At 43.9% G+C, this 135,115-nt stretch overlaps 1 protein-coding gene across 1 annotated transcript; it reads left to right on the top strand.

Moving 5' to 3' along the window:
- The first annotated feature begins 21,826 nt into the window (after positions 1-21,826).
- On the top strand, positions 21,827-103,446 carry SNX1 (sorting nexin 1). The gene is made up of 15 exons (XM_069765744.1): positions 21,827-22,008; positions 38,888-38,990; positions 44,893-45,014; positions 45,500-45,566; positions 46,134-46,177; positions 46,711-46,852; positions 47,273-47,351; positions 53,489-53,564; positions 56,877-56,990; positions 78,218-78,311; positions 84,136-84,341; positions 89,646-89,789; positions 98,908-98,988; positions 99,522-99,593; positions 102,752-103,446. The coding sequence occupies exons 1-15, from the start codon at positions 21,898-21,900 to the stop codon at positions 102,800-102,802; spliced, it is 1,506 nt and encodes a 501-aa protein (XP_069621845.1). The 5' UTR covers positions 21,827-21,897; the 3' UTR covers positions 102,803-103,446.
- The last annotated feature ends 31,669 nt before the right edge of the window (positions 103,447-135,115 follow it).

The following is a 135,115-nucleotide window of genomic DNA, read 5'->3' as shown; positions in this document are numbered from 1 at the left end:
TAGCAGGAAGTTAAAGTCTAAAAAATCCCAGTGGCCAGTGTTGACATTGCAAGATTTCTATTTGTTATTTTTAATAAAGATAGTGATGTGAAAAAAAAACCCATTGGCAAGTAAATACAATAATTATTGGGAATCTGTCGGCATGTTTGTGCCATCGAATTGTTAGCACTACAGCCTTGCAGCGCTGGGGTCCTGGGTTCTAATCCCACCCAGGACAACATCTGCAAAGAGTTTGTATGTTCTCTCCGTGTTTGCGTGGGTTTCCTCCGGGTACTCCGGTTTCCTCCCACATTCCCTAAGTCTCCCTAAGCTAGAAGATCGTTGGATACAGCCGGGACCAGCTGCTTCGAAAGCATCACCAAACCAGGGATTCAAGCTTCAGGAGGCTAATTTGCATATTCCAGGTGCCTTCTGGGAGAAGCGAAGTCTCCCTAAGCTAGAAGATCGTTGGGTACAGCCGGGACCAGCTGCTTCGAAAGCATCACCAAACCAGGGATTCAAGCTTCAGGAGGCTAATTTGCATATTCCAGGTGCCTTCTGGGAGAAGCGAAGTCTCCCTAAGCTAGAAGATCGTTGGGTACAGCCGGGACCAGCTGCTTCGAAAGCATCACCAAACCAGGGATTCAAGCTTCAGGAGGCTAATTTGCATATTCCAGGTGCCTTCTGGGAGAAGCGAAGTCTCCCTAAGCTAGAAGATCGTTGGGTACAGCCGGGACCAGCTGCTTCGAAAGCATCACCAAACTGAATTTTTGCCTGTAGGACATTATTGCAAGAGAGCTTGGCTGAGTAGATTACACAAGAAGGAAAACACACAGCAAGTCAGCAGGATCTAGGAGCAACATGGCAGATGTGACAACCTACATGGTGAGCTGCAGCATGTGCTACATGTTCACAGATCGACCAGAAGAAGAATCCAATTTCACCTGTCAGAAGTGTAGACTAGTGGCCCTTTTAGAAGAAAAGGTGCGGGGTCTGGAAGAAAGAATAGCAACTTTGAAACTCATCAAAGAGAATGAAGACTTTCTAGACAGAACAGAAGCATCTCTACTGGTCACAGAAGGTGCAAAAAGTGTCAGAGAACCTCCAAAAGCAGATGAGTGGAAGCATGTGACCAAAAGAAGCAAGAAGACCATGGAGAAATCACCAACCACACAACTGAAGAACCGATATCAAATCTTTGTAGAGGATGAAGATGGCACACCTAAGAATGAAGCAATACCAGCAAGCAAAAAAGAAAAGGGCACACAGCAACAAGTGACAGCAAAAAGTACAGCCAAGAAGCAACGAAGAGTGGTGGTGGTGGGAGACTCACTACTGAGAGGCACCGAAGCAGCCATCTGCAGACCGGACATAACTGCAAGAGAAGTATGCTGCCTTCCAGGTGCGATGATCAAGGATGTGACCGATAGGATACCAAAGCTCTTCAGCTCCAAGGACGTCCACCCATTTCTTCTGATACATGTTGGCACCAATGACACGGCAAGGAAGGACCTACCGACAATCTGCAAGGACTTTGAAGAGTTGGGGAAGAAAGTAAAGGAACTGGATGCACAGGTAGTTTTTTCTTCTATCCTTCCAGTAGACGGGCATGGCACCAGGAGATGGAACAGGATCCTTGATGCAAACAACTGGCTAAGACGATGGTGCAGACAACAAGGATTTGGATTCCTGGACCACGGTGTGAATTACTGGTATGATGGACTCCTCGCCAGAGACGGACTACACCTCAACAAACCTGGGAAACACACATTCGCCAGAAGACTCGCTACACTCATCAGGAGGGCGTTAAACTAGAAGAAGAGGGGACGGGAAGAAAAACATTAGACTCGAACAAAGACGACCCAGGAAAACATACTCAGAAGGGAGGTAAGAACATTTCTAAAACAATCCACAGTGAGGAGATTGGAACAAAACAAAATCCTCTAAACTGCATGCTCGCAAACGCCAGAAGCCTGACAAACAAGATGGAAGAACTAGAAGCAGAAATATCTACAGGTAACTTTGACATAGTGGGAATAACCGAGACATGGTTAGATGAAAGCTATGACTGGGCAGTTAACTTACAGGGTTACAGTCTGTTTAGAAAGGATCGTAAAAATCGGAGAGGAGGAGGGGTTTGTCTCTATGTAAAGTCTTGTCTAAAGTCCACTTTAAGGGAGGATATTAGCGAAGGGAATGAGGATGTCGAGTCCATATGGGTTGAAATTCATGGAGGGAAAAATGGTAACAAAATTCTCATTGGGGTCTGTTACAAACCCCCAAATATAACAGAAAGCATGGAAAGTCTACTTCTAAAGCAGATAGATGAAGCTGCAACCCATAATGAGGTCCTGGTTATGGGGGACTTTAACTACCCGGATATTAACTGGGAAACAGAAACCTGTGAAACCCATAAAGGCAACAGGTTTCTGCTAATAACCAAGAAAAATTATCTTTCACAATTGGTGCAGAATCCAACCAGAGGAGCAGCACTTTTAGACCTAATACTATCTAATAGACCTGACAGAATAACAAATCTGCAGGTGGTTGGGCATTTAGGAAATAGCGACCACAATATTGTGCAGTTTCACCTGTCTTTCACTAGGGGGACTTGTCAGGGAGTCACAAAAACATTGAACTTTAGGAAGGCAAAGTTTGAACAGCTTAGAGATGCCCTTAATCTGGTAGACTGGGACAATATCCTCAGAAATGAGAATACAGATAATAAATGGGAAATGTTTAAGAACATCCTAAATAGGCAGTGTAAGCGGTTTATACCTTGTGGGAATAAAAGGACTAGAAATAGGAAAAACCCAATGTGGCTAAACAAAGAAGTAAGACAGGCAATTAACAGTAAAAAGAAAGCATTTGCACTACTAAAGCAGGATGGCACCATTGAAGCTCTAAAAAACTATAGGGAGAAAAATACTTTATCTAAAAAACTAATTAAAGCTGCCAAAAAGGAAACAGAGAAGCACATTGCTAAGGAGAGTAAAACTAATCCCAAACTGTTCTTCAACTATATCAATAGTAAAAGAATAAAAACTGAAAATGTAGGCCCCTTAAAAAATAGTGAGGAAAGAATGGTTGTAGATGACGAGGAAAAAGCTAACATATTAAACACTTTCTTCTCCACGGTATTCACGGTGGAAAATGAAATGCTAGGTGAAATCCCAAGAAACAATGAAAACCCTATATTAAGGGTCACCAATCTAACCCAAGAAGAGGTGCGAAACCGGCTAAATAAGATTAAAATAGATAAATCTCCGGGTCCGGATGGCATACACCCACGAGTACTAAGAGAACTAAGTAATGTAATAGATAAACCATTATTTCTTATTTTTAGAGACTCTATAGCGACAGGGTCTGTTCCGCAGGACTGGCGCATAGCAAATGTGGTGCCAATATTCAAAAAGGGCTCTAAAAGTGAACCTGGAAATTATAGGCCAGTAAGTCTAACCTCTATTGTTGGTAAAATATTTGAAGGGTTTCTGAGGGATGTTATTCTGGATTATCTCAATGAGAATAACTGTTTAACTCCATATCAGCATGGGTTTATGAGAAATCGCTCCTGTCAAACCAATCTAATCAGTTTTTATGAAGAGGTAAGCTATAGACTGGACCACGGTGAGTCATTGGACGTGGTATATCTCGATTTTTCCAAAGCGTTTGATACCGTGCCGCACAAGAGGTTGGTACACAAAATGAGAATGCTTGGTCTGGGGGAAAATGTGTGTAAATGGGTTAGTAACTGGCTTAGTGATAGAAAGCAGAGGGTGGTTATAAATGGTATAGTCTCTAACTGGGTCGCTGTGACCAGTGGGGTACCGCAGGGGTCAGTATTGGGACCTGTTCTCTTCAACATATTCATTAATGATCTGGTAGACGGTTTACACAGTAAAATATCGATATTTGCAGATGATACAAAACTATGTAAAGCAGTTAATACTAGAGAAGATAGTATTCTGCTACAGATGGATCTGGATAAGTTGGAAACTTGGGCTGAAAGGTGGCAGATGAGGTTTAACAATGATAAATGTAAGGTTATACACATGGGAAGAGGGAATCAATATCACCATTACACACTGAACGGGAAACCACTGGGTAAATCTGACAGGGAGAAGGACTTGGGGATCCTAGTTAATGATAAACTTACCTGGAGCAGCCAGTGCCAGGCAGCAGCTGCCAAGGCAAACAGGATCATGGGGTGCATTAAAAGAGGTCTGGATACACATGATGAGAGCATTATACTGCCTCTGTACAAATCCCTAGTTAGACCGCACATGGAGTACTGTGTCCAGTTTTGGGCACCGGTGCTCAGGAAGGATATAATGGAACTAGAGAGAGTACAAAGGAGGGCAACAAAATTAATAAAGGGGATGGGAGAACTACAATACCCAGATAGATTAGCGAAATTAGGATTATTTAGTCTAGAAAAAAGACGACTGAGGGGCGATCTAATAACCATGTATAAGTATATACGGGGACAATACAAATATCTCGCTGAGGATCTGTTTATACCAAGGAAGGTGACGGGCACAAGGGGGCATTCTTTGCGTCTGGAGGAGAGAAGGTTTTTCCACCAGCATAGAAGAGGATTCTTTACTGTTAGGGCAGTGAGAATCTGGAATTGCTTGCCTGAGGAGGTGGTGATGGCGAACTCAGTCGAGGGGTTCAAGAGAGGCCTGGATGTCTTCCTGGAGCAGAACAATATTGTATCATACAATTATTAGGTTCTGTAGAAGGACGTAGATCTGGGTATTTATTATGATGGAATATAGGCTGAACTGGATGGACAAATGTCTTTTTTCGGCCTTACTAACTATGTTACTATGTTACTATGTTATTCCAAAGACATACTGATAGGAATTCTAGATTGTGAGCCCAATCGGGGACAGTGATGATAATGTGTGCAAACTGTAAAGCGCTGCGGAATATGTTAGCGCTATATAAAAATAAAAATAAAGATTATCGAATTGTGGCACCCCAGGGTCCTGGTCGTCACAGTAATGTCGCTTTCCCTATGGGGAGAATAGTATTACGTTTGGAGGCAAGAAAGGATAACTGTCGCCAGGAGGTAACCACATGCATGCAACATGTTCACACTCCAGGCCACAAGGGGGAGCTTTTGATCCTATTTACCAGGTGACTTCCTCATATATATATATTTATCTACTATATAATTGTCTAAGGGTCACTTCCGTCTTTCTGTCTGTCCTTCTGTCGGTCCTTCTTTCTGTCATGGATAGTCATTGGTCGTGGCCTCTGTCTGTCATGGGATCCAAGTCGCTGATTGGTCTTGCCAGCTGCCTGTCATTGCTGCCGCGACCAATCAGTGACGGCCACAGTCCGATTAGTCCCTCCCTACTCCCCTGGAGTCAGTGCCCGGCGCCCGCTCCATACTCCCCGCAGTCACCGCTCACACAGGGTTAATGCCAGCGGTAACGGACCGCATTATGCCGCGGGTAACTCACTTCATTACCGCCGCTATTAACCCTGTGTGACCAAGTTTTTACTATTGATGCTGCCTATGCAGCGTCAATAGTAAAAGGACCTAATGTTAAAAATAATAAAAAAAATAAAAAATCATTATATACTCACCTTCCGCCGCCTTTCCCGCTCCTCGCGATGCTCCGGTAACCGCTCCATGCAAGCTGCAGGTTCCGGTTGCCAGGATGGTATGCGGCAAGGACCTGCCATGACATCATGGTCATGTGACCGCGACCTCATCACAGGTCCTGCATGCCTGCGCGAGAAGGACCTGCCATGACGTCACGGTCGTGTGACCGCGACGTCATCACGGGTCCTGCGCTACCAACCCTGGGACCGGAAGCTGCCGAGTGCACCGCACACAGGAGACATGACAACAAGGGCTCCCTCGGAAGGTGAGTATATGTTTATTTTTTATTTTTTAACCTGTGACATACGTGGCTGGGCAATATACTACGTAGCTGGGCAATATACTACATGACTGGCCAATATACTACGTGGCTGGGCAATATACTACATGGCTCTGTGCTGTATACTACGTCGCTGAGCAATATACTACGTGGCTCTGTGCTGTATACTACGTCACTGGGCAATATACTACGTGGCTGGGCAATATACTACGTGGCTGTGCAATATACTACATGGCTCTGTGCTGTATACTACGTCACTGGGCAATATACTACGTGGTTGGGCAATATACTACGTGACTGGGCAATATACTATGTGTCTCTGTGCTGTATACTATGTCGCTGTGCAATATACTACGTGGCTCTGTGCTGTATACTACGTCACTAGGCAATATACTACGTAACTGGGCATTATACTATGTGACTGGGCAATATACTACGTGGCTGGGCAATATACTACGTGGCTGGGCAATATACTACGTCACTGGGCAATATACTACGTCACTGGGCAATATACTATGTCACTGGGCAATATACTACGTGGCTGGGCAATATACTACGTGGCTGGGCAATATACTAATGTGACTGAGCAATATATTACGTGGCTGGGCAATATACTACGTGTCTAGGCAATATACTACGTAACTGGGCAATATACTACGTGGCTGGGCAATATACTACGTGGCTGAGCAATATACTATGTGGCTGGGCAATATACTACGTCACTGGGCAATATACTACGTAGCTGGGCAATATAGTACGTGGCTGGGCAATATACTACGTGGCTGGGCAATAAACTAAGTGGCTGGGCAATAAACTACGTGGCTGGGCAATATACTACGTGGGCTGTGCAATATACTACGTGGACATGCATATTCTAGAATACCCAATGCGTTAGAATCGGGCCACCATCTAGTATATATATACAGTTAGGTCCATATATATTTGGACAGAGACAACATTTTTTTTAATTTAGGTTATAGACATTACCCCAATGAATTTTAAACAAAACAATTCAGATTCAATTGAAGTTCAGACTTTCAGCTTTCATTTGAGGGTATCCACATTAAAATTCGATGAAGGGTTTAGGAGTTTAAGCTCCTTAACATGTGCAACCCTGTTTTTAAAGGGACCAAAAGTAATTGGACAATTGACTCCAAGGCTATTTCATGGACAGGTGTGGGCAATCCCTTCATTATATGCTACCTACTGCAACCTCCTACTCTCTGGACTCCCCTCTAGCACTCTGGCACCACTCCAATCCATCCTACACTCTGCTGCCCGACTAATCCACCTGTCCCCCCGCTATTCCCCAGCCTCTCCCCTGTGTCAAGCCCTTCACTGGCTTCCTATCGCCCAGAGACTCCAGTTCAAAACCCTCACACTGACATACAAAGCCATCCACAACCTGTCTCCTCCATACATCTGTGACATGGTCTCCCGGTACCTACCTACACGCGACCTCCGATCCTCCCAAGACCTCCTTCTCTACTCCCCTCTCATCTCTTCTTCCCATAACCGCATCCAAGACTTCTCCCGTGCTTCCCCCATACTCTGGAACTCTCTACCCCAACACATCAGACTTGCGCCTACCATAGAAACCTTCAAAAAGAACCTGAAGACTCATCTCTTCCGACAAGCCTACAGCCTGCAGTGATCCTCAACCTACTGAACAGCCGTACAGCCAGCTCTTCCCTCTCCTAGTGTATCCTCACCCACCCCCTGCAGACTGTGAGCCCTCGCGGGCAGGGTCCTCCCTCCTTATGTACTCGTGTGCCTTGTTATCTGCTCATGTTTAATGTATTTGTCTATATTTGCCCCGTATTCACATGTAAAGCGCCATGGAATAAATGGCGCTATAAAAATGTATAATAATAATAATAATAATATATCATTCTCAATTAAGCAGATAAAAGGCCTAGAGTTGATTTGAGGTGTGGTGCTTGCATTTGGAAGGTTTTGCTGTGAAGTAAACATGCGGCCAAAGGAGCTCTCCATGCAGGTGAAACAAGCCATCCTTAAGCTGCGAAAACAGAAAATACCCATCCAAGAAATTGCTACAATAATAGGAGTGGCAACATCTACAGTTTGGTACATCCTGAGATAGAAAGAAAGCACTGGTGAATTCATCAATGCAAAAAGACCTGAGCGCCCAGGGAAGACAACAGTGGTGGACGATTGCAGAATAATCTCCATGGTGAAGAGAAACCCCTTCACAACAGCCAACCAAGTGAACAACACTCTCCAGGAGGTCGGCGTGTCAATATCCAAATCTACCATAAAGAGAAGACTGCATGAAAGTAAATACAGAGGGTTCACTGCACGGTGCAAGCCACTCATAAGCATCAAGAATAAAAAGGCTAGACTGGACTTTGCTAAAAAACATCTAAAAAAGCCAGCACAGTTCTGGAAGAACATTCTTTGGACAGATGAAACTAAGATCAACCTCTACCAGAATGATGGAAAGAGAAAAGTATGGCGAAGGCGTGGTACAGCTCATGATCCAAAGCATACCACCATCTGTAAAACACGGCGGAGGCAGTGTGATGGCTTGGGCATGCATGGCTGCCAGTGGCACTGGGTCACTAGTGTTTATTGATGATGTGGCACAGGACAGAAGCAGCCGAATGAATTCTGAGGTATTCAGAGACATACTGTGTGCTCAGATCCAGCCAAGTGCAGCAAAACTGATTGGTCGTCGCTTCATACTACAGACGGACAATGACCCAAAACATAAAGCCAAAGCAACCCAGGAGTTTATTAAAGCAAAGAAGTGGAATATTCTTCATTGGCCAAGTCAGTCACCTGATCTCAACCCAATTGAGCATGCATTTTACATATTAAAGACTAAACTTCAGACAGAAAGGCCCACGAACAAACAGCAACTGAAAACCACCGCAGTGAAGGCCTGGCAGAGCATCAAAAAGGAGGAAACACAGCGTCTGGTGGTGATCATGAGTTCAAGACTTCAGGCAGTCATTGCCAACAAAGGGTTTTCAACCAAGTACTAAAAATGAACATTTTATTTAAAATTATTGAATCTGTCCAATTACTTTTGATCCCTTTTGAAAACAGGGTGGCACATGTTAAGGAGCTGAAACTCCTAAACCCTTCATCCAATTTTAATGTGGATACCCTCAAATGGAAGCTGAAAGTCTGAACTTCAACTGCATCTGAATTGTTTTGTTTAACCCCTTAGCGACCGCCGATACGCCTTTTAACGGCGGCCGCTAAGGGTACTTAAACCACAGCGCCGTTAATTAACGGCGCTGTGGAAAAAGTCCATAGCGCCCCCCAGAGGCCGATTTTCTCCGGGGTCTCGGCTGCTGAGGGTAGCCGAGACCCCAGAGAACATGATTCGGGGGTTTTTTAACCCTCCCCGCATTTGCGATCGCCGGTAATTAACCGTTTACCGGCGATCGCAAAAAAAAAAAAAAAGCGATCTCTTTTTAATTTCTCTGTCCTTCGATGTGATAGCACATCGGAGGACAGAGAAAAGGGGTCCCAGGTGGCCCCCCAATACTCACCTAGCTCCCCCGATGCTCCTCGTGTCTCCCGGTGGGCGCCGCCATCTTCAAAATGGCGGGCGCATGCGCAGTGCGCCCGCCGGCCGGCACCGGGAGAATCTTTGGGATCTCGGCTGCCGGGGGTAGCCGAGACCCCAAAGAGCATGATCGGGGTCGGTATTACCGACCCCTGTTTTGCGATCGCCGGTAATTAACTGTTTACCGGCGACTGCAAAAAAAAAAAAAAAAAAAAGTAAAGTGTAATTCTCTGTCCTCTGATGTGATCGCACATCAGAGGACAGAGAAATAGGGGGATTCGGGGACCCTAGCATACTCACCTAGGTCCCTGGATCCTCTTGCTGCTCCTCCTGGCCGCCGGCAGAAGAACATGGCGGACGCATGCCCAGTGCGCCCGCCATCTGTCTCCATCTGCCGGCCGGCAGGAGAAGAGCAGTTGGGGCTAAAATTAGGGGTAGGGTTAGGGGTAGGGTTAGGGGTAGGGTTAGGGGTAGGGTTAGGGGTAGGGCTAGGGTTAGGGCTAGGGGTAGGGTTAGGGCTAGGGTTAGGGCTAGGGTTAGGGCTAGGGTTAGGGTTAGGGGTAGGGTTAGGGCTAGGGTTAGGGCTAGGGTTAGGGCTAGGGTTGGGGCTAAATTTAGGGTTAGGGTTGGGGCTAAATTTAGGGTTAGGGTTGGGGCTAAATTTAGGGTTAGGCTTCTTTCACACTTACGTCGGTACGGGGCCGTCGCAATGCGTCGGCCCGACATACCGACGCACGTTGTGAAAATTGTGCACAACGTGGGCAGCAGCTGTAGTTTTTCAACGTATCCGCTGCCCAATCTATGTCCTGGGGAGGAGGGGGCGGAGTTACGGCCACGCATGCGCGGTCAGAAATGGCGGATGCGACGTACAAAAAAAGTTTCATTGAACGTTTTTTTGTGCCGACGCTCCGCCAAAACACAACTGATCCAGTGCACGACGGACGCGACGTGTGGCCATCCGTCACGATCCGTCGGCAATACAAGTCTATGGGCAAAAAACGCATCCTGCGGGCACATTTGCAGGATCCGTTTCTTGTCCAAAACGACGGATTGCGACGGAATGCCAAACGACGCAAGTGTGAAAGTAGCCTTAGGGCTAAGGTTAGGGCTAAAGTTAGGGCTAGGGTTGGGGCTAAAGTTAGGGTTAGAGCTGGGATTAGGGTTAGGGTTTGGATTAGGGTTGGTATTAGGGTTAGGGTTGGCATTAGGGTTACGCTTGGGATTAGGGTTAGGTTTGGGATTAGGGTTAGGGTTGTGATTGGGGGTGTATTGGGATTAGGGTTAGGTTTGAGGTTAGGGTTGAGATTAGGATTAGGGGTGTGTTGGATTTAGGGTTTTGATTAGGGTTATGGTTAGGGTTGACATTAGGGTTGTTTTGGGGTAAGGGTTGTGATTATGGTTAGGGTTAGTGATTAGGATTATGGATCAGGTTGGGATTAGGGTTAGGGGTGTGTTGGGGTTAGGGTTGGAGCTAGAATTGGGGGGTTTCCACTGTTTAGGTACATCAGGGGGTCTCCAAACACGACAGCCAATTTTGCGCTCAAAAAGTCAAATGGTGCTCCCTCCCTTCTGAGCTCTGCCGTGCGCCCAAACAGTGGGTTACCCCCACATATGGGGCATCAGCGTACTCGGGATAAATTGGACAACAACTTCTGGGGTCCAATTTCTCCTGTTACCCTTGTGAAAATAAAAACTTGGAGGCTACAAAATCTTTTTTGTGAAAAAAAAAATATTTTTTATTTTCACGACTCTGCATTCTAAACTTCTGTGAAGCAATTGGGCATTCAAAGTTCTCAACACACATCTAGATAAGTTCCTTGGGGGGTCTAGTTTCCAAAATGGGGTCACTTGTGGGGGGTTACTACAGTTTAGGTACATCAGGGGCTCTGCAATCGCAACATAATGCCCGCAGACCATTCTATCAAAGTCTGCATTCCAAAACGGCGCTCCTTCCTTCCGAGCTCTGCCATGCGCCCAAACAGTGGTTTACCCCCACATATGGGGTACCAGCATACTCAGGACAAATTGGACAACAACTTTTGGGGTCCAATTTCTCTTGTTACCCTAGTGAAAATAAAAACTTGGGGGCTAAAAAATCTTTTTTTTGGAAAAAAAAAATATTTTTTATTTTCACGGCTCTGCATTATAAACTTCTGTGAAGCACTTGGGCATTCAAGGTTCTCACCACACATCTAGATAAGTTCCATGGGGGGTCTAGTTTCCAAAATGGGGTCACTTGTGGGGGATTTCTACTGTTTAGGCACATCAGGGGCTCTACAAACGCGACATGGCGTCCGATCTCAATTCCAGCCAATTCTACATTGAAAAAGTAAAACGGCACTCTTTCTCTTCTAAGCTCTGCGGTGCGCCCTAACAGTTGTTTACCCCCACATAATGGGTATCAGCGTACTCAGGAGAAATTGCACAACAACTTTTATGGTCTAATTTCTCCTGTTACCCTTGTGAAAATAAAAATTTGTGGGCAAAAAGATCATTTTTGTAGAAAAAATGCGATTTTTTTTTTCACGGCTCTACGTTATAAACTTCTGTGAAGCATATGGGGGTTCAAAGTGCTCGCCACACATCTAGATAAGTTCCTTAAGGGGTCTAGTTTCCAAAATGGTGTCACTTGTGGGGGGTTTCCACTGTTTAGGCACATCAGGGGCTCTCCAAACGCGACATGGCGTCCAATCTCAATTCCAGCCAATTCAACATTGAAAAAGTAAAACGGCGCTCCTTCACTTCCAAGCTCTGCGGTGCGCCCAAACAGTGGTTTACCCTCACATATGGGGTATCGACGTATTCAGGAGAAATCGCACAACAACTTTTGTGGTCTAATTTCTCCTGTTACCCTTGTGAAAATAAGAATTTGTGGGCGAAAAGATCATTTTTGTGTAAACAAAAGCGATTTTTTATTTTCACGGCTCTACGTTATAAACTTCTGTGAAGCACTTGGGGGTTCAAACTGCTCACCACACATCTAGATAAGTTCCTTAAGGGGTCTAGTTTCCAAAATGGTGTCACTTGTGGGGAGTTTCCACTGTTTAGGCACATCAGGGGCTCTGCAAACGCGACATGGCGTCCGATCTCAATTCCAGCCAATTCTGCATTGAAAAAGTCAAACGGCGCTCCTTCACTTCTAAGTTCTGCGGTGCGCCCAAAAAGTGGTTTACCCCCACATATGGGGTATTGGCGTATTCAGGAGAAATTGCATAACAAAATTTATGGTTACGTTTCTGTTTTTACACTTGTGAAAATAAAAAAAATGGTTCTGAATTAAGATGTTTGCAAAAAAAAGTTATATGTTCATTTTTTCCTTCCACATTGTTTCAGTTCCTGTGAAGCACGTAAAGGGTTAATAAACTTCTTGAATGTGGTTTTGAGAACCTTGAGGGGTGTAGTTTTTAGAATGGTGTCACACTTCATTATTTTCTATCATATAGACCCCTCAAAATGACTCCAAATGTGATGTGGTCCCTAAAAAAAATGGTGTTGTAAAAATGAGAAATTGCTGGTCAACTTTTAACCCTTATAATTCCCTAACAAAAAAAAAATATTTTGTTTCCAAAATTGTGCTGATGTAAAGTAGACATGTGGGAAATGTTATTTATTAACTATTTTTCGTGACATATCTCTCTGATTTAAGGGCATAAAAATACAAAGTTTGAAAATTGCAAAATTTTAAACATTTTCGCCATATTTCCGTTTTTTTCATAAATAATCGCAAGTAATATCGAAGAAATGTTACCACTAACATGAAGTACAATATGTCACGAAAAAACAATCTCAGAATCAGCGGGATCCGTTGAAGCGTTCCAGAGTTATAACCTCATAAAGTGACAGTGGTCAGAATTGTAAAAATTGGCCTGGTCATTAAGTACCAAATTGGCTCTGTCACTAAGGGGTTAAAATTCATTGTGGTAATGTCTATAACCAAAATTAGAAAAATGTTGTCTCTGTCCAAATATATATGGACCTAACTGTATATACATATATATATTGTGGTTTTTGGAGGGAAAGTCAGTCAGCCCCTCAGAGCCCTTAATTAACGGCGCTGTGGAAAAAGTAAATAGCGCCCCCCAGAGTCGGATTTTCTCCGGGGTCTCGGCTGCCGGGGGTAGCCGAGACCCCAGAGAACATGATTCGGGTTTTTTTTTACCCACCCCGCTTTTGCGATCGCCGGTAATTAACCGTTTACCGGCGATCGCAAAAAAAACAAAAAAAAACGCGATTTCTTTTTAATTTCTCTGTCCTCCGATGTGATCGCACATCAGAGGACAGAGAAAAGGGGAGAAAAGGGGTCCCAGATAGCCCCCCCGATACTCACCTATCTCCCCCGATGCTCCTCGTGGCTCCCGGTGGGCGCCGCCATCTTCAAAATGGCGGGCGCATGCGCAGTGCGCCGGCCGGCCGGCCCCGTTAGAATCTTTGGGGTCTCGACTACCGGGGGTAGCCGAGACCCCAAAGAGCATGATCGGGGTCGGTTTTACCGACCCCTGTTTTGCGATCGCCGATAATTAACTGTTTACCGGCGATCGCAAAAAAAAAAAAAAAAAGCAAAGTGTAATTCTCTGTCCTCTGATGTGATCGCACATCAGAGGACAGAGAAATAGGGGGATTCGGGGACCCTATCATACTTACCGGTGTCCCTGGGTCCTCCTGCTGCTCCTCCTGGCCGCCGGCGTCTTCTGGGGAAAATAAAATGGTGGGCGCATGCGCAGTGCGCCCGCCATCTGTCTCCATCTGCCGGCCGGCAGGAGAAGAGCAGTTGGGGCTAAAATTAGGGTTAGGGCTAGGTTTAGGGCTAGGGTTAGGGGTAGGGTTAGGGGTAGGGTTACGGGTAGGGCTAGGGTTAGGGCTAGGGTTAGGGCTAGGGTTAGGGCTAGGATTAGGGTTAGGGTTAGGGCTAAATTTAGGGTTAGGGTTGGGGCTAAATTTAGGGTTAGGGTTGGGGCTAAATTTAGGGTTAGGGTTGGGGCTAAATTTAGAGTTAGGGTTGGCGCTAAATTTATGGTTAGGCTTCTTTCACACTTACGTCGGTACGGGGCCGTCTCAATGCATCGGCCCGACATACCGACGCACGTTGTGAAAATTGTGCACAACGTGGGCAGCGGATGTAGTTTTTCAACGCATCCGCTGCCCAATCTATGTCCTGGGGAGGAGGGGGCGGAGTTACGGCCATGCATGCGCGGTCAGAAATGGCGGATGCGACGTACAAAAAAACGTTACATTGAACGTTTTTTTGTGCTGACGGTCCGCCAAAACACTGATCCAGTGCACGACGGACGCGACGTGTGGCCATCCGTCACGATCCATCAGCAATACAAGTCTATGGGCAAAAAACGCATCCTGCGGGCACATTTGCAGGATCCATTTCTTGTCCAAAACGACGGATTGCGACGGATGCCAAACGACGCAAGTGTGAAAGTAGCCTTAGGGCTAGGGTTGGGGCTAAAGTTAGGGTTAGAGTTGGGATTAGGTTTAGGGTTTGGATTAGGGTTGGTATTAGGGTTAGGGTTGGCATTAAGGTTACGCTTGGGATTAGGTTTAGGTTTGGGATTAGGGTTAAGGTTAGGGTTGTGATTAGGGGTGTATTGGGATTAGGGTTAGGTTTGAGGTTAGGGTTGAGATTAGGATTAGGGGTGTGTTGGATTTAGGGTTTTGATTAGGGTTATGGTTAGGGTTGACATTAGGGTTGTGATTATGGTTAGGGTTAATGATTAGGATTATGGATCAGGTTGGGATTAGGGTTAGGGGTGTGTTGGGGTTAGGGTTGGAGCTAGAATTGGGGGGTTTCCACTGTTTAGGTACATCAGGAGGTCTCCAAACACGACCGCCAATTTTGCGCTCAAAAAGTCAAATGGTGCTCCCTCCCTTCTGAGCTCTGCCGTACGCCCAAACAGTGGGTTACCCCCACATACGGGGCATCAGCGTACTCGGGATAAATTGGACAACAACTTCTGGGGTCCAATTTCTCCTGTTACCCTTGTGAAAATAAAAACTTGGGGGCTACAAAATCTTTTTTTGTGGAAAAAAAAATATTTTGTATTTTTATGACTCTGCATTATAAACTTCTGTGAAGCACTTGGGCATTCAAAGTTCTCACCACACATCTAGATAAGTTCCTTGGGGGGTCTAGTTTCCAAAACGGGGTCACTTGTGGGGGGTTACTACTGTTTAGGTACATCAGGGGCTCTGCAATCGCAACATAACGCCCACAGACCATTCTATCAAAGTCTGCATTCCAAAACGGCGCTCCTTCCCTTCCGAGCTCTGCCGTGCGCCCAAACAGTGGTTTACCCCCATATATGGCACATCAGCGTACTCGGGATAAATTATACAACAACTATTGCAGTCCAATTTCTCCTATTACCCTTGTGAAAATAAAAACTTGGGGGCTACAATATCTTTTTTGTGGAAAAAAAAATATTTTTTATTTTCACGACTCTGCATTCTAAACTTCTGTGAAGCACTTGGGCATTCAAAGTTCTCACCACACATCTAGATAAGTTCCTTGGGGGTCTAGTTTCCAAAATGGGGTCACTTGTAGAGGGTTTCTACTGGTTAGGTACATCAGGGGCTCTGCAAACGCAACATAACGCCCGCAGACCATTCTATCAAAGTCTGCATTCCAAAACGGCGCTCCTTCCTTCCGAGCTCTGCCGTGCGCCCAAACAGTGGTTTAACCCCACATATGGGGTACCAGCATACTCAGGACAAATTGGACAATAACTTTTGGGGTCCAATTTCTCTTGTTACCCTTGTGAAAATAAAAACTTGGGGGCTAAAAAATCTTTTTTGTTGAAAAAAAAATATTTTTTATTTTCATGACTCTGCATTCTAAACTTCTGTGAAGCACTTGGGCATTCAAAGTTCTCACCACACATCTAGATAAGTTCCATGGGGGGTCTAGTTTCCAAAATGGGGTCACTTGTGGGGGATTTCTACTGTTTAGGCACATCAGGGGCTCTACAAACGCGACATGGCGTCCGATCTCAATTCCAGACAATTCTACATTGAAAAAGTAAAATGGCACTCCTTCTCTTCCAAGCTCTGCGGTGCGCCCAAACAGTGGTTTACCCCCACATATTGGGTATTGACGTACTCCGGAGAAATCGCACAACAACTTTTGTGGTCTAATTTCTCCTGTTACCCTTGTGAAAATAAAAATTTGGGGGCAAAAAGATTATTTTTGTAGAAAAAATACGATTTTTCATTTTCACGGCTCTACGTTATAAACTTCTGTGAAGCACATGGGGGTTCAAAGTGCTCACCACACATCTAGATAAGTTACTTAAGGGGTCTAGTTTCCAAAATGGTGTCACTTGTGGGGGGTTTCCACTGTTTAGGCACACCAGGGGCTCTGCAAACACAACATGGCGTCCGATCTCAATTCCAGACAATTCTACATTGAAAAAGTAAAACGGCACTCCTTCCCTTCCAAGCTCTGTGGTGCGCCCAAACAGTGGTTTACCCTCACATATGGGGTATCGACGTATTCAGGAGAAATCGCACAACAACTTTTGTTGTCTAATTTCTCCTGTTACCCTTGTGAAAATAAGAATTTATGGGCGAAAAGATGATTTTTGTGTAAACAAAAGCGATTTTTTATTTTCACGGCTCTACGTTATAAACTTCCGTGAAGCACTTGGGGGTTCAAAGTGCTCACCACACATCTAGATAAGTTCCTTAAGGGGTCTAGTTTCCAAAATGGTGTCACTTGTGGGGAGTTTCCACTGTTTAGGTACATCAGGGGCTCTCTAAACGTGACATGGCGTCCGATCTCAATTCCAGCCAATTCTGTATTGAAAAAGTCAAACGGCGCTCCTTCACATCCAAGTTCTGTGGTGCACCCAAAAAGTGGTTTACCGCCACATATGGGGTATTGGCGTATTCAAGAGAAATTGCATAACAAAATTTATGGTTACATTTCTGTTTTTACACATGTGAAAATAAAAAAAAATGGTTCTGAATTAAGATGTTTGAAAAAAAAAGTTAAATGTTCATTTTTTCCTTCCACATTGTTTCAGTTCCTGTGAAGCACGTAAAGGGTTAATAAACTTCTTGAATGTGGTTTTGAGAACCTTGAGGGGTGCAGTTTTTAGATTGGTGTCACGCTTCATTATTTTCTATCATATAGACCCCTCAAAATGACTTCAAATGTGATGTGGTCCCTAAAAAAAAAAATGGTGTTGTAAAAATGAGAAATTGCTGGTCAACTTTTAACCCTTATAACTCCCTAACAAAAAAAAATTTTGTTTCCAAAATTGTGCTGATGTAAAGTAGACATGTGGGAAATGTTATTTATTAACTATTTTTCGTGACATATTTCTCTGATTTAAGGGCATAGAAATACAAAATTTGAAAATGGCAAAATTTTAAAAATTTTCGCCATATTTCCGTTTTTTTCATAAATAATCACAAGTAATATCGAAGAGATGTTACCACTAACATGAAGTACAATATGTCACGAAAAAACAGTCTCAGAATCAGCGGGATCCGTTGAAGCGTTCCAGAGTTATAACCTCATAAAGGGACAGTGGTCAGAATTGTAAAAATTGGCTCGGTCATTAAGTACCAAATTGGCTCTGTCACTAAGGGGTTAATATAGGGTTTTCATTGTTTCTTGGGATTTCACCTAGCATTTCATTTTCCACCGTGAATACCGTGGAGAAGAAAGTGTTTAATATGTTAGCTTTTTCCTCGTCATCTACAACCATTCTTTCCTCACTATTTTTTAAGGGGCCTACATTTTCAGTTTTTATTCTTTTACTGTGGGAAGTTATACAATCTAGCTGCCATAACATCACCCCAGCGGACCCCTTAAAGCAGCGTCGGTCCCCACTGACCGAATACCACAGGTGTCGTCACAACAAACTCAAACCATTTTAACCCCTTTAACGTTGATGTCCCAGGGCTATGGACCAGGTCGCCACCGGGACATCCCCCTTTGAGCCGACCGGACCCGGTACCGAGTACCCCATTGCCCTGTGGGCGTGTCAGAATCTGAGAATACCATGATTTAGGGGCAGAGGGCCCGATTTCAGCAATGTGTCATTTGTTCAAAAGTACAACTTGTCCCGCAAAAAAAACAAGCAATCACATGGCCATATTAACAGAAAAATAACAAAGTTATGGCTCTGACAAGAAAGAAGGCACAAATGGAAACAGAATAACCCTGGTCTTTAAGGGGTTAATGGAACTGACATCTGGGGAGTTTCCTCACCATGGACCCAAAATTTCACTGTTTTCTTCTTGAGACATGGAGCGCCATCATGCTGGAAAAAAGCTTTGTTCATCATCAAATTGCTCCTGGAAATTTGGGAGAAGTTGCTCTTGGAGGATGGTTAGATCTCATTCTTTATTCAAGGCAATGTCTCTAGGCAAAATTGTGAGTGAGCCCACTCCATGGATGAAAAGCACCCCACACGTGAATGGTTTCAGGTTGCTTTACTTTTGACAGGACACAGGACTCATGGTAGTGCTCATCTTTTTGCCCCTGGGATATCATTCTTCCAGATACCCTAGTGAATATAATGGAGATTTATCAAAGAAAATAATTATACCCCAGACCTTTGCAGTTCTATTCCTATACTTCCTGTAGAATGTGAGTCTGTCCTTGATGTTGTTCTTGGATAGACGTGGCTCCTTCGCTGCCATTATTGACATCATGTCAGTCTCTAAAAGCCTGTGCCTCACTGTGTGCAGATGCACTGTTGCCTGCCTGCTGCCGCTCCTGAGCAAGCTCTGCACTGGTGCTAAACCAATCCCATACTCACTCCTCTTTCGTACACACTGCTGAACTTTCTTGGGCGGCCTGAAGCCTTTATCACAGCAATCGAACCCCTCTCTTTAAAGTTCTTGGTCATCTGATAAATGGTTGATTTACATTTTCAATTAATCTGATGATTCTTCATAATCTAGAGTTAATACAACTATAAAAACTGAAGCAGTATATTTTCTAAAAAATAATTTTTGTCAGTCTTAAAAGTTTGGACCACAACTGCATCCCTGCATACAGATTAGAGACACCAGATATATTATATATTCCCGGTGCTCTGTGAGGACAGTGAAACTACTGAAAGTAGAAGAACCAGCCAAGACAAACGAAAACCATGAATAGTCAAGGGTAACCAAACAGAGAATACTTAATAATATGCCTTTATTAAGAAGAAGGTGGCAAAATATATAAAACAGTTTAAAAACAATGTGCACGTATTAGGACGAAGATTACCAGTAAGATATATATATCAATGAAAACTAGCAGACCCAGTTATATCTCATATTCCTGATGCGCATTTTGGAAAGACTTCCTTCGCCAGGAATCCCTGATGAAGGAAGTCTTTCCTAAACGCGCGTCGGGGTGCGCGGAGACCCTTAAAGGTATTTTACCCTCATATTTTATTCCTCGCATCTTTCTTGCATTTTTCTCTTACTGCACTTAGCACTTTGTTTGGGGCATTGCAATCTTCTTTATTTTGGCATCTTCGTTAATTTTTTGATACATCTTGTGATTGAGCACATTATATAATTTAGCACAGGCACCTTATTGTGATCATTATATGTGGCACATTTGATTTGAAATAATTGGCTTTTTTTGTACATTATTGCACAAATGATTTTTTTTTTCTTCTTTTACACTTGAGGAATATGAGATATAACTGGGTCTGCTTGTTTTGATTGATACATATATCTTACTGGCAATCTTCGTCCTAATACGCGCACACATTGTTTTATATATTTTACCACCTTCTACTTAATAAAGGCATATTATTACGGTAACTATTCTCTGTTTGGTTACCCTTGGCTATTCATGGTTTTCGGTTGTCTTGGCTGGTTCATCCGTGCATACAGGACAACACAACTACACACACGTATACAGGACAACACAACTACACACACACACAATGTATACAGGACAACACGACTACACATGTGTATACAGGATAACACGACTACACATGTGTATACAGGATAACACTATACACATGTACGCAGGAAAACACTACACACATGTACGCAGATAACATGACTACACACGTGTACACAGGATAACACTACACACGTGTACACAGGATAACCCTACACACGTGTACACAGGATAACATTACAGACGTGTACACAGGATAACACTACACACGTATACACAGGATAACACTACACACGTGTACACAGGATAACACTACACACGTGTACACAGGATAACACGACTACACATGTGTATACAGGATAACACTACACACGTGTACGCAGGAAAACAATATACACGTGTACGCAGGAAAACACTACACACGTACGCAGATAACATGACTACACACGTGTACACAGGATAACACTACACACGTGTACACAGGATAACCCTACACACGTGTACACAGGATAACATTACACACGTGTACACAGGATAACACTACACACGTATACACAGGATAACACTACACACGTGTACACAGGATAACACGACTACACGTGTATACAGGATAACACTACACACGTGTACGCAGGAAAACAATATACACGTGTACGCAGGAAAACACTACACACATGTACGCAGATAACATGACTACACACGTGTACACAGGATAACACTACACACGTGTACACAGGATAACACTACACACGTGTACACAGGATAACACTACACACGTGTACACAGGATAACACTACACACGTACATAGGATAACACTACACACGTGTACACAGGATAACACTACACACGTACATAGGATAACACTACACACGTGTACACAGGATAACACTACACACGTGTACACAGGATAACACTACACACGTGTACACAGGATAACACTACACACGTGTACACAGGATAACACTACACACGTGTACACAGGATAACACTACACACGTGTACACAGGATAACACTACACACGTGTACACAGGATAACACTACACACGTGTACACAGGATAACACTACACACGTACATAGGATAACACTACACACGTGTACACAGGATAACACTACACACGTGTACACAGGATAACACTACACACGTACATAGGATAACACTACACACGTGTACACAGGATAACACTACACACGTGTACACAGGATAACATTACACACGTGTACACAGGATAACACTACACACGTGTACACAGGATAACACTACACACGTGTACACAGGATAACACTACACACGTATTTACATTTACTGGATATACTGGATCCACTATGTATTTCCATTAAGCAGAGGGCTTTTCGGTCTCTTTCGTCCCGCTACATTTAGCCCAACTTGGGTCTCTCCCTAAGGTGGCTAGCATGTATGTAGCATTTACTGGATAGTAAGCTGCACATTTCGTTCCCTCACAGTCAGTACCCGGTTTCCGCCACACGAGGGCGCCGCTTCGCTTGTGTTGTGTTTTCGGCTGGTCCTGACGTCAGCTCGCCATCGCCCTCAGTCCGCCGCTGGCCGGAGTTCCTGTGTGATCCCCCCGCTTCCGGCAGTTCCAGTGATGGCGGATGAAAGCGGAGTTTTACAGCACGGCCCCCCGGAACTGGATGAAGATGAGGAGACACCGGGCGCGGACAGTGACACAGAGGGAGAGGACATCTTCACCGGGGCGGTGAGTAACACTAAGAAGTAACAGTTGCAGTAAGTAGCGGCGGCGGGTAGCGGTGTCATGTCCTCTGGTCTCACCCCAGTCTCTAGTGTGGGCTGTGCTGCCATGCTCTGCGCTCATGTTTCCGTACATTAGTCTGTAGCCTAAACCCACAATATCAGCAGACTGTATATAATGGCAGGGCGCCGCCATATGTGTACATGCAGAGGGCCTGTGTGAGGAGGGGGCATCACTGCCGTAGCCCCCCGTGTGTGAGGAGGGGGCATCACTGCCATAGCCCCCCGTGTGTGAGCAGGGGGCCTCACTGCCGTAGCCCCCCGTGTGTGAGGAGGGGGCCTCACTGCCGTAGCCCCCCGTGTGTGAGGAGGGGGCCTCACTGCCGTAGCCCCCCGTGTGTGAGGAGGGGGCCTCACTGCCGTAGCCCCCCGTGTGTGAGGAGGGGGCCTCACTGCCGTAGCCCCCCGTGTGTGAGGAGGGGGCCTCACTGCCGTAGCCCCCCGTGTGTGAGGAGGGGGCATCACTGCCGTAGCCCCCCGTGTGTGAGGAGGGGGCATCACTGCCGTAGCCCCCCGTGTGTGAGGAGGGGGCATCACTGCCGTAGCCCCCCGTGTGTGAGGAGGGGGCATCACTGCCGTAGCCCCCCGTGTGTGAGGAGGGGGCATCACTGCCGTAGCCCCCCGTGTGTGAGGTGGGGGCACCGCTGCCGAAACCCCCCGTGTGTGAGGAGGGGACATCACTGCCGTAGCCCCCCGTGTGTGAGGAGGGGGCATCACTGCCGTAGCCCCCCGTGTGTGAGGAGGGGGCATCACTGCCGTAGCCCCCCGTGTGTGAGGAGGGGGCATCACTGCCGTAGCCCCCCGTGTGTGAGGAGGGGGCATCACTGCCGTAGCCCCCCGTGTGTGAGGAGGGGGCATCGCTGCCGTAGCCCCCCGTGTGTGAGGTGGGGGCACCGCTGCCGAAACCCCGGGTGTGTGAGGAGGGGGCACCGCTGCCGTAGCCCCCCGTGTGTGAGGAGGGGGCATCACTGCCGTAGCCCCCCGTGTGTGAGGAGGGGGCATCGCTGCCGTAGCCCCCCGTGTGTGAGGAGGGGGCATCGCTGCCGTAGCCCCCCGTGTGTGAGGAGGGGGCATCCCTGCCGTAGCCCCCCGTGTGTGAGGAGGGGGCATCGCTGCCGTAGCCCCCGTGTGTGAGGTGGGGGCACCGCTGCCGAAACCCCGGGTGTGTGAGGAGGGGGCACCGCTGCCGTAGCCCCCATGTGTGAGGAGGGGGCATCACTACCAGAGCCCCAGTGTAGTGCCTGCCTATCTGTAGCCTGAGGACCCCACTACTCGGTGACTATGGAGCTTTGCCATCTGGAAATAACGTTTCTGATGCCAGGCAGGTTTGCACTATTTATGTTTTCCTTCCTGTGATATCTTATATGCCGTGCAGGTCTTTACCCTGATAACTGCCCCCTTGCTCGCCGCCAAGTTCAGTGGTCACACAGGTCTGCATTGTGACGGCCCCTCAGCTCTGCACAGGGGCCACACAGCTTTACATCTGGGAAGAAATCTCTGCCCCCTCCCTGCAGGGCTCAGCACATTCCTTCCATGTAGAGCCAATATGTGGCTGCAGATTGTTGTCAGCAGGTTTCTGGTTATTTCTAGGTCTCCCACTTTTTCGGGTGTGTACATACACGAGCAGGAAGCAGCGGTTTCATTTCCAGCACTCGGCAGATGTGATCTCCTCGCTGTCTGACTTCGATGCAAGATATGTTTGCCACATGTGGATTGCTGGTGGATATGAGCCGTGTGTTTATGAGAAGTTAGATGATATTGTCACAAGGCCTTGTGTGTAATTAACTTACAGACTTGTTGATAAGATTCCTTAAAGGGGTTGTCCATTACTTTAAAAGCTAGCATTAATCAATCTATACTAAGCAATGTAAAAAAAAACAAACCTATACACATCTGCAATTTTTATTTTTTTTTAAAGCTATACTTGCTGGGCTGCTGCCACATCTCCACACTTGGTACCCCGTTGTGCCCCGCCGGCCCAGAGAGGGAACTTTTTCTAGCAAGGCACAGCACGGGTCTGTGTGTGTGTCTGTGCCTCTGCTTCTCCAGCTGCCCACCTCCATAGACTTCAATAGGCAGCTGTAAACTGATCACTCAGCGTGCTGGTGGTTTTTTTTCTTCGATTTGAGCTGCATTTTAGACTGAGTAATGAGCTTATGGGGGGATGAAGTAGGTTTCTCTGATGTTTTATGAAGTTTTTACGCTTGTGCTATTGATTTATGCCAGAGACCATTTATTTGTACAGCACTGTAGTAAATATTGGTGCCAAATAAATGTTGCTATTTCAATATTATACTGTTTGCCATAAAACATTATGTTGCTTAAAGATATTCCTAGGATTTAAAACGTGTTTACTTTTGGTCCTAAAGCAGCGCTAGTCTTTTCTGTAGGCGGTGTATAATGTAGCCCAGCTCAGTATATGCATGTGTTCAGAATAGTTTCGCCTTCATCAGATCATTACAGGGGAAGGGGGTCTAACAACTACATCTTTCATTTGCTAGAATAAATCAGCCCACAGTAGCCCTCCGAGTGATAGTCCTATTTTGCTTTTGGCTTGAAATGTATGATCTCTAATTTTTTAAGTGTGCCCAGGTTAAAAATGTGCCCTCCAGGTTGATCACTTCATGTTCAAGGGTCCTGGCTTCTGCCCCCAGCCCCTCCAGAAAACAGCTGAATTTGTCACAGAAAGCTACTGTCAGCGGGGCATGTGAATATTGCGTGTGGAAAACTTTTCCATCAGTTCTGGAAATGTCACATAATTCTTACATCCTGTAACTTATAGGGGTTGTCCAGGCTTGAGACTCGAGGTAGCAGTCACTTTGTGTGACCGTAGACTTGTGAATCCTAACATTCCTGCTCCTAGAATTTGCCGGGAGCTTGTGAACGCAAGTATGCGATTTGCATACTTTCAGCCACATGCCACCTAGACGTGTCCGGCGGTGTTCAGTTCATTTGTATTGAGCAAGGCCGCACATGTGAGATATATGCAAACCGCCCACCTGCTCCCGGAGCCAGCACTAGGGAATCCTGCCAGTGGGTAATGTGCGCGCTGTGAGGATCCAAACGTCTGCAGTCACACAGTAAGGCCGGCTTCACACTTGCGAGTTTTACGGACGTAAGAGCGCAGAAACTACGTCCGTAAAACTCGCAAAAAATACGGCACAATTATTCTCTATGCCCCTGCTCCTATCTGCCGTATTTTACTGATCAGTATTATACGGCTTTCTACGGCCGTACAAAATCGCAGCATGCTGCGTTTGTCACCGTACTGCGCAAGAAATACGCCAATGAAAGTCTATGGAAGCGTGAAAAATACGGATTTCACACGGACAAGCAGTGTGACTTGCGAGAAATACGCAGCGCTGTTAGAGAGAAAAGCCGGTAATTCAGTGCGGTGTACAGTAAAATCACACTGACAGCTTACAGTCCAATAGGTAGAATAAATGTGTACACATAGAATAGGTATATATATATATATGTCAGTGAGACACATATATGTATATATATTACTATTTATTCCAGCGCTATACAGCTTGAAAGCCGGTAATTCAATTACCGGCTTTTTCTTTCTCCTTCCTAAAACCCGACATGATTTGAGACATGGTTTACATACAGTAAACCATGTCTTCTCTCCATTTTTTTGCAGATTCCACACTACTAATGTCAGTAGTGTGTATCTGCAAAATTTGGCCGTTCTAGCTCTTAAAATAAAGGGTTAAATGGCGGAAAAAATTGGCGTGGGCTCCCGTGCAATTTTCTCCGCCAGAGTAGTAAAGCCAGTGACTGAGGGCAGATATTAATAGCCTGGAGAGGGTCCATGGTTATTGGCCCCCCCCCTGGCTAAAAATATCTGCCCCCAGCCACCCCAGAAAAGGCACATCTGGAAGATGCGCCTATTCTGGCACTTGGCCACTCTCTTCCCATTCCCGTGTAGCGGTGGGATATGGGGTAATGAAGGGTTAATGCCACCTTGCTATTGTAAGGTGACATTAAGCCTAATTAATAATGGAGAGGCGTCAATTATGACACCTATCCATTATTAATCCAATTGAATGAAAGGGTTAAATAAAACACAAACACATTATTTAAAATTATTTTAATGAAATAAAAACAATGGTTGTTGGAGTATTTTATTCTACGCCCAATCCAATCACTGAAGACCCTCGTTCTGTGAAAGAAAAAACATAATAAACCAACAATATACTTACCCTCCGCAGATCTGTAACGTCCAACGATGTAAATCCTTCTGAAGGGGTTAAAACATTTTGCAGCAAGGAGCTTTGCTAATGCAGGCTGCTCCTCACTGCAAAACCCCGGGGAATGAGTCTAAATATAGATCAATGAGCTATATTTAGCTTCATTTGCGGTGAGGCGCCCTCTGCTGGATGTTCATAGATCGTGGGAAATTTCCTAGAAAGCTCCCAGGATTAATAATGGATAGGTGTCATAATTGACGCCTCTCCATTATTAATTAGGCTTAATGTCACCTTACAATAGCAAGGTGGCATTAACCCTTCATTACCCCATATCCCACCGCTACACGGGAATGGGAAGAGAGTGGCCAAGTGCCAGAATAGGCGCATCTTCCAGATGTGCCTTTTCTGGGGTGGCTGGGGGCAGATATTTTTAGCCAGGGGGGGGCCAATAACCATGGACCCTCTCCAGGCTATTAATATCTGCCCTCAGTCACTGGCTTTACTACTCTGGCGGAGAAAATTGCGCGGGAGCCCACGCCAATTTTTTCCGCCGTTTAACCCTTTATTTTAAGAGCTAGAACGGCCAAATTTTGCAGATACACACTACTGACATTAGTAGTGTGGAATCTGCAAAAAAAATGGAGAGAAGACATGGTTTACTGTATGTAAACCATGTCTCAAATCATGTCGGGTTTTAAGAAGGAGAAAGAAAAAGCCGGTAATTGAATTACCGGCTTTCAAGCTGTATAGCGCTGGAATAAATATTAATATATATACATATATGTGTCTAATGACATATATATATATATATATATATATATATATATATATATATATATTTTTTTTTTTTTTTTTCTTTTTGGGACACATGGATCATTTCTATAGCGGTATGTTGGTTTTGCAAGCCTGCGAGAAAACCACGCAGTACGGATGCCATACGGATTACATACGGAGGATGCCATGCGCAAAAAACGCTGACACACCCTGCCTACGGAGGAGCTACGGACCACTATTTTCGGGACATTTCAGCGTATTACGGCCGTAATATACGGACCGTATTTTCATACGGTGAGTGTGAAGCCGGCCTAACTGTAAACTTCAACCTCAAGCCTGGACAGCCCCTTTAACATAAACTTCTTCTCATTCTCTTTGTTCCTGTCTTTACTTAGATTTTTTTTATTTCACAATTTTAATTTTAATACAGGTGTGTCTCAGAAACTCTGACATTCTCACCATCCTCCTCCTCGCTGCACTGTGTCTGGCTGCAAGACAACTGACTACAGCAGAAGTCTAGCTGCTTTGCCCTATGTGTAGTAAGACAAATGATTAGTTGGCCCCAACCTTGACCGAAGCAGTGGCTTTACTCTGGAGGCTAGTCAAAAATCAAACTGATCAGCAGATAAACATGAGATTTCTAAAAGATTGACTGTTTTTAGGTTCATACAGAAAATGCTGCAGACTAAAGGTACTTTCACACTGAGCAACTTTCCAACGAGAACGACAACGATCCGTGACGTTGCAGCGTTCTGGATAGCGATCTCGTTGTGTTTGACACGCAGCAGCGATCAGGATCCTGCTGTGACGTCGCTGAAAGTCCAGAACTTTATTTGGTCGTCAGGTCGGCTTGATTTGTCATGTTTGACAGCAAAAGCAACGATGCCAGCAATGTTTTTTCATGGAGCAACAACCAGTGAGAACGATAAGTACGTCACTGGATCGCTCCTGCATCGTTCTGCTGTTGCCGGTGTTTGACTTCTCCTAGCGACCTAAACAGCGACGCTGCAGCGATCGGCATCGTTGTCTATATCGCTGCGGCGTCGCTTAGTGTGATGGTACCTTTAGGCTAGAAAAAGGCTGGTGTGTTTCATGGTCCTTATACAGACCGCAATGCCCTCCCGGTTCTCACTTACAGCCTCATATTTGTCTACAAGGTTGTAAGTTTGGGTCAGGAACTCACAGGTTGGAAAAATATGTTGCAGATCTGCTGAGAATTTGTGGCTGAATTCACATGATTGGTACTATAATTTACGCTGGTGGTTTCATGTACTAAACTGCAGCGTTCCCGGCCATGTGGATGTACCCTAAGCCCAACGATGGATTTGGTGGGTGCATTGTAAACTTTCAGGGCATGTTAGAAAATGTAAGCAGTGGTGTGATCGATGGTTAGGGGCAGCCACTTCAATTGTATCATTTGTATTGGGGACAGTGCCTGTAAGAAACACATACACCGCATCACCTTCTGACTATTTGTGGACTGTACACGTCTCCATTGTCTCTATATAATCTGCATTTTGGCAAGATGACAGGACATTTTGCTGATGGAAAATATTTCAGTCGGCTGCAGGAATTATCCAACAAGATCCACATTCACCATGTGAACTGAATAGTCAGCTTTTCATTCACCTCCCACAACACATGACTTGTGTGCAATGTCCAAATATGACTCAGGAGCCAGGAACTTGGATGGAAACTGGAGACATCTCAGTGGGTTCTCCTAAGGAAAGTGCAGTTATAGCTCTGATTGTCAGGAAGAAATTTTGTGGGATGACCTGTGTGTTCCTTATAAATGTTGGCCCACAATTTATCCACTAAACACTATCATGTGATTAAGAACAGGAAAGAGGTTATTGTGAAACATCAGCCAATCTGAATGCTAGGGAAGGTAAATGATAAAAAAAAAAAATAGTCCATTTGTGGTTGACCTGTGAATGACCAGAAATGGGAAGCGCTCGTCTTTTATGTTTAGTTTCTCTGCAATGAATGTGAATGTTATACATGCTGCTAATAACCAGCAGTTTTTTTCCATCACCACAGCCGCACCATGGAGAGGTGATCCACCCCCAAGGACAAGAAACCTACAAGTTTAAAAGGTGGAGCTTTTCTTCCCGCTTCAGTGGTTTCCTGTCCTTAAGGTACCGTCACACTGAACGATATCGCTAGCGATCCATGACGTTGCAGCGTCCTGGCTAGCGATATCGTTCAGTTTGACACGCAGCAGCGATCAGGCCCCTGCTGTGCCATCGTTGGTCGCTGCAGAAAGTCCAGCACTTTGTTTCGTCGCTGGACTCCCTGCAGACATCGCTGAATCGGCGTGTGTGACGCCGATTCAGCGATGTCTTCACTGGTAACCAGGGTAAACATCGGGTTACTAAGCGCAGGGCCGCGCTTAGTAACCCGATGTTTACCCTGGTTACCAGCGTAAAAGTAAAAAAAACAAACACTACATACTTACCTTCCGCTGTCTGTCCCCAGCGCTGTGCTTTCCTGCACTGGCTGTGAGCGCCGGCCAGCCGGAAAGCACAGCGGTGACATCACCGCTCTGCTTTCCGGCCGCTGTGCTCACAGTCAGTGCAGGAAAGCACAGCGCCGGGGACAGACAGCGGAAGGTAAGTATGTAGTGTTTGTTTTTTTTACTTTTACGATGGTAACCAGGGTAAACATCGGGTTACTAAGCGCAGCCCTGCGCTTAGTAACCCGATGTTTACCCTGGTTACCGGCATCGTTGGTCGCTGGAGAGCTGTCTGTGTGACAGCTCTCCAGCGACCAAACAGCGACGCTGCAGCGATCGACATCGTTGTCGGTATCGCTGCAGCGTCGCTGAGTGTGAAGGTACCTTTATTCATCACTTTCTCACCGGTCAGCGGGTTAGAAACGATACGGCTTCACTGAAGGGGTAAACTAATGCAAAACTTTTATAGAACGGGTCATTCCGGAAGTGACATTAACAAATTTGTTTACTTTTTTTTCTATTATAAATGTGTATTTATTAGTGTAATTTTTTTTTTATATACCGGTATCTTTTTTTTTTTTTTTTTTTACTAATTCATGGCAATGCATTATATCAGTACATAAATCTTTTTAGACCATGCTTTGAGCATGGTCTAAAAAGCTTTCCATATCTTGGTGACCCGGGGGTCATCATGACAACACCGTGTCACCATGGCAACAATCGAGCCCCTTCGTTGGCGCTGATTTGAAGGCAGAAGGAGCTCCCGTCCCTCTGCCCGCCTCCTAAATGTTGTGATCGCTATCGATCGCACCATTTAGGGGTTTAAACAGCCAGGATCAGTGCCGTAGTTCGGCCACTAGTAGCGCTGAGCTCCTTTTGAGAACGGGCAGCAGGTGCTGATATTTCTGACACTTGTACATGATGTACTATGTCCTTTGTTGGTTGTAAAGGGGTTAACATGAACTTTGTTCATGGCACAACCCCTTTAATGGACTTAAGAATAGGACCCTTTATGTTCTTGCTGAGAAGCAAGATATAAGTTCCGCTGAGGACTTGGAAAATGGGGAATTAGTAGGCTTCAATTCAAATGTTTCATCTTTATCTTCCTCCTCAGATTCTGATAAAGGCTGTCCTTGTTTTCCAGCAGAAGATACCGATAAGTGAGTTAAGACAGTTAAGGTACCGTCTCACAGTGGCACTTTGGTCGCTACGACGGCATGATCCGTGACGCTCCAGCATCGCTCCAATATCGCTCCAGCGTCGTAGACTGCGGTCACACTTCGCAATGCACGACGCTGGAGCGATAATTTCACAACGTATTTGCGATGTAGAAGCCGTTGGTTACTATGTGCACATCGTATACAATATCGTGCACACCTTTGTTACACCATGCGATCATGCCGCCACAGCGGGACACTAGACGACGAAAGAAAGTTTCAAACGATCTGCTACGACGTACGATTCTCAGCAGGGTCCCTGATCGCAGGAGCGTGTCAGACACAGCGAGATCATAAGGATATCGCTGGAACGTCACGGATCGTGCCGTCGTAGTGATCAAAATGCCACTGTGTGACGGTACCCTTAGGGCCACATTGAAAATTGAGAACGTTAAGCTGCCACAAACCATACAGGATGTGATGTTTGGAGGTGAGGAAGCAGAAATGCCTTACAGTGCATTCCAGCGGGATCAGATTTTAACCAGTTTTCCAACCATTCAAAAAGCAGCTGAATTCTTATCAGACGCCTCTGCAAATGCAGTAAAGGTACCTTCACACATAACGATTTCGTTAACGATATCGTTGCAACCTCATGCTTTTTGTGACGTAGCAACGATGCCGCTAACGATCTCGTTATGTGTGACAACGACCAACGATCAGGCCCCTTCTGGGAGATCGTTGGTCGCTGGGGAATGATCAGGACCTTTTTTTTGGTCGCTGATCACCCACTGTCATCGCTGGATCGGCGTGTGTGACGCCGATCCAGCGATGTGTTCACTTGTAACCAGGGTAAATATCGGGTTATTAAGGGCAGGGCCGCGCTTAGTAACCCGATAATAACCCTGGTTACCATTGTAAAAGTTAAAAAAAAAAAGAGTACATACTCACATTCCGATGTCTGTCACGTCCCCCGGCGTCAGCTTCCCTGCACTGACTGTCAGCACCGGCCGTAAAGCAGAGCACAGCGGTGACGTCACCGCTGTGCTCTGCTTTACGGCCGGCGCTGACACAGTCAGTGCGGGAAGCTGACGCCGGGGGACGTGACAGACAAACACGGGGAGAGCATACAAACTCTTTACAGATGTTGTCCTTGGTTGGATTTGTACCCAGGACTCCAGCGCTGCAAGGCTGCAGTGCTAACCACTGAGACACCATGCTGCCCAGCATTCAATGTCGGGGAGAATTTATTTTCGGACCAGTCCTGGATGAGATCCTGGAAAAAACAGCAGATACCAGGAAAGGGTTCCCCACGAATTCCTTTCAGAGGAAATCCTTTTGTCCTTCTGGAAGGAAACAGTTTGTGTCTACCAGGACCAGAGATCCAAGATGGAAGGTCCCAAGAACTAAGGGGAAAAACTTAAATTATAATCCCTTTTCTTTTCTTCTGATCCCTCAAAAGTATCTGGAAGACAATGACGCCAGGCCCCAGGTGGGTGGAAGGCTAAAACGGTTTCTTCCTGCCTGGTTAGAAATCTCAAGAAGCACTTGAAATTTAAATACCACAGGTCAGGGTTTACAGCTAGAATTCAGCTCCAAGCCACCAGAAAGTTACTGAAATCCAGTCCTCAAAAGCAGGGCAACAGGCTTTAGAAACAGGAACTCTAGACCTTTGTGCAGAAGGGGATCATCACTCAGGTTCCAGAATCAGATAAAGGGAGAGGATTCTACAGTTCTCTTTTTACAGAGAAAAACTCCTCCTTGAGAACTACTGAGTACCTGAAAGATTAAAATAAGGTTGAATATTTAGATGTGAGAGTCCTCAGTGGTTGATACCTTTTTAATGGCTAACTGAAAAGATGGTAACAAATTGCAAGCTTTCTAGACTACTCTTGTCTCTTCATTAGGCATAGAAACCTTAGCAGCCTCACAATTTACTATCTTTTCAATTAGCCATTAAAAGGTATCAACCACTGAGGACTCTCAAATCTAGATATGTTTCTAACTACTGGCTAACACGGTACAAAGATATACAGTATATCTTTGCTGTTTAAACGTCAAACATTTCAAAATTGAAGTGACAGTAAAACGTCTTTTTCCAAAATACTACATGGCAATACTAGGTCTCTAAGATTCGTATTACCGTGTACCTATCCTTCAGGAACATTAGAAATTCCTAAGAGTGTCAGTAAACATCCAGTATGCATATTGCCTCTTCTGAGAAAAAGAGGACTTAAACTCTATAGCGCCACCTGTTGGAAGTAGCGATCCTACAAATCACAATCAACTCTTTAACGAGTTGTGCAATATGACTTAGGATAAAAGCCAAATCAGTATCTCAATTCGCAGACACGGTGTTTTGGGCTGTTGGCCCTCGTCAGTGCGAAGCATGAGAACTGATTTGGCTAGGTGAGAGGCTTGGGACTGGGGTCTAAGGGGTATCGTTTCTCCTTATGGAGAGTGACATACCATTTCTGGCTTGTCAAGGTAAGGAGACTTATTCGCCGTGCAAAGCTCCTCTGGGAAATATAATATGCAAATTGCCTCTACTGAGAAAAAGAGGACTTAAACTCTATAGCGCCACCTGTTGGAATTAGCGATCCTACAAGTCTCAACCAACTCTTTAACGAGTCGTGCAATATGACTAAGGCTAGGTTCACATTGCGTTAGTATTGCGTTAGTGGCAGTACGCTAACGGGATCCGTTACACAGCACCACTAACGCAATGTAACGGGTCCGTTAGCGCTGCCATTGACGGCAATGTAACTAACGCATCGCTAATGTATGCCATTTTTGGCATGCGCTAGCGATGTCCCGTTAGTTTCTGACGGACCTCAAACGCTGCTTGCAGCGTTCGAGGTCCGTTCCTCGCTAGCACAGATCGGACATCTGCGCTAAGGGGATCGCTAAACGCGATCCCTTTTGGGACATTGCGTTAGCGCAGTCCGTTGGCGTATGCGCTAAATGGATTGCCCTAACGCAATGTGAACCTAGCCTTAGGATAAAAGCCAAATCAGTATCTCAATTCGCAGACACGGTGTTTCGGGCTGTTGGCCCTCATTAGTGCGAAGCATGAGAACTAATTTGGCTAGGTGAGAGGCTCTGGACTGGGGTCTAACATCCAGGTAATCTGGCAGCATTTTCAGTTTCAAGCTCTTTCCTTCAACTTCTCCATGGCCCCAAGAGTGTTTGCGAAGATAATTGAGGAGATGTCAGCCCATATCAGAGAAAGAGATGTATTGTATATCCCATATATAGATTCCTTCCTGATGGTTGGAAAGACAAGGTTAGCCTGCAGTCAGGTGGTAAAACACATATCCAGCGTCTTAGCTTCCTTAGCATGGCTGTAAAAGTGAATAAAATCAAAGGTGATTCTGGAGCAGAGACAAGTTTTTCTGGGAATCCTTCTGGATTCGTGCAAAGGGACATCTTTACTTTCAGAAAAAAAAGTGGACGAAATAACCAGGATTGTTTCTCATCTGATCAGGAACCCAATAATATCCCTGAGGGAAGTTATGTCCATCCTAGGGTCCCCGTCATAGTGCATTACGGCAGTTCCATGGGCACAAGCTAATTTCAGAACTTCAGTGGGAGGGTCTGGAAGCAGAAAAAAGATACAGGAGATACTGAGATTGGACTTTGAAAACGACTCGAGTGACTAATTTGGTGGCTATGTTGGGAGAATTACAGAGAGTTCCCGGGAGATCTTGAATCCGTCAGTTATCATCATAGGTTGAGGTCCCGCCATGGGACCTCAATTTAGTCTTCGATGCCCTAACTATATAACCATTTGAGCCATTATCTGAAATACCGTTTAAACCTCTAACCTTTAAAACTATACTACTGGTGGTCTTTACCTCCGCTAGAAGAATGGGGGGGGATCTCTACCTGACTAAACGCTCACGCTCCTTAAACCACTGAAGCGGGAAGAGAGGCTCCGTCTTTTAAATCTTTGAGGTTTCCTGTCCATTGGGGCTGATCCTCTCTTTATGGTGCTGTCGTGGGTTCTGAAAAATCAAATTATCATTTTACACATGCAGCTCCATGGCAGAAAGTCTGCATGTACGGCCAATGGAAATGTGCCCTTAGGTTACATTCATATGACTGTATAATGGCCATATTGTATGATTCATGGGGGATGCGATCATCAGAAAATGACCCATTTAAATAAGTTTGTGGGAGGGGGTTGTTATAATCGTTATGAAATTGCAAAATTAGTAATGGAGCAGTTTAACTTGTGAAGAGGAATGTCCCTACACACATTCTGTTCAATTAGTGCTGCCAGTGTCAGACTGTAGGGACATTCACAGTTGACAAGGGTACAGCAAAACACAGTTACTTGTCCAATCTTGTATATAGTTACTGTTTTTTGTTCTATAAGCTTTTATTGGGAGCCTGAATGAAATGCATGTGAGGTGAAAAGAATTATATTGGGCTTTCAAGTGCAGAATCAAAGCTTTTCTTTAATAAAAATGCTTCTTCATATCTGCATCCAAAGAGCATGAAATGAAAGGGAAAATTCAGCAACAACACGTTAATCAGGGAAGATTGTTCTTGCTTATTCTGGTACGGAAACCTGCAGAAAATATGTTTTTCGCTTGATATGGATGTCTGAATAATGTAAGTGATCTACCAGTCTGGGTGGGGCTGGATGGATTGGACATGTTAGGCTACTTTCACACTGGCGTTTTTTTTAATACGTCGCAATGCGTCGTTTAGGGGAAAAAACGCATCCTACAAAGTTGTTTGCAGGATGCGTTTTTGCCCCATAGAGTTACATTACCGACGCATTGCGATGTATTGACACACATCGCAACCGTCTTGCGACGGTTGCGCCGTGTTGTGGCGGACTGCCGGGAGCAAAAAACGTTAAATGTAACGTTTTTTGCAGCCGACGGACCGCTTTTTCCGACCGCGCATGCGCTGCCGGAACTCCGCCCCCACCTCCCCGCACCTCACAATGGGGCAGCGGATGCGCCGGAGAAATGCATCCGCTGCCTCCGTTGTGCAGCACAACAAACACTAGCGTCGGAATCTCTGCCCGACGCATTGCGACGGGGAGATTCCGACGCTAGTGTGAAAGTAGCCTAAGTTTTTAGCATGTCCAAGTCTTAATGCAATGTTTATAGCAGTGAAAGATGGAATGGTTGTTTTCTTTGTCGATTAAACCTTACCTTGGGTCTTGTGAAATGGAAACCCCCTATTTATTTCATAAAATTTTTATGTTCTGCCAGGAAAGATGTATGGAGGTCATTTTTAATTGCCAATGGTGCAGTAATGGTGGTCACCCAGCACCCAGCTTTTCTATGGTCCACATACATCTCTCTATTTTCCTTTAGGAAATGTGAAGATTAGTGATGAGCGAGTATACTTGTACATGTAAAAAACAAACAAAACAAAACAAAACAAAACAAAACACGTATTTAGTAGTCTAATAATTTCTGAGAAGACATCTTCACTAGTGATGGGCGAGTATACTCGTTGCACGGGTTTTCCCGAGCATGCTCGGGTGGTCTCCAAGGATTTGTAACATCTTGTGCTTCTTATTTTTTTTTCTTTCATCTGTTGGAAATGCTGTACAAGCTGTGTGATGAGATACAGGTCAATGACTAAAAGATAAAATGTAACATTTTTCCAATAAAAAATGAAAGCTTTCCGTAAAACATAAAGTGGAAAAAATCTCTAACATAATTGTAAAAAGTTTTTAGGACGTAATTTTAAAACTAAGAGTGGAGTGTGAACTACTGGAGAGTGAACATCTGAGGTTCGTGACATCTGTGTTTGCAGTTTTACCGGATCTGTCAGAATATTTGCTTTTAGTATACAGTAAGGTTTATTTTTCCTCATGTCTTTATAGGCTGAACCAAACATGCAAGTATCTCTGGTGGACTACGCGGGAGAGCACACTGTGTGGTTAAGATTTGTTAAACTGACAAAAAGAAAAAACTTTATCAATAGCAAAATCGAAACCTGTGCTAAGAGCAATAACTTTCTGCCAGTTTCACAAGTTTCCCCATACTATACTGAGCACTCCCTCATGGTCCACAAAGATACAGTATCTCACAAAAATGAGTACACCCTTTACATTTTTGTAAACATCTTATAGCTTTTCATTAGTGAACACTGAAGATATGACACGTTTATGCAATGTAAGGTAGGCAGTGTACAGCTTGTATAACAGTGTAAATTACGTGTGCTCTCTAAATAACTCAACACAGTCATTAAGGTCTAAATCGCTGGCCACAAAAATTAGTACTCCCCTATGTGAAAATTGCCACATGGTGCCCTCTGTGTCAATATTTGTGTGGACACCATTATTTTAAGCACTGCCTTTACTCTCTTGAGCATGAAGTTCACTAGAGCTTCACAGGCTGATTGCCTCCATGCCACGCCGCATTGAAGCAGTCATTTCTGCCAAAGGATTCCCGACCAAGTATTGAGTGCATAACTGAACATTATTATTTGATGGTTTTTTTGTTTGTTATTAAAAAACACTTTTATTTGATTGGATGGGTGAAATATGCTAATTTATTGAGACAGGTTTTTTGGGTTATCAGGAGTTGTATGCCAAAATCATCAGTATTAAAACAATAAAAGACCTGACAAATTTCAGTTGGTGGATAATGAATCTATAATATATGAAAGTTTAATTGTAATCATTACATTATGGTAAATAATGAAATTTAACACTATATGCTAATTTTTTGAGAAGGACCTGTATATACCCTAAGAGAATTAGACCTCAATTGGAAGTCTGTGGTTCACTTTCTTCTAAGGCTGTTTCTCATGGATGGATGATGGAACCATTGTAGTCCATAGGGCTGTTAACATGACTCTGTTTTGCAGATTGAACATGCACCACAAAAAAAAACAAATCGGGCTCATACAATTTTGATTTGAGTCACGTGAAAATCGCGCACACAAGTCTACGGGTCAATGAAAAACCTGGAAATCGCATGTATGGCATCCTAGTGCTATATGTTTTTCACAGACTGATGGGTGAAGGTTGAGAAAATCCATGAGATGTTTTATTTTACATTTGACAAAAACTGTTGAAAATCTGATGCAGCACACTGATGAATAGTGAGTGGATGTCTGAAGCCCCAAACACTCTAGTGGCCCGTGAGTGTCTCTTAAGAGACAGTGCCTGATAGAAAAAAAAAAAATTCCTTTTAATTTTAAAATGGAGCATGAAAAAGTAATCAAGTATTAAAGGGAACCTGTCACCCCGTTTTTTCAGTATGAGATAAAAATACCGTTAAATAGGGCCTGAGCTGTGCGTTACAATAGTGTATTTTGTGTACCCTGATTTCCCACCTATGCTGCCGAAATACCTTACCAAAGTCTCCGTTTTCGCCTGTCAATCAAGGTGGTCTACTCAAATGGGTGTGGTGAAATCGCTGTTTCTCCCCCAGATCTTGCTTCTCTTTCCGTTGGTGGTGTAGTAGTTTGCGCATGTCCAACAGCCGAATCCACTGCGCTGCTGAAGAAAAAGAGCGCGATCTGCGCTATTCAACGGATTATCGCTGGCGGCGGCCATCTTGGGGCCGCGCGTGCGCAGATGGTAGTGCTCGGCTTCCCGGGGCTTCAGGAAAATGGCCGCGGGATGCCGCGCGTGCGCAGATGGAGATCGCAGCGGCCATTTTCCTGAAGCCGAGATGCGAACTCTGCTTCAGGAAAATGGCCACCGCGATCTCCATCTCCAAAGTTTACAATAAAAAACTTACAATAAAGAATCTGCGTGTAAATGTTTTGAATCATTTTTCATCTGTGTTTTACCATTAGTATTTAGTCAGTGATTTTTTTTTTCTCATATTCAAAAAGTGAAACTGCAAAAATTATTTTATCCATTATAATGTTAATAATGGACTGCACATGGATGGGACCCATGCGTGACGTAAAGGGGATTTTGAGCCGTGATTTGTTTTGAGGACAAACGGCCTGTAAAATTCAGAGACATATGAAAGTACATTTTGAACACTTGCATGAAAATCATAAATCTAAATAAGATCGTAATCCATCTACTTGGTACGTATGGTTGTAGTTGGTGAGCACTTTTTAGCTGAGTTTGTTCTTTAGTAAAGCGTACCTCGTTGGCTTGTCTAACCAGTATAACTGAAATGTAATACTGGATACATCCTAGAGTGAGCTAATATGGAAAACCTGCTATTCCGATCCTATTTGTAATCTTAGTGGCTGTAAACATGATACCTTTCTTCATTTGGGCTGTTTCCGTCAATGTTTTAGAGCAAAGAAGTGATTACTCCAGTGCCCCAGAAGGAGGTGGTCCAAGAAGCGTCAAAAGAAAATGGACTGTTCCTGGATGATGATGACCAGGATTTGTTTGCAGGTATACACAATGATTTTTGTAGTACTAGAGCACTATTATGTATATTCCTGAAAAGGGACAGTACTGCACTTTGCTTTCTTATATATCTGATAGTTGGCATGGTATTGGTGCAAAATGAGGCAATTTCAGTCTATCATCTGAGTGACAGCCTATGGTCAAGTAAAGTTGCCCTTTTGTCCACCACCCATCTGACCAGCTTATTAGTGTCACACCAAGTTGTGCACTGCATCGATGGAGGCTAGTAAGGGTATGTTTCTGCAGCACATGTCCGCTCCATCCAAAGCGCTGCCGGCTTTTGTACACTCGGTGATTGAACCGTGTGAAATCACCGCATCCTATACATTGGACTGTGATATTTATCTTGCGGAGATTGAGGGTCTCCGCAAGAATAATAGATGTTGCGGTCTGGAAAGGCACGCCGCAGGTAAGCGGAAGGCGTCTGTGCACGCATAGTGGAGATGAGATTTCCAGTCCGCAGCGTTTACTGACCGTGGAAACATACCCTAATTCTGTACAATCAGTTGCCTTTATAGCACCAGAAACCACAAAAATACCTAGATTATGTTATAGGTGCTGTTCTTGGACCAGTGAAGAGATATTTGCCATGAATAAATATGCAATTATAAATTTTTGATGGTTTGGAAGATTGCTACTAGCATTGTTCAACATTACAATAACTGTCATTTGCCATCATGGGTTCAGTTGTAGAAGTGCCCTGCAATAGGAAATGCTGAACAATGGACATTTAACAATTCTCTATTGCGTGGAAGACAAGCTCCCCAAGCAGCCACTGTGCAGGGAAACTCTGTGGCCTCTCTATTCAGGGGTCACAGCTCTAAATCTGAAATTGGACCCCTGTCAATCATTAGTGATTGCATATCAGAGAAATAAACCTTTCCTTTATAAGACCTGAATACCCCTATTAACCCCTTCACGACATGCGCCGTACCAGTACGGCGCATGTCGTGTCTCCCCCTTTGATGTGGGCTCTGGCGGTGAGCCCACATCAGTCGGGACATGTCAGCTGTTTTGTACAGCTGACATCTGTGCGCAATAGCGGCAGGTGGAATCACGATCCACCTGCCGCTATTAACTATTTAAATGCCGCTGTCAAACGCTGACAGCGGCATTTAACTACCGCTTCCGGCCATCGGGCCGGAAATGCATGTATCGCTGACCCCGTCACATGATCGGGGGTCAGCGATGCATCAGCATGACAACCTGAGGTCTCCTTGAGACCTCTATGGTTGTTGATGCTGGCTGCTGTGAGCGCCACCCTGTGATTGGCGCTCATAGCAAGCCTGTAATTCAGCTACATATGTTGATCGCTGCTATGTAGCAGAGCCGATCAGGCTATGCCAGCTTCTAGCCTCCCATGGAGGTTATTGAAGAATGGCAAAAGTAAAAAAAAAAATGTTTTAAAAAATATGAAAAAAATAAAAAAAAATAAGTTTAAATCCCCCCCCTTCGCTTCATTCAAAATAAAACCATAAAAAAAAAATCAAACCTACACATATTAGGTAACACCGCCTTCAGAATCGCCCGATCTATCAATATAATAAAAAAGGATTAACCTGATCGCTAAACGGCATAGCGAGAAAAAAATTAAAAACACCAGAAATACTTTTTTTGGCCTCTGCGACATTGCATTAAAATGCAATAACAGGTGATCAAAAGAACGTATCTGCAGCAAAGTGGTATCAATAAACGTCACCTCGGCACGCAAAAAATAAGCCCTCACCCAACCCCAGATCACGAAAAATGGAGACGCTACGGGTATCGGAAAATGGCGCAATTTTTTTTTTTTTTTACCTAAGTTTGGAATTTTTTTCCACCACTTAGATAAAAAATAACCTAGACATGTTTGGTGTCTATGAACTTGTAATGACCTGGAGAATCATAATGGCAGGTCAGTTTTAGCATTTAGGCTACGTTCACATTTGCGTTGTGCGATGTTGCGTCGGAGACGCAACGCACAACGCAAACAAAAACGCAACAAAATGCACGCTAAAACGCAGCGTTTTGCGACGCATGCGTCCTTTTTTGCCGAATTTTGGACGCAAAAAAAAAAAGCAACTTGCTGCGTCCTCTGCGCCCTACGCTTGCGGCAAAAAAAATGCATGCGTCGCAAAACGCAGCATAACGCATGTCCATGCGCCCCCATGTTAAATATAGGGACGCATGCGTCGCCGCGGTTGCGCCCGACGCAACGCAAATGTGAACGTAGCCTTAGTGAACCTAGCAAAAAAGCCAAACAAAACAAGTGTAGGATTGCACTTTTTTTGCAATTTCACCACACTTGGAATTTTTTCCCGTTTTCTAGTACAAAACATGGCAAAACCAATGGAGTTGTTCAAAAGTACAACTCGTCCCGCAAAACATAAGCCCTCACATGGCCATATTGACGGAAAAATAAAAAAGTTATAACTCTGGGAAGGAGGGGAGCGAAAAACTCAAAAACGAAAAATGGGCTGTGTTTTAAAGGGGTTAAGGGAGTCTGCCATCTAACAGCACTATATAGAGAACAATAAGAGCAGTGTAAATGTTTGTAGGGTGATTGAGTGTGTGATCTGTCACTTGTATTGCAATCAGGAGACCACTAGAGTCATTACTGAGCAGAAGGGATAGGCTGGGGAGTGCAAGGAGTCCTGCACAAAGCACATGAAGAGGCCTCCTCCAGGGCACTCCCAGCTGCTATGTTTTTGTTATTAAAGAGGCATTCTCAAGTTTTCTTTTGAGCCGTTCAGAGCAATGCAATTTCCATAGTCTCCTCACTTCCTGGTTTCTGGCAGAGCTTCTCTCCTTGAGTGACCGCTCTGGTCAATAGAACTGTAGTATAAGGTCATGTTCACACAGTGCGTTTTTTACTGCGGAACCGCAGCGGTTTTGCCGCTGCGGTTCTGCAGCTGTTTTCCATGCAGGGTACAGTACACTGTACCCTATGGAAAACAGGAACCACTGTGCACATGATCCTGAAATTCAAAAAAAAAAAAACGCACTGAATAGCTGCGGTAAAAAAGAAGTACCATGTCACTTCTTTTTGCGGAACTGCAGCGGTTCTGCACCCATAGACCTCCATTGTGAGGTCAAACCCGCAGTGAAACCCGCAGATGAAAAAAATATCTGCGGGTTTTACTGCGGTTTGTGGTGCAGAACCGCTGCAGTGTGGCTGCCCCCCCGTGCCCCAATCCCACCCCCCCATGCTCCGATGCCACCCCCCCGCGCTCCGATGCCCCCCCGTGCCCCCATCTCCCCCCCCCCCCCCCCCCCTTATACTTACCCGGCCTCCCGGTGTCCGTCCGGCCGTCTTCTCCCTGGGCGCCGCCATCTTCCAAAATGGCGGGCGCATGTGCAGTGCGCCCGCCGAATCTACCGGCCGGCAGATTCGTTCCAGAGCGCATTTTGATCACTGAGATAGGTTATATCTCAGTGATCAAAATAAAAAAAAAGTAAATGACCCCCCCCCCCCCCTTTTGTCACCCCCATAGGTAGGGACAATAAAAAAATAAAGAATTTTTTTTTTTTTTCCCCCCACTAAGGTTAGAATAGGGGTAGGGGTAGGGTTAGGGGTAGGGTTAGGGTATTTTCAGCCATTAACCCTAAACTTCCTAGAAAACACACAGAGACTCTGCATAGAAAACTGCACTAAAAAACGCATCAAAAAACGCACCAAAAAACGCACCTGCGTTTTCTGCCAAGAGCTGCGGTTTTTAGTGCAGAAAAAAAAGGATGGAAATCAGGAACGTGTGAACATACCCTTAGAGCTATAAAACCCAGTACACTTCTGCTATAACACTTTCAGCTATCATTGGTTTGTTTTGAGTCTTTACTGTTATACCTGTAGTTACACATAGTGATAACACTGCATTTGAACAAGCACACAGGTCAGAGAGCAGTGATTAGGAGACCTGCTGTGAAAGCTGTAGGCTAGTGATTTAGCACTACATCTCTTCAGATGAAATTGAGAGAAGGGATGTGGGGGAGTGAGCTCCTATTTGCTGCTTAGAAATCATTGGGCTTGAGAGCTGACTGGAATGTTAAGAGTTAACCCTTGTCCTGTAATGCAACTACTGCATGTAATTGGCCAGGGTCTGGAGGCCATGCTCCATGGAAAAACTGCAGAAAGAATAAGCATGTCAATTGCAAACTTATTTTCTTGCTTTCTAACTTATTAAAGCAATTTAAAGGGAACCTGTCACCAGGTTCATGAGGTAATGCCAGTACTTGTAAGCCCTAATATACATATTCTAATATGCTGTATACATACCCCCAATCCTGCCTGCAAAACGAGAAAAAGGCCTTTTATTATACTCGCCTATGGGGCAGTGCGGTCCAATGGGCATCACTGTTTTTTTTTTCTTTTTGTAATGCCGTGCTCCTGCCCACATCCTACGTCATCCACATAGTGTCCAGGATCGCGCTGCTGTGCAGGCGTACTTCTCTCTTCCTTGTCCAGGGCAGAGCAAAGTACTGCAGTGCGCCAGCGCTCTCTGGCCTTTTCTTGCACATGCGCACTGCAGTACTTTACTAGGCCCTCAACAGGGCAGAGAGAAATACGCCTGCACAGCAGCGCGATGCTGGACACTGGATGACGTAGTACATGTCATCCACACGAAGCAGGGAAGGGGGATGGCGAACTTGATAAGACCCCTTTAAGATATAGTGTACTTGGTCCTGCATGACCAATCCATCACCCCAGGTATATTTACACTGCCCTCCCTGCACTGGGGGGTCACTTCCTTGTTTTGTAGTTGTGGTGTTGCCAATTTCTTCCTATTGAGTAAGATAACTGCTAGGTCTACATCCTGGTAGAGCACGCAGAGCAGTGACGTGTTTTGTTCTGTTGCTGGTAGGTTCTAGATATTCTTCTGAATCCTTCATCACTCTAGCTTCTCTTGGCTTTCCATCATCATCTGCTGCGGAAACCTGGCCTGGATACGTTGGGTTTTCACAGGTTTGATCCTTCTGATTTTGTTATTAGTGTAAGGCTGCATTTACACATTTGTGTGACATGGTGTGCTATCTGCTTTTTTTTTCTTCTCCAACAACCCATGGACTCATAGACTTTCATTGATCCATGCACACATGTTTTTAAAAACCAGATCCATTTGTCCGATCCATAAGACCCAGAGCATGTCCTATCCTGCTTTATTTTGCAGATCAGACTCCTCAATTAAAGTCTATAGAGATCCACATAAAATGGATGAAACATTGAAGGCACAGAACTTCAGAGTTCCATCTAAGATAAATCCGCTTCTAAACTGATCCATTGTAAAGACAATGGGTAAGGAAACAGATGCAATTTGGGTGGCACCTGAGGAAAAAAGTCTTTCTCACTCAGATGGTAACTCACGGATGTGTGAATGTAGCCTCAGTAGGCCCCTGGGCTGACGGCTTCTGATTGCCTTGATTATGATGAAGTACAAGCTTCTTGTGTGGTAAAGGGTCTGCTACTTGATCCTCATCTATAACAGGCAAATGTGAAACTAAAACAGTGAATTTGGTCTTTTTTTTCTTCTGTGGTCTTGTCTCTTTTCTGATGTTCTATCGGCAAAAGTAACAAGAAAAACCGCACTCACCTGATCCTTCTTCAAGATGTGGTTTTAATCCATAAAATTGGTTACATTGATTTTTGCGGAGGTGCAAGTGTCAGGGGAGTTTTTTCATGAATGTTGAGACCTACCGGACTACGGCCGTTTCACGCCTTGCTGGCTCTTCTACGGGTCCATGGACCGATCTATGCCGATATAATATATGCTCTTTAGGCATGCACCACCCAGAAGAGATCCCATGAGGCTATTTCTGAGGATTTGGGTTGAAATAACACACAGAAAAAAGTGACTTCGTGCCTAGATTAACCCTTCTTTGTTTGAAATTTCTGATATTCTATTTTTGTCTACAGAATCTTCTGTCAAGCTTTCCGTGGACAGCTCACGCACCAATCAGAAAAAGGAGACACCTCTTAGTACCCCAGCACTTATTGCAGCCGCTTCTGCTACCTCCAAGCAAAAGACATATGAAGAGGTAATCTGCAAAAGATTCATGTACCTTCTATCCTAGAAGCAATAGCCACCATTTCACACGCTAGCATAAGGCAGAAAATAAGAAAAACTATCTTAAAAATAATTGCAAGATGCTGCAGTGTAGAAATTTGCTGTTGTGCCATCATATAGATCAAGCTGTCACTGTTGGTATGATCTTACTAATGTGACAGTGTGCTGAAATGAATTCCACGTTGGTAGATTGTCCCTAACTTTAGGAAAATAATAATTTTAAGCAAACAAAACATTTAACTGAAATTTGCTTCTTTACAAAATTACTCAAAATTATATAAATCTGCACTTTGTTAAAAACAGAACCAAAAATGAATTAAATCCATCATGCTTTGGACTCAGGTACAACTTTTTGTATTGTTTGGTCATCTGAAATAAGTCATAACTCCGGATGTAGATGGGAGGAAGACTTAGCACGGTACTGATTGCTTATTAACTCATTTTCCTCCCTTTTAGTTAGAAGAGGAAGAACAAGAGGATCAATTTGAACTGAACATCAGTATCACAGATCCAGAGAAGATTGGTGAGCGCTTCTGCCTCGGAAGACTGTTTAATTATATTCTATGTAGTTTGTAATTAGTAAAAATCCTCTGGAGTACATAGCAGAGCTGATTGCATACAGTAGATATACTAGTGCGTGTTTATGCTGGGAGCATAGGTGATGTGAAAGCAAAATTAAATATACTCGCCTGCTCTCACTCCTGTGGATTAAATACAGGCCTCTCCTGTGGTCTGCTCTGGAACGGTAAACAAAGAGGTCTGCGATTGGCAGCAGCGGTCAACTGAATATAAATGCCATGTTGATTGTTTCTCTTACGGCACGCTAGTCTAGTAACCTTACAGCCAATCGTAGTAACTTGACTGAAGAACGGTAAAGTCATTTCCTATGTAGTGAGACCCTCGCTGCCTCCACGGTGGTGATAGTAGGCGAGTTTGTCTGATTTGTTGTTTTCACCCCACGCTTTCTCCCAGTAATGTTTTTATATAGGCTGGATAACGTTGTTGGCTACTAATCTTGTGCTATGATACCTAGATCATTGTTTATCAAGATTAATTAGCAATTTTGGTAATGATTATTCCTTTCCTTTAGGTGATGGTATGAATGCATATGTAGCTTATCAAGTATCAACTCAGGTAAGTAATGGCTGCCAGTGAAGTCATTACTCTCTATTCACTAATGCCTGTGTGAAACGTGATTGGCTTAGTACGGTCCAGCAATGTAAGAAGGGGTCTACTGGATTCTTAGTTATTGCGGGAGGTTAATGCCTCACACAAATAGCAAGTGCTCCCTATTTGTCTCACCTATACGACCACCTCATACAAATTAGACTAATGTTGGCCAATGTCAACTGGTTTGGTCGACAGTCCAATTTGTATGGGACTTTAGGCAGATGGTTGTCATGGGCGTTAAGGATCTGACATGTCTCATTTAACACGGACCATCCTTTTGGTTCTCCCTGTGATGAACTGCCACCAGAGATGTCTTACAGCGTCTCAAACATAGGAAATTTAGCAGTCAGCCATCTAAGCTGTATTGGGGACTTCAGAGTTTCCAGAGGAGTCATGAAATATGAGAAAATGTTTCAGATCCATTGGTCTACGTGAGAAAATTGACAGAATTTAATTTGTTTAAATTATTTTTCAATTTGGCGTTTTTTTTATCCCAGACCAATTTGCCAATGTTCAGAAGCAAGCATTTCACTGTGAGGAGGCGGTTCAGTGACTTCCTAGGCCTTTTTGAGAAGCTTTCTGAAAAGCATACCCATCAAGGCATCATAATTGCTCCACCTCCTGAGAAAAGCCTCATAGGTGAGTAGTACTATTACATTAATTCTTTGCCTAGTTCCATTTACATGGAATATATTCAAGGCACACCCTGTGGGCACATACAGAAGAGGGCCTCTGTGCTAGAACCATATATGGGTTCCTTGTAGTCCAATAGCCCATCATAATGCACAATTCTACCTGTTTTGGAGGTGGATGTGGGCCCCCTACCTCTTGGGTCCCTGTGTGGCCACACAGACTGCACTAATAATTTGTCTGCTTCTGAAGGTACATTTGAAAGTTGGGAAGAAGTCAAATGTTAGTATCTAGTATTTTTCGCTTTGTAAAAATCAAGAATATTGCAAAGCGATTTTATGGCCACAAAACTATTGTTTATACTTGTAAATTTGCATCTTTTCTTGCTTGGAAAATGCTGCTTATCTGATGCATGTTATTTTTGTTCAGGTATGACCAAAGTGAAGGTGGGAAAAGAGGATTCTTCTTCAGCTGAATTTCTGGAGAGAAGACGAGCTGCTTTGGAGAGGTAGGAGGCAAAATGGTGCCTAAAGGAATCTCATGATATACACACGTGGTCAAAATTGTTGGTACCCCTCGCTTAATGACAGAAAAACTCACAATGGTCACTGAAATAACTTGAATCTGACAAAAGGAAAAATAAATAAAAAATGACCAAATGAAAGTCAGACATTGCTTTTCAACCATGCTTCCAGAATGTTTAAAAAAAAAATAAACCTCTTGAAATGGGCCTTGACAGCAATGATGGTACCCCTGAAAATAATGTGACAAAAGGGACATGTTAAATCGCGGTGTGTCCACTAACCAGCATCACAGGTGTCTACAATCTTGGAATCAGTGAGTGGCCTGTATATAGGGCTACAGATGCTCACTGTGCTGTTTGGTAACATGGTGTGTATCAAACTCAACATGGACCAGAGGAAGCGAAGGAAAGAGTTGTCTCAGGAGATTAGAAAGAAAATTATAAACAAACATGTTAAAGGTAAAAGTTGTTTGACCATCTCCAAACAAGTGAACCGATGATTTTTACCTCTATATTTTTAATTCTTTTGAGATTTTGTTATTTGGTAATAGTGTGTCAGAGAATGCAAAATGTGAAGAAAAAATTCTAGATATTTTCTTAATTGATTTTCAAAGTTTGGAAAAAGTGCGAATTTCGGTGTTGCCTGCCTTTACATTTCTCCTCATAACTCAGGCTAGGAAAAAAGATTGCAAAACAAAATAAACACCATTCTGCTCAGAACTGTACAGGCTTTCACCAGATGTGTCACAAGAGTATCTTTGATAATATTTTACCAAACGCAAAACTTTAAAACGCATTTCTGAAAAAAAAGTTTAATTTAAAAATTTCAAAAACTGCACATGTGCTTCCTAGCCACATCTGTACCAAAATACAAGCTGGGATCGTGATGGGATCATATTTTAAAAAATAAAACTATTAGAGTGTCAATTCGAAAATCTTGAGTTCAGATCTGTTCAGCCTGTGGTCTAAAAGTGTGGGGTCTATATTTACCAAATAATCAATGATTTTTAGAGATGACTGTATTATTTTATTATGTTACAGCTTAGAAGCAGGAGAGGATAGAGGAGAAATCTTTGTTAGGGCTCAACCTGAGAATGACCAGGGGTAGACAGTGAATGCAGAGCAGATGACAAGCCAGCAGCTCCAGCCTCCAGAGGCCATAGTCACACCAAATCTTAACACCCAAGTAACTTTTCTAATGGAGTGAGAAAAGTATTCTTAACATCTAGTTCGTGTATTGTACAAACCAGGACTACGAAGAGGAGGAGAGATTGCGAAAACATCGGTTACAGGAAGCCGAACCCATCACAGGGATTCAGCAATACCACACTGTCATTCCATGTAGTGAAACAAATAAAAACAAGGATTTTTTCATTCAGGAAAGACAGTGAAGTCCATGAAGTGGTAGAAGGCGGCACAAGATTGGCAATCTACTATATAATTGTCTAAGGGTCACTTCCGTCTCTGTCTTTCTCATTGGTTGCGACCTCTGTCTGTCATGGAAATCCAAGTCGCTGATTGGTCGCGGCAAAACAGTCACGACCAATCAGCGACGGGCACAGTCCGGAAGAAAATGGCCGCTCCTTCCTCCCCGCAGGCAGTGCCCGGCGCCCGCATACTCCCCTCCAGTCAGCCCTCACACAGGGTTAATGCCAGCGGTAATGGGCCGCGTTATGCCGCGGTGTAACGCACTCCATTAACGCAGCTATTAACCCTGTGTGTCCCCAACTTTTTACTATTGATGATGCGTATGCGGCATCAATAGTAAAAAGATCTAATGTTACAAATAATAATTAAAAAAAAAGTTATTCTCACCCTCTGCCGTCGCGTTTGTCCTAGGCAGTGCATGCGGCAGGTTCCGGTGCTAAGGATGGTATGCGAGAAGGACCTTCCATGACGTCACGGTCATGTGACTGCGACGTCATCACATGTCCTGTGCTCTTACCAACCCTGGGACCAGAAGCTGCCACGTGCACCACACACGGGTGACAGGACTACAAGGGGCCCTCGGAAGGTGAGTATATGTTTATTTTTTATTTTAACTCTTTTTTTTAACCTGTTACATACGTGTCTGGGCAATATACTACTAGACTGGCCAATATACTACGTGGCTGCGCAATATACTACGTGGGCTGGGCAATATACGAGGGGCGATCCAAAAGTAATGATAATCAATACTAAACACAATGAATACAGTCAAAAAATAAATTTATTTTTCTACATAGTCTCCTAACAAGTCTATACATTTAGTCCATCTCTTTTCTAAACTTAGAATTCCCTTCGAAAAAAATTCTTGATCTTGACCCTCAAAAAAATCCCCAACAGCGGTTATCACGTCGCTATTGTCGTCAAATTTCTTGCCCCGGAGGTGTTCCTTGAGCCAAGGAAAGAGAAAGAAGTCACTGGGGGCTAGATCTGGTGAATATGGGGGGTGTTCCACCAGTTCAAAGCCCGCTTCTTGAATGGTAGCCATGGCAACAGCAGCTTTGTGAGCCGGCACGTTATCTTGGTGAAACAACACTCCAGCCCGCAGTTTGCAGCGCCTTTTCTCCTTGATAGCCTCCCGCAATTTTCTTATTTGTTCTGCGTAGCAGGAGCCCGTAATAGTGGCTCCCTTCTCCAAATAGTCCACCATAATAATTCCTTCAGCGTCCCAAAAAACGGACGCCATAACCTTCCCTGCTGAGCTTGACACTTTGAATTTCTTCGGCGTCGGCTCGTTTCCATGTCATCGATTGTTGTTTAGTTTCGGGATCAAAGTGGTGGATCCAGGTCTCGTCCATGGTCAAAAAACGTGACAAAAAATTTTCCTTGTCTGCTTGGAACTTTTCGAGATTTGCTATTGAAATGTCAACTCGTTTCTTCTTTTGTTCGTCGGTTAACATTTTTGGCACCCAACGCGCGGAGACCTTTCTCATATGCAATTCTTTTGCAAAGATTCTTTGAATACTGCCATATGAGATCCCTGTGACCTCAGCTACATGCCTGATAGTCACTCTTCGATCTGCCAATACAACTTCTTCAACTTTTTTCACGTTTTCTTCATTGAGGGACGTGGATGGGCATCCTTCACGATGTTCATTTTCCGTCTATGTTTTTCCCAGCTTAAATTCCTTGGCCCAGCGTGCAACTAGAATATGGAGGAGAAGAGTCCCCCAATGTTTCCACCAAGTCGCTGTGTATGTCTTTGGTAGTCATTTTTTTCAAGCAGAGGTATTTGATGACAGCTCTGAGCTCGTTTTTCTCCATTTTGATGTTCACTCCTCGGCAGTTCATATTCAAATGAATGTAGCTCCCGGGAATCGTGGTCTATTTAAGTAATTTTTTTTTCCTGGACTAGTGGGTACCTAAGAGAGAAGAAAACATTTTATTTTAATTTCTGTGTGCAATAGAAATAACCGATTATCATTACTTTTGGATCGCCCCTCGTACTACGTGGACATGCATATTCTAGAATACCCGATGCGTTAGAATCGGGCCACCATCTAGTCTACTATATAATTGTCTAAGGGGTACTTCCGTCTTTCTGTCGGCAACTTCCATCACGGAAATCCCGCGTCACTGATTGGTCTTGCCAGTTGCCTGTCCTGGCTGCCGCGACCAATCAGCGATGGGCACAGTCGCCTATGCAGCATCAATAGTAAAAATATCTAATGTTAAAAATACTAAAAAAAACAAAAAACCAGATGTGCGCGGCTGCCGCCAGCTTCCGTTCCCAGAGATGCATTGCGAAATTAGCCAGAAGACTTAGCGGTCTCGCATTCCAGAATGCTGTAGATAAGCCCCTAAAGGCGGTGGCCACAGCTTGTATACGAAAAAGTAGGTGACAGATTCCCTTTAAGATGTGTTTATTCTGGCACTTTGATATTGTTTTTTTGTTTCCTTATTGTTGCATATAAAAGTTGAATTCAATAAGTCAGGTAAAAAAAATTATTCATATTTGGATCACTTGATATGGAATGACCCACCATTGTTGAAAAAAAATCATAGAAAAGCCAGACTGGAATCTGCCTAAAATACATGTTGACAAGCCACAAAGCTTCTGGGAGAAAGTCCTATGGACAGATGAGACAAAAATAAAACTTTTTAGCAAGGAACATAAGACTGAAAAATGAAGCATATCAAGAAAAGAACACTGTCCCTACTGTGAAACATGGAGGAGGCTCTGTTATGTTCTGGGGCTGCTTTTCTGCATCTGACAGAGGGTGTCTAGAATCTGGGCAGGGTACAATGAAATCAAGACTATCAAGGGGTCCTAGAGAGATATGTGCTGCCCAGTGTCAGAAAGCTTGGTCTCAGCCACAGGACATGGGTCTTGCAACAGGATAATGACCTAAAACACAGCTAAATCTAAATCCTATTGAGCATCTTTGGAAAGAGCTGAAACATGCAGTCTGGAAAAGGCAACCTTCAAACACGAGAACTGCAGCAGTTTGCTCTTGAGGAGTGGGCCAAAATACCTGTTAAGAGATGCAGAAGTCTCATTGACAGTTGCAGGAATCGTGTGATTGCCTCAAAAAGTTGTGCAACAAAATATTACGTTAAGGGTACCATCATTTCTGTCCAGGCTTATTTCATGAGTTTAATTTTTAAAAAATTCTGTGGAAGCATCGTTGAAAAGCAATGTCTGACTTTGATTTGTTCATTTTCATAGATTGATTTATTATTACTTTTGTCAGATTCAAGTTATTTCTTTGACCATTGTGAGTTTTTCTGTCATTAAAGGCGAGGTACCAACAATTTTGACCACGTGTGTATATTCAGTTCAGAAAGCAGGTGTTACGCTGACTGATTTCCTCTGTCTTGAAGAATTGTCATGGACTATGATTAGTTGCTTACATTTGTATAGAGGTTTGACAGGTTCAGTAATGCAACATTTTGCATTGACAATTTTGTATGCAGTTTTTACTCGCATGGAGGACTACATGTTCAGTCCGTTTTCTTAAGGTAGTCTCCTGTTTTTTGTTTGTTTTTTTGTTTGTTTTTTTTTGTTTTGTTTTTTTTACAATATTAGGATTTAACTAATTTTGTTTAATTTTAAACTTTAGATGATAATTAGATCTTACATTTCATGGATGATTTATTACACAGTTCTATTACTTCTGTTGACTATACAGCCAAATAAATCAATGGAGTACTCAGTCCAAACAAATCTTCCTTTTTTCAAAACATGTAAAGTACTTTATTAAATAATTAATGAATACATTAGCACAAAGTATAATACAAAAACAGGGTAAGGGTAGTCACAGGTACCCGGCTCATACTGATAAAGTGCATAGTGCTCATAATCTACATGAGAAGCTCATCTCCCATTCATATCACATATAGCATCACAAGTATCCACACTGTGGTGGCATATCAATATGCAATTAAATGCTAATATTTATTAGGGGGCTTACCCATAACAGCGTGGAGTGCCGGGCCCGTGTCACGCCGCCACCGACGCGCGTTTCGCAGATCTTTATCAAGGTGCGGTAATCAGGTGTGTGAGGGCCGCCATTTAATACCCGTAGGAGCCGGAAACTGCGTAGCCGGCGCATGTCCCCTGACTTGTGCGCGACCGAAGACATCACTTCCGGCGGGCGGGACAACACTGCGTGTCAGCATCACCATAAATATGATGTAACTGGAACGCATATGTTCTCCCTATTCGCCATCAGCCATGCCCCGTAACGCACCACAGAGGACATGCGCACCACAGGATCCGGACAAGATTAAACACCAAGCTGGGACAGCAATCGGACCGGAGGGACAGAGAGAGTGCTACCGCCACATTAATACATATCGGCCGTGAATAAACGTGATACATTTATATTATACGTACCATCATTATATAAATATATAAATATAGAATTATATACAAAGACAATTATAATCTATCAGTAAAAAAAAAAAAAGTACTTTACATGTTTTGAAAAAAGGAAGATTTGTTTGGACTGAGTACTCCATTGATTTATTTGGCTGTATAGTGCTAGTAGGAGTGTCCATTTGATGTTAATATGCCTATGATATGAGGACTATGAGAATTCAACTCGTGGGCAGTATATGTAGAGTGTTCTATTTGGTTTGGTTTCATACTTCTGTTGACTGTTGTATGTACACTGCCTTCATGTTTGATACAGATACCTTCAAAGAGTTGTTAGCCACCCTACTCTGTTACAAGACCCAGATGTCCGTGAATTTTTGGAGAAGGAAGAGGTGAGCGTTAAAGCTTAAAATACATATTAGTGTATATAATTACGTCTGTGTGACATGTCCGAGTGCTGTCTGATGTTTTATCGGACAGCACTCTGAACCATAGAGTCTCACATAACCACTCGAACATCCATGAAAATGACAGATCTGATAATGAGATTTTTGAAATTCTGAGCATGTCTTATTCTGATCCTATGTTGGGGATTAGAATAGGACGTACCCAGTGGTCTGTGTGATGTCCAATAAAAAAACTGGGCAGCACACTGATGTTTATTATAAGTGTTTTACAGACGTGTCATTGGGGGGCACGGGAAATCTGCTGGCACCAGGAAGCTAACTCTAAAAAGAAAAATCTGTCCCTCCCTAACAGACTACCCCTGGCCTGCTGCCACCTAGCTGTTCAGTTTAGCTTAAAGTTAGGTAGGAGGAAACACTGGTCTGGGTCTTGCACCTCTTTTTGCTTATGTTTTTTCCCTCCGGCAGATTTCTAAACTTTTTTTCTTTAGTTTTGTATAACAGAGTGGGATAGGCCATTAGTAATGGAGAAAAAAAGCTCATAGTGGTCAGTCTCTATTCTTTCTCTTCGGAGTGGCAGGACCATAGTACATTGACGCAGTCAAAAATCATGTGCTGGGGCAGATAGTCCTTTTGCCTTTTTGAATTCCACCCCCAGAGTGTAGTGCGTTGTGTTAAGCAGTAGAATGGTTTTGGGATTCCAAGGACCAAGCCTCTCCAGAACAGCTTTGGGTATCGTCAGACACTGCCATTTCGATCGCTACGACGGTACGATTCGTGACATTCCAGCGATATCGTTACGATATCGCTGTGTCTGACACGCAGCATCGATCAGGGATCCTGCTGAGAATCGTACGTCGTAGCAGATCGTTTGGAACTTTGTTTCATCGCTGGATCTCCCGCTGTCATCGCTAGATCGGTGTGTGTGACACCGATCTAGCGATGCGATCCAGCGATGCGTTCGCTTGTAACCAGGGTAAACATCGGGTTACTAAGCGCAGGGCCGCGCTTAGTAACCCGATGTTTACCCTGGTTACAAGCGTAAAACTAAAAAAAAAAAAAAAAACAGCACATACTTACATTCTGGTGTCCGTCAGGTCCCTTGCCGTCTGCTTCCCGCACTGTGACTGCCGGCCGTAAAGTGAAAGCAGAGCACAGCGGCTGTGCTTTCACTTTCACTTTACGGCCGGCAGTCAGTGAGTGCGGGAAGCAGACGGCAAGGGACCTGACGGACACCAGAATGTAAGTATGTGCTGTTTTTTTTTTTTTTAGTTTTACGCTTGTAACCAGGGTAAACATCGGGTTACTAAGCGCGGTCCTGCGCTTAGTAACCCGATGTTTACCCTGGTTACCCGGGGACCTCGGGATCGTTGGTCGATGGAGAGCTGTCTGTGTGACAGCTCCCCAGCGACCACACTACGATTTACCTACGATCACGGCCAGGTCGTATCGCTGGTCGTGATCGTAGGTAAATCGTATAGTGTGACGGTACCCTTAGTATGCCTTTTCTTACAGCCTCTTTTGCCATATCTTCCTTTTTGGCCTGTAGTGCTTCCTCTGTCTTATGGCGGCTCCAGACATTCTAGGAAGTGAGTCAGAACATCTAAAAGATGTACAAGCGAGCAACACAGTACTTTGACCCCTTCACAAGCTGTTTCAGATCAGCAAGCAAAGATTTTCTAGCTGAATGTATCACCTAGCGAACCTGTCAGTACTCTGACCACTCTCCTTAATAAGTCTGAATAGCAGGTAAAATACTGACCAAAATGTTGAATGTGTGAACGTGGCCTTAGGCTGAGAATCTCCAGGAGGCGGTAGCATGTAACAGATCCTATCAGGACTCTGACTATTTCCCAGAGCGAGTGCCTCTTCACAGATGAGTCAGTCAAGCTGAGACCCGCAGACAGGACATACTGCACAAGTGAAGCAGATGGTATTCTGGTCATTTTTTTTCCAGCAAGTCAGTACAGCAAGGAAGATCGCACACGCAATCCACTTGGTATTTTGACACTGTCCAATGCTAGTCAGACCATCTAGCTGAGACTGCTTTGTAGGTCATTTTGCAGACAAGCACTAGAGGGTACTCTGGCTTTGGTCCCCCTACACCTTTATCTGGTCTTGGATGTTTTTCAGTCTCCTCTTTTCCAGCCAGTTAGAGACATCTTTCTGGCAAGGTGTTTTTTTTTTTTGTTACCTTAGTGATCACTTCCATCAGGTGAGGCTTGTTCCTCAAAGGTGTCTTATTCCTGTCATACTCCTTCTCCAGGACAGGGTGGACTTGCATCCAGCTCCCTAATTTCTCCCCAATGTGTTTTCTGCCTTCAACCTTAATGGGGAGACTGCTCTCCTTCCTTATGCACTTTGCCCGTCATCTCCCTGAGAGGTCCTTACATGATCTGACATGGTCAGAGCTGTGCAGCTTTACCTGTCTGTCAGGTGCCTTGTTTGTCATCCCGGTATACCCTTGCAGGGCTCTGACTTTAGGGCTTCATTGCTTGCTGGGTTCATCATTCTGCAAGATCGGGCCAAGCCAGGGCACCATCAGCTTGGATCCTGTTCACTCCATCTAGGTAGTAAGAGCCTCCTGGGTTGTTTACTTCTAGTAGTCTGTTCTTCTTCTCTGTAAGGCTACCAACTTTTGTCTTCAGTCCACATCTTTTCAGAGCTCTTATCTTTTGCATCTGCGGATGCAGAGCTTTGCAGAAGGGTATTGCAAATGCTGGTTGCCCAAGTGGTAGCCTCAGGGATTGTTATTCTTCTGCAGTACTATTAGTTTTACCACCCCAGTCATTGCCTTGAGACATGGTTTCTTGTGGCCCCCAATGAGATGCTTTAGAAAAGACGATTTTTTTTTTGTACTCGCCATAAAATATTTCTTGTAGCCTTCACTGGGGGACAGAGGACCTTCTCTTCTTTGGATAGTCATTGTTTTGCTTCTCCTACTGTTTTTGCATTCTTCTACTGGTTGTTTTGCATTAACTGCATAGCTGGGTGTCTGAAGACGAGGAGAAACCGGTTAGTGCAGAGATGACAATTTTTTTTTTTTAATGTTAAGATGTGTTCTTAGTGTCATTCGCCTTGTGGCATCAGATTCCTTTTAACCCCCAATGAGGTTACGAAAGAAATTTATGGTGATGAATACAAAATTCCTTTTTTTCCCTTTTTGCTTATGTTTGTTATACTTCATTGATACTCCATGTTGGCTATGCATTATTTCTTACAATAAAAAGCATTAGACATTGCATTATAGGATTGTATTATGATTTTATAATTCTTCAACCAAAGTTTTGCCTCTTGTAGCTGCCCCGCGCTGTCAGCACTCAGACTCTGAGTGGAGCTGGACTCCTCAAGATGTTCACTAGAGCTACTGATGCCGTCAACAAAATGACCATAAAGATGAATGAGTCCGACATTGTAAGTGCTGGATGCCGAATTTTTTTTTTTTTTTTTTTTAAGCTTTTCAGAGCAGTGTCAATTCTTGACAACTTTACTTACCGACTTTTGTGTTGTTCTGTCTTTTCTAAATTGTTTCATAGCAATACGTACAGCTTTTAACATCAAATAAAGCGTTTTTGCTTCATTCAAAGAACAGCATGAATTATAAATGGCCAAATTTTGTGTACCTGGTAGCCTCTTTACTGCATCTCTCTTATACCAGGTCCTACTCTTGCCTTACCTCGCTGAGAATAAATGTCTCCATCTGAATGGGTACATGTGAAACCTCTTCTTAGACTAAAATTCTCTCTCTCTATGGAGGGGTATTGGACCTGCTGTAATTAAAACACCTGAAGCTAGGAGGCGGAGTGCACGATCAGAAGGCTAAAGAATACATTTCAAAAACCTGACCGGCACATCCAAACATAGACTCAGTGTGAACAGGTGCTGAACCTAGAGTCGCCAACTCGTATATAGTTAAGTATATAAGGCAGCACACTGCAGCGCCAAAACATGCAAACTTGAAAACACGAAATTTGAACTGCATTACTGCACTAGAAATATGAAAAATGAGAGCTTTTAGCGCATAAAAATGGCCAATTTTATGTGTACCTGGTAGCCTCTTTTTCATATTTCTAGTTCAGTAATGCAGTTCAAATTTCGTGTTTTCAAGTTTGCATGTTTTGGCGCTGCAGTGTGCTGCCTTATTTACTTAACTATATACGAGTTGGCGACTCTAGGTTCAGCACCTGTTCGCACTGAGTCTATGTTTGGATGTGCAGGTCAGGTTTTTGAAATGTATTCTTTAGCCTTCTGATCGTGCACTCCGCCTCCTAGCTTCAGGTGTTTTAATTACAGCAGGTCCATACCCCCTCCATAGAGAGAGAGAATTTTAGTCTAAGAAGAGGTTTCACATGTACCCATTCAGATGGAGACGTTTATTCTCAGCGAGGTAAGTCAAGCGTAGGACCTGGTATAAGAGAGATGCCGTAAAGAGGCTACCAGGTACACATAAAATTGGACATTTTTATGCGCTAAAAGCTCTCATTTTTTCATATTTCTAGTGCAGTAATGCAGTTCAAATTTCGTGTTTTCATGTTGGCAATTTAGGCATATGGTGGGCATGCAACAAAAGGAAGGGTGTAAATCCAGCAACCACAGCACATCACATTTATTGATACCATTAAAACCAGAAGAAAAAAAAAACATAATGAGAGCGATGGTAAGTCTTCGCATTTTGGGCTCACCGCTCTTAGTCTTGAGAAGCAGTGAACTCAAAGCGTGTAGACCAGGTGTCTCTTTCCACCATTTTTTTTCTTTCATCATGTTTTTATTTTTTTCTGGTTTTAGTGTTATCAATAAATGTGATGTTTCAATCTACTTACCTACCGTATATACTCGAGTATAAGCCGAGATTTTCAGCCCAAAATTTTGGGCTGAAAGTGCCCCTCTCGGCTTATACTCGAGTCAAGGTGGGTGGCAGGGTCGGCGGGTGAGGGGGAGAGGGCGCTGAGGCATACTTGCCTAGTCCCAGCGATCCTCGCGCTGTCCCTGCCGTCCCACGGTCTTCTGTGCTGCAGCTTCTTCCCCTCTTCAGCGGTCACGTGGGACCGCTCATTACAGAAATGAATAAGCGGCTCCACCTCCCATAGGGGCGGAGCCGCCTATTCATTCCTCTAATCAGCGGTGCCGGTGACCGCTGATAGAGAAAGAAGCTGCGGCACCGAAGACCAGGCAGAGGGACAGCGCGAGGATCGCCAGGACTAGGTAAGTATAGCATATTCACCTGTCCTCGTTCCAGCCGCCGAGCGTCCCTCCATCTTCCCGGCGTCTGCGCTCTGACTGTTCAGGCAGAGGGCGCGATGACGCATATAGTGTGCTTGATCAGTCAGAGCAGAGACGCCGGGAAGATGGAGGCGCCGGAACGAGATGCCGGGAGCTGCAATCAAGGGAGGTGAGTATGTGTTTTGTTTTTTTTATTGCAGCAGCAGCAGCGGCAGAGATTTATGTGGAGCATCTATGGGGCACAGTGAACGGTGCAGAGCACCGTATATGGCACAGCTATGGGGCACAATGAACGGTGCAGGGCACCGTATATGGCACATCTATGGGGCACAGTGAACGGTGCAGAGCACCGTATAGCACAGCTATGGGGCACAGTGAACAGTGCAGAGCACCGTATATGGCACATCTATGGGGCACAGTGAACGGTGCAGAGCACCGTATATGGCACATCTATGGGGCACAGTGAACGGTGCAGAGCACCGTATATGGCACAGCTATGGGGAAATATGAACGGTGCAGAGCACTGTATGGCACAGCTATGGGGAAATAATGATCTATTTTTATTTTTGAAATTCACCGGTAAATGCTGCATTTCCACCCTAGGCTTATACTCGAGTCAATAAGTTTTCCCAGTTTTTTTGTGGCAAAATTAGGGGGGTCGGCTTATACTCGGGTCGGCTTATACTCGAGTATATACGGTAATTTTGCTGTAGATACTGGATTCCCTTCTTTTAATTGTGCATACATAAAATGTAAACTAATACATCTGTATGGAACAGATCTTGATTTGTTCACTTAGACACATTCATTTTGGACTTTATGAACTCTTGGTATTGAAAACTAGGTGTTTTTTCAGGTTGTTTTTTTCCTGCATCAAACCAGATCTCTTGACAGGAAAGAAGCTGCAGAAAAAAATGTTTTCTTTTCGGGTTTTTTTCTGCATTTTTACTGCGATTTTGGCATGCTAGATTTGTCTTCTGTAGATGCTGATAAAGTTGTGTTGAAAAAAAAAGTTTTATTCTATAGTTTCAGGTTTTGGCACAAAAAAGCAGCAAAACCTGATATCTGCATTTTTGGTGGGTTTTTTTCAGCGTGCGTTCACCACTTCAATGAGTAAAAAAAGTTGAAAGAAGTGACATGCTTCATTGTGCAAAAAGCCATGCAAAGCACAAAATCCTGTTGACATAAAAAACAAGGTGTGTACATGAGATTTCTGAAATCTCATAGGCTTTCCTAGTACTGTAGTACGCAGCTTGTAGCAATTTGCATAAAAAAAAACATAAAGCTGCAAAAACACCTAGTGTGAACTTAGCTTTATTGAATGAGGCACCATTACACACTGTACGGCTTACCACAGGGTAAATCTGACATGGAGAAAGACTTGGGGATCCTAGTTAATGATAAACTTACCTGGAGCAGCCAGTGTCAGGCAGCGGCTGCCGAGGCAAACAGGATCATGGGGTGCATTAAAAAAATGTCGGGATACACATGATGAGAGCATTATACTGCCTCTGTACAAATCTCTGGATTACATGGAGTACTGTGTACAGTTTGGGGCACCTGTGCTCAGGAAGGATATAATGGAACTAGAGCGAGTACAAAGGAGGGCAACAAAATTAATACAGGTGATGGGGGAACTACAATACCCAGAGACATTAGCAAAATTAGGATTATTTAGTCTAGAGAAAAGACGCATGAGGGGCGATCTAATAACCATGTATAAGTATATAAGGGGACAATGCAAATATCTCTCCGAAGATCTGTTTATACCTAGGAAGGTGACGGTCACAAGGGTGCATTCTCTGCGTCTGGAGGAGAGGTTTTTCCACCAACATAGAAGAGGATTCTTTACTGTTAGGGCAGTGAGAATCTGGAATTCCTTGCCTGAGGAGGTGGTGATGGCGAACTCAGTCGAGGGGTTCAAGAGAGGCCTTGATGTCTTCCTAGAGCGTAACAATATTGTATCTTACAGTTATTAGGTTATTTAGAAGGACGTAGATCTGGGGATTTATTCTGACAAGATATAGGCTGAACTGGATGGACAAATGCCTTTTATCGGCCTTGCTATATTACTATGTTAATATACCTATTTTTCCAATTCTGTGTAGTTTCTGAAGTACTAATTGATTACGCAGTGTACCATCGCCACCTAGTGGTGGTAAACTGTGTTGCTTGCTCCAGTAAGGTAACAAAATGGTCACAACCTCCTGCAGGCTACTCAGTAAATTGATATGTCGCTTGGTTAAGTAGTAAGAGAGAGACTAAAACCATGATTAAGGGTACCGTTGTCGGGGTCGTCACGACAATACCCTTCATCCACCAGTCATTCCAAATCAGATTAGGAGCATGTTGGTACCGGATAAGAATGAGTCAGACACAATGCTGGTTCAAACTCATAGCATGCTCGTGTGTCCACACGTAGTGGGAACGTCACAGCAACTACTGAACTTTATTTCCTAAAACACAATATTACATGATCTATTGGGGGAAGGTGTGCAGAGGGCGGGGTTAGGCAGGGGTTAAGCAATGTATCTAGTATTCAGTCCTTCTGATTGGCTCTGGCATCTTCTGATGAATCTTCCTTTGTCTACATCTTGTCCAATTTCGAATTCCAGAGAAATGTTACTTGTCCTTCTGGAATGTGCAACTTGTTCCTTCAGCCTGAAAGTGGGGCAAAGGTGAATACTGGCAGCCATCTTAAATACAGTTAAATTTGCATTTGGCAAGCAAAGGGGAAAAACTTATTGTTTCACAGCATAAGAGTATATAAAAGTACAAAAGAGTATAAAGACGTATATTTTTACCTTGACACCGTCACACTCAGCAACTTTCCAACGATCATGACCAGCGATACGACCTGGCCGTGATCGTTGGAAAGTCCTTGTGTGGTCGCTGGAGAGCTGTCACACAGACAGCTCTCCAGCGACCAACGATGCCGAAGTCCCCGGGTAACCAGGGTAAACATCGGGTTACTAAGCGCAGGGCCGCGCTTAGTAACCCAATGTTTACCCTGGTTACCATTGTAAATGTAAAAAAAAAAAAAAAAAAACACATACTCACATTCCGGTGCCTGTCACGTCCCACCGGCGTCCGCTTCCCTGCACTCCTCCTGCATCCTGTGTAAGCGCCGGCCGTAAAGCAGAGCGGTGACGTCACCGCTGTGCTCTGCTTTACGGCCGGCCGGCACTGACACAGGATGCAGGAGGAGTGCAGGGAAGCGGACGCCGGGGGACATGACAGGCACCGGAATGTGAGTATGTGGTTTTTTTTTTGGTTTTTTTTTACATTTACAATGGTAACCAGGGTAAACATCGGGTTACTAAGCGCGGCCCTGCGCTTAGTAACCCGATGTTTACCCTGGTTACCAGTGAACACATCGCTGGATCGGCGTCACACACGCCGATTCAGCGATGCCAGCGGGTGATCCAGCGATGAAATAAAGTTCTGGCCTTCTAGCTCCGACCAGCGATGTCACAGCAGGATCCAGATCGCTGCTGCGTGTCAAACACAATGAGATCGCTATCCAGGGCGCTGCAACGTCACGGATCGTTATCGTTGTAATGTTGTTCAGTGTGAAGGTACCTTTACATGCAAGTGAAAACGTGTTGGTTTTTACTATAGCACCTGTATCTGTGCCAACCATGTGCCTATATGAGGATTAAGTACTAAATGCTTCTTTTAAATGGCTCAATAAAATCTATAGTTTACTTAAAAAAAAAAAAAAAAAGGGCACCTAGCCTACATCGCTGGATCATCACTCCCATTTTTCCAGAGAGAATTTTAGGTTACCACATTTTCATTGGATGGGCCAAAAAATACACTGCTCAAAAAAAATAAAGAACACTTAACCAACAGAATGTAACTCCAAGTAAATCAAACTTCTGTGAAATCAAACTGTCCACTTAGGAAGCAACACTGTTTGACAATTAATTTCACATGCTGTTGTGCGAATGGAATAGACAACAAATGGAAATTATTGGCAATTATCAAGACACACTCAATAAAAGAGTGGTTCTGCAGGTGGGGACCACAGACCACATCTCAGTACCAATGATTTCTGGCTGATGTTTTGGTCACTTTTGAATGTTGGTTGTGTTTTCACACTCGTGGTAGCATGAGACGGACTCCACAACACACACAAGTGGCTCAGGTAGTGCAGCTCATCCAGGATGGCACATCAATGCGAGCTGTTGCAAAAAGGTTTGCTGTGTCTGTCAGCATAGTGTCTAGAGGCTGGAGACGCTACCAGGAGACATGCCAGTACACCAGGAGACGTGGAGGAAGCCGCATGATTGCAACAACCCAGCAGCAGGACCGCTACCTCAGCCTTTGTGCAAGGAGGAACAGGAGGAGCACTGCCAGAGCCCTGCAAAATGACCTCCAGCAGGCCACAAGTCTGCATGTGCCTGCACAAACGGTTAGAAACCGAATCCGAGAGGATGGTCTGAGTGCCCGACGTCCACAGATGGGGGTAAGGCTTACAGCCCAACACCATGCAAGATGCTTGGCATTTGCCACACAACACCAGGATTGGCAAATTCGCCACTGGCACCCTGTGTTCTTCACAGATGAAAGCAGGTTCACACTGAGCACATGTGACAAACGTGACAGAGTCTGGAGACGCCGTGGAGAGCAATCTGCTGCCTGCAACATCCTTCATCATGACCGGTTTGGCAGTGGGTCAGTAATGGTGTGAGGTGGCATTTCTTTGGAGGGGCCGCACAGCCCTCCATGTGCTCGCCAGAGGTAGCTTGACTGCCATTACGTACCGAGATGAGATCCTCAGACCCCTTGTGAGACCATATGCTGGTGCGGTTGGCCCTGGGTTCCTCCTAATGCAGGACAATGCCAGACCTCATGTGGCTGGAGTGTGTCAGCAGTTCCGGCAAGATGAAGGCATTGAAGCTGAACTGGCCAGCCCGTTCCCCAGACCTGATTCCGATTGAACACATCTGGGACATCATGTCTCACACCATCCACCAATGTCACGTTACACCACAGACTGTCCAGGAGTTGGCAGATGCTTTAGTCCAGGTCTGGGAAGAGATCCCTCAGGAGACCATCCGCGGCCTCACCAGGAGCATGCCTAGGCGTTGTATGGAGGTCATATAGGTATGTGGAGATCACACACACTACTGAGCATCATTTCCTTCTTTTGAGGCATTTCCACTGAAGTTGGATCAGCCTGTAATTTGATTTTCCACTTTGATCTTGAGTATCGTTCCAAATCCAGGCCTCCATTGGTTAATAAATTTGATTTCCATTGATGATTTTTGTGTGCTTTTGTTGTCAGTACATTCAACTTTGTACAAAACAAAGTATTCAATGAGAATATTTAATTCATTCAGATCTAGGATGTATTATTTGAATTCTACCTTTATTTTTTTTTTAGCAGTGTAATAAGACCTAGAAATGAGAAAGTATTGTGGTTGTTGAGCGTAGTAGTAACAATGGTTAAGTTGCTTCTTTTATTTGTACTTCCTTGTAACTTGTGATATATCATGTCACAGCCAAAGTATAATGGTAACAATCACTACTTATCCCAAGACGTTCAATTCTAATTCATTAAGATGGGGCAATAATTGTAAATGGAGTCTTTGTTTTGAAAGGCCCTCACTTTTACACATAACATCCCTTACAATATCATCTTTAGCTACCTAGCAACATGATTTTTATTTTCGTATTTGTAATTATGAAGAATATTTAGCTATACTCCATGTAATTTACACTTTCTCCTACGCCTCATTGGGGGGACACAGGACCATGGGTGTTTATGCTGCTACCACTAGGAGGACACTAAGTAATACAGAAAGTATAGCTCCTCCCCTGCAGTATACACCCTCCTGCTGGCTCCAAGTGAACCAGTTCTTCCTTAGTGTCTGTAGGAGGCACTTGGGTCTGCTTTCAGACCCCACCATTTTTATTTTTATTCCATTTTTCCCTTAACGGAGCGAATGGGGGCGACGGATCCTTTCTAGGTTCCGATCTCCCTCAAACCATCAACCCGTACCCTTTCCTGCACCGTTGGATGCCAGCCCTGAGCTCACTTTACGGGCGACGGTTCCTTTGCGTTCCGATCTCCCCCCTCCATAGCAGGCGACCACGTGGAGTAGCCCTCCATCTACTGTACCTCTCCTGGAGCCAGGTGAATAGCCGGATATGATGTTTATGGCGTCCGCGCAGCCCCTACTGCATCACCACTATTACAGCAGATGATGGAAGGCGGCAGAAGCTCTCCACCCCCTCCCTGACTATGGCGACGGTGGATTGAGCACCGGCCTACCGCATCTACCGTGAGTACACCTGCGGGGCCGAGGCGCTGGGAGGGCCTGGTCCCTGGGGTAAGAGAGGTCCGCATATATCTTAAAGCCCGGGTGCGTGGGGCGAAAATAGCGGCTGCGGCGCGCCAGGCCGCAACCACAAGCTTAAAATTTAGCCCCCGGCTTTTCTCTCGTCCAAGCTGGAATGTTGGCTCCGCCCACCGGTGGTTAACGCCGCCCACTTTCTCTGGCGCTTTTCGTTCTGCGAGAAGCGGCTTCTCTTCCTGATCTCGGTGGCCATCTTTGGACACCCACAGGGCTGATGCTGCAGCGCTGCTCCAGCATTCTGAATCACAGCTACAGGGATTAGTGATTTCGGTGGACACATTGCGGACCTCCCCCGGTGACTCAAGACACAGGACCTGGGTAAGCTGCAGAAACATAGCTTGACCCTTCCCCTGCTAGTAAGCTCTCTCCTCAAGGCTACACTATGTCTCAATCAAAGCCTAACAAAAAGTCTGGGAAAACCCACACTGTGTTTTTTGCTGCTTGTACCTCTGGTAAGGTATCTCTACCCCGGGGTCACAGTACTGCGTTATGCTCAGCTTGTGAACTGGTGACTGCTCAGGGACCACCTGTTCCTGATACAGAACCCAGTGAGCCTAGTCCCCCTGAGTGGGCTACCTCCCTTACCCGGTCTATGGCATCCCTGGCCAAAGCGTTAGACGCTTACGGACAACGCTTCCGATGAGCAGAACCCCTTGTACGCTACCTTACCAAGGAGCTCTCGCTCTTACAGGAAAAGGACTCATGCCTTGTCCCCAGACCATCACCGGGAATTAGGTTCTGAGAGTTTTTTCTCGCCCCCCTCCCTTGGGGCTAGTAGAGAACTTGGCTCAGAGCTCTTCCAGGAAAAGGACTCATGCCTTGTCCCCAGACCATCGCCAGGAATTGGGTTCTGAGAGTTCTTTTTCTCGCTCCCCCTCCCTTGGGGCTAGTAGAGAACCTGAGAGAGAGAGATTCATTCACACATCAGTTCCATGCGTTTATTGCCGGAAACGTCACTTCAGGCTTTTTCGCCGGACACAAAAAACGTGGCAGGAGACGTTTTTTTGTGTCCGGCAAAAAAGCCTGAAGGGACGGATCCGGCACAAAACGGATGAAATGCATGTCCTTCAGGCACAATCCGGTGCTAATACAACTCTATGGGAAAAAAACTGATCCGGCATAAGAAAAAAACGGATCCGGATTGTGCCTGAAAGAAAAAAACCTGATGTGTGAAAGCAGCATAAGAGGACCAAGCGGGCTCACAGAGTTTTTGCAAATCATCCCGAATTTAAGGAAATCGTTGAATCTCCATAGGATCCGTCCAGATAAGGCTACGTTCAGACTAGCGTTGTGCGCCGCTGTGTCGGCGACGCAACGCACAACGCAAAAACGCGGCAAAACGCACACAAAAACGCTGCGTTTTGCGACGCGTGCGTCGTTTTTTGCCGAAAATCGGACGCAAGAAAAATGCAACTTGTTGCGTTTTCTTGGTCCGACGCTTGCGGCAAAAAAGACGCATTTGTCGCAAAACGCAACAAACAAAAACGCATGCGTCCCCCATGTTAAACATAGGGGCGCATGACGCGTGCGTCGCCGCTGCGTCGCCCGACGCTAACCCGACGCACACTAGCACAACGCTAGTCTGAACGTAGCCTAAACGCTTCACAGGGCAAAAGCCCATGGAGTCAAAATATCCCTTTGCTCCTGATCGAAGAAAAGATTGGTCACAGTCTCCTACAGTAGATCCTCCGGTATCGCGCCTAGCTACTAAATCTATTTTATCCTCTTCAGAGGGATTCTCGATTAAAAACCCCACCGATCGTCAGATCGACAATATGGCTCGTTCAGCTTTTGAAGCCTCAGCAGCTGCACTCTTTCCATCTTTTGCTGCTACGTGGGTGGCTAAGGCTATGACCCATTGGGCTGAGATCTTGTCTTCAGCTGTTCTGGATACCAATCTTCCGCCCGAGGTAGCAGACCTTGCTACTCAGATAACCAAAGCTGGGGATTTTCTAGTGACCGCATCTCTGGATGCCGTTGACTGCGCTTCTCAAGCAGCAAACGCCATCACCATTCGGAGGTCCTTATGGCTCAGGGACTGGCGTGCGGATTCTGCTTCCAAAAAGTCATTGACTTCTTTACCATATCAGAGCGGTCTCCTTTTTGGCGAAAAACTCGATCAATTAATTTCCGACGCCACTGGAGGGAAGAGTAAATTTCTCCCACAACAGAGACCCTTTCGGAACCAGCAACAGCAGGCTCGGTCCCGATTTTTTTTTGTTACAACTCAAATTGGTCCTCTACTTCCACATCTTCCGGACTCGGCCGGACACAACGTAGGGATAGAGGTCCCCAAACCTCTTACAAACCTTCCCCTTCATGGAGAGGCAGTGGGTCCAGACCAGGCAGATCTCCCACACAATGACTCCCTGTGGTATCCAGGGGACACACTCAAAGACGGTCACCTGCTTTCCTTCAGCGACGCGTTGTTCACGATGAATGGGTCCACGACCTAGTGTCCTCTGGATACAAGATAGAATTCTCCTCTCTTCCACCAAATTGCTTTTTCCTGTCTTCTCCTCCCAGGGCAAAGGCATCAGAGTTCTTCAAGGCCATAAGCTCTCTAAAAGAAGACGGTGTTATTATCCCTGTCCCTCAAAGCGAAAGGTTTTTATTCAAACCTGTTCATTGTTCCAAAGAAGAACGGTACACTACGGCCCATACTGGACCTAAAACTGCTGAACAAGTTCTTCAGGGTACGACGGTTCCGAATGGAATCGCTTCGTTCTGTCATCGCCTCCAAGGAAAAAGGCGAGTTCCTGGCGTCTATAGACATCCAGGACGCGTACCTCCACATTCCTATTTTCCCTTCTCACCAGAGGTTCCTTCGCTTCGCAGTCCAGGAACAACACTTCTAATTTGTTGCTTTGCCCTTCGGCCTCGCCACCGCTCCCAGGGTATTCACCAAGGTCATGGCGGCCGCCGTGGCCATTCTTCACACCCGAGGCGTGGTGGTGCTACTGTATCTAGACGATAACCTCATCAAAGGCCCCTCTTTCCACGCCTGCCAGGAGGCTGTGAACATCACAATAGATTCTCTTTCTCGCCTGGGTCGGAAGATAAACTTCAAAAAATCTTCCCTAGTATCGGCTCAGCGAATTTCCTTTCTAGGAATGATACTGGACTCGTCCCAGGGGTTGGTGCTTCTTCCCCTGGAAAAGATCTCAGCCTTACAGCGGGAAACTCAGAAGCTCTCTCAACCTTGCACTCACTCTCTGCGCTTCAGTATGAGAGTCCTCGGCAGGATGGTGGCAGCTTTGGAGGCGGTTCCATTTGCCCAATTACACTTCCGTCCCTTACGGCATGCCCTCCTGGCTGTTTGGGACAGGCACCCTCTCTCCCTCGACCGTCGGTTCTTCCTTCCCCACCTTAAAGTCCTCCCTGAATCAAGGGAAGTCTTTTCTTCCAGTACATTGGCTAGTTGTGACAACAGATGCCAGTCTTTTAGGCTGGGGAGCGGTGTTCTTACATCGCACTGCTAAGGGCAGATGGTCACTTCAGAAATCACGCCTTCCGATCAACAATTAGTATAAAAGTCTCGCACTCAACTTTAGTCTTATTGATTAGTGGATTTTATTGGTGCAAGGTAGCACTGGAAACGTTTCAGCTCATATAGAGCTTTCATCAGTCACTACAATGTGTGAAAAGATATATATACATAAGGAACATAAAAAAACATAAAAGACAGTGTATAAATCAAATACAAAATAAATATAGAATGAACCAAAGTATATACAAATTTACGCAGGATCATACAATAGCCAGAGATATACTTCATAGATGTACAAAACGTGTTGCGTAGCAGTGAAAACACGCTTATACATACTCGCTCGATATAGGTTATGATAGATAAAAGAAACAAGAAACACATACCGTGCTGTGCCTTAAGAGTGTATATCGGACATGTCACAAGTTGGTATACAGATCATGCCTGTTACCTAATATAGCATGAGAGAATGAGGATTAAGTGGAGGTATAATGTGAACCAGGAGCAATAGAGTCCTATAGAGACGGACATATACTTACAGCCAAATAACTGTTGAAGGATAAGATAGTGGTCCTGTGTTTTATACCTAAACTACAGAGTGGAGGAGCTGTGAACAAAAATAGAGGGGAGACGAGAGGTTCATAGTTCTGTATAGCGAGGTTGCATGTAATGCTGGCAGTCAAATGTATGCTATTACCTTTTTATAACTAGTATCTCTGGAAAGAGCCAAGGACCTCAAAGGTAGCCAGCATGAGAGTGGGGGCTGCAAGGGATACAGTTTAGACAGGGGAGTGAGTAATGGAAAGTGAACACCATAACTATGCACTACCCGGAGCAAGATGACATACCTGCTGGGAGAAGCCGCCTGTGTGTGGATAACGTACCCTGAGACGCGGAGTCCACCGCTCGTCTGACACGTGGGACGTGAGGCGCGCTATTTGAGCCCGGCACTGACATTCTGATAGGAGCACCGAAACCGGAAGTGACGTCGGGAGTCTCGGTCAGGGCGGAAGTGGATGGCCGTGCGTTTCACTGTGAGGAACAGCGTTCCACCAGTGAAGCGCTGAAGTGAATCTGCCTAAAATCCCTATTTAAGGAGAAAGGGCCAAGGCGCCATTAATAAAATCTGGTGGTATTACATAATAAATGTATATTTGGATGAGGACTAATTATCGTATATAAGGTGGGTGGGATGGAAGGAGGAGTCATGGGAGGAGAATGATTGTCATGCAAGAGAATGTAGTAAAGAATAGGAGGGGGCCTTGTGTAGAGAATGATACGTGCATCATAAACTATTCATGCAGATATGCATTAGCATAGAGATGAGTGTGACACACTATGTCCGATATGATGGAGTAAGATGGTGGCAACAGTGTCATTCACACACAAGTGCATATCCGTAGTGGATGGTGACACAGAGAAGGTGCTCCAGATGGTGATTCGTGACGTATCATTCATCGTTAATACAGACGGTTCTAAAAGACAAAATTCAGAGTCAGAATATATGCATAAAAAACAACTTCATATACACGGTATTGATATGATAACCTCATATAAATGCAGACAATTCGTAGTCCCTATTGAGACCTCTGGGTGATGAGGTATCCAATGTATGGATCCAATATGCTTCACGTTTCTTTAGCATAAGGATCCTATCTCCCCCCCTACGTTGTATGGGGACATGTTCTAGAACCTGAAATCTTAGTTGTGCAATATTATGTTTCAGTGCATGGAAATGATGAGGTAGTGGAAGTAATAAATTTTGGCAGCGAATCCTAGATTTGTGCTTGGACACTCTGTCTCTAATGGACTGTGACGTCTCCCCCACATATAGCAACCCGCATGGGCATTTTATCACATATATTACCGTATTTTTCGGACTATAAGACGCACCGGACCATAAGACGCACCCCAAATTTGGGGTGAAAATTGCAGAAAAAAAGATTTTTTATAACATGGGGGTCCGTCTTATTGTCCGAATTTACAGTATCTTATGGCGGTGGCAGAGCAGGGTCACAGGAGGCAAGGTGGGGTGATGCTGGGATGAGGAGGTGCTGGGATGAGAAGGTGCTGGGATCAGGAGGTGCTGGGATCAGGAGGTGCTGGGATCAGGAGGTGCTGGGATCAGGAGGTGCTGGGATCAGGAGGTGCTGGGATCAGGAGGTGCTGGGATCAGGTGGTGCTGGGATCAGGTGGTGCAGTGAGAGGTATGGCGTGAGAGGGGTCCCTGGCGTACCATGCAGGCTTACCTAGGTGGCAGAGGTGCGGTGGCGGGGGTGTGGCAGCAGAGGAGGCGCAGGAAGCGGGGTCCCTTTCCCCGGTATGGTGATGCAGCAGGCCCGGTATGCAGCAGAGCCGGGTGAATCCTCTTGTTATCGGTGGGCGCGGCCATCTTCCTGAGGCCGCGCGTGTGCGGAAAATGGCCGCCACCACCGATAACAAGAGGATTCACCCGGCTCTGCTGCATACCGGGCCTGCTGCATCACCATACCGGGGAAAGGGACCCCGCTTACTGCGCCTCCTCTGCCGCCACACCCCCGCAACCGCACCTCTGCCACCGGACCTCTGCCACCGCACCTCTGCCACCTAGGTAAGCCTGCATTGCGACTATTAGACGCACCCCCCATTTTCCCCCCTTTTTTGGGGGGGGAAAAAGTGCGTCTTTTAGTCCGAAAAATACGGTACATACGTAGAATCACACGTGAAGTATCCTCTGATCTTGAATTCCTTACCAGAACGTGGATGTCTGATTGTACTGCCTTTTTGAACGTTGTTGCACTGGACACACCTTAGGCAAGGGAAGGTGCCCTCTCTAGGTGTGCCCAGAAACCTTTGTCGTGTAATGGCATTTGTGCCGATATCCGCCCTTACTAGATTGTCCTTTTTGTAGGAGTGAGTGCTCGGCCACACTTAAGGTACGGGATGAGATGTTAATGACTAGATTGTCCATACCTGGTATCACATTCACCATGAGTTATAATTTATGGAAAATGAACTTTGTAGATACAATGGTGGTAAAAGATTTGAGCGGCCTTCTAAGTACGGACCTTTACTCCAAAAGTACGGACCGCAACAGTCTTTTACATTTTCATAGCCTTCACCCACCAAAAGATCCATACCTAAAGCACAGTACCAGAGGGTGAAACGTATTGTTTCTAATTTCGACACCAGAGAATTACGCACACAAGAGATGACCCAGAAATTTAGGGCTAGAGGCTATCCCTTATCCCTTCTGGAGCAATCCAGAATCACCACCAATAGACCTAAGACTGATACCAACTCCCGCATTCCATTTGTGCATTCGTTCCACCCTTTTATGTACAGGTTACACAGAACCATACGTAGTAATTGGTCGATCCTCACAAATGCCTATCCCAACATTTTTTTTTTTTGTTTTAAATAGATTTTTATTGAAAGCGAACATGAACAATACATTTTATGCATTTTCCAGTATATTACAAAATTTTAACATTTTCCAAACCCCCAACAATCCCAACAAATCCCAGACCTCCCCCTCCCCTGACAGCTCCTTCCCAGTTATACTTTTGTTACCAGTATTGATGGCTCTTTGAGCCATTTGACTCACTTATGTCCGCTTGTTCCTCTAGCACTCTCTTCCTTTCAGAGGCCCTCATCCTCCCATTTCCCATAACTACTCATCCCAGCTCGAGCCACGGAGACCACATTTTTTCAAACGTTTCTATTTTCCCACGTCTTTTGTAGACCCCCTTTTCCAGATTGAGACCATGTTTAACATACTTCAGGAATTCACCCCTTGTAGGCGGCTCCTCCTTGATCCAGTTCCTTGCTATTACCTTCCTAGCCATATATAATAGCCTAGCTATTGCTATCTTCCAGGTGTTATCCACTCTAATTTCCTCTACATATCCCAGTAGACACACTATCGGATCTCTCGGCACTCTGCATTTGTACGCCCCTTCCACCCGGCTCATCACCACCAGCCAGAAAGCAACCAGTCTTGGACATGTCCACATCATGTGGTATATTCCTGCATTCTCAGTCTTACATCTCGGGCATTCAGAGTCAGCACGCAACCCCGCTCTGTACAACACTTCCGGTGATTTATAGACTCTGTGTAAGATGTACAGCTGCGATAGTCTATACGGCTCACTTAGTGACACTCGTGGAACCCACTCCAACACCAACTCCCAGGTTTCATCCTCCATTGGGCCTAAATCTCTTTCCCATTTCGCTCTCGCTTTTAGAGGGAAGTCTAGCAAATATGCATGCAGAAGGTCCTTATAAAGGGTGGTAATGACTCCCCTTGTGGACCCTTCCCCACACACGTATTCCAGAACTATGTCCTCCTGGATCTCAATACCACCGCCCTTGTTTTGAGCTTTAAAGGCGTGTTTCATCTGAGCATATTGATACTCCCCAGTCGGTTTCAATCCAAACTCCCCCTGCAGCTGCGAAAAGGACTTTAACCCTCGTTGTTGAATTATCTGAGCAACCAAGTGGATTCCTTTGGCCTGCCACTCTGCCAGCACTCCAAGAGCCGCAAACTCAACCAAATTATTATTAAGCCATATCGGTGTAAATTTAGTCAGCCCCGTAACCCCCCGAATCTGTCGCAGTCTGGTCCATAATTTATGTATCAAAAACATAGTTGGGTACAATTTCCCCAAAACTCCCAAGGAGCCATCCTCCAGACACTGTGCCACCGGTCGTCGGTTTGTCACCCTCTCCATCAAGTGTTGTACCGCACTGGTAGACGCCTCCCGCGCCCAGCCCTTCAAATGCTGGCTCTGGGCTGCAAGAAAATATAACTCCGGATTGGGTAAAGCCAATCCTCCATCATCCTTGGGTCGCTGAAGCGTCTCCAGGCGAATACGTGGGTACCGCCTCCCCCATATTAGGCTTCTAAAAAGAGCATCAATCTGCCGGAATTTGCCTATCCCAACATTAGGGAATTCCAAAATCCATTCCTCCCTTGTTTTAAACGAGCCCCTAGTTTGCGGGACAATCTAGTAAGGGCGGATATCGGTACAAATGCCATTACACGACAAAGGGTTCTGGGCACACCTAGAGAGGGCACCTTCCCTTGCCTAAGGTGTGTCCAGTGCAACAACGTTCAAAAAGGCAGTACAATCAGACATCCACGTTCTGGTAAGGAATTCAAGATCAGAGGATACTTCACGTGTGATTCTACGTATGTAATATATGTGATAAAATGCCCATGCGGGTTGCTATATGTGGGGGAGACGTCACAGTCCATTAGAGACAGAGTGTCCAAGCACAAATCTAGGATTCGCTGCCAAAATTTATTACTTTCACTACCTCATCATTTCCATGCACTGAAACATAATATTGCACAACTAAGATTTCAGGTTCTAGAACATGTCCCCATACAACGTAGGGGGGGAGATAGGATCCTTATGCTAAAGAAACGTGAAGCATATTGGATCCATACATTGGATACCTTATCACCCAGAGGTCTCAATAGGGACTACGAATTGTCTGCATTTATATGAGGTTATCATATCAATACCGTGACACACATACCGTGTATATGAAGTTGTTTTTTATGCATATATTCTGACTCTGAATTTTGTCTTTTAGAACCGTCTGTATTAACGATGAATGATACGTCACGAATCACCATCTGGAGCACCTTCTCTGTGTCACCATCCACTACGGATATGCACTTGTGTGTGAATGACACTGTTGCCACCATCTTACTCCATCATATCGGACATAGTGTGTCACACTCATCTCTATGCTAATGCATATCTGCATGAATAGTTTATGATGCACGTATCATTCTCTACACAAGGCCCCCTCCTATTCTTTACTACATTCTCTTGCATGACAATCATTCTCCTCCCATGACTCCTCCTTCCATCCCACCCACCTTATATACGATAATTAGTCCTCATCCAAATATACATTTATTATGTAATACCACCAGATTTTATTAATGGCGCCTTGGCCCTTTCTCCTTAAATAGGGATTTTAGGCAGATTCACTTCAGCGCTTCACTGGTGGAACGCTGTTCCTCACAGTGAAACGCACGGCCATCCACTTCCACCCTGACCGAGACTCCCGACGTCACTTCCGGTTTCGGTGCTCCTATCAGAATGTCAGTGCCGGGCTCAAATAGCGCGCCTCACGTCCCACGTGTCAGACGAGCGGTGGACTCCGCGTCTCAGGGGATGTTATCCACACACAGGCGGCTTCTCCCAGCAGGTATGTCATCTTGCTCCCAGTCACAGCCCCTCTTAGTTTATTGATATGGACACACTGCTCCGTATTCTCTTATTTATATTATGCTCCTTTCAGCCCCTGCTCTTTTCTGGCCATTTTTGAGGCTACTACCTCATACCGCGGACACTACATATATAAGGTACAGTACACAGCCCCGGGTAGTGCATAGTTATGGTGTTCACTTTCCATTACTCACTCCCCTGTCTAAACTGTATCCCTTGCAGCCCCCACTCTCATGCTGGCTACCTTTGAGGTCCTTGGCTCTTTCCAGAGATACTAGTTATAAAAAGGTAGTAGCATACATTTGACTGCCAGCATTACATGCAACCTCGCTATACAGAACTATGACCTCTCCTCTCCCCTCTATTTTTGTTCACAGCTCCTCCACTCTGTAGTTTAGGTATAAAACACAGGACCACTATCTTATCCTTCAACAGTTATTTGGCTGTAAGTATATGTCCGTCTCTATAGGACTCTATTGCTCCTGGTTCACATTATACCTCCACTTAATCCTCATTCTCTCATGCTATATTAGGTAACAGGCATGATCTGTATACCAACTTATGACATGTCCGATATACACTCTTAAGGCACAGCACGGTATGTGTGTTTCTTGTTTCTTTTATCTATCATAACCTATATCGAGCGAGTATGTATAAGCGTGTTTTCACTGCTACGCAACACGTTTTGTACATCTATGAAGTATATCTCTGGCTATTGTATGATCCTGCGTAAATTTGTATATACTTTGGTTCATTATATATTTATTTTGTATTTGATTTATACACTGTCTTTAATGTTTTTTTATGTTCCTTATGTATATATATCTTTTCACACATTGTAACATAGTAACATAGTTAGTAAGGCCGAAAAAAGACATTTGTCCATCCAGTTCAGCCTATATTCCATCATAATAAATCCCCAGATCTACGTCCTTCTACAGAACCTAATTGTATGATACAATATTGTTCTGCTCCAGGAAGACATCCAGGCCTCTCTTGAACCCCCCGACTGAGTTCGCCATCACCACCTCCTCAGGCAAGCAATTCCAGATTCTCACTGCCCTAACAGTAAAGAATCCTCTTCTATGTTGGTGGAAAAACCTTCTCTCCTCCAGACGCAAAGAATGCCCCCTTGTGCCCGTCACCTTCCTTGGTATAAACAGATCCTCAGCGAGATATTTGTATTGTCCCCTTATATACTTATACATGGTTATTAGATCGCCCCTCATTGTAGTGACTGATGAAAGCTCTATATGAGCTGAAACGTTTCCAGTGCTACCTTGCACCAATAAAATCCACTAATCAATAAGACTAAAGTTGAGTGCGAGACTTTTATACTAATTGCTGATGGTTTGGGAACCTAGTCTCTGCACCACATATATAGCAGTGCACACGGTGTTTATTTGTGTGCCTTCCGATCAACATCTTGGAAATTCGGGCAATCAGGTTAGCTCTTCTCCAATTCCATCCCTTCCTGGCGGGTTGTCCCATCAGGATTCAGTCCGACAATGCCAGTGCAGTGGCATACATCAACCGACAAGGGGGAACCCGCAGCAATGCAGCCATGAACAAGGTAGGCTACATTCTCCGTTGGGCCGAGGAAAACCGCTCAATGATTTCTGCGGTTCACATCCCGGGAGTGGACAATTGGGAGGCAGATTTCCTCAGTCGTCAAGGCCTCGACTTCGGGGAGTGGTCTCTCCATCCGGAGATCTTCCACCAGATCTGCTGTCGTTGGGGAACTCCGGACGTGGATCTGATGGCCTCACGGCTAAATTCCAAGGTTCCCGACTTCATAGCTCGGTCCCACGATCCAGCAGCAATCAGGGCAGATGCACTCGTATTCCCGTGGCATCATTTTCGGCTTCCGTACATATTTCCCCCGCTCCCCTTACTGCCGAGAGTCATCAAGAAGATCAGAGCGGAGGGAGTACCGGTAATCCTGATTGTGCCAGATTGACCACGTCGGGCGTGGTACGCGGAATTAGTTCAACTAGTCGCTGATGTTCCCTGGCGATTACCGAATCGCGCATACCTGCTAACACAGGGCCCCATTTACCACCAGAACTCAGAGGCCCTGTGTTTGACAGCATGGCCGTTGAGTCCTGGGATCTAACCCAGGCAGGTTTGTCTCCGGAAGTCATCTCTACCATGATCAGCGCTAGAAAGCCTATGTCTATGCGCATTTATCATCGCACTTGGAAAACCTTCTTTCCTGGTGCAACGACTGGGGACGTTCTCCTGAATTTTCCATTCCTTCCATCCTCGAATTTTTACAAACGAATTTGGACTTAGGTCTCGCCCTTAGTTCTCTCAAGGGGCAGATTTCAGCCCTGTCCGTTCTGTTCCAACGCAGGATTTCCAACAGATTACAAGTGAAGACGTTCATTCAGGGAGTCTCCCATAGGGTGCTGCCCTATAAAATGCCGTTGGAACCATGGGACCTTAATCTGGTCCTCGGAGTCTTGCAAGAAGCTCCTTTCGAACCTCTACAGGGGGTTTCCCTGTCCTTTCTTTCATGGAAGGTTTCCTTCCTGGTTTCGGTCACGTCCATTAGACGAGTCTATGAGCTGGCGGCTCTGTCTTGTCAAGTTCCGTTCCTGAATTTTCATCAAGATAAGGTGGTTTTGAGAACATCCCCGTCCTTTTTGCCAAAAGTTGTCTCATCCTTTCATCTCAATCAGGAGATTGTCTTACCGTCTCTGTCTGGCACCAGTACATCGCATCGAGAAGGCCCTCCACACACTGGATTTAGTGAGAGCTCTCAAGAGATAAGTCTCGCAGACGGCGTCCTTCCACAGGTCGTGTGCCCTGTTTATGCTCCCGGAAGGGCCAAGAAAGGGGTTTCCCGCTTCAAAGGCGACAATAGCAAAATGGAATCGTTCAGCTATTCAGGAGTCCTACCGAGTCAGAGGTCATTCTGTCCCAGCAGGGATTAAGGCTAATTCCACTCGGTCAGTGGGTGCGTCTTGGGCCATTCAGCACCAAGCTTCGGAGGAGGAGGAGGAGGAGGGTGTATACTGCAGGGGAGGAGGTATTCTTTCTGTATTACTTAGTGTCCTCCTAGTGGCAGCAGCATAACACCCATGGTCCTGTGTTCCCCAATTATTGGCTCGGAGAAAAAGATTTTACAGTGAGTACACAAAAATCCCTGTTTGTCCTGCTAGCAAGTCCTTTTAGATCCAACAATGTAAGGCCCTATGTAGTTTTTCCCATAGCCGTTGGTAAATATCTGTTTTGATTGGATTGATTTTTTTTTTTTTTTTTTTTTTTTTTTTTTTACATTGCTTTTCTCAAGGTCACAGATACTGTAATTTACTATTTTATTCTGTTTAGTGGTTTGAAGACAAGTTGCAAGAGGTGGAATGTGAAGAACAACATCTTCGTAAACTTCATGGTGTGGTGGAGACTCTAGTAAACCACAGGAAAGGTACTTTATTGCACATTTAGTGTATACTTGTCTGGTTGCTTTAATTTACCTGGAAACTGAAGTATGGTCACACAGCTGATTTGTTGGACCAAAATATCCATTGCGGATTTGCAGTTTTGTGGGATACGCATCTACATTTGATAGTAATCTGTGTATCGCTACCCAATGCAGTTTCCGCATGAACACCCTATCAATACATGACTTGTCATTGTTTCCCATAACATGGATTTAAAATCTGCAATGGAAAAAAAACTTGTGTGAATCATCACATAAATATATATACATACACTTCCGTTCCAAAGTTTAAGTTTCCTTATTTTTTAAAGAAAAGCACAGTTTTTTCCAATGAAGCTAACATTAAGGCTGTGTTCACACGTTGCGGTTTTTTCGCGGTTTTTCCCGATAAAAACGCTATAAAACCGCAAAAAAAAACGCATACAATAAGCATCCCATCATTTAGAATGAATTCCGCTTGTTTTGTGCACATGATGCGTTTTTTTCTCCGAAAAAAACGCATCGCGGCAAAAAACGCAGCATGTTCTATAATTTTCCGTTTTTTTTTTGCGGATTTCCCACTCCAAAATGCATTGGGAAGTGTCCGGAAAAAAACGCGGCAAAAACGCATGCGGTTTTCTTGCGGATTTCTTGCAGAAAATGTCCGGAATTCTCAGGAATTTTCTGCAAGAAATCCTGAACGTGTGCACATAGCCTAAATGATTCAGAAATACACTCTATACATTGTTAATGTGGTAAATGACTATACTAGCTGCAAACGTCTGGTTTGTAATGCAATATCTTCATAGGTGTATAGAGGCCCATTTCCAACAACCATCACTCCTGTGTTCTTATGGTACTTTTTGTTTGCTAACTGTGTAAGAAGGCTAATGGATGGTTAGAATATCCTTGAAAACCCTTGTGCAAGTATGTTAGCACAGCTGAAAACAGTTTGGCTGATTAGAAAACCTATAAACCTGACCTTCCCTTGAGCTAGTTGAGAATCTGGAGCATTACATTTGTTAGTTCCATTAAACTCTCAAAATGGCCAGAAAAAAATAACTTTCATGTGAAACTCGACCGTCTATTCTTGTTCTTAGAAATGAAGGCTGTTCCATGCGAGAAATTGCCAAGAAACTGAACATTTCCTGCAACGGTGTGTACTATTCCTTTCAGAGGAGAGCACAAACGGGCTCTAACCAGAGTAGAAAGAGAAGTGGGAGGCCCCGCTGCACAACTGAGCAACAAGAAAAGTACATTAGAGTCTGTAGTTTGAGAAATCGACACCTCAGAGGTCCTCAATTGGCAGCTTCATTAAATAGTACACGCAAAACGCCAGTGTCAACGTCTACAGTGAAGAGGCGACTCCGGGATACTGGCCTTCAGGGCAGAGTGTCAAAGAAAAAGCCATATCTGAGACTGGCTAATAAAAGGAAAAGATTAATATGGGCAAACACAGAAATTGGACAGCGGAAGATTGGAAAAAAGTGTTATGGGCAGACGAATCCAAGTTTGAGGTGTTTGGATCACACAGAAGATCATTTGTGAGACGCAAAGCAACTGAAAAGATGCTGGAAGAGTGCCTAACGCCATCTGTCAAGCATGGTGGAGATAATGTGATGGTTTGGGGTTGCTTTGGTGCTGGTAAAGTGGGAGATTTGTACAAGGTAAAAGGGATTTTGAATAAGGAAGGCTATCACTCTATTTTGCAACGCCATGCCATACCCTGTGGACAGCACTTGATTGGAGCCAATTTCATCCTACAACAGGACAATGACCCAAAGCACAACTCCAAATTATGCAAGAACTATTTAGGGAAGAAGCAGGCAGCTGGTATTCTATCTGTAATGGATTGGAAAGCGCAGTCACCAGATCTCAACCCCATTGAGCTGTTGTGGGAGCAGCTTGACCGTATGGTATGCAAAAAGTGCCCATCAAGCCAAACCAACTTGTGAGAGGGGCTTCTGGAAGCATGGGAAGAAATGTATCCAGATTACCTCAGCAAATTAACTGCTAGAACGCCAAAGGTCTGCAATGCTGTAATTGTGGCAAAGGGAGCATTCTTTGACAAAAGCAAAGTTTTGAATGAGAAAATTATTATTTCAAATAAAAATCTTTTTTTCGAATCCTGTCAATGTCTGGACTAGATTTTTAATTCATTTGGCAACTCATTTGATTAACCCCTTCATGACCCAGCCTATTTTGACCTTAAAGACCTTGCCGTTTTTTGCAATTCTGACCAGTGTCCCTTTATGAGGTAATAACTCAGGAACGCTTCAATGGATCCTAGCGGTTCTGAGATTTTTTCGTGACATATTGGGCTTCGTGTTAGTGGTAAATTTAGGTCAATAAATTCTGTGTTTATTTGTGATAAAAACGGAAATTTGGCGAAAATTTTGAAAATTTCGCAATTTTCACATTTTTAATTTTTATTCTGTTAAACCAGAGAGTTATGTGACACAAAATAGTTAATAAATAACATTTCCCACACGTCTACTTTACATCAGCACAATTTTGGAAACAAAATTTTTTTTTGCTAGGAAGTTATAAGGGTTAAAATTTGACCAGCGATTTCTCATTTTTACAACGAAATTTACAAAACCATTTTTTTTAGGGACCACCTCACATTTGAAGTCAGTTTGAGGGGTCTATATGGCTGAAAATACCCAAAAGTGACACCATTCTAAAAACTGCACCCCTCAAGGTGCACAAAACCACATTCAAGAAGTTTATTAACCCTTCAGGTGCTTCACAGCAGCAGAAGCAACATGGAAGGAAAAAATGAACATTTAACTTTTTAGTCACAAAAATGATTTTTCAGCAACAATTTTTTTTATTTTCCCAATGGTAAAAGGAGAAACTGAACAATGAAAGTTGTTGTCCAATTTGTCCTGAGTACGCTGATACCTCATATGTGGGGGTAAACCACTGTTTCGGCGCACGGCAGGGCTTGGAAGGGAAGGAGCGCCATTTGACTTTTTGAATGAAAAATTGGCTGCACTCTTTAGCGGACACCATGTCACGTTTGGAGAACACCCGTGTGCCTTAAAATTGGAGCTCCCCCACAAGTGACCCCATTTTGGAAACTAGACCCCCCAAGGAACTTATCTAGATGCATACTGAGCACTTTAAACCCCCAGGTGCTTCACAGAAGTTTATAATGCAGAGCCATGAAAATAAAAAATAATTTTTCTTTTCTCAAAAATGATTTTTTAGCCTGGAATTTCCTATTTTGCCAATGGTAATAGGAGAAATTGGACCACAAATGTTGTTGTCCAGTTTCTCCTGAGTACGCTGATACCCCATATGTGGGGGTAAACCACTGTTTAGGCACATGCTGGGGCTCGGAAGTGAAGTAGTGACGTTTTGAAATGCAGACTTTGATGGAATGCTCTGCGGGCGTCACGTTGCGTTTGCAGAGCCCCTGGTGTGCCTAAACAGTAGAAAACCCCCACAAGTGACCCCATTTTGGAAACTAGACCCCCCCAAGGAACTTATCTAGATATGTGGTGAGCACTTTGAACCCCCAAGTGCTTCACAGACGTTTACAACGCAGAGCCGTGAAAATAAAAAATCATTTTTCTTTCCTCAAAAATGATCTTTTAGCAAGCAATTTTTTATTTTCTCAAGGGTAACAGGAGAAATTGGACCCCAATAATTGTTGCGCAGTTTGTCCTGAGTATGCTGGTACCCCATATGTGGGGGTAAACCACTGTCTGGGCACACGTCGGGGCTCGGAAGTGAGGGAGCACCATTTGACTTTTTGAATACAAGATTGGTTGGAATCAATGGTGGCGCCATGTTGCGTTTGGAGACCCTCTGATGTGCCTAAACAGTGGAAACCCCTCAATTCTAACTCCAACACACCCCTAACCCTTATCCCAACTGTAGCCGTAACCCTAACCACAACCCTAACCCCAACACACCCCTAACCACAACCCTAACCCCAACACACCCCTAACCCTAACCACAACCCTAATTCCAACCCTAACCCTAAGGCTATGTGCCAACGTTGCGGATTCGTATGAGATTTTTCAGCACCATTTTTGAAAAATCCGCGGGTAAAAGGCACTGCGTTTTACCTGCGGATTTACCGCGGATTGCCAGTGTTTTTTGTGCGGATTTCACCTGCGGATTCCTATTGAGGAACAGGTGTAAAACGCTGCGGAATCCGCACAAAGAATTGACATGCTGCGGAAAATACAACGCAGCGTTTCCGCGTGGTATTTTCCGCACCATGGGCACAGCGGATTTGGTTTTCCATATGTTTACATGGTACTGTAAACCTGATGGAACACTGCTGCGAATCCGCAGCCAAATCCGCACCATGTGCGCATAGCCTAATTCTAAAGGTATGTGCACACGCTGCGGAAAACGCTGCGGATCCGCAGCAGTTTCCCATGAGTTTACAGTTCAATGTAAACCTATGGGAAACAAAAATCGCTGTACACATGCTGCAGAAAAACTGCACGGAAACGCAGCGGTTTACATTCCGCAGCATGTCACTTCTTTCTGCGGATTCCGCAGCGGTTTTACAACGGCTCCAATAGAAAATCGCAGTTGTAAAACCGCAGTGAAATGCACAGAAAAACCGCGGTAAATCCGTGATAAATCCACAGCGGTTTAGCCCTGCGGATTTATCAAATCCTCTGCGGAAAAATCCACAGAGGACCAGAATACGTGTGCACATCCCTAACCCTAACCCTAGTTCTTACCCCAACATTAGTGGAACAAAAAAAAAAATTCTTTATTTTTTTTTATTGTCCCTACCTATGGGGGTGACAAAGGGAGGGGGGGGGGGGTCATTTACTGTTTTTTTATTTTGATCACTGAGATAGGTTATATCTCAGTGATCAAAACTCACTTTGGAACGAATCTGCCGGCCGGCAGATTCGGCGGGCGCACTGCACATGCGCCCACCATTTTGGAAGATGGCGGCGCCCATGAAAGAAGACGGACGGACCCCGGGAGGCTAGGTAAGTATAAGGGGGGGGGAGATCAGGGCACGGGGGGTGGGGGGGCGTCGGAGCACGGGGGTGGATCGGAACACGGGGGGGTGGATTGGAGCACGGGGGGGATCGCTGTGCGGGGGGGGTGGATCGGAGCACGGGGGGGATCGCAGTGCGGGGGGGTGGATCGGAGTGCGGGGGGGTTTGATTGGAGCACGGGGGGTGTGATTGGAGCACGGGGGGAGCGGAGCACAGGACGGAGGGGAGCGGACCACAGATCGGGGGGCGATCGGTGGGGTGGGTGCACATAAGTGTTTCCAGCCATGGCCGATGATATTGCAGCATCGGCCATGGCTGGATTGTAATATTTCACCAGTTTTTTAGGTGAAATATTACAAATCGCTCTGATTCAGAGCGATCGTAGCCACGGGGGGGTGAAGCCACCCCCCCTGGGCTAAACTACCACTCCCCCTGTCCCTGCAGATCGGGTGAAATGGGAGTTAACCCTTTCACCGGATCTGCAGGGACGCGATCATTCTGTGACACAGCATATGCGTCACAGGTCGGATTGGCACCGACTTTCATGACGCATACGCTGTGTCACAGGTCGGGAAGGGGTTAATAAAAGTGAGTTTTCATGGAAGACACAATTGTCTGGTTGACCCTAAACTTTGTAACCGTAGTGTACATACGTACATAAAGTCCTCTAAATGATACATGCCACCTTACGGCATTCGTCACAGCTTCCTATTAAATGTATACATCAGAAACTTTTCCATACATATACTTGTAACTGCAAAGCTGAAAAAATTACCTTAGTCGGGAAAGAGCCTTACTGATAAAATATCTCACACGCTTATGTCTATTTGCTATTTTTGCAGACCTTGCTGTGAATACTGCTCAGTTTGCCAAAAGCCTGGCTATGCTAGGGAGCTCAGAGGATAACACTGCACTTTCCCGGGCACTCTCCCAGCTAGCTGAAGTAGAAGAGAAGATAGAGCAGCTACACCAGGAGCAGGCGAATAGTGACTTCTACCTTCTGGCCGAGCTGCTGGCTGACTATATCCGTATCCTATCTGCTGTTCGGGTGAGTGGCCATAACTGATCCAAAGAATTTATATGCTTCATCACAAAAAACATGGACATTAAAATAAATTTAGGTAGACTGTTTTGCCAGACTATAAAATGATTTCACCTTCACTATCATGGAGTGAAGTGCAAACTAACATGGATGTGAAGAATCCATAAGTCATTTATTTTAGTATTCAGTTATAACAGGAAATTTATTGCACTGGTAAATTTGGAATCTATAAGCAATAGTGATGAGCATGCTCGAATAAGGCACTATCCGAGGATGCTTGTGTGTTAATAGAGTATCATCGGCGTGCTTGAATACAGTGTTTGAGATGCCGTGGCTGCATGTTTGTTCGACAGCCGCAACCCATATGGGGATTGCCTAACAGGTGATACCTGCATGTGTTGAGGTTGTTGAACAGCCGCGACACATGCAGCCACAGCAACTCAAACATAGTATTCAAGCATGTCGACAATACTCTATTAACACACGAGCATCCTCGGATAGTGCCTTATTCGAGCACACTCGCTCATTACTAATAATCAACAGCTACATAAGGTTCAACCTGGAAAAGTTCTAGCATTATATGCTCGTGTGGTCTTAAAAAGAGCCTGTCATCAGGGCAAAGTGTGGCCAACTTTGCCCTTATTTTATTTCTTCTGTCTCCCTGACCGCATCTTTGCCAGCAGATGATGGGTGATATAATTAGCCATCATCTACCTCTAAAAGCTGCAAGTCGAGCTGAGCTCCGGCCGTGTCTGTTAACCTGTCAAATATTGCTGTCCATTTGTAACAGCAGCAATGGCAGATCGCCGTTGTTTTGGGCCCAATTACATGCCCGTGACGTGACCGCAGGGACCTGATGGGTTACCATAGTTGCCAAGGGTCTGCTGAAGACCTGTGCGCCTGTCATGAAGTAAAAGTTAGACTCTGGTATACATATGAGAGAGTGATTTTTGCTGTATAAAGCAATACTATGGAATTGCTGTATGTACAACCCCTTGCAAAAATTATGGAATCACCGGCCTTGGAGAATGTTCATTCAGTTGTTTAATTTTGTAGAAAAAAAGCAGATCACAGACATGACACAAAACTAAAGTAATTTCAAATGGTAACTTTCTGGCTTTAAGAAACACTAAAAGAAATCAAGAACAAAAAATGTGGTAGTCAGTAATTGTTACTTTTTTTTACCAAGCATGGGGGTAAAATTATGGAATCGCTCAATTCTGAGGAAAAAATTTTGGAATCACCCTGTAAATTTTCGTACCCAAAAATAACACCTGCATCAAATTAGATTTGCTCGCTAGTCTGCAACTAAAAAGGAGTGATCACACCTTGGAGAGCTGTTGCAGCAAGTGGACTGACATGAATCAGGGCTCCAACATGAGAGATGTCAATTGAAACAAAGGAGAGAATGATCAAACTATTAAAAGAGGGTAAATCATCACGCAATGTTGCAAAAGATGTTAATTGTTCAGTCAGCTGTGTCTAAAATCTGGACCAAATACAAACAACATGGGAACGTTGTTAAAGGCAAACATACTGGTAGACCAAGGAAGACATCAAAGCGTCAAGACCGGAAACTTAAAACAATATGTCTCCAAAGCAGGAAATGCACAATAAAACAAATGAGGAACGAATGGGTGGAAACTGGAGTCAACGTCTGTGACCGAACTGTAAGAAACCGCCTAAAGGAAATGGGATTTACATACAGAAAAGCTAAACGAAAGCCATCATTAACACCTAAACAGAAAAAAACAAGGTTACAATGGGCTAAGGAAAAGCAATCGTGGACTGTGGATGACTGGATGAAAGTCATATTCAGTGATGAATCGCAAATCTGCATTGGGCAAGGTGATGATGCTGAAACTTTTGTTTGGTGCCGTTCCAATGAGATTTATAAAGATGACTGCCTGAAAAGAACATGAAAATTTCCACAGTCATTGATGATATGGGGCTGTATGTCAGGTAAAGGCACTGGGGAGATGGCTGTCATTACATCTTCAATAAATGCACTAGTTTATCTTGATATTTTGGACACTATTCTTATCCCATCAATTGAAAGGATGTTTGGAGATGATGAAATTCTTTTTCAAGATGATAATGCATCCTGCCATAGAGCAAAAACTATGAAAACATTCCTTGAAAAAAGACACATAGTCATTGTCATGGTCTGCAAATAGTCCGGATCTCAATCCAATTGAAAATCTTTGGTGAAAGTTTAAGAAAATGGTCCATGACGAAACGCCAGAATTACTTTTTTTTTGGTCGTCACGATATTGCATTAAAATGCAATAACGGGCGATCGAAAGAACGTATCTGCACCAAAATGGTATAATTAAAAACGTCAGCTCAGCACGCAAAAAATAATCCCTCACCCAATCCCAGATCACGAAAAATGGAGACGCTATGGGTATCGGAAAATGGTGCAATTTTTTTGGGAAAGAGGGGAGCGAAAAACAAACGAAAATATCCCGCGTCATGAAGGGGTTAAATAAAACAAAAGCTATACATGTTTTCTATCTCTAATCGTATTGACCTGGAGAATCGTATTGCCAGGTGATTTTTTTTACAGCGAAATGAACGCTGTCAATAAAAATAAAAAAAACTATTGTGGAAGTGTGCTTTTATTTTGCAACACTTGGGATTTTTTTTCCTGCTTTGCATTGAATCACATAACATGGATGACGTCATTCAAAAGTACAACTCGTCCCGCAAGACACAAGGCGTCATGTGGCTACGGTGATGGAAAAATAAAAAAAGTTTTTGCAAAAAGCTTGGAATAAGGGAAGGAGAAAGCACAAAGAAAACCTGATCCTTAAGGGGTTAATTGCTTTTTTTTTTTTTTTTTTTTTTTTACTCCTTTTTTTTTTCTGGGTTTATTTGTACCAAGGGATCATAGCTCACAGGATTCTGTGGTAACATGTACTTGGGCTGCTCTGCAATATTAATAAACTCACTAAAAGGCCCATATTTCTGAAACCTATGCTAGATTAAAAAAAAAAAAAATGGATTACTGAGGGTAGCAACGGGAATAAAATAAGAGAAAAAAATGGCCATTTTCACCTGGTAATAGGTCCTCTATAAAAGAACTGTCCAAGCTCAAAAATTAAACTAGCCCACGATAGGTAAACCTCCCATAGAAGGGAAGCACTGCAGTGTTATGGATGGCTTCATACCACATGGATCTGTTGTGGAGGTGTCACTGAGCTGATTTATGGGGGCACCGTGCTGACAACGCCTCTGTTCAGTAGTAGACCGCTGGTTGGCGAGTCCCACTGTACATCTGAGGTATATCCCTTGGGTGAATGGGGCTAATGATGCCAGCAGATAACTGAACTCCCCGGTATACACACTGGTTGGTGTATGTCTATGATGGATAGTCATGTAACTCGCTGTATGTAGAAGACACAGGCATTTTAGTAACATCTAATAATACAGAAGGTGTCAGTGTGCCAAGTTTGTGTCATAACTAGCCACTTTCTGTCTATATTCTGTGAATTGCTGGGCCCCTAATGAGCTTTATTCCTAGAAGTAAGATAAGCAGCTGCTGGCAGAGCAGACCACGACATGCCCCATGTGTGTGCCCCTGTGCTATCACACAGTGCAAGAAAGGCCAGAGCACGAACTGTCAAACGTACACATCATGTTCTATACTCTTACAGAAATGTCCTTACTACAAACCGTGCTGCGGCCCCCTCTGCAGACCTCTATTAGATTGGCCATACACTAGAGATTTGGGGTTCAAAAAAGGCCTTTGGCGTTTTTTCTTCAGACCATCATTGCTTTTTTTGTGACAGAGGCTGATTAATGGCAGGTATCTGTCGAAAAGTTGATCTGTTGTTAGACTTTTATTGGTGCTTGTTAGCTGCTGTAATTAAAAGGTCATTCATGATGAACCACAGATCAGCATTCTTTCAATGAAAGCTGAGACGAGGCCATAGATCACTGCCGGGATCGATCAATGTGTTAACTTATGGCAGTGGTTCTCAGGGAGTAGAAACATAACTAACAGTAATGTCGGTATTCGTTCCTAAATATATCTTTAAAGGGAACCTGATAACTGATACAGGCAGCCCAAGTCAGGGGCAACGTGTATCAGGCACTGGCTGTATGACCTCAGCCAGGTGTTTTACTCATGCAGCACTGGAGACGACTAGTGGTTCAGAGGGGTCTCCAGCTGCTTATCCCTGCCTGCTGCCAAAGCATGTAAAGGCAGAGACCGGTCAGTCCCAGGGAACCGCTAGGGAGAAGCCTGCTCGTCCCCGGCAGCTTTTAATGTATGTATTTTTTCTGAAACACTGCAGTATTTCAGAGTCAAACATACCCGCCTGAGATCATACAACCAGTGCCTGATGCATGATGCCCACAGATTGGGTAACGTATATCAGTGGTCAGGTTCACGTTTAGTGATGAGCGAACCTGCTCGGATAAGGCATTATCAGAACATGCTCATGTGCTAACAGAGTGACTTTGGCGTGCTCGAAAAATATGTTTGATATGTTCTAACAAACAGGCAATCCATGCATGTGTTGTGGCTTTCAAGCAGCCACGAGACATGCTGCCGTGGGGACTCAAACATATTTTTAGAGCATGCTGAAGTCACTTCAAGCATGTTTGGATAACACCTTGTCCCAGCACATTTGCTCATCACTTATTCACTTTAATTAGCAAATTACGCTATTTTTTTTCTAGGGAGGTAATCACTATGCAGTTAAAGTGAACGCTGCCATGTTAGTGACAGAACCCTGTCCTAGAATATCGGGACAGGTGCTTGTGAGCATGTGGGGGGAAAATGTGATATTCTGAATTAAAACTGGAGATACCTGGATTGCTGAGGCACGTAGAGGCCACTCACACTGCTTTCCACCTGTCCTTCTGATCTAATACTGGAGATACCAGGGGGTGATGAGGTAAGAAGAGGCTGCTCACACTGCTGTCCACCCTGTCCTTCTGATCTAATGCTGGAGATACCAGGGGTGATGAGGTAAGAAGAGGCTGCTCACACTGCTGTCCACTCTGTCCTTCTGATGTAATAGTGGAGATACCATGGGTGATGAGATAAAAGGAGGCTGCTCACACTGCTGTCCACCCTGTCTTTCTGATCTAATACTGGAGATACCAGGGGTGCTGAGATAAGAGGCTGCTCGCAAGAAGAAGATGTCTAGTAAAGGTTCTTTACCAAATATTAATTATTTGTATCCAGTGTAGTCATTTATTTAGGTCGTGATTTTTCTTTATATTTGTGTCCGATACAAATTCTCTGAGTCATTAGCAGTATAGTGTTTGTTTCACAAATTCTTTTGTCCACTACAGGGTGCATTTGACCAACGCATGAAGTCCTGGCAGCGTTGGCAAGATGCACAGTCAGCCTTACAGAAAAAGAGAGAGAATGAAGCACGTCTATTGTGGGCCAACAAGCCAGAAAAACTACAGCAGGCAAAGGATGAAATCTCTGAGGTCCGTGTGAAAATTAATTCTTGTGGCCATTTTTAGGCCCCAGAGCACCATTTCTCTGTTTATTAGCTTAGATGTAATCTTTGGTTAATGTTGATTGTGGCACGTTGAGGTTAAGTTGCCAAGATCAGAATTCTCTCCAATCCCAGCCTTTGCAGCAGACGTATAGATGCAATATTCAGCTGATACCAGTTGCAGATGGGGCAGGCTCAGCTCCTGATTTAACCTGCTCATCTCAAAGCCATGTTTAGTTAATTCTATGAAATACCATTGGCAAAACTTTGTGTACTTGAATGGTTAATCTTTTTTCCATTTACTTTTGAAAGTGTAAGTGTATCATTAAATATACACATTAGGGCTGATTCATCAAGACTGGCGTTGTGCGCACTCACGCTACAACAGTGTTGGCGTATAGGAGGCGCTAAATTCATTCATAAGTGCATGCCACTTAAATGGGTTGTCCAAGTACATTTTAATCAATAGGTCTTGGAATAATAAGTTTCACAATTGGATAGGTTTAAAAAAAAAAAGCTTTTGTCCCAACATGAAATCTAATAAATGTGCTCCTACTGTGTACTGTGTAATGTCTGACCGTGCAGGGACATGGTCTGATCATACCACAGCTCCTGGGCACGGGAGGAAGCAAAAGAGAGGATACAGACAGGACAGCAGGAGATCACAGCTGATTCTTTTTTTGTTTTATGATATATAGTCTCCACCACCTATAATGTTCATCAGAATATGGTTGTATATTCTTTTTTTGAGGCAAAACATTTTACTGCCTGTTTTTAAGCAATGTTTTACTTCAAAGACCGAATCAACTTTTATGTCTGTATCTGCTCCTCCTGTATATAGTATATACCTGTGTCATCTGCTCCTGTATATAGTATATATCTGTGTCATCTCCTCCTGTATATAGTATATACGTGTGTCATCTCCCCTGTATATAGTATATGCCTGTGTCGTCTCCCCTGTATATAATATATACCTGTGTCATCGCCCCTGTATATAGTATGTACCTGTGTCATCTCCCCTGTATATAGTATGTACGTGTGTCATCTCCCCTGTATATAGTATGTACGTGTGTCATCTCCCCTGTATATAGTATGTACCTGTGTCATCTCCCCTGTATATAGTATGTACCTGTATGTCATCTCCCCTGTATATAGTATGTACCTGTATGTCATCTCCCCTGTATATAGTATATGCCTGTGTGTCGTCTCCCCTGTATATAATATATACCTGTCATCTCCCCTGTATATAGTATGTACCTGTATGTCATCTCCTCCGTTATATAGTATATACCTGTGTGTTTTTGAAGGATAATACCAGACTTGTGTGTTTTAGGGCGAGTTTCGTGTGTCAAGTTGTGTGTTGAGTTGCGTGTGGCGACATGCATGTAGCGACTTTTGTGAGATGAGTTTTGTACGGCAACATGCGTGTAGCAACTTTTCGTGTCGAGTTGCATGTGACAGGTTAGTGTAACAAGTTGTGTGCTGCAAGTTTTGCGCATGGCGAGTTCTGCGCGTGGCGAGTTTTATGTGGTGCGTTTTGAGTATGTGCAAGTTTTGTGTGAGGCAACTTTTGCATGTGTTGCAACTTTTGCATGTGTTGCAACTTTTGCATGTGTTGCAACTTTTGCGTGTGTTGCAACTTTTGTGTATGTGGCAATTTTTCCGCGTGTGCAAGTTTTGCGTGTGGCGAGTTTACCATGAGGTGAGTTTTGCACGTGTGGCGAGTTTTGCGTGAGCCTAGTTTTGCATGTGGCGAGTTTTGCGCGTGGCGAGTTTTGCGCGGCGACTTTTGTGTTTCGACTTTTATGTGGTGAGGTTGGTGTATGTGTGGTGAAATGTGTGCTGAGGGTGGTATATGTGTTCAAGCACGTGGTAGTGTGTGGCGCATTTTGTGTGTGTGTTCATATCCCCGTATGTGGTGAGTATCCCATGTCGGGGCCCCACCTTAGCAACTGTACGGTATATACTCTTTGGCGCCATCGCTCTCACTCTTTAAGTCCCCCTTGTTCACATCTGGCAGCTGACAATTTGCCTCCAACACTTTTCCTTTCACTTTTTCCCCATTATGTAGATAGAGGCAAAATTGTTTGGTGAATTGGAAAGCGCGGGGTTAAAATTTTGCCTCACAACATAGCCTATGACGCTCTCGGGGACCAGACATGTGACTGCAAAATTTTGTGACACACACACACACACACACACACACACACACACACACACACACACACACACACACACACACAGCTTTATATATTAGATCTCAGCAAATGAATATTTTTTTTTTTTTTCCAATTGTGACATTTACTATTCCAAGATCTATTGATTAAAATGGTGGTTAAATTTAACCTTTGTTCATGGGAAAACCCCTTTAATGTGATTGCCATGCCGAGTGACGTGCACTCCCATGCTGTGCGGCAGAAATGCCACTCCAGTCACAAGCCTGCGCCAAGTGTGGAGGAGCTGATTCAAACTGGGATGAGTACGCAAAAAAGACAAAAGTTATGGCACAGCTCCACAAATTTGGCACTTTCCATAACTTTTTTTGCCACTATTGTGTTGTAAAAGCTTTGGTGAATTGGCCCTATTGTGTGGATGTGAAGGCTAAGGCTATATGTTTTATCCACTCATCAGTGTATCTGTTGGGGCTCCTATACCAATAGAGAAAACGAAGGAATAATTTTCCAATATACCAAGCTTTATTTACATTATCATAGGATAAAATGACATGTTACAATAACACCATTAACCACATATCAAAAACATGGGTACACATCAGATGGTATTACCCACCCATAGAAAATCTAGATAATTTGCAGAAACAGAAAGATAGTCACACATCAATATATATCATGGCCATTCCACTCACATTCTATAGAAGGCCCATAATTGTTAATAACAACCATCAGAAATATCTAACTACATATAGTATAATATCTCATTTATCAATTTACCCTATTCTGGCTATATAAATTACACTATATTGGGATAAAGTGCATTCGCATCACAACAGAGTTGTATATCAATTATAATGGTTCCTATGTAAATAACTATTGCACCTAACCCGTTGTTGTATTCCAATACAAAGGCATCATGAAATCATCAGAATACACCTGTGGTCATGATGACTTGAGATGTGTGACTTTATGCTTTACCTCGACGCGCGTTTCGCCGTGTCAGGAGGTCCTGACGAAACTGCAGAGTCGGTGAAACACGCGTCGAGGTACAGCACTGAGTCTCACATCTCAAGTCATCATGACCACTGGTATATTATGATGATTTTATGAATGCCCGTGATATATATTGATGTGCGACTCTTTCTTTCTATTTCTGCAAATTATCTAGATTTTTTATGGGTGGGTAATACCATCTGATGAGTTCTCATGTTTTTGATATGTGGTTAATGGTGTTATTGTAACATGTCATTTTATCCTATAATGTAAATAAAGGTTGTTATATTGGAAAATTATTCCTTCGTTTTCTGTATTGGTGTATGATCTTTGGTGAAGGTATTCCTATTAGATTAGTATGTGAGGTGTTCTCTTTAAGTGCCTGTCAGGGCTCCTGTCTGTAAAGCTCTAAAAAAACAGGATTTGGTTGTTTGCATTGATGGAGTCATTGATTTCTCCTTCGCCTCATTGGTGGACACAGACCATGGGTGTATGCTGCTGCCAATAGGAGGCTGACACTAAGTGATACAAAAAAAGTTAGCTCCTCCCCTGCAGTATACACCCCCCTGCTGGCTCTCAGCTCCTCCCCCGCAGTATACATCCTCCTGCTGGCTCTCAGCTAACCAGTTCTTGCTTAGTGTCTGTAGGAGGCACATGGGTCTGTTTCAGACCCCAACGTTTTTATTTTATTGCTTACTTTTCTGTAAATTTTTATTTTTTAATTAACGGAGTGAAGGGGGCGACGGTTCCTTCACGGTCCCGATCTCCCCACATCAGCAGCAGGCGACCACATGGAGTGTCGCCTCCATGTATCCTCTCCTGGAGCCAGGCCTAATGCCGGACAACTGGCCCTGTCCACCCGGACTGAACTCCGTGGCTGTACAGAGGCCCCTCTCTATGGCGTCCGAGCAGCCCCCACTGTCCCACCACTGTGAAAGCGGATGGCACAAGGAGGCGGACGGTTCCTCTCCACCTCCCTAACAAAGGGATGGTCGATTGAGGTTTATCCCTGCACCGTCCACGCTGCACAGAACAGCGCTGAAACCCACATCCGCGGCGGCTCCATGCCGGGACGTGCACCAATGGTGAGTGGATCCATCTTCAATGGGATATTCACATGCTGACAGGCAGCCTCAGCCACTTCCCTGTGGCCCACCTCTCTGAGGTAACGCTCTGGATGGCTGCAAAAATTTAGTCCCCGGCTTCGGCCGATTTGTAGGCCGCATCCTGGAAGTCTTGCCTGGAACGCCCCGCTGGTGTCGCCCGCCGGCTACAGAAATTTAGGCCCCGGCTTAGGCCTTTTCAACATCATGTCTGTGGCTCCGCCCCCCAAATTGGCGCTTCTCGCTCTCTGCGAGATTTTATTAACTCTGCAGCTCCCGGTGGCCATCTTGGTCCACCCGGCCAGCTCACACTGGGGTGACAGTATTTTTGCAATAAAGGGGCACATCGACTCTACATCAGTACCCGGGTAAGGAAGTACCTGGCCTGGTCTTAAAGGCATATGGCCAGTATTCCCAGTCTTAAAGGCGCATGACCAGTATTCTCTGGTCTTAAAGGAGCACGACCAGTATTCCCTGGTCTTAAAGGTGCACGACCAGTATTCTCTGGTCTTAAAGGTGCATGACCAGTATTCTCTGGTCTTAAAGGTGCATGACCAGTATTCTCTGGTCTTAAAGGTGCATGACCAGTATTCTCTGGTCTTAAAGGTGCATGACCAGCACTCTCTGGTCTTAAAGGTGCATGACCAGCACTCTCTGGTCTTAAAGGTGCATGACCAGTATTCTCTGGTCTTAAAGGTGCATGACTAGTATTCTCTGGTCTTAAAGGTGCATGACCAGTATTCTCTGGTCTTAAAGGTGCATGACCAGTATTCCCTGGTCTTAAAGGCGCATGACCAGTATTCTCTGGTCTTAAAGGCGCATGACCAGTATTCTCTGGTCTTAAAGGCGCATGACCAGTATTCTCTGGTCTTAAAGGCGCATGACCAGTATGCTCTGGTCTTAAAGGCGCATGACCAGTATGCTCTGGTCTTAAAGGCGCATGACCAGTATTCCCCGGTCTTAAAGGCGCATGGCCGGTATTCCCCGATCTTAAAGGTGCATGGCCAGTATTTCCTGGTCTTAAAGGCGCATGACCAGTATTCTCTGTTCTTAAAGGCGCATGACCAGTATTCCCTGGTCTTAAAGGCGTATGACCAATATTTCCTGGTCTTAAAGGCGCTTGATCAGTCCGAGGAGCCCTCCGCCGCCGACCCCAGCTTTATCCTCTAGTTCCCCTCAGTGGACTTCTTCACTGACCAATCCATGGTTCTCTGACCAAGAGATTGAATCCCTCGGTGTACCCTCTGTGTTTGGAGTGCTCGCAGGACCAATATACATGGTCCCTATCCTACATGGGAGCCGTCGGCTAGCAGGGGCCGCAAGTATTCTAGAAACGTGCAGGCGTCTAGAAACATACAGGCATCTAGAAAACGGAAGTTTTTCGTTTCCTGCTCCCTCACCAATGATTTGATGACAACAAGGCTCTGAATATGGATTGGATATTGCCTGAGCTTGCCAGAGCTTCAGAGACTAAACTCCCTCGAGAGCATTTGCCATTCAATTCGGATAAGCGATTCACTGGACAGAAGCCTCTACGTGGGATGCCATGCCTGGCCTGTTTTTTAAGGGCGACGGGTCCTTTAAAGGCCACCGATCTCCCCACACCATCAACAGACGAGCACACGGAGTGTCGTCTCCATGTTTCCTCTTCTGCATCCAGGCCTAACGCCAGACAACCTGTCCTGTCCACCTGGAGACCTGTACTCTGTGGACATATAGAGGCACCCTTTTTTGGCGTACGAGCTCCCCCCTCTGCATCACCACTATTTAGTGGATGATGCAAGAAGGCGGACAATTCCTCTCCACTTCCCTGTTAAGAGGTTGATGGATCGAGGGTGCCTAATTTTTATCTCTGCACCGTGAAAAGAGGAGATGGCAAGAGACTATGACCTGCTGGATGCAGCCGCACATTCTGCCATGGGGCAGATTAACCGGGTAGAATCTCCTGTGGTATTCCTACCAGTATCCCTACCTGATGGGTCAATTAAAAACACCACGGACTGTCAGATAGCAAATCTGGTTCGTTCCGTCTTGCGGCTTCGAGTCCAGCGCTCTATCCTCCCTAGCGGCCGCATGGATTGCTAGAGCAATGGTCTCCTGGCTGGAGACCTTAACTACCTTGATTCACACCAGCAACAACTGGCCAATCAAATCCTTTGAGCGGGAGACTGACAAAGGATTGTATAAGGATTGTCCAGCACAGTCTAGATCTAAGGGATCTTGGTTCCAAACAGGGGAACGAAAAATGAGATCGACCCTGGACCTCAAACTTCTAACAACCTTTGACATGGTCCTCCTTCTTTGGATGGAGTTCCTCCGCTCAGCCATTACTTCAACAGAAAAAGGTGCAGTTTCCGGCATCCATCGACATTCGGGTTGCTTGCCCTCTGCAAAAATTCCTTCGCCTTTCCATTCGTCAACAGCATTTTCATGTCACAACCTTGTCCTTTGGCCTTGCTTCCGCACCCAGAGTGTTCGCTCGGGTCATGGCGGATGTCATGTTTCTCTTGCACTCTAGAGGCGTGCTCGTCCTGCCCTGTTTGGTCTGTCTAGCCGCCCTTCCAGGACTACGCTGAGTCGTCTATATCTCTTGCGATACCTTCTCTCCTGGGCTGGCAGCTACACTTAGACAAGTTCTCCTCATTTCCAGCCCAGCAGATATCCTTTTTGAGGATGATCCTGCACACTTCTAGAAGGATGGTAATTCTTCCTCGAGACAAGGTCATGGCCCTTCAACAGGGAGCTCGCGCAAGGAGAGTTCTGAGGACTTGATTACTCACCCCTCATTTCATTCGATTTGCTAAGAGAGTTCTGAGGAAAAATGGTGACGACAATGGAAGCGGTTTCCTTCGCTCCGCTCGTTTTCAGCAAGTCAAATAGACTTTCAGACAATAGTCTCTGAGCTCCTTCTTTATCCAGGGCCTTTCTCCCGGTTCAATGGTTATTAGTAACTACCAATGCCAGTCTTCTTCTCCCCATCATTGTTCTGGAGATCCGAACGGTAGTCTTACATCAGGTCCACTACCTTCTGGCGGGTCACCCTATCCGAATTCAATTGGATAATGCCACGGCGGTGCCTTACATCAGTCATCTAGCAGGTACCCACGGTCAGGCGCCATGACCGAGGTACCTCACTTTCTCTGATGGGCCGAAGTCTATTATTCGGTGATCTCGGCAGTATATATCCCAGAAGTAGAACTCTGAACGGCAAACAAATTCAGCCGTCAGGGTTCCGCCTCAAGTCAGTAGGAACTTCTCCCCGAAGTCTTCCATCAGATCTGTCCTTACTGGAGCTCTCCAGTTGTAGGTGGGATGACATCCAGACTGAAGGCCAATGTACTCGAGTTCGTGGTTCGGCCTCGAGATCCAAGAGCCATCGCTCTCCATGCTCTGGTTCTGCCGTGGTACCAGTTTCCATAACTCCCCTTCCACTACTTCCGAAAGCCTTTCGGAAGCAGAAAGGGGCCCCAGTGATCCTCAGAGATCCGCACTGACCACGTCCGTTTTTTGTTTGCGGAGCTAGTATCAACTCGCCTTATCGCAGCACAACTGCAAGTAGGGACTTTCTCACAGGGAGTTTTCACACGTAGTTCTTCCCTATCGCATACCGTTAGATCATTGGGACCTTATTATTCCTAGGAGCCTTACAGTAGGCTCCTTTTTCATCCGGGCAGACTTTACTATCAGGGAAAGTCGTCCCGTTCTCCTCTGCGATATTCTCACTCTGACGAGTCTTCGGAGCTAGCTTCTCTGCTCTTTCAGACTTTTTTCCCTTATTACCTTCGAGGCAAGGTTGTCCTCAGGCCATCTCCATCCCTTGTTAACCAAGGTGGTACTGTATTACCACTGTTATGAGGGCATAGTTCTTCCCTCATCTCTTTTGGCTCCAGTCCACAAAATGGAATAAGATCCCCCATATTCTGGACGAAGTGAGTGCTCTGAGTAGGTACGTCTTGAGGACCGCGTCCTTCTGAAGGTTGGACTTTTTATTTGGGCTTCCTGACAGTAGAGGAAGGCTTCCTGACATTTTCAGGAAGGGTTTAGCCGTTTCATCGACCATGATAACATGGTGAATTCTTGTCACCATCCAGGAGTCCTTCCGTGCTAGATGTCAGCCTATCTCCCTGTCTATCAAGGGTTCTAGGCACCAGGCGTCAGCAAGGCACGCCTGCAAGCTTGCGGATTCGTCCAGTCCGCATGCATTCTTGAAGCACTATAATTCCCACACTTCCACAGATGTGAGTCTGGGCAGGCGGACTCTGCAGGCCGCGGTGGCGCACTTGTAAGTAGCGGTTACACAGGGCCTGATCTATTGTTGTCCCCACCCAGGGACTGCTTTGGGACGTCCCACGGTCTGTGTCCCCCAATGAGGCGAAGGAGAAATAGGGATTTTTGTGTACTCACCGTAAAATCCTTTTCTCCGAGCCATTCATTGGGGGACACAGCTCCCACCCTGTTATTAGCTTATGCTTGTTTTTTAGAATATGACATGCTGTACGCTCATATATTGTTATTGATCTCCTACTGCTTTTGCACCGAACTGGTTAGCTGAGAGCCAGCAGGAGGGTATATACTGCAGGGGAGGAGCTAACGTTTTTTGTATCACTTAGTGTCAGCCTCCTATTGGCAGCAGCATACACCCACGGTCTGTGTCCCCCAATGAATGGCTCGGAGAAAAGGATTTTACGGTGAGTACACAAAAATCCCTATTTTAATGATGCAAACGGAGTGAATATATGCTCTGACGGCCATAGAGGCATCACCAAAATGCACTCCCTGTAAATATAGTTCGTATAAGTCCTTTAACTATCTAATCCATTTCTGTGATCTTTCATAGTGGGAATCCAGGGTCACACAATACGAGAGGGACTTTGAAAGGATTTCTGTGACTGTACGAAAGGAGGTCACAAGATTTGAGGTACAGGAAGGTGAAATGTTACATACCTGCATATCATATGAAGGAGAATGTGTTATTTGAGTCCGTAATTAGCTGAAATGGTTTCATTTAAAGGGGTTGTCCAAGACAAAGATATTTATTATCGATCTTCAGTGAATGGGAGCTATATGACCCAACACATAGAGCAGAGCTGTGTTATTCCTGGCAGGTGGGTTCTCGCCGGCCTCTTCTCGCCTGTCACCCTGGATCGACATGTCTCTGCCTATATGCCAGGGACCTGCTTGTCCGACTTATCTCCAGCGCGGCTCTGTCCCAAGTTGTGGCATGTCGATAATTTACTGTATATCTTTCTGACATGCGAGTTTTTCCACTTACACTGGTATTAGAAGTGAGAATTGAAACTTTGCAATAAGAGACAACAGAATGGTTTACATCTACTGGTGCCATTAACTGTTGCAGCTGGAAACATTTTTACATTTGGTCCAGTGCGTGTTTTACCGCAAAATAAGCAATAAGTACAGTTCCTAACCTTAAACTGTCTGTTCATTTTGTAGAAAGAAAAATCTAAGGATTTTAAGAGTTACATAGTGAAATATTTGGAAACACTCTTGAATTCACAGCACAAAGTAAGTGACTAGCCGTGTACTTAATTATGTAGTACTATTATATCACACTTAACCGGCTATGTAAAAATCTATGTATATCCTTGGATATACGTTGAGGGTAATTACAACTTCTGTGATAGAATAGTACCTAGATTGGAAAGTGATGTTGAAGTATCTGCACATTATTCTTTTACATATGGTGTGATTACACAACAAAGCGAGTCCTTGGCACCACTCGGATGAGACACTTATTGTCTCTGTAAAGTGTTGAATGCTTTTGATCCAATCAATAGGGTAGGCAGCAAGCACATCCTTAGGAAATAGTATACCTTGTAAAGGGTTCTAGTTCCTTTAGAGCCAACTACTAAGTTCCTGTAAGATTGTAGCAGATTGGAGGAAGGAACTGCCCACCAAAATGCATGAAGAGATACTTTAAATAGTATTTATTAGTAGTAATTCCTATCCATAGAAATAAGTAATGTTTTGGCTATAACACCCTTCATCAGAGATGTAAGCACTGCACATAAGTTGAGAGGACTAAGGTATGGGCTTGCCCCAAAAACTGCAAACCAGGACACAGTCTGAGGCCGGTTTCACACATCCTGATATTTCCAGTAGCAGAAAAAACGAAACCGGAGATGAGTGTCCATGTGTGTAATACTTATGGCAGCCGTGTGTCGAATCTGCACCACGCAGATGGGAGCCAGAGAAGAAGCGGTACATTAAATGCTGTTTCCCGGCTCCAGGTGCTGAAGACTGCTCTCATCATTATCCCCTGCTCTGCTGGCAATCAGTGCGAGCAGATGGGAATAACGAGCCTTATATTCAAGTGAGAACAATAACAGCAGGCGGCGACTGATGGGACTCTTACTCCCATCAGCCTATCCCTGCTGCTGCTAATAACTGACGGCAGGAGCAGGTTCATTACCTGCCGCCTGCGCTATAAATAAATACATAAAAAAAACGGCGTGGGTTCCCCTGTATTTTCTATAACTAGCAAGGCAAAACTCACAGCGTGGGGTTGCAACCCTCAGCTGTCAGGTTCAGCAAATAGAGTAGTCCCCATGCTGTTTTTTTAAATTATTTAAATAAATAATTAAACAGAAAACGGCATGGGGTGCCCCCTATTTTTGACAACAAGTCTTGCTAAAGATGACAGCTGGGGGCTGGTATTCTCAGGCTGGTAAGGGGCCATTGATATAGGCCCCCCTTAGCATAAAAATAGCAGCCCGCAGATGCCCAAAAAAGCCTCATCTATTAGATGCGCTAATTCAGGTGCTTTGCCTGACTCTTCAAACTTGCTCTATAGCGGTGGCAAGTGGGGTTCATATTTGTGGGGTTGATGTCACCTTTGTATTGTCAGGTGACATCAAGCCCACGGCTTAGTAATGGAGAGACGTCTATAAGAAACCTATCCATTACTAATCCTATAGTTGTATTGTAAATATAGACAAAGCCAGAATAAAGTCACCATTGTGACGAAAGAACAGGGCCTAACATATGGCTTTTTAAAACACTGACGTTATCATTCATTGGCTATTTCATGTCACATGGGCACCGACAATTACCATATTTATCGGACCATAAAATGCACTTTTTTCCTCCAAGGAAAGTGTGGGGTGCGTCTTTTTTCCAAATGTAACATGTGGGAAGGGGGCAGCGGCGCAGTGGGATCGCACTCGCAGGAGGTAGGAAAATGTCCCCGCTGTAGAAATACGGCGCTGGGGAAACAATGTGGTCCCAATGCTTAAGGTGAAGAAATATTCATTAGCTGCTTCGCTGTCCACCTGTCAGCGCCGAACAGTGGGTGGGGGAGCAGCAAATGAATATTCCTTCACTTAAAAAGTGGACCCACATGGTTTCCCCAGTGCCGGATTCCTGCAGCGGCTGGGGAGATCGTGTGTCCGGTGGAGCAGGGGGCCTGAGGAGGAAGGGATGCCGCATACCTAACAGCTCAGCCCGGGCTCCTGATGGCGAGTGCTCCAACATAGGACCTGTGTGAGTTCATGAAGAGGGCGGGCTGGAGTATCACATGACTGCACAGATCCCTCCTTCTTCATGATGTCATAAGGTCCTGCAGACATTTTACTGAAAACAATGCAGCTTCCTCGGTTGTGATGTTCCAGCCCTTCTTTACCTTACCACAGTGTGGCTGGCTGCAGGACCTGCAAAGCCTATACAAGTCAGTATTAATTAAAAGTTTATTAATCACAACACATAAAAATGCACTCTGCCACTATGTGGTGAACTGTAACTCCCAGCATGTCATGGGATCTGCATGACATGCTGGGAGTTATAGTTCTCCGTTGGGATCTTAAATCAGCACTCCAGTGTTATTGTTCAGTGCTGGAGTGGTGCTTTAAATATAAGCCCTGTGTCCCCATTCTTATACTCGCCCTCCAGCGTCTTCATATAGTACTTTACACACACCACACTGGTCCCGCAGCACCATCTTCTACCCGCAGCTTCCAACATAATAACGTACTATTATATATAATAACACCACATATAATAGTATGTTATTTATGTTATTAAATATTTTACCACATTTTTTGCTTCAAATATTTTTTTCCCTATTTTTCCATCTCTAAAACCTGGGTGCATTTTATAGTCCGAAAAATACAGTAATCACAGGTGATTCTTATATGTGATTTACCACAAGCGAGCAAAAAAAACGTTTTCCATACACATTGATAAAGGGTGTCGATACCAGTGTCACAACAAGCTTTATGTTTTTCTATTTTTCCCTCCTATTGTTTTTTGTTTTAAGTTTATCATTTGCTCTTTTGTATTTAACACGAGTTCTCTATACAAAAAACTGTTTCACTTGATTTGTTTTTTCAGGAGATATTCCACATTATGTACTTGCACTTCATGGGTGCCTATAACGATGAGCAGGACTGTAGATGCAAAATTCTGGGGCTATTGTAACTATAGGGTGCATTGGATTTGAGTGTGTCATAGGGAAAGCACAACGTGAAGCAGAGCGATTCTGCTTTCTGTTCCACTATTGCTGTGGTTATCGTATTCCGCTGCCTGCATTACAAGACTCCTCTTTAGAGACAGTGCACAAACCAACATTAATCACCATTCACCTTTTGAGCCAGCCCATCATATATACCGTACTTTTGATTTTGCTATACCAAACCATATAATCTTTCTTTTTCCTATTGTTGCAGCTCGCCAAGTACTGGGAAGCATTTCTACCAGAAGCAAAAGTTATATCCTAACTTCCAAGGAGCAGAATTACAGCCCAAACTATGCTACTTCTCTTCTGCCATTTTTTTAAATACATATAAATATTATACCTCTTGCCTTTTAGAGACCCTTGAATCACAATCTCGATATGCTTCTACATCTACTTGATGTGGTCTATCTCTGCTAATCCCATCAGTGCTGAGTCAGGTCTGTTACGCATTGCTGTGCAGAGCGTGGATGGATCTCTACTGTTACAGCCTAGTGCCTCATGTATGGACACGTATTCAACATTATCTCTTGTAGCCTGATCAGTCAGGAGACCTTGGCTGTAACCTCCAGACTGGTTTGACTGGCGAGAGTTATCCTAGATATGGACAGTTATGTCCCAGCACTTAAGGACACATCTGCATCTGTTAACATTTCTTGTGTATATTTTTCATTTAACTTCCACATATATTTTCTTAACTATACAAATTGATAATTTAGGACTTTCTGTGGAAAAAAAAAGAAAAACAAATAAACAAAAAAATGTTTAAACTAGTGGGACTTTCTTGGGAGGGTTTATTAAAATAAATATATAATGTATATTTTTTTGGCTATGACACAGACACAAAGAATGGATTGTTTCTGTTCTACAAGAACCACACAGTTATTCAATAAAATGAGTTATAACGTTCTTGTGTATTCCCATGTGTTTAGGGTGTCTGGGGTAGGGATGGAAGCATCACATTACCCTTATGATGTTACAGCTTGCCATGGCTTTGACTCTGGCCTGGTACCACATGCACAGTGATTTTCTGTTATTAAACTTTCTCTAATATATATTTTTCAAGGTAATTTTTTTTTTTTAATTAAATTACTGTGCAAGCGTTGTTTTATTCGCCTTGTAATTTCTCATCTAGTTCATTCCAATGGTGTTTCAAGGGGTTGTGGTCATGCTTTGTGTGAACCAGTCAAGTTCTTCCACATCAGACCCACGCAACCATGTCTTTTGTGGTTCGTGCTAGTTTCATTGTGGCATAGTCATGCTGGAATAGTAAAGGGCTTTCCCCAAACTGTGCCCACAATGTTATACAATTGTCTAATATGCCTTGGTATGATATCGCATTAAGATTTTCTTCAGTAAAACCAAGGAGCCAAGGCCAGCCCCTGAAAAATAAGTACAGAGCATTGTCCCTACTCCACAAAACTACAGTTGGCACCATGTAGTCAGGCTAGTAATGTTCTCACTTCAGTTAAACCCATCCTTGTCCATCAGACTTCTAGATTGAGAACCACTGATTCGTCACGCCATAGAATATGTTTCCGTATCTCCACAGAAGAGTAGTCATGTGTTACTCTACTCCAGCGGTGGTCAACCTTTTTTTCTTCCGAGGGCAGTTTCGCTTTTTATACCATCTTTCGGGGGCCATACAAAATTTTAACTTAAAAATTACCCTGCTATATTTGATCAAACATTTAATTAACTACCCCCTAATGTGATGGCTGGAACTGCTTTTCTTTATTGCTTTTCTTTATTGTGGCTGTGATCGGGGCCAGCGTCGCCACCTGATGCACCCAGGTAAGTGCTGGGGCCCTGGATGAACGTGTGGGACCCCATACGCTGTCATGGACAACGGCACATTATGGGGCCCTTGAGACAGGTGCTAACCCCCCAACCCACCTCACCTCAAATATTCACCTCTCCTTGATCTGCTCTCTTCAGCGTCTTCTGACTCTCTATGATGTCTCAGGGCAGAGGACGTGTTGTCACTACAGCGCGCCTTCTGTGCAGAGAGTCAGAAGATGCTGAAGAGACTGGCGCAACGGGGAGAGGTGAGTATTTATCTTGTTTTATGAATGGAGCATTATATGGGGCCATTATACTGTATGAAGCAATATGAGGCCATTTTATACTGTATGGGGCCATTATATACTGTATGGGGCTCATTATACTGTGTGGAGCAATATATGGGGCTCATGCGGTATGGAGCAATATATGGGGTTCATTATGCTGTATGGAGCAATATATGGGGCTCATTATACTGTATAGAGCAATATATGGGGTTCATTAAACTGTATGGAGCAATATATGGGGCTCATTATACTGTATAGAGTATTATATGGGGCCTATAATACTGTATGGAAGACTGTGATGCCCATAACACTGTATGGAGGACTATACTGTCTGATCTAAGATGAAAAGTGTGCAAACTTTTGGTCCCATCCCCCCTCACGTGCACGCACTGTGTAGGGCGAGGATTTGCTGGCTTCTGAGCTGTTGTAGAATTTACAATAGGTATCACTCGCATAATAATATACAGAATCCCATAACTATTGTGATAGTCAGGGTACGGGAGTACTAAGTTAGTACACCCCCCCGACAAAACAGTCCGCTCCACATAGCATATGTCAAAAATAGGAGAAAAAAGGAGCATACCATGGCCAATATATATAATATTAAATCTTTATTAGTGCATAAAAATCATTAAAAATCAGTAATAAATCACAGTATATATATTTACCAATGAACAGCAAGAGAAGGGGGACAGTTACTCCAAATAACCCCTGAAAAATGCTGCAAGGGGAATTCCACATATAGTGGGTAAAGTACACCATGTACTCCCCAGCAGCGCTATAAAGGCACGGCAGGACCAGGGTAGGGCAGAGTAATAGATCTATCTGCAATAAAGCAGAGCCCAAATGGGCTACCTCTGCATGTAAATAGGATAATATAATAATGCCCTACCAACATGGACTCACCAGAATAAGTGCACAGGGGTGCAGAGGGGTAACCAGCCAGGAATAGAGACCCCCGACGCGCGTTTCGCAGCGCTAACACGCCGCTTCCTCAAGGGAGTATGCTGTTCATTGGTAAATATATATACTGTGATTTATTACTGATTTTTAATGATTTTTATGCACTAATAAAGATTTAATATTATATATATTGTCCATGGTATGCTCCTTTTTTCTCCTATTTTTGACATCACTCGCATAATGTAAGAAGGAAGTGAAATATTTGGCATTGTACTATAATACATACCATGATTCATGATGCATAGTTATATAGGTAAAGGGGCACACGATAACCTGGAGCCGGCCCTGGCTGCAATGTTAGGTGGTTTTGATGATGATGCTACTCGCAACCGCTTTTATTTTCCAAATTTGCATCGGCCTGGAGCGCAGGCGTCAATCTTAAGGAGTGGGTTGCACCAAAAGTTAGGTTAGCATGTATAGCCAGCCAAATATAACACTAAACAGGTACAATAACATTAATGGGTGAAGAAAGAATCCATGCAATAAGGATGTGCACACCTAATTAAAAAAAAGTGTATGATTATATTGATCCAAAAAAGGACACACGTAAGAGTAATAACATCACTTAAAAATATGCAGCAATACAAAACCATATCCCTGCCCAAGTAGTGTAAAACCACCTAGTACAACAAAATGATATAATAATCAAAAGCAACCATGGATATAAACAGATGTCTACCCTCAATAAGCTCAAATAACCATGCACTGGAGGAGAGGTGGTATGATTGCAGAACCCAGTGACAATAAGGGTATGAAAAAGTCCTATAGGGCAGATACCAAAAGATGAGTGACCCAAGCTACTAATAAAGGTATATGTTGTAACAAACAAATTACGATCCTAGGTGTCTCCAGGGAGGAGTAGTATAAAGAAACACAAACTATGGCGAGGAATGATCTCCAGGAGACTATTCAGAATGAATGAAATGCCAGAAGCATGTATGGCTGTAAAGTATACAGTCATTCCAGGAGCAAAGCATGGAGTCAGTAATAAAGTATGGAAGTAATTCTACCATGTCACTGGATGTGAGGAAGGACATGATGTACAAATACATATATGCACATAGATGTGGGAGACAAACCAAATGACCAGGTATGAGCTGCCCAGAGCGGACTTATGTGCTGAGGTGCGCATAGCAGCGATATGGTTGGGCTCTTCCCTCACCCCTGCCCTTGTCTCCTCACCCACTCTCCATGCTGGCTCTCTCCTTTTTTCAGTCTTAACCATATAACTTGTGCCTTGTACCTGGCTTTTTCCATAGGTGTGTTATTAGATCATATCTGTCTGCTGTGCAGAGAGTGACCAGAATAGTTACATGTCTTCTAGATATTATTCTTCTCCATAGTTTTTCTTTATCCTGCTCCTCCCTGGAGACGCCTAGGATCCTAGCTTATGTCTGTTACAACATATACCTTTACTAGTAGCTTGGGTCACTCTCCTCTTAAGGTATTTGCCCTGTAGGAGTTTTTCATACCCTTATTGTCACTGAGCACTGCAGTCATACGACCTCTCCTCCAGTGTGTGGTTATTTGAGCTCATTGAGTGTATCCAGCATCTTTCTATATCCAACTCCTTTCCATGGTTGCTTTTGATTATTATGTCAATTTGTTGTACTAGTTGGTTATACACTATTTGGGCTGGGCTATGATTTTAAGTGATTTTATTACTGTTATGTGTGTCCTTTTTGTATCATTAAAATTGTATACTCATTTATTAGGTGTGCACTTCCTTATTGCATTGATTCTTTCCCATTAATGGTCCGGCGTGCAGGCGACTCTTTGTGAAAAGTTTTGTAAAGAACTTGCAGCAGTAAGTCGTACCGAATACTAATGTATATTACACTTCAGGTCTCCTCACAGTGGAAATTCATCACTGCTCATGTTAATTTATAGAACTCAAGCAGTGCAAGATTTGCTTTATATACATCACAAAAGAGACACAGAGACTACAATTTACACATTACATAAGAGACACAGTTGCATACATTACAAAGGAGACACGGGCTGTTGTATACACATTACATAGGAGACACAGGGACTGCTGTTTACACATTACATAAGAGATCACAGGGACTGCTGTACACACATTACATAGGAGACACGGACTGCTGTACACACATTACATAGGAGACACAGGGACTGCTGTACACACATTACATAGGAGACACAGGGACTGCTGTTTACACATTACATGAGAGACAGTTGCATACATTACTTAGGAGACAGGGACTGCTGTATAGACCTGACATTGGAGACACTGGGGCTGAAGTATAAATGTCACCGGAGACATGAGGGATGCAGCACAGTCTTCACAGGACACATGGAGCTGTGGTATACACATCGTATGAGAAGCCAGGGCTGCGATATACATGTCACAGGGACTGCCGCTGCTGTCTTCTGTGGAACGGGTGCGCATCACGTGCTAACTCTGCACACAGAGTACATCCAGACACTGGCTAGAGTTTGGACATATTTCATTGCACACTCACCCAGCGTTCAATCCAGATGCAGTGTTCACAGAGCCGTACTAGTAATGCTCTGCGGGAACTGTGTGTCAGATGCAGGTGTCAGCTGTATTTGACAGCTGACACCCCGCAGCAATGCCCACGATCAGTGCTAGCACCGATCGCATGCATTTAACCCCTCTGATGCCACTGTTGGTAGTGACAGCGACATAGAGGGGCACCGCTCAGGGAATGGGCACCGCGCAGGGAATGGGCTTCCTGCGCGCTTCCATCAGGACAATGCGAGATATCTGCAGGGTCCTTCAGGGAAGGTGGCATGTCAGTGCCTGCTCAGAGCAGCAGGACCTGACACCTCCCTGCCTGTCAGATCCTGGTTTAAAGGGAAGGTGCCACCAGTTTTCTTGTATTTTGTTTTTTTGTGAAATTAAGCTTAAAATAGTAATTAAAATATATTAATGCAATGTTTGCAAACATTTCTATATGAAAAATATTATATATTTTTCTACAAATATACATATTTACCACTAGGGGGAGCATTTTCCGTTTTAGACCTCAAGCAGCTATAGTAAGATTTAGCAGCTCTGCCCCAGGGATATTAGACCACCCAAAAGGGGAGGGAAATGGTGATGTCAGCAGTTACTGCCCCAATTTTGCTGCTAACAGTAAGAATGAAGAGCAGCATCACAGGGCAGAGCCATTTTGTGTGTGACTGCCCTGTGATCTGCTATCACCAGCAGTTACTGCATCAGAGTCACAGCTGCGTTACAGAGGAGCAGAACACAGTGGACTCAGCAGCATTTTTTGTGAATAACATTCTTGCCATCCCCCTTCCCCCACCTTAGTCCCTGTCCTGTCAGCTGCCCTGCTCTCTCTCTCCAGGTGTCACCTCCCTCTCTGCAGGCTGTGAGTGCAGCTTACCAGAGATCACAGGGACTGTGTGTGAGGGGGAGACACAGCAAGAGAAGCACACAGGGCAGCGTGTGAGGAGCAGAGGACATGCCTGCCTGGAGTACAGAGGAGCAGTGAGAGCTTCTTCTGTCCTGCGATAGAGAGCACAGGGCTATAATAAAATGGCAGCTAGTCACACCTACAGCAGTGAGTTGTGCAGCCCACAGAGGCGTGCCCAGCTCACTGCTAATGCTGCTGCAATGTTAGAGATAGGGTCCTGGCCAGTCTATTATCTCCTATGTCCATGGGGTGCCGTAATCTGACACTGATAGTGCCCTGCTACTGCTGCAAAACCAAGATGTCAGCCCCCAGTGCATTCTTTAAACTCATATAACATATGAAATCTGTTTCACATGCATTTCAAACTTGCTTATAGCAGCATGTTATGCTACATTACAGTGATTTATTAATGACCTACAAACGCGGTACCTTCCCTTTAATGCCCTGCAGGGCAGAGGCATTGCAGAACATCAGATCAGCGATGTGATGATATACAGTAATGTCCTATAGTGGGACAATATAAAGTTTTTTTTTTTAAAATGTATATATTAAAGTGTGTAAAAATATATATTTTTTAAAATCCCCAAATAAAGAAAAAATAAATATTTTTACAATAAATACATTATTTATGTAAATTAAAAACAATAAGTACATATTTTGTATCAACGCGTCCGTAATGGCCCCCTCTATAAAACTGTCCCAATAGTTAAACCCTTCAGTGAACACCGTAAAAAATAAAACAAGGTGAAAGTCAATGCTTTATCATCATAATGTCGAACAAAAAGTGCAATAAAACGCGATAAAAAAGACGAATGTAACTAAAAATGGTACTGCTGAAAACATCATCTTGTCCAGCAAAAATCAAGCTGTTATACAGCTCTACCAGCAGAAAAATCAAAAAGTTATATCCGAATAAAGCGGTGCAAAAATGTTTTTTTTTCTATAAAAGTTTGTGTAAAAGCGCCAAAACGTTAAAAAAAACTAAATTGGGCATCGCTATAATCATATTGACCCGAATAATAAAACTGCCTTTCCAACTTTACCACACGCAGAGCGGTATAGAAAAAAGAAACCCAAAAAGTAATTCCTGAATTGCTGTTTTTTGTTCATTCTGTCTCCCAAAAATCAGAATTGAAAGCGATCAAAAAATGTCATGTGCCCGAAAATGGTACCAATAAAAACGTCAGCTCGTCCCACAAAAAAACAAGCAATCACATGACACTGTCGGCCAAAATATGGAACAATTATAGCTCCCAAAATATGGTGATGCAAAAACTAGTTTTCTCAATAAAAAGCATCTTTTAGTGTGTGACAGCAGCCAAACATAAAAACCCGCTATAAATCTGGTATCGCCGAAGAATAAAGTCGTCAAATCACTTATACCGCACGAGGAACGGCATAAAAAATAAAGCCAATTCTTCACATGCTGTTGATTTTTTTTTTTTTTTCATTCTGACTCCCAAAGATCGCAGTAAGGCTCGGCACACATGTATCCTGCACTCTGCTGAACGCTTACAATAGGGTATCCGTGTAAATCTCTGAAATATGTGATTCAGACAGAACCTCTGGCAGAAGATTCGCCATAATGAGGCAGATGGAGACACTGTGGGCGCCATAGGACCTGTGATCTGGCAGTGTCCGTCTTTTTAGGATTGCATAAAAGTGTCATCGGCCAGTTTTGTGCACTTCTGAAAAGGACACCACTGACCAGAGGCCAGATGGACTCCAGAGTAACTCTGCTGCCTCACAATAGTGAATGGATCCATTGGGGGTTTCATGTGTCATGTCACTCGGAGATTTAGATGGAAACCCCAAAGTAAGTGTTCAGTGTAGAGCGCCGGATAAATGTGATCATAGATTTTATGTAAAATGTTCCCAATAAAAGCTACAACTCAATCCACAAAAAAGCAAGCCTTCACTCAGGTCTGTCATCTATTAACGGAAATATAGGGGCTTCCACGTTACTGGTAGCACAAAGGCTCTGGAAAAGTGAAATGGCTCCTTGCCCCTCAAAAAAAAAATCAGCAAATTCTCTGCTCCCAAATCCAAATGCCTCCTCCCTTCTGAGCCCCAGTGTGCCTAAACCACATTTTTGGCATTTCTGTACTGATGAGAGCCCGCCTAATTTACAGGTACTCTAATCTACAGCATACTGGGCACTACAATTGTAGTTTGCCTTATTCACTTGGCAACATCCACTGCTTCATGTTTCTGGAAACCGCCCATGGAGTCAAAATCGTCACTACATCTGTAGATAAATTCCTAAAGGGTTATAATTTCAAAAATGGGGTCACTTGAGGTGGGATTCTGTTTTTCTAGCACTGGGGCTTTTTATATGGAATCCACAAACTATTCTAGGAAAATCCGCTTTCTAGGAGGCAAATAACGCTCCGTCCCTGCTGAGTCACTCTGTATGGCTAAGTAGTACTGTACAGCCACATATGGGGCATTGCCACGTTCAGTAGAAATTGTGGGACAAATTTTGGGGCAATTTTTACCAATTTTCCAGTATCAAAATAAAACTTTGGGCTAACACAATCTTGGTGGTTAAAAATCTAAATTATTTTATCTTCACTGCTCAATGGTATAAAAGTTTGTGACACACCTGTGTTGTCAGTATAATCACTAGACCCCTAGATGAATTCATTGAGAGGTTTGGCTTGTAAAGTGGGGTCACATTTGAGGGATTCTGCTGTGTTGGCACCTCAGGGGCTCTGCCAATGTGACATGGCACCCTCAAACAGGTGCAGCAAAATCTGCACTGTAATATGGCGTTTCTTCCCTTCTGAGCTTTGCACTGTGCCTCAAAAGTAGTGTTCAACGACATATAGCTATCGGTGAACTCAGGAGAAATTGCACAACAAATTTTGGCATCCATTTTCTCTTGTTACCCTTGTTACAAAATTTGGAGCTAAAAAAGGTTTATCTGGGAAAAACGTGATTTTTTTTTTAAAATTAATTTTCACTGCTTAACGTTATAAACTTCTGTGAAGCACCTGGGGGGTTCAAGGTGCTCAATACACATCTAGATAAGTTCCCTATGGGGTCTAGTTTCTAAAATGGTGTCACATGCCTAAACAGTGGAAAACCCCTCCACAAAGGACACCATTTTGGAAACTAAACCCCTCGTGGAACTTTTCTAGATGTGTATTGAGCACCTTGAACCCCCAGGTGCTTCACAGAAGCTTATAACGTTACACCGTCTGTTACAAACCCCCAAATATAACAGAAACCATGGAAAGTCTACTTCTAAAGCAGATAGATGAAGCTGCAACCCATAATGAGGTCCTGGTTATGGGGGACTTTAACTACCCGGATATTAACTGGGAAACAGAAACCTGTGAAACCCATAAAGGCAACAGGTTTCTGCTAATAACCAAGAAAAATTATCTTTCACAATTGGTGCAGAATGCAACCAGAGGAGCAGCACTTTTAGACCTAATACTATCTAATAGACCTGACAGAATAACAAATCTGCAGGTGGTTGGGCATCTAGGAAATAGCGACCACAATATTGTGCAGTTTCACCTGTCTTTCACTAGGGGGACTTGTCAGGGAGTCACAAAAACACTGAACTTTAGGAAGGCAAAGTTTGACCAGCTTAGAGATGCCCTTAATCTGGTAGACTGGGACAATATCCTCAGAAATAAGAATACAGATAATAAATGGGAAATGTTTAAGAACATCCTAAATAGGCAGTGTAAGCGGTTTATACCTTGTGGGAATAAAAGGACTAGAAATAGGAAAAACCCAATGTGGCTAAACAAAGAAGTAAGACAGGCAATTAACAGTAAAAAGAAAGCATTTGCACTACTAAAGCAGGATGGCACCATTGAAGCTCTAAAAAACTATAGGGAGAAAAATACTTTATCTAAAAAACTAATTAAAGCTGCCAAAAAGGAAACAGAGAAGCACATTGCTAAGGAGAGTAAAACTAATCCCAAACTGTTCTTCAACTATATCAATAGTAAAAGAATAAAAACTGAAAATGTAGGCCCCTTAAAAAATAGTGAGGAAAGAATGGTTGTAGATGACGAGGAAAAAGCTAACATATTAAACATCTTCTTCTCCACGGTATTCACGATGGAAAATGAAATGCTAGGTGAAATCCCAAGAAACAATGAAAACCCTATATTAAGGGTCACCAATCTAACCCAAGAAGAGGTGCGAAAGCGGCTAAATAAGATTAAAATAGATAAATCTCCGGGTCCGGATGGCATACACCCACAAGTACTAAGAGAACTAAGTAATGTAATAGATAAACCATTATTTCTTATTTTTAGGGACTCTATAGCAACAGGGTCTGTTCCACAGGACTGGCGCATAGCAAATGTGGTGCCAATATTCAAAAAGGGCTCTAAAAGTGAACCTGGAAATTATAGGCCAGTAAGTCTAACCTCTATTGTTGGTAAAATATTTGAAGGGTTTCTGAGGGATGTTATTCTGGATTATCTCAATGAGAATAACTGTTTAACTCCATATCAGCATGGGTTTATGAGAAATCGCTCCTGTCAAGCCAATCTAATCAGTTTTTATGAAGAGGTAAGCTATAGGCTGGACCACGGTGAGTCATTGGACGTGGTATATTTCGATTTTTCCAAAGCGTTTGATATCGTGCCGCACAAGAGGTTGGTACACAAAATGAGAATGCTTGGTCTGGGGGAAAATGTGTGTAAATGGGTTAGTAACTGGCTTAGTGATAGAAAGCAGAGGGTGGTTATAAATGGTATAGTCTCTAACTGGGTCGCTGTGACCAGTGGGGTACCGCAGGGGTCAGTATTGGGACCTGTTCTCTTCAACATATTCATTAATGATCTGGTAGAAGGTTTACACAGTAAAGTATCGATATTTGCAGATGATATAAAACTATGTAAAGCAGTTAATACAAGAGAAGATAGTATTCTGCTACAGATGGATCTGGATAAGTTGGAAACTTGGGCTGAAAGGTGGCAGATGAGGTTTAACAATGATAAATGTAAGGTTATACACATGGGAAGAAGGAATCAATATCACCATTACACACTGAATGGGAAACCACTGGGTAAGTCTGACAGGGAGAAGGACTTGGGGATCCTAGTTAATGATAAACTTACCTGGAGCAGCCAGTGCCAGGCAGCAGCTGCCAAGGCAAACAGGATCATGGGGTGCATTTTAAAGAGGTCTGGATACACATGATGAGAGCATTATACTGCCTCTGTACAAATCCCTAGTTAGACCGCACATGGAGTACTGTGTCCAGTTTTGGGCACCGGTGCTCAGGAAGGATATAATGGAACTAGAGAGAGTACAAAGGAGGGCAACAAAATTAATAAAGGGGATGGGAGAACTACAATACCCAGATAGATTAGCGAAATTAGGATTATTTAGTCTAGAAAAAAGACGACTGAGGGGCGATCTAATAACCATGTATAAGTATATAAGGGGACAATACAAATATCTCGCTGAGGATCTGTTTATACCAAGGAAGGTGACGGGCACAAGGGGGCATTCTTTGCGTCTGGAGAAGAGAAGGTTTTTCCACCAACAGAAGATGATTCTTTACTGTTAGGGCAGTGAGAATCTGGAATTGCTTGCCTGAGGAGGTGGTGATGGCGAACTCAGTTGAGGGGTTCAAGAGAGGCCTGGATGTCTTCCTGGAGCAGAACAATATTGTATCATACAATTATTAGGTTCTGTAGAAGGACGTAGATCTGGGGATTTATTACGATGGAATATAGGCTGAACTGGATGGACAAATGTCTTTTTTTGGCCTTACTAACTATGTTACTATGTTACTATGTATGTTACCGTGAAAATAAAATCTCATTTTTCCCAGATGAATCTTTTTTAGCTCCATATTTTGCATTTTCATAAAGGTAACAGGAGATATTGCTAATTACAATTGGTTGTGCGATTTCTCCAGAGTGCACGGATACCCAATATGTGGAGGAAAACAACTGTTTGGGTGCACGGCGTGGCTTGAAAGGGAAGGAGCGCTATTTGACTTTTTGAGTATAAAATTTGCTGGAATAATTAGCGGATGCCATGTCGTGTTTGGAGAGCCCCTGATGTGCCTAAACAGTGGAAAAGCCCCACACATCAGGGGGTATCTGTGCACTCAGGAGAAAATGCACAACAAATGGTATGGATCAATTTCTCCAGTTGCCCTTACGAAAATGGAAAAATTGGAGCTAAAAAAATATTTATCTGGGAAAATATTATATATATATATATATATATATAATTTTTTATTTTTTTAAACCCCTTTATCCCATATGAAGTACTATCCCGTCGAGGTGACCTGGGTCTTAATTCCCAGTGACGGGATAGTACGTCATAGGCGATAAGCCGCGCTCATGGGGGGAGCGCGGCCGATCGCCGCCGGGTGTCAGCTGATTATCACAGCTGACATCCAGCACTATGTGCCAGGAGCGGTCACGGACCGCTCCTGGCACATTAACCCCCGATACTCCGATCAAACATGATCGCAGCGTTCCGACGGCACAGGGATGTGATCTCGTTGCTCCGACGGTCTCCTACCTCCTCCCTGCAGGCCCGAATCCAAAATGGCCACAGGGGCCTTCCGGGTTCTGCAGGGAGGTGGCTTGCAAGCGCCTGCGGCAAGCGTCCGTGCAGTTCCTGTCAGATCGCTGACAAAGTGTCAGATCAGCGATCTATCAATATAATATGATGCCCTCCATGGGACAATGTAAAAAAGTAATTAAAAAAATGTGTAAAAAAAATCCTAAATAAAAAAATTTTTTCCCAATAAATACATTTCCTTAAATAAAAAAAAACAATAAAAGAACACATATTTAGTATCGCCGCGTCTGTAATGACCCGACCTATAAAACTGTCCCACTGTTAACCCGTTCAGTGAACTCTGTAAAAAAAAAAAAGACACTTATCATACCTCAAAACAAAAAGTGGAATAACACGCGATCAAAAAGACGGATATAAATAAACATGGTACCGCTGAAAACGTCATCTTGTCCCGCAAAAAATGAGCTGCCATACAGAATCATCAGCGAAAAAATAAAAACGTTATAGTCCTGAGAATAAAGCGATGCAAAAATAATTTTTATATAAAATAGTTTTTATCGTATAAAAGCACCAAAACATGATATAAATGAGGTATCGCTGTAATCGTACTGACCCGAAAAATAAAACTGCCTTATCAATTTTACCAAATGTGGAACGGTATAAACGCCTCCCCCAAAAGAAATTCATGAATACCTGGTTTTTCTTTATTCTGTTTCACAAAAATCGGAATAAAAAGCGATCAAATAATGTCACGTGCCCGAAAATGGTACCAATAAGGCTATATGCACACATTGCGGATTAGGCTTAGGAATTTCTGGTGCGGATTCTGCCTCTCCTGGCAGAAACCGCACCTGCGGATTTGTTGCGTTTTTTGTGCGGTTCCGCAGCGGTTTTTGTGTGTTTTTGCTGCGGTTTTCTTGCGGATTTGCTGCGTTTTTTACCCGTGCGGTTTTCTATAATAGAATGGGTACAAAAACGCTGCAGAGTCACAAAAAAGAAGTGACATGCTACTTCTTTTAAACCACAGCGTTTCCGCAGCGGATTTTCTGCAAAGTGTACACATTTTTTTTCCCCTCATTGATTTACATTGTACTGTAAATCAATTGCGGTTCTGCAGCGTTTCTGCACCGCAGAAAACGCTGCAGATCCGCAGAGAATCCGTAACGTGTGTACATAACCTTAAAACGTCAGCTCGTCCCACAAAACACAAGACCTCACATGACTGTGGACCAAAATATGGAAAAATTATAGCTCTCAAAATGTGGAGACCCAAAAACTATTTTTTGCAATAAAAAGCATCTTTTAGTGTGTGACAGCTGCCAATCCTAAAAATCCGCTAAAAAAACGCTATAAAAGTAAATCAAACCCCCCTTCATCACCCACTTAGTTAGGGAAAAGTAATAAAATTTTAAAAAATGTATTTATTTCCATTTTCCCGTTAGGGTTGGGGCTAAAGTTAGGGTTAGGCTTGGGTTTAGGGTTGAGGCTAGAGTTAGGGTTGGGACTAAAGTTAGGATTTGGATTACATTTATGGTTGGGATTAGTGTTATGGGTGTGGTTAGGGTTATGGTTAGGGTTGGGATTAGGGTTAGGGGTGTGTTTGGGTTAGGGTTTCAGTTAGAATTTGGGGGTTTTCCACTGTTTAGGCACATCAGGGGCTCTCCAAATGCGACATGGCGTCCGATCTCAATTCCAGCCAATTCTGCGTTGAAAAAGTAAAACAGTGCTCCTTCCCTTCCGAGCTCTCCCGTGTGCCCAAACGGGTTTACCCATACATATGGGGTATCCGCGTACTCAGGACAAATTGGACAACTTTTGGGGTCCAATTTCCCTGTTACCCTTGGGAAAATACAAAACTGGGGGCTAAAAAATAATTATTGTGGAAAAAAAATGATTTTTAATTTTCATGGCTCTGCGTTATAAACTGTAGTGAAACACATCCAGATAAGTTCCTTGGGGGGGGTCTAGTTTCCAATATGGGGTCACTTGTGAGGGGTTTCTACTGTTTAGGTACATCAGGGGCTCTGCAAACGCAATGTGACGCCTGCAGACCATTCCATCTAAGTCTGCATTCCAAATGGAGCGCCTTCCCTTCCGAGATCTGCCATGCGCCAAAACAGTGGTTTACCCCCCACATATGGGGTATCAGCGTACTCAGGACAAATTGCACAACAACTTTTGGGGTCCAGTTTGTTCTGCTACCCTTGGGAAAATAAAAAATTGGGTGCGAAAAGATCATTTTTGTGAAAAAATGATTTTTTATTTTTACGTTTCTACATTATAAACTTCTGTGAAGCACTTGGTGGGTCAAAGTGCTCACCACACATCTAGATAAGTTCCTTAGTGGGTCTACTTTCCAAAATGGTGTCACTTGTGGGGGGTTTCAATGTTTAGGCACATCAGGGGCTCTCCAAACGCGACATGGCATCCCATCTCAATTCCAGTAAATTTTGCATTGAAAAGTCAAACAGCGCTCCTTCCCTTCCGAGCTCTGCCATGTGCCCAAACAGTGGTTTATCCCCACATATGGGGTATCGGCGTACTCAGGACAAATTTTACAACAACTTTTGGGGTCCAATTTCTCCTGTTACCCTTGGTAAAATAAAACAAATTGGAGCTGAATTAATTTTTTTGTGAAAAAAAAGTTAAATGTTAATTTTGTTTTAAACATTCCAAAAATTCCTGTGAAACACCTGAAGGGTGACCCCTCAAAATGACTTCAAATGTGATGTGGTCCCTAAAAAAAATGGTGTTGTAAAAATGAGAAATTGCTGGTCAAATTTTAAACCTTATAACTCCCTAAGAAAACAAAAATTTGGTTCCAAAATTGTGCTGATGTAAAAGTAGACATGTGGGAAATGTTACTTATTAAGTATTTTGTGTGACGTATCTCTGTGATTTAAGGGCATAAAAATTCAAAGTTGGAAAATAGCGAAATTTTCTAAATTTTTGCCAAATTTCCGTTTTTTTCACAAATAAACGCAAGTAATATCAAAGAAATTTTACCACTATCATTAAGTACAATATGTCATGAGAAAACAGTGTCAGAATCATTGGGATCCGTTGAAGCGTTCCAGAGTTATAACCTCATAAAGGGACAGTGGTCAGAATTGTAAAAATTGGCCTGGTCATTAAAGGGACACTGTCACCTGAATTTGGAGGGAACAATCTTCAGCCATGGAGGCGGCGTTTTTGGGTGTTTGATTCACCCTTTCCTTACCTGCTGGCTGCATGCTGGCTGCAATATTGGATTGAAATTCATTCTCTGTCCTCCGTAGTACATGCCTGCACAAGGTAATCTTGCCTTGTTCAGGCGTGTACTATGGAGGACAGAGAATGAACTTCAATCCAATATTGCAGCCAGCGGGTAAGGAAAGGGTGAATCAAACACCCAAAAACCCCGCCTCCATGGCTGAAGATTGTTCCCTCCAAATTCAGGTGACAGTGTCCCTTTAACGTGCAAACCAACCTTGGAGATTAAGGGGTTAAATTTTCACGGCTAAACATTATAAACTTCTGTGAAGCACCTAGGTGTTCAAGGTGCTAAATACACATTTAGGTAAGTACCCTAAGGCAGGGGTGTCAAACTGCATTCCTCGAGGGCTGCAAACCATGCGTGTTTTCAAGATTTCCTTAGCATTGCACAGGTGATGGAATCATTATTTGTGTAGGTGATTAACCCCTTTCTGCCATTAGACGTACTATTCCGTCCATGTGGGGTGGGCTTTACTTCCCAAGGACGGAATAGTACGTCATAGGCGATCGGCCGCGCTCACGGGGGGAGCGCGGCCGATCCCGACCGGGTGTCAGCTGCTTATCGCAGCTGACATCCGGCACTATGTGCCAGGAGCGGTCACGGACCGCCCCCGGCACATTAACCCCCGGCACACCGCGATCAAACATGATCACGATGTGCCGGCGGTGCAGGGAAGCATCTCGCAGGGAGGGGGCTCCCTGCGGGCTTCCCTGAGACCCCCGCAGCAACGCGATGTGATCGCGTTGCTCCGGGGGTCTCCTACCTTCCCCCCTGCAGCAAGTCCCGGATCCAAGATGGCCGCGGATCCGGGTCCTGCAGGGAGGGAGGTGGCTTAGCAAGTGCCTGCTCAGAGCAGGCACTTGGTAATGCTGCAGCACTCTGAGACAGATCGGTGATCTGTCAGAGTGCTGTGCAAACTGGCAGATCACCGATCTGTATTGTCCCCCCCTGGGACAAAGTAAAAAAGTTCAAAAAATTTTTTACAAGTGTGTAAAAAAAATAAAAAATAAAAATCCTAAATAATGAAAAAAAGAAAAATATTATTCCCATAAATACATTTCTTAATCTAAAAAAAAAAAAAAACAATAAAAGTACACATATTTAGTATCGCCGCGTCCGTAACGACCCGACCTATAAAACTGTCCCACTAGTTAACCCCTTCAGTAAACACCGTAAGAAAAAAAAAAAAAGAGGCAAAAAACAACGCTTTATTATCATACCGCCGTACAAAAAGTGGAATAACACGCGATCAAAAACACGGATATAAATAACCATGGTACCGCTGAAAGCGTCATCTAGTCCCGCAAAAAACCAGCTGCCATACAGCAACATTAGCAAAAAAATAAAAAAGTTATAGTCCTCAGAGTAAAGCGATGCAAAAATAATTATTTTTTCTATAAAATAGTTTTTATCGTATAAAAGCGCCAAAACATAAAAAAAATGATATAAATGAGGTGTCGCTGTAATCGTACTGACCCGAAGAATAAAACTGCTTTATCAATTTTACCAAACGCGGAACGGTATAAACGCCTCCCCCCAAAAAAATTCATGAATAGCTGGTTTTTGGTAATTCTGCCTCACAAAAATCGGAATAAAAAGCGATCAAAAGATGTCACGTGCCCGAAAATGTTACCAATAAAAACGTCAACTCGTCCCACAAAAAACAAGACCTCACATGACTCTGTGGACTCAAATATGGAAAAACTATAGCTCTCAAAATGTGGTAACGCAAAAAATATTTTTTGCAATAAAAAGCGTCTTTCAGTGTGTGACGGCTGCCATTCATAAAAAATCCGCTAAAAAAAGCTATAAATAGTAAATAAAAACCCCCATCATCACCCCTTTAGTTAGGGAAAAATAAAAAAATTAAAAAAATGTATTTATTTCCATTTTCCCGTTAGGGCTAGAGTTATGGTTAGGGCTAGGGTTAGGGCTAGAGTTTTGGTTAGGGTCAGGGCTAGGGTTAAGGCTACAGTTAGGGTTAAGGTTACAGTTAGGGTTAAGGCTAAAGTTAGGGTTTGGATTACATTTGCGGTTGGGATTAGGGTTAGGGGTGTGTCTGGGTTAGAGGTGTGGTTAGGGTTACCGTTGGAATTAGGGTTAGGGGTGTGTTTGGATTAGCGTTTCAGTTATAATTGGGGGGTTTCCACTGTTTAGACACATCAGGGGCTCTCCAAACGCGACATGGCGTCCGATCTCAATTCCAGCCAATTCTGCGTTGAAAAAGTAAAACAGTGCTCCTTCCCTTCCGAGCTCTCCCGTGTGCCCAAACAGGAGTTTACCCCAACATATGGGGTATCAGCGTACTCAGGACAAATTGGACAACAACTGTTGGGGTCCAATTTCTCCTGTTACCCTTAGGAAAATACAAAACTGGGGGCTAAAAAATAATTTTTGTGGAAAAAAAAAGATTTTTTATTTTCACGGCTCTGCGTTATAAACTGTAGTGAAACACTTGGGGGCTCAAAGTTCTCACAACACATCTTGATAAGTTTGTGGGGGGGTCTAGTTTCCAATATGGGGTCACTTGTGGGGGGTTTCTACTGTTTAGGTACATTAGGGGCTCTGCAAACGCAATGTGACGCCTGCAGACCATTCCATCTAAGTCTGTATTCGAAATGGCGCTCCTTCCCTTCCGAGCCCTCCCATGCACCCAAACGGTGGTTCCCCCCCACATATGGGGTATCAGCGCACTCAGGACAAATTGCACAACAACTTTTGGGGTCCAAGTTCTCCTGTTACCCTCGGGAAAATACAAAACTGGGGGCTAAAAAATAATTTTTGTGGGAAAAAAATTTTGTTTTATTTTTACGGCTCTGCATTATAAACTTCTGTGAAGCTCTTGGTGGGTCAAAGTGCTCACCACACATCTAGATAAGTTCCTTAGGGGGTCTACTTTCCAAAATGGTGTCACTTGTGGGGGGTTTCAATGTTTAGGCACATCAGTGGCTCTCCAAACGCAACATGGCGTCTCATCTCAATTCCTGTGAATTTTGCACTGAAAAGTCAAACGGCGCTCCTTCCCTTCCGAGCTCTCCCATGCGCCCAAACAGTGCTTTACCCCCACATATGGGGTATCAGCGTACTCAGGACAAATTGTACAACAACTTTTTGGTTCCAAATTCTTCTCTTACCATTGGGAAAATAAAAAATTGGGGGCGAAAAAATAATTTTTGTGGGAAAATTTTTTTTTATTTTTACGGCTCTGCATTATAAACTTCTGTGAAGCTCTTGGTGGGTCAAAGTGCTCACCACACATCTAGATAAGTTCCTTAGGGGGTCTACTTTCCAAAATGGTGTCACTTGTGGGGGGTTTCAATGTTTAGGCACATCAGTGGCTCTCCAAACGCAACATGGCGTCCCATCTCAATTCCAGTCAATTTTGCATTAAAAAGTCAAATGGCGCTCCTTCGCTTCCAAGCTCTGTCATGCGCCCAAACAGTGGTTTACCTCCATTTATGGGGTATTGGCATACTCAGGACAAATTGTACAATAAGGTTTGGGGTCCATTTTCTCCTGTAACCCTTGGTAAAATAAAACAAATTGGAGCTGAAGTAAATTTTTTGTGAAAAAAAGTTAAATGTTAATTTTTATTTAAACATTCCAAAAATTCCTGTGAAACACCTGAAGGGTTAATAAACTTCTTGAATGTGGTTTTGAGAACCTTGACGGGTGCAGTTTTTAGAATCGTGTCACACTTGGGTATTTTCTATCATGTAGACCCCTCAAAATGACTTCAAATGAGATGTGGTCCCTAACATAAAATGGTGTTGTAAAAATGAGAAATTGCTGGTCAACTTTTAACCCTTATAACTCCCTAACAAAAAAAATTTTTGGTTCCAAAATTGTGCTGATGTAAAGTAGACATGTGGGAAATGTTACTTATCAAGTATTTTGTGTGACATATCTCTGTGATTTAATTGCATAAAAATTCAAAGTTGGAAAATTGCGAAATTTTCAAAATTTTCGCCATATTTCCGTTTTTTTCACAAATAAACGCAGGTAATATCAAAGAAATTTTACCACTATCATGAAGTACAATATGTCACGAGAAAACAATGTCAGAATCACCAGGATCCATTGAAGCGTTCCAGAGTTATAACCTCATAAAGGGACAGTGGTCAGAATTGTAAAAATTGGCCCGGTCCATAACGTGCAAACCACCCTTGGGGGTAAAGGGGTTAAATTATCACCTGTGCAGTACAAGGAAATCCAGAAAACATGACCTGTTTGCGGCCCTTGAGGAATGCAGTTTGACACCCCTGCCCTAAGGGGTCTCGTTTCCAAAAGGTGTCACTTGTTGGGGGTTTCCACTGTTTAAGCACATCAGGGGCTCTCCAAATGCGACATGGCATCCGCTAATTATTCCAGCAAATTTTATATTCAAAAAGTCAAATGGTGCTCCTTCCTGTCCGAGCCCTGCCGTAGATTTCCCCCACATATGCGGTATCGGCATGCTCAGGAGAAATTCCACAACAAATTGTATGGTCCACTGTCTCCTGTTACCCTTGCGAAAAATTAAAAAAAAATAATTAGGTTTAAAGGAAAAATATTTATTTTTTCTTTCCACATTCCAAAAATTCCTGTGAAGCACCTGAAGGGTTAATAAACTTCTTGAATGTGGTTTTGAGTACCTTGAGGGGTGCAGTTTTTAGAATATTGTCACTTTTGGGTATTTTCTATCATATAGACCCCTCAAAGTCACTTCAAATGTGAGGTGGTCCCCAAAAAAAAAAAAAAAGTTTTGGAAATTTTGTTGTAAAATTGAGAAATCGCTGGTCAACTTTTAACCGTTACTTCCTAACAAAAAAGTGTTTCCAAAATTTTGCTGATGTAAAGTAGACATGTGGGAAATGTTATTTATTAACTATTTTGTGTGATATGACTCTGATTTAAGGGCATAAAAATTGAAAGTTTGAAAATTGCCAAATTTTCACCAAATTTCTTATTTTTTTCACAAATAAATGCAAGTAATATTGAAGAAATTTTACCGCTATCATGAAGTACAATATGTCACGAGAAAACATTCTCAGAATTGGTGGGATTCATTGAAGCGTTCCAGAGTTATGAGCTCATAAAGTGACAGTGGTCAGAATTGTAAAAATTGGCCTGGTCAGGAAGGTGAAAACAGGCTTCATGGGCAAAGGGGTTAAATGGCCTTCAGCTTTCAAAACGCCACTGCTGGCCTGAGTACTGCGGTCCCCATGAATCTGCCCTTAGGCCGAAGAAAGGTCCTGAGGTTTCCAACCCCTGCTCTTCTGTATGTGACACTTGGCATTGTGCTAGGTGATGTAAGGCTTGCATGCAGCTGCTTGGCCATGAAAACCCATGCCATGAAGCTCTCTTTTTTTTGTACTGATGTTAATGCCAGAGTAAGTTTGAGACAGTGGAGGTTTGGCAGCTTGTGGGTATGTACACACATTGTGGATTTGGCTCTGGATCCGCAGCGGATTGGCCGCTGCTTTTTCGCAGCAGTTTCCATGCGTTGTACAGTACCATGTAAACTTATGGAAAACCAAATCCGCAGTGCACATGCTGTGGAAAATACTGCGTGGAAACGCTGCGGTGTGTTTTCCACAGCATGTCAATTCTTTGTGCGGATTCCACAGCGTTATACACCTGCTACTCAATAGGAATCCGCAGGTGGAATCTGCACAAAAAAAACGCAGGTAAAACGCAGTGCGTTTTACCTGCCGATTTTTCAAAAATGGTGCGGAAAAATCCGTGCATGAATCCGCAACATCGGCATAAAGCCTTATGCTCTATGTGCCTCAGCCTTTGCTCACCCGCTCTGAAATATCACATACGGTGGCATCCTATTATAGTACCAGACTCAAATTCAGTATTGAGTACTGTTTAGAACGACTTTTATTCTTTCACAAATGTGTGTAAAGGCAGACTGCATAGATTTGAGACCGAAAAACTTGGATTCACTGAATGTGTCTCAATTATTTGTATGTTTATTGTATTTATTAAAAAGATTGTCTTCCTGTTAATCATACACGTGTCCTGGCAACGCAATGGCATCATCATCATCACTCCCTAATGCAGAAGTGAACAGCGCTGGATGACCCCAGCAATGTCGGCACTGGATCTTCCAGCATTTGCACGATAATTGGAGGTCGCTCATCGGCTGTTGCTCGTCAGTATTCTGTCAGAGCAGTCATTGGCTTTCATGAAACAGAGGCTGCGGACAGTCATTGGCCGTTGATTGGCTGCAGCGATCAGGAACATAATGTCAAATGAGTGTCGGAAGACTTGGCGGTAACATTGGTGGAGCAGTGTCGGAGCAGGAGGTGATTATAAGCTTTTCTTATTTTACTCAGGGTGCTTTGGCATTTAGCAATCCAAGAAAAGCCCTCATATAATAATTAGTGATGAGCGAATATACTCGTTACTCGAGATTTCTCGAGCACGCTCTGGTGTCCTCCGAGTATTTTTTAGTGCTCGGAGATTTAGTTTTTATTGCTGCAGCTGAATGATTTACATCTGTTAGCCAGCCTAAGTACATGTGGGGGTTCCCTAGCAACCAGGCAACCCCCACATGTACTTATGCTGGCTAACAGATGTAAATCATTCAGCTGCGGCAAGAAAAACTAAAACTCCGAGCACTAAAAAATACTCGGAGGACCCCCGAGCGTGCTCGAGAAATCTCGAGTAACGTGTATATTCGCTCATCACTAATAATAATAGGGTTCATCAGAACCACAAAACCAATAGAAAAAGGACCCTCCAACACAATATGTAAAATAAAAACTTTATTAAACAGACACTACATAAAATAAAATTGGGAAATGGTTGTGATGCAAGGAAACAAGATAGTTTGACAAATGTAAAACTGTGTGAAAATGGGTAATACGCAACAAATCCCCTCAGTATGTCAGGTTGCATTGCATGGTGGCAAATAAGTCTGTAATCAATTAGCAGTAAAATGTTCACCATATGTTCTAAATTACCCAGAAAAAGGCAAGATATTCAAAGTCACAGCAAATAAGTGTGACACGGCCATAAATAGTGTTGAATATAGCACTATAATAATAATAATCTTTATTTTTATATAGCGCTAACATATTCCGCAGCGCTTTACAGTTTTGCACACATTATCATCGCTGTCCCCATTGGGGCTGACAATCTAAATTCCCTATTAGTATGTCTTTGGTATGTGGGAGGAAACTGGAGTACCCGGAGGAAACCCATGAAAACACGGGGAGAGCATACGAACTCCTTACAGATGTTGTCCTTGTTGGGATTTGAACCCAGCACTAAGCATTCTATGTTCAGTTGATTTCTGTGTGCATTCACCTCTGCAGCATCAGGTTATATTCTGAGCCTTACGCTTTCCTGGTCATATTGTCACGTTTCCCTATATATTTATGCATGTATATTATTGTTTTTCCATGTGAGTATTTTGTTGCGCAGGGCACTTTATTTACCAATAGTGACAACTCTTGTATATTAATGATATGGTTTTAGGTGCTATATAGCTTCATTAGTGACACATTTATCAGATTATAGGGTACATGTATGGGACTTTTACATACTAACCATGTGGTAGACTAATGATGGGTCTCCACCTATGCACAAGAGGTTTGGTAAATGCACAATGCACTTTAGGTAATGACCTATGAGTCTATTCCCCTCAGTATTCATCACTATCTAAAATAGGGTGGTCAGTTTACTGGTAATTATGCACAGACTTGTTTCCTACAGCCTGGCATAGGCCGGGGTCACACTTGCGAGTTCAATGCAAGAAACTCGCGCATCAAGTCCTGGCACTGCGGCTGTATGTATTTCTATGCAGCTGAGCACTCTGGTCCGAGTGTCGGCGGCAGTGCCAGGACTTGATGCGCGAGTTTCTTGCATTGAACTCGCAAGTGTGGCCCCGGGCATATGGAGGGGATTTCTTGTGTATTACTGTGTTGCTCACAGTTTTACAATACATACTGTAAAATGTTTGTATCTCCTACCAAGGATCATATATTGGGCTGACAAATAGTCTGAGAAAATCTTGTTCCCTTGCATCATGACTATTTCCCAATGTTCGTTTAATAAAGTTGTTCTAATTATTTTACATATTGTGTTGGAGGGTCCATTTTTGCAGTTTGGCATTTAAAGAGGGGTGTCCAGGACTTTGTTAAAAAAAAAAGTACCTAAGCACTAACAGACAGGTAATTGCAACTTACCTGCTTGTTGTGCACGGCGCTTTTCTCCCTGGCACAGAGCGGTCATAGACCGCTCTGTGCCAGGGATTCAGAAGCCTCTATAGACGTGACATCAGCAGAGCGGAGGCTTCTTTTCTGCTCCTCTATGCCGACGGAGCTGGACTTCCAACATCATTCTGATTGACAGCCGGATCCCCTCTGCTTAACTAAAGGAGCCAGCTGTCAATCAGAATGACGTCGGTAGTCACACCGCATTGCGTCAGCAGAGGCAGACGAATCCCCGGCAGGAGTGGATTCACTTATTTATGAGTAAGCTCCCTTCCTAGCCAGCCCTGTATAATGTTTTTCTGTAAAAATTAGGTTTAAAAAGCATTTATATTGTCCCCGTTTCCTATTCCTATGCTAATTAGGGCTTTGACTAGTCAATGGGGTGTTAGGTGCCCCTGACTAGTCAGCCCTCTTTCCATGTTATCATGCCCCTGTGGGCATGATAATATAATTTGCAGGAGCTGTTGTCATCGCCAGCTTCTGCAAATCTCACACATGCGTGCCTCACTGCACCTCAGCAGCCGAGTGTACGCCTCTCATCTTCAGAGGCACACTGCGGATATCCGGAAGCATCTTCTGAACTTCTGGTCTTGCACAGTGCCCCTCAGAAGCTAGGTGTACGGTTCTCTGGCTTCAAAGGTGCAGTGCGCCAATTGAATGCTGGAGGGCAATTTTTGCTGGTACAGATTGTCAATGTCCAACATGCCAAAACAGCAGAAACCCCAAGTGACCTTTGTGGAATCTACGCCTCTTGAAGAATTCAAATATTTCACAGAATTGTATAACATTGGGCTGAGTCAATGGAAAATTACCATTTTTTTCCACTAAAATGTTACTTTGGCCTCCTGTTTTCAATGTTCAAAAGGGATAATCGGAGAAAATAGAGCACAAAATATGTTACACAATTTCTCCTGAGTACACTGATACCCCATATGTGGTTGAAAACTACTTCTGAAGCACAGCGCAAACCTAAGAAGGGTATTCTAGTGAAGAATTTGCTGGACTGGTTTGAGAGTGCCATGTTACATTAGCAGAGTCCCTGAGATGCCAGAACAGCAGAACCCCCCACCCCCCACCCCATCCTACATAAGTTGCCTAATTTTACAAACTACTCCGCTCAATGAATTCATCTAGGGGTGCAGTGATCATGTTGACACCACAGAATTTTATACCATTGGGCAGTGAAGAAAAAATAATTACATTTTTCCAACAAAAAATAGTTCTAGCCCAGTCTTTACAATGTCACATGGGGAAAAGGGTAAAGATGGCACCAAAATTTGTCACACATTTTCTGCTGAACATGGACATACCCCATATGTGGCTGTACTGTACTAAGACGTTCTCCGAGCACGTTCGCACAGCACTGCTGCTTATCCACACGGTGAGGAACGGGAGGGAAGGAGCGCTATTTGACTCTTGGAGAACAAGTTATCGTAGAATAGTTTGCAGACTGCATATACAGAGCCCCTAAGTGCCAAAAGAGCAGAATTCCCCCTCAGGTGACCCCATTTTGTAAATTGCATCCCTCTGGGAATTTATTTACAGATGTTTGTAAGAAACAAGCAGCAGTAAATGATGCTGGGAGAAAATTGAAAATCTGCCAGTGTAGTGCCCGTACGTTGTAATGGCCAGTACGTTATGCCCAGCTCATGCTTCTGGAGACATGCACCCGTAAATTAGGCAGGCTGTCATCGCTACAGAAATTCCTAAATGTAGTTTAGGCACACTGTGGGACTTCAAAGAGAGGGGGGACATTTGGATTTAGGAGCGCTGAATTTGCTGGATTTCATTTTTTTTTGGGGGGGGGATCCATTAGTTCTTTTCCAGAGCCTTTGTACAACCAGTTGCGTAGAAGTCCCCTATAATAGCACTGACAGATAACGGACCTGTGTGGGGACTTTTTTTGTGGATTGAGTTAAGCTTTTTTTGCAAACATTTTACATAACATTTGGGCTCACATTTATCTGGCACTTTGCGCTGAGCATTTATTTTGGGGTTTCCATCTAAATCTCCGAATGATGTGAGTCAGATGAAACCCCAGAGGGATCCATTCACTATAATGAGTTACTCTGGACTCCTTGGCCTCTGTTCAGCTGTGTCCTTTTCAGAAGTGCACAAAACTGTGGTCGACCTCACACTTAAAAAGATGAACACCACTGGAACATAGGCCAGACGGCCTCCACAGTGCCTCCATCTGCCTCATTTTAGGGAATCTTCCACCGGAGATTCTGTCTGAATCACATATTTCAGAGAATTACATGGAAACCCCGATGCAAGCGCTCAGTGTAGAGCGCAGGATAAATGTGCACCGAGCCTTCCTGCGATCTTTGGAACACAGAATGAACAAATCAACAGCAGGTGCAGAATTTGTTCTATTTGTGATTAGGCGACTTTATTCTTCGGGTCGGTGCGATTACAGCCATACCAGATTTATATAGTTTTTTTATGTTTGGCTGCTGTCACACACTAAAAGGCACTTTTTTTGTGAAAAACAAAGTTTCTGCATCGCCATATTTTGAGAACTATAATTTTTCCATATTTATGCCTACAGAGTCATGTTATGGCTTGTTTTTTTGCAGGACGAGTTGAAGTTTTTATTGGTACCGTTTTCGGGCACACTACATTTTTTGATCGCTTTCTATTCTGATTTTTGGGAGACAGAATGAACAAAAACCAGCAATATGAATTTTTTTTTTTTTTTTTTTTTTTTTATGCCGTTCACCATGTGGTAAAATTGGTAAGGCAGCTTTATTCTTCAGGTTAGTACGATTACAGCGATAGCCCATTTATATTGCTTTTTTAATGTTTTGGCGCTTTTTCACAACAAAAAGAGTTTTATCGAAAAAAGAATCATTTTTGTATCCCTGTATTGAGACATGTAACTTTTATTTCTAAACTCATAGAGCTGTATGGCGCTTGTTTTTTGCCGGATAAGATTACTTTTTCAGCAATGCAATTTTAATTTACATTTAGCTTTTTGATTGTGTTTTATTCCACTTTATGTTCAGCGGTATGATGAAAAAACATTAACTAGTGGAACAGTTTTATAGGTCAGGTCGTTTTCGGACGTGGTGATACGTATGAAATGTGTGATTTATTTATTTGTTTTAGGTTTTTATAGGTTTTTGCTATGGAATTTGAGAGCACCACGATATAGGGGCAGAGACCCCGATTCCAGCTATGTATCACTTACTGGGCTGCTTGGTGCAGTTTTGATAAAATCCATGTTTTATCCGCTGCATATTTAGCTGCTTCCAGATCTCTGAGCTCTGTATAAACCCGCCCACATCACTGATTGGCAGCTTCCTGTGTACATTGTCAGTGACGTGCCAATCTGTGGTGGGGGCGGGTTTACACAGATTAGCTGGACTGTCTGTCAAGTAACAACTAGTCCTGCAGTAATAATCTCCTGCTCATAAAACACTGATTGTATGTAAACTACAGCAAGTTGCTGAGCAAGTGACGCATCAATGAAATCAGGGTCTCTGCCCTACAATATGCTGATTCCAGATTACATGCAAAAACCTGCTGACAGATTTCCTGTAAGAGCAGGGGCGATATTTTTAATAACTGAGCATAAAATGGCGTTCTCAACAGAGCGCCCATGACGTATCAGTCTTTTATCTTTTTGATGGGATATTTTTTGTCTTGCAGTAAGAGTGACAGTCATGGAGTATTCTTATGCCTGAGGAGTGTTACCAGTTTTAAAGATTTGGTTGTGAAGTATTGTATGAAATACTTTTCTAAAGCTAGACTTAGGGAAATAGTAGTCCCACTATCAAAGAAAAAAAACCTCATCATGTGGAGCTAAGCTTGGCCATTTTCATTATTTCTGATTATGGTAGTTTTTCAAGATCAGTAAAAAAAAATGCAAATCTCTAGTGTTTAGATTGTGTTTTATGCAATTGAAATAAGGTAAATGTTTTTCTTTCCTTCTCCGTACAGTGCGGTGAAACGTACGCTTTAATCGTCTGTATCCTGGAAAGTTTATATTTACCAAGGATTTCATAGACATGCAGAAATATACATTTGCAGTGACAGCATTTTTTTCTATTCTCTCAAACTTGGAATATGAAGTTTTACAGTCTATATATGGCCGGATTATTCATAGACTCGCTTTGTCACCGAAGACCAGTGCAAAGCAGATTGTGCCTTGATCAGCAGATGATCTTCTAGAGCACATGCCAGTAGGCCTGACTAAGGCTAGAAGATGATCATCTTCAGCAGGAAACAGCTACTTTCTGTTCCCTCTTAAAGAAAAGACCATTTCCTCTTGGCGGTAGAATGTGATGTGAAATGCTGGAGGATGCCTACATTGTCTTCACGTCCTATAGATCAGAATGTTACTTTTTGTCATTAAAAGGGTTCTGCAAGTACCAATACTGCACCTTGCTGCTCCCTGGGAGTCCATCAGAGAAGAGAACACGGGTTGTTTGTGTGAGTGGGAGCGGTGGTCACGTATTCCAGGTCTCCATACCTAATGGAGATCACTGAGCGCTGTAGGTGACTATCTCCGTCAGTCCCATAGACCTTGAGTGGAGGGCAGTTTGCAAGCTCGACCATGGCTCCGCTCATTGTGGGGGATACTGAACCCCTGTACTCTACTTGTATAGTGGTGCGGTAGGATCCCCAGCTATCTACAGCTGATCACCGATCTTCTCGGTAGATGCACACAATGTCTTTATAGATGTGTACGAACCCAACATCTTCAAGAAGATAATTTAGTACACGTCAGCGTCTTTTTTTTTTTTTTTTTTACGTCTTTTCTGTCTTTTCCCTGAGAGCTTTCTGCGACATCTTCGAAAGCCGTTTTTTAAATGCATATGTTCATGCTTTTTAGCATTTATATAGCGCTTTTTCAGGTGGGTTACGGAACATATCTACTTGAAAAAGATGATGTGTGCATATACCCTAAGGTTGTCTTTTTTTTTAATTCACATTAATCTTCAAGTGTATGGTAAACTGGCAGTGGCCTCTTAAAGCCTACCCTTCCAAAGAAAAATATCTGTCTGCTATGCCAAATTGTCCACAATCATTGATTGTTTGGTTTAAACTTGATGGTCTTCTTTTTTCTGTTTGCTTTTATCATAATCCCCCAGTCGTGGAGCCTGGAGTTTTGGGCCTGTAATTTTAAGTGATGGCACTTAAGTAAGCTATCAAAATATAAGTAGAGCATTAAAGAGGCTGTCCACTACTTTATCATTAATGACCTTAGGATATATTCATGAGTGTCTGATCGGTCAGGGTCTGTCACTGGGCATCCCCACCAATCAGGTGTTATCGATGTCAGCGGCCGCTGGCTGCAAATCCTTCAATTGAGGAGCGCCTCTGTCTTCTCATACTGGTCGCTGCTGGATACTACATATCTGCCTCCTATGCAAATCAATAAGAGGCGGATGTGCAGTTCCCGGCCGCGGCCACTATGAGAAGACAGAGCAGCTCCGCCAATAACAGGATAAATAATGTTATCGACATCTGGTGAGAATTTCATGTCAACAGCACCTCTAGAAATATATTTAATTAGAAGATGGGTGACATGTTCAATACTGATTTCACCTGCTGTATGTATGTGTATATAATTATACAGCTCTGGCAAAAATTAAGAGACCACTGCACAGTTTTATAAAAATCAGCTTCTCTACATGTCTGACAGCCATTCCATTCCATTGTCAGTTGATTTCCAACCAGAGTACGCCTCATTCTACTTAATGTGCTTCTGATTAGGTGAGCGCCTGAACCAAATCTTATTTAACGAAGGAAAGTATAAAAAACACTGCTGTGGTGTTCACAATCCTCTTGCAATAGAACAAGCTGGATGGCAAAACAAGTGCTAGTAGTATCCCAAAAGTAATAGGAATGAAAACATAACTTTTATCCATGCCAAAGGAGTTGACAAGAAAAGTCTTGGATGAGGAAAAGAAGGGCTCAATTCTGGCTTTACTAGCAGAGTGATACAGTGAGCGTCATGTTGCCTCAATCCTTAAAATTTCTAAGACGGCAGTCCATTACAACAAGGTCAAGCATCAGACATTGGGGACAACAAAGCTACAGACCGGTAGAGGGTGAAAACTACTCTCTAGTGATCGGGATGACCGTCATCTTATTAGAATGTCACTCAGCAACCACAGGATGACATCAAGTGACCTTCAAATGGAATGGCAAATGGCAGCTGGGGTGAAGTACACAACAAGAACAGTTTGTAACAGGCTTCTAGAGGCAGGACTCAAGTCATGTAAAGCTAGAAAAGCCTTTCATCAATGAGAAGCAGAGGAGAGCCAGGCTGAAGTTTGCCAAAAACCATAGAGAGGACTGGAGTAAGGTAATCTTTTCTGATGAGTCTAATTTTCAGCTTTAAACTAAATAGCATAGCCACTAGAGACTCAAGGTCTACAAAAATTAAATTTTCAACAGCAGAAAAAAAAGGCAGCAACACTTACCTGCCCAGATCTTAGAACAAATGAACTGCAGGGTGCAGCCAGCCCATAAAGCAAGATGTTAGCAACACAGGTGCAAAATACCAGATCAACAGCCACTCTCCACATACCCACTCCTGGAGGGGGTGACTGCCCAGTATATAATTGCACAATAAAGGCTCACATAGGGCGTTGTTCACACAATGGTACTGCATAGTGTCTGGTTCACAGCCTATTAGTCACGCCCCTACTTTTCGATTAGGCGGGCTGGCCAGTACACTCTCAATGCATCCCAGTGCGAACACCCCTCATGCGAGGCCGAACATGTTTAGCTTTATTTGCATACATCCCCAAAACCTCCTTAATTGGTAAAGTGTATATCCAGGACTTTATAAAAAAAAAAAAATACCTAAGCACTAACAGGAAGGTAACTGCAGCTTACCCTCCTGCTGTGCACAGCGCCATTCCCCGAGCGGTCACAGCTGCCTCTTCTGACGCAATGGGGTGTGACAGCTGGCTCCCCCAGATAAGCGGGGATCCAGCTATCAATCAGAATGAAGTCCCGCCTGTCAACAGAGCAAAACGAAAAAGAAGCCTCCGCTCTGTAGACGTGACGTCAGCAGAGGGTTCTGCATCCCCGGCAGGAGTGGTCTGTGAGTGCTCTATGCCGAGGAAGAACAGTGGTGGATACAACAGGCAAGTAAGCTGCAATTACCTGCCTGTTAGTGCTTAGGTATATTTTTTGTGTTTTATAAAGTCCCGGATAAATCCTTTAATATATTTCACATTTTGAGTCATATACTTTGTGTGAAACATTTAATTATCGATCAGATATGAGATATTTATTAGTGATGAACGAATATACTTGTTACTCGAGATTTCCTGAGCATGCTCCGGGGTCCTCCGAGTATTTTTAAGTGCTCGGAGATTTAGTTTTTCTTGCCGCAGCTGAATGATTTACATCTGTCAGCCAGCATAAGTACATGTGGGGGTTGCATGGTTGCTAGGGAATCCCCACATGTACTTTTGCTGACTAACAGATGTAAATCATTCAGCTGCGGCAATAAAGACTAAATCTCCGAGCACTAAAAAATACTCTGAGGACCCCCGAGCATGGTCGAGAAATCTCGAGTAACGAATATATTAGCTCATCACTAATATTTATAGAACAAGAGCTTAATTCGCCACCCAGTTACCTCCAATATTCGGAGACACTGACATTCTAAACATACTGCTTACTTTGAACTCTGCTAAGCTTTGGGTCTGTCATTTCCTGTCTGTGCTGATGCAGCATTAAGAGCTTATGACTTGATCCGGCTGACTCATGAACGCTGAAGCAACTGACCCTGTGACTCGCCTAGGGTCCGAATCAGAGACCGGTGCTGAACATCCCACCTTGCATTATGCACAGCTAAAAGTAAAATGATAATTCTTGTAACAGAAGTCTGCACAACTTACGGCCTGCGGAGCTGCCAGGGACACACCACTCTCTCGTTTCTAAATTCAAATGTATTCGCATCTACCGGAGGAGCAGCGCTCATCATCCCCGGCCCCGATGTGCTTCAGCGTGATGACGTCAGCACTCTGCTGATGTCATCACTCTGCTGCTGATGCCAGCCCACAGAGGTGGTGAGGATGCAATGGGGAACACTATATGGGTAATTATCTTGTAATGGGGAACATTTTGGGGCAATGGGGGACACTATAGGGGAAAATATGGGGCAATGAGGAACAT

Source organism: Ranitomeya imitator, chromosome 4 (assembly GCF_032444005.1).
Source record: "Ranitomeya imitator isolate aRanImi1 chromosome 4, aRanImi1.pri, whole genome shotgun sequence".
In the NCBI taxonomy this organism is placed as follows: Eukaryota; Metazoa; Chordata; class Amphibia; order Anura; family Dendrobatidae; genus Ranitomeya; species Ranitomeya imitator.
The sequence above is the reverse complement of the archived record's forward strand: the minus strand, read 5'-3'. Positions and strand labels throughout refer to the sequence as shown.

Coding starts and splice junctions, on each gene's coding strand:
- SNX1 (XM_069765744.1), top strand. CDS start 21,898: ATGGCGGATGAAAGCGGAGTTTTACAGCACGGCCCCCCGGAACTGGAT. Junction 46,178..46,710: donor CTTATCAAGTATCAACTCAG/GTAAGTAATGGC, acceptor TTTTTATCCCAG/ACCAATTTGCCAATGTTCAG. Junction 98,989..99,521: donor AGGAGGTCACAAGATTTGAG/GTACAGGAAGGT, acceptor TTCATTTTGTAG/AAAGAAAAATCTAAGGATTT.